Genomic DNA, 139,213 nt, shown 5'->3' with positions numbered 1-139,213 from the left:
ATGAGTAAAATGAGTACAACCATGCAGGAAAAAGAAGTGAAACCCCACCAATCTCATACGACTGTGCTTCCATCACCATGCTTCTAGTATCCAATTAATGACAGCGTGCATGCTAAAAATTGAAGGAGATGGGGATTGAGCTCATATCATTCACAAACACAAAATAAAAGAGATCGAAGAAATAGAACAACTTAGAGAAGTGAAGAAGCTTTGGCCACATAATCGGAGGAGATGGAGAGTACATATAATAATATTGTAGCTAAAATGGAAAAAATGGGAATGTATGTGGGAATTGGAAAGTTACTGCTTGGTGGTGGGAGAACTTCATCGTTTTTTTTAAACTGACCACAACCTCTACCCTTTTTCTCCCACTTTGTTTTCTTATTATTATTATTTTTAATATAATTTTGTTAGATATTAATATCTTCTCCTAAAATGGAGGAGATACGTTCATGTTCTTTTTTTTTTTCCTTTTTTTCAATAAAACAAATGTTAATTTTCTGTTTAATATATCTCTCCTAAAATGGAGAGCAATTACGTTGTTTTTGTTTAATATAAATTTCTTAGATTTTTTTTAATATAATTTTGTTAGATATTAATATTTTCTCTTAGAATGGAGGAGAAGTTATTTTGTTCCTGTTGTTTTATCTGTTTCTTTTTTTTCCACAAATTTTAATTTTTCTGTTTAATATCTCTCTCTCCTAAAATGGAGAGCAGTTATTCACCTTGTTGCCTTTTTTTACTGTATTTTTTAGTATTTTTCTCCTAAAATGATGTTCAATACAGTTATCTCTGACTTTAATATTTCATCCTAAAATGGAGGAGTTATTTCATGACGTCCCTTTACTTTTATTTGTCTTTTTGTTTAATATAATTTTGTGAGATATTAATATCTCATCCTAAAATGGAGGAGTTATCCACCACGTCCCTTTACATTTTTTTATTTTTTCAAATATATTTTTCTGTTCAGCATGGTTTTTTACGAGTTTATTCTCGTTTTCTGTTTTTTTTCTTTCTAATTTGGTTGTGAAGGAAACATGGAAACATAAATATTAAAACTTGAAAACAGATCTAAAATATAGCAATAACCGTACTAATAAAAATGGAAGCATAAATATTCTATGTAATATTTGTTGAAATTCATGCATCAATAAATTAAGGTGAATAAAAGAGAAAAATAACTAAAAAAGAAACCCGGCTAGTCGAAATTTTTTTGTGGCACTTTCCCATCGATATCCATTTAAAAAACCAAACAATAACTGCTCATAACTGCTAACTTTTAATTTGTTTTATCTTTAATTTGTTTTTGTTGCCTTTATCATTTATCTCTCTCTCCTCTCCATAACTGCTAACTTTTAGAGGATAATTATCATGATTTTTTTATATTTTAATTACCATGTTTTGTTTCCAATATAGTTTCTGATAAGTTAAGTTGTTTTTTACATTTTTGTCCTCAATTTTTGGATTTGGATTGTGAAGGAAACATAGGGATATTCTTGGCATTTTGGAATGCTTGATCAAATTGAGGCTCTCACTTTATATATACTAGCATTTGCTTATACACTTTGTATGTATGAACACATTGTTTTAGAAAATGAGTAGGAGAGAGAGGGAGAGAGAGAGAGAACATGGAGGGAGTGGGAAGTTTTTGTTTTTGGTTTTTTATTAAATATTGGAGGTATTTTAACATCATTTGTAGGTGAGGTTTCAATAAAAAAACAGTAAATTTTGGACCTATGAAATTACATTATTGCCCATCATTTTTTTTGTGTGATAGAAGGCTAAGTAGTCTTTTCATCCTCTTTTGGTTGACAAAAAGGGTTTCATTAATTAATAGAGATTATATAAACATAGGGATATTCTTGGCATTTTTGAATGCTTGACCAAACTGGGGCTCTCACTTTATATATACTAGCATTTACCTACATACTTTGTGTGTATGAACATATTTTTAGAAACTGAGAAGGAGAGAGAGAGAGAACGTGGGTGGAGTGGGAGATTATTTTTTTTGGTATTTTATTTTTATTTTTATATTGGATGTATTTTAACATCACATGTAGGTGAGACTTTAATACAAAAACAGTAAAATTTGAACATATGAAATTACATTATTGCCCATCATTTTTTTTGCGTGATAGAAGACTAAGTAGTATTTTCATCATCTTTTGGTTGACAAAGAGAATTTCATTAATTAATAGATATATATATATATATATATATAAACTTTTATTTTAGGAAATTGTTATTGGTATTCTAAAAATCTTATTCTACACTCTAAACTTTCTATATTTTGAAAGAAAATACACTTGTGAGAGTAGAAAATGAGATTTTTGGAGTGCCAATAACACTTCTTTTATTTTATTATTATTTTATAACTTTTACTTTATTTTTAGTATAAAAAACTAATATAAGAGTCCAAAACCTAAAATTGAGTCCAGAACCTAAAATTAAACTAAGTAAAATTTACTACAATTAAGCCTATAAATTAACACGACCAATTTAATTCCTCTCATTGATTAATTGCTACAACAAGATGATGTTGTACCAATTGTGATTCACTTTCTCTCAATGAGTCCATTTGGTCAAAGGTATTTCCGATATTTGTAAGGTTTGAAATTTTTTTGATATGATCGATTTTTTTGTGAAAATTTCATAAAAATCAGAGAAAGATGGAAACGAGAACTTCACCTTATATCGGAGTAACTCTTAAACTTCGACTAAAATCGATACATTTCGTCGACATTATTAGGATATTGGTTAACATTTCCTAAAGTTTTATTTTAAATTCATGTTTTTGAGCAAATTTTCATAGTAAATAATTTAAATCTAGTCTAACAAATTCCAAATTTGAAATGATGAGAATTTGTTTTGTTGGCTCGTAACCAGATTTAGCATGAAATGGACAAAAAAAATCTCCAGCCATGATCCGGCTAAAAAGATTCACCCGCTTTGGGCCACACAATGCAATCCAGGGAGCCTACGGCTACTTTTTCTGTGGGGCCCAGCCAGCTTGCTCCGGACCGCATACGTAACGAAAAGCAAGGCGCGCTGGCATCATACCTTTTTTTGTCAGAAAACCGAATAAAAGGATTTTTTTTAATTTGTTTTTTAAGAAAAAGTCAAAAATTAAAAAACCTAAAACCTAAAAAATAAATAAAAATAATGTCTATATGAAATGAGGATTATCGCCTCATTTCTTCGAATACGATTTACGATGAACGGATACAATTAAAAAATTCGTTGAATTCTCATAAAAAGGATTCTCGTTCATCTATGTGTACCACACAGACTAGTATCACATATTTCTACAAACACATCCACACTTATTTCATTCAAAGATTTCCTACAAATTCTCTACTTAAACATTATGGTGGCAGTAGGGGCGGTGGTAGCGCGAACAATGTCAGGTTTTTTGTTGTTGTTTTTCAAACTCCTACTCTCGTGAAGATTTAGAAATAACAATTATCCAAAGAATTTAAATGCGATGACAAATTGAAAATTATAAGGCGAGCCAAGCTCATTCATTGGACTTCACCTTGAACAAAGGCCTCTTCATAAAAAAACATGTCCTATAAAATCATGCTATTTATATAGCCGATTGAGGCGCGATCTTTTAAGGCCTCTTCACACGGAGTTCTAGCAATCAGAACATCTCCAAAATGTCTTGCATGAATTTTGAGAAATTTAAGGTATGTTTGGTACTTTTTAGATTCGAAAAACACTTATTAAGTTTTACATCTTAAATACTTGTTTGATAAAACTGTTTTAAAAAACCAATATCAAAATTAACGTGAAAATTAGCATACTTCTACAAAAACAAAAAATATAAGGTTTTAGAGTTTTTAAACCCCAAATCCACTACTGTACTAAAAAAAAACTCCAAATCCACTACTTTGATCTCTCCTCTCGTCTCATCCCTGATTTTTTTTTCTTTATCCTGTTGTACTCTCGTATCCTCCAAATCTCTCTCTCTCTCTCTCTCTCTCTCCTCGCTCGAATTTCTCTCTCATCCCTCCTCCGAATATCTCTTCCATTTATCTCCTCTTGCTGCTCTTTCTCTTTCATCTCTCTTTTTTCTCTCCTCCCACTCTACTGTTTGCCTCTCCTCTTTCTCTCTAATCTCCCTCTCATCCGACTTTCTCCTTGGATATCTTTGTCTGTCAAATTGAGTTGTATAATAACTTCCGAATTGATGGGAAATTGTTGTAGGATAGTTTTTCTTTTCTTTCTAATTATTAAAATATGAAAATAATTTTGAATTTCATAACAAACAAGTTTTTGAATCTTAAAAAAATTATTCTTAAAATATGTCTTTAAGAAATGTTTTAAGAAATTCTGACATTTTTTTAATACGATACCAAGTAGACCCTTAGAATGCTGTGACAGTTTCGTGATAATTGTTTATATACATACGATGATTTTTTATATAGCGAAATTCGCATCACAAATCAAAAGCTGTAAATAAAAGTTTGTCAAATTGGTAAAATTCGATTGTTGAGCTTTCACAAGATATTTTCCATGCACAGTAAAGTATATCTTATAACTCATTTGAATTGATCCTTCCATTTATTAAGTTGTACAGGAACCTTCTATTTGAATTGATCTTAAAACAGAAGGGGAAAAAATTTGAAATTTTAATGAAAAGTTCTCGGTACTGTTTATTTTAATGAAAAATCATATTTTTTACACCAAAAAGTCAATTCTGGTACTATTTACTTTATTCTTTATTTTATCTTTATCGTTAAAACTTAAAATTTTCAAATATTTTTTTTATTAATTTTTCAAAAAAAAATTATTATAGCGGTCAAGAATGTAGCTCTAGTTTCTCACCCTGACCTTTCTACGTTTCCACGCTCTCTTTACTTTTCCTCTTACACTGTAGCTAAAGGTTTGTACGATGTTGTATCATTAGGGTGGCAGCTTTTCTCCAGATCAATTGAGTTCTTACTTCAAGTATTTCTAAACAGATTCATACATACATACATACATATATATATATATATATGTTCGGAACCTTCTCATTTGGTCATTCTCATTCAATTTTTTCTTTTCTCTTTTATTTTGCAATGTTGTATAATAATCAAAATCGTTTATTTTGGGTAAAAGCTGAAAAAGTAAAACAAGAAGATTTGAGAAGATTACTAGCATCCTCATGTATCTAAACTACCTATTAACAAAATTTGCTTTATCAATAAAAACAGACTGAAAAGCCAATTTGGTATTTTATCACAAAATAAAATCATAGACACTAATATAATTTACCACAAACCAAATTTGTTGTTGTTGTTTTTTTTTTTTTTTAATTCTTAACCATCGAAACATAACCTTTCACTTCCTCTTTATTTTATTTTATTATTCACACACACGTGGACTACATTCTAGCCACTAATTTATCCCTTACATAAATGTACCAATACCCCATAGAAAACCACGTACTTAATTATCTATTCTTTTACAAGATTGGACTGGACGTGGTGTGACTGCACGGTGTCAAATCCTACATATTTGTTCTTCAAAATAAACGTGCAAAATATGAAACCCTAACTGGACGAGTTAAAGCCATTACTCAGAGGGCCTTCTACTTTTCCAGTTGAAATGGAAGCCAAAAACCTAAAAAGACAAATAATGGGATAATTACTTTGGTTGGTTCTTCCTCCCCCCCCCCCAACAACACCCCCCAAGTGGACGAGGAAAAGTCAGTTCTCAGAGGGTTCTTAATTGTCTTTTGCAGTTAAAAAAGATAATTAAGAACCCTATAAAATATGATCAGATGGAACTTATTGAAACATTCAGAAAATATGACATAAAATCTGACTGAAGACCCAGAAATTACACACAGCAGGAGTACCTGCTCTCTCTCTCTCTCTCTCTCTCTCTTAATTAACTTGTGGAGTTTATTCTTGTTACATGTAAGCAATTGTGGCCTAATGGGGAGGACATTAATTAAACACAAATTTATTCAAGGGACATTTTAAATGTGATCCCTAACTATTAATATTATTTGATTAAAATTTTGTTGGTTTTTAATTTTTGATCGAAATCCATAAAATTAATGTGATAATGTATTTCTATGTAGGTTACTATATATTTTCAATTAAAAATTAAAATTTATAGTTGTTTTTATTAATGAGATTTTAAATAAAAAAAAACCCATAATTTGTGGATTAAATTTATTAAAATATAAATTATACTCTCCAATAGTTGTGTGTATGTATATATATATATATATATGTATGTATGCATATAAACATGGGTACATTCATAAAAATTAACAAAAAAATTATTGTACAAAAATATGGTACATTCTTCAAAATCACAAAAAAAAAAAAAAAAAAAAAGATATTAGGCTTAATAACAGTAGTAAATTTATTTGATTAAACTTGACATGGATACATTCTCAAATCAAGAAAAAGAATGTACCCATATAAGTTTAAAAATGGATTAGAAAAAAGAATTGAATAGAGTTTATATATATATAAAAGGGTACATTTTACATACAACGAATTGGTATATTTAAGAATTGGTACATTTTAAGATTAAAAAAATTAAAAAATTACATGAATGGGTACATATAATGTCACATCCCGACCAGGGACGGATCACTTCCCGGGTCCGCTCCACCACCATAGCACGATATTGTCTGCTTTGGGCCCTGACCACGCCCTCACGATTTTGTTTTTGGGAACTCACGAGCAACTTCCCAGTGGGTCACCCATCATGGGATTGCTCTAGCCCCCTTCTCGCTTAACTTCAGAGTTCCTACGGAACCCGAAGCCAGTGAGCTCCCAAAAGACATTGTGCAGGGTAGGGATGAGAATATATATTTAAGGATCACTCCCCTGGGCGATGTGGGATGTCACAATCCACCCCCTTGGGGGCTCGACGTCCTCATCGGCACACACGCGGGCAGGGTTAAGCTCTGATACCAATTTGTCACATCTCGGACCGAGGCGAATCACTTCCCGGGCCCGCTCCACCACCGTAGCACGATATTGTCCGCTTTGGACCTCGACCACGCCCTCACGGTTTTATTTCTGGGAACTCACACGAGAACTTCCCAATGGATCACCCATCCTAGGAGTGCTCTCGCGCACTACTCGCTTAACTTCGGAGTTCCGATGGAACTTGAAGCCAGTGAGCTCCCAAAAGGTCTCGTGCTAGGTAGGGATGAGAATATACATTTAAGAATCACTCCCCTGAGCGATGTGGGATATCACATATAAGTAGAAACCTTTTTATAAAAAATAAGGGATACAAACTTATTCTAATATATATATTTTTTATTTTGGAAATGTTTTTAATTGAAAATTGGTTAAGAGTTCAATTTTTGAATTGAAAATTGGTTAAGAGTTCAATTTTTGAATTGAAAATTGGTTAAGAGTTCAATAAATGTGTGAGATTAAAATCCTAAATAAATTAGGGTTTTTTTATTAACACCCCACATATTGTTGAATACACCCCACATAAATATGTATTATTAAATCACTCATGTATATTAACATGAAATGACTATTTAGCCCCAAAAAATTTAACAGAAATTTAATACAAAAATTATTTACTAATATGAACCCTAACTCTAAATTTGTTGTCTAAACCCAAACCCTAAAATCTTAAAACCCCTAATTGACAAAAACCCCTAAACTGATAGAAACCTAAACCCAAAAAAAAAAAAAAAATGTTACGAATTCATAACTAGACATACTTCATTATGGATTTTGTAAGAACTACAACATTTTTTTGTTATCAAAATCTATAACTACTCCAAAAAAAAATTTTGATTTCTCCAAAAAAAAAAAAAAAAAGAATAAATCCATTATAATATAAACAAATTTTTCTCTAAGTGGTAAGCTTGGCAGTCGACACTACTTTCTTTTAAGTTTTGTACAGGAAAAAGAATTGAACCCATTATAATCTTCCCATTATGATTTTGGAAAAAAAAAATCCACGCATATCCTATCATTCTTTTTTGGGTCAAAATTTTGTGAGATTGACTTTAGAAGAGTAACAGAGAGGGATACAAATTTTGGATTTGTCCTCTACCAGTAAAATAAACCAACAATCGAATGTCATGTAGTTGACCTCATAATTAGCATTTACATGTTTAGTGAGAGTCTTGAAATTTGGAGGTGTGGTGAGAATGAACAATGAGAGAATGTTGAATGTATGTGAAGAATGTGGGGTGTATGTAGAAAGTTTGGGTGTAAGGGTAGTATAAGAAAGTATGTGGGGTGTACTAAGATAAATTTTGATTGAAAAAGTAGATGTGGGGTGTATTTACTATGAGGAGTGTATTCAACAATATATGGGATGTTAATAAAACAACCCATCAATTATTAATTTTTATTTTAAAAATTATGTAAATTCATTATTGTATTAATGCTAAGGAGTTTGATCAAAATCTGAAAACTAGTAAGATTTCAGTCAATGAACATTAGTAATTAGGAATTAGATACTAATTTTTCCTTTATTCAATCAACATACATATGGATGGAGGAGTTTTAGGTGGAGGTAGATTGTTTGCCCTCCTTTTACCATGTCATTCACATCCTCTCCTATTTGTACGGTCACAATTAAGGCACGTTAACATTTTATATTCATACTACTTTTTATCTTATTATCTCTATAAAAAAATCAATATAAAATATTAACGTGACTTAACCATAATCGCATAATATAAGAGGGATGGGAGGAGCATGGTAATGGAATGACAGACAATCTGCCTCTGTTTTGAGTAGCCATTTAAGATCCCCATAAAATCTGATCAGATGCAACTTGAAACGTTTTGAGTAGCCATTTAAGAACCCCTTAAAATCTGATCAGATGCAACTTGAAACCTTCAGAAAATTCTATATAAATTCTGATTGGACAGCAAGAAAATTACTTAGTCAAACACACACAGTAGGAGTACCTTCTCTCTCTCTCTCTCTCTCTTAATTAACTTGTGAAGTTTATTCTTGTTACAGCATCATGAAAGTACGTAATAGTGGCCTAATAGGGAGAATATTAATTAAGCACATTTATTTGATTAACATATATATGGATGTAGGAGTTTTGGGTAGCTACTGGCTAGCGTCTTCTAGCTGCACCTTCTCTCTGCGCATTGAAGTAAACGGCAGCGACAGGAAGACCCAGGTCATTTTCAGCCGCGAAGCTTCGAGTGCTGAAGCAATCCCTTGAGGAAGGTGGGTTGATTGATTGTCTTCGTTTCTGCTTGAAGAGAACAAACACAAACCTGTGGATGCCAATGTTGGGCCTTGGCATCTCGTAGCTCAGCGCCTCTCTTCCTGTTAATACAATTAATTAAAGAGTTCTTTACACATAAGACCTATGCAATTCCTGTTTCTTAAACAAAAACTCATCTAATATTATCAACATCCAAATAAAACACAAATTTAAAATATATATTACCATGTAGATAGATAGGTGACCTACTTTATTTTTATTTTATTTTATCGCAAACGATATTATTCATATTAAGGAGAACGAGGTGGGCTAAGCCCTCATAATAAGTTAACAATGATGTGATTCAAACTAGTCTTTGACGAGAATTGTTAAGACCTCTCACTTACAAATGGAGATGAATGATACGAGATCATAATACTAAGTGGTAAAGAAGTGACCTTTTATCACAAAAATATTTATAATTTATGCCACAACAGTACCAATCATGTCAATCAAATAACATTCATATATTTTATAGGTAAATCATTTTGCATGTATTGTTTATTATTATTATTATTATTTTAACCTAATTTTATATCCAAAATATAGATGAATTAATTTGAATCAATTAATATTCTTTTATTTTTTAGATAAATTATTTTGCATATATTATTACACATATACTAGACAATTTTATTGTTAATATATATGCTAGATGAAGCCAAACACTGTGTATGTGTAAATATAAAATAATTTAATATATATATGGAAAATAGAGAGAAATTGTCTTTTCACTTTTTTTTTTTATTAACAAAAAGAATTTTGTTAATAAGTAGTTTAGATATGTGTGTAAATAATTTAGCTATATTTTGTACGCATATTATTTTGGACATGTATTAGTCAATTGAAAGAAAAGGAAACACTAGTCACTTAGTACTACGGTCAAGTAGTGTTTTTTTTCACTTGTAAGTGAGATGTCTTAGGTTCAATTCTCGCCAAAGACGAATTTGAACCACATTATTGCTAGCTTATTATGAAGCTAAATCCACACCCCTTATCCCTTAGTATAGATAATATTGTTTAAAAAAAAAAACACTATGAATGCTCTTATGTAGGACTTACCAAATGCGGCATCTGTAGTGCCTGGAATGTCTGTCACAATCCTGTTTAGTTCAGATTAGAGAAATTTGTGTTAGTTTTGTACTTGACAACTTTCCCTCTTTATAGCTCTTTTTGTTTCATTTTCTCATATGAAAAAATAAATAAATAAACAAGGACAAAAATACGGTGCATAGGTGGTATAACAAGTACAGATCGCGCACTCTAATTTTTGTTAGTTTTGTACTTAACAATTTTTCCTTCTTTATAGCTCTTTACAGTTTGAAGTTTCGGTTGATGCTTAACAAGTACATAAGGACTCTGTAATATTGCCGACAAGTTTTTTCATCATCTTTTTGATGAAAATGCCTACATGTTTTTAGGGCTTTTGGAAATGATGGTACTTCATGAGAACACTGTAATTTTGTTTGTTAGTTTTGTACTTAACAATTTTCCCTTCTTCATAGCTCTTTACAGCATGAAGCTTTGATTGATGCTTAACAAGTACAGAAGGAGTCTCTAATATTGCCGACAGGTTTTTTCATCATCTTTTTTATGAAAATGCCTACATGTTTCTAGGGCTTTTGGAAATGGTGGTACTTCATGAGAATCTAGGTTAACCTTCCACTTTAAAGCTAGGTTAAGTAATTTCACAGTGTGTAACCCAAAATAAATAAATAAAGAGAAAATAAATTCACAGTGCAGGTACTGCGTTTAGATAAGGATCACTAGGTTCAGCATATATACCAGTGCAGGTGCTCCCTTAGATAAGGGTCACTAGGGCCAGGACAATCTGGGTCCGTCATCACCTGCAAGATTAAGAAAACTATCACAGGACTTCAAAACAATAACATCATCAAATTATATGCCAGTAGGTGAGACTTAGGGTTAGGGAGTAATACAACGATGGTAAAACATAAACAAGAACTAATCAATTCATTAATAACAGAATAATATATACCAAAGTAAAGAAAGATCTCAACTCCCCTCCTTGAATCTCAACTCTAGGTTTGGCTGTGACAACAGAAGGAAAGAGCTCAAGTCCATTGCAGACTAGCTTGGTGTTGTAAGTGACAGACATGTGTGTTGTTGGAGTGAAGGAATCAAGAACATCTCCTATCACTCTCCCAACAACTAGAGGCTCCGGGACTCTTGCCATTTTAAGAGAAGAGAGTAGTACTTCTAATATTGCTTGGAAGTGGAATCCTTGTATGGTGTATTTATAGTGTTTTCATGTACACAGCGAGCTAATTACTTTAGATCTCTAGCTAATGTGTTTTGAGAGAAGAAGAGAAGAAGAATAGTGTATAGGAATATTAGAATATGGACGTCTAAAAGACATTGCTGGCAACTCTCCCCAACTCCCCACCCTTCTTTCTCTATGTCACATCAAGATTTTTTAGTGGTTTGCTTCCATTCTTATATGTTTAATGGCTGAATTAAATTGAGTTTGTAAATCCCTTTTTGAGAGGACTCACCGTTGTAAAAATTAGAGTATTTAACTCAAATGTTAAGTGGTCAACTCTACATTCTAATTATATTTTTCTCCATTTGTAAGTGAAATGTTTTAAGTTAAACTCTTACATGATGAGTTCGATATCAAATTGTTGCTATCCTATTGTGTGGGCTAGACAAACTTCATCACACAATATCGTTGTGTGTATAAAAATAAAAAGAAAACTCAAAATTAAGTGACATGCTTGTATGCAAGAATATCTACTGCTTATACTCACAACGTAATTAAAAATTAATCAGAGAAATGTTATACACATTTTATACACAGAATGTATGCAAGAATTTTTTTTGATAACATTTGTGGAGCCAAAAATAATTCTAACAATCCTGAAGACGACATGTGAATTTTTTCCTGAAGAAGACAATAATGCCCTCATTAAATGGGCAGGACCTCCAAATATTGCCACGTTCAACATCCATAGAGGCTTAAGTAGCTAACTATGACATCACCAAGCCCCTTTGCTCGTGGATGGAAGAAAAATAAAAGACATTAAAATATGATTAATTTGCTAAAAAAGAGGATTAATCATCTAACCCTATCATTAATACGTTCTTGATTGAATATCAACTCAAATAAGTAAGGAATCCTCATCACAATTAATCAATGATACATACCTTGTCATCCCAAGATATTATCTGCTAATTAATATCTTTGGGATTATTTTTTCCTCGTCCACCCTACGGATGACACTGCCCAGTGGGAAGCAACCACGTGTAGGGAAAAACCCTACCATTTCCGCCGCCTCCCTATATATAGCCCATCTCAACCATTTGTTTGGTAAGCTTTTGCTACACATACAAGCCCTAAAATTTTCTCTTTTTAGAGAAATTGACTTAGGCATGAAAGATCAATTGGCCATACCCTCCTCCCTCACCTCGTGGGCACGTGTGGCTTTGGCATTGAACAAATGTCTTTTTTTGTCTTGTAGATATAAATTCGTCCTGACTAAAGATGATAGATTTTGTTACCACAAGATCGATAGATTTTGCTATCACAACATGCATATTATACTTATATTTCGTGTGATCCAACCCTCTGTATTTGTGTGTGCCTCCCATATTAATTGGGTCCCTTGGATTTTTTTTATTTTTTTGAAACAAACGATATTATCTACACTAATGAAAGGGGGTGAGCTTAGTCTCACAATTGGTTAGTAATAATATGGTCCAAATTTGTCTTTTGCGAGAATTGAACCTAAGACCTCTCATTTACAAATGAAGATGATTAATATTACTAGACCGTAGTACTAAGTGACGGGTCCCTTGGAATTAGTTCTTGATTGGTTGTAAACCTAATTATTGAATATTTTGATAAAAAATAAGGGGGATAGTTTTCCTTAGTTAGGCCAGAAAATCATTATATAATCCTGCATGGTGGGGGTCCTTAATTTGTCATAGCTGTCAAGTCTTACCAATATTTTATAAAAACAACATAAAGTAATTAAAAGCAACAAATTGCCTAGAATTATTCCTGAACATTCACAATCTAATCAAGGAAAATCTTATCTTTTGCAGTTAGGGTAATGAAAAATTTGAAATGGAAATATACTGTTGAATGGATGCATAATGTACACGGGTTTTATCATTTTTTCAGAGATTCTGTCTCTTAAGAGATATCTTTTAACTTTTTAAGATATGAGTCACAAGAGAGCATAAAGGAACTCCACCTGCTCTCTGAGTGCCTGCTGCCAAGCTGCTAGTAGTGCTGAGAGGGCATCTCAATGACTAAAAGTAGCAAAAGCAGAGAATTCAAAGAACTTCCCAGATTGGCAATGAGAGGAGGAAGCGAATTTTCCATAACTAGCCAAATTAGTACTTTGTTTTGTATTTTTTTTCTGTATATCCCACCAGTACCTCATCTGGAAATGTTTTTACTTTCCATAACTTGAAGCCAAAGTACTTTTGTTTTTCTTTCTACTGCTTGCACCAGCACAGCACCACACCATGTTTTCTTTAATCCCTGTATTTCTTTGGTGGTTTATTTAATTAATTAATTAATTTCCTCTTTTTCTCCTCAGGATCGATTCTTTGCTATATTGTTCCCTGTGTTATATAATTACTTAAGTTGGAGGAGACCTTCATATAATTTATCACTATCTATACCTTTTTGTATGAATTATATGATGAACGTGTGGAACCGCAATTTGTCTTCTCGTCACATTCTAGTCACAATAACGGGACGTAAAAGGAACAGTAAATGGCAAAATGATTCTCTTAACTTAATGTAATGAAGAATGTTTTAGGATTTAAGCCCAAAAAAAAAATAAAAATTACGGTACTCTTTAAATAAAATGGTACTATGCTATTATTTTAATAAAAGTATCTCATTAAAATTTTTTTTCACCATCTCATAAGAATTGTGAGGTATAGAATAATATTGTTCACTACTTTACCAATGTTGACGGAAGTTATTATTAGTGAACATTATAAAATTACGCCATCCACTATTATTCCCAAGATGACCTTTAATATATGCATACATATGAAATTATAAAATTGTCTCTTAAAAATATAAACAAATAATAAGTAAATGAAAACCACTAAGGTCTGCAAATTCAAATAGAAACAACAGAAGTATCCGAATTCAAAAAAATTCGACAACAACAAATTCAAAAATACGATGGACAAATTCAAATGACCCACACACAAATTATTCTTCTACCCTTTAAAACCCCTTTGGGCATGGTTGGGGTACCTTTATCTCTCGTTATCAATTGAATAATGGAAACATAATCTTCTACCTCTTCCGTAGAAACGTCATCTTCCACTTGTTCATTGAAAAAGTCATCTTCTAAGTCCATTGATATTTTTTTTACTTTCTCTGAACGAAAGGAGATGAAAATATGAGTTATGGTTTACGGTAGACAAATCGTCTCCCAGACCCATTTTTTTTTTAAATTAAGAAAAACAAGATATTTAATGTCCTTATCAGTCTTTTTGCAAATGGACAAAATTGTAATTAAAAATTCATTAAAAGGTGGTGGGAAGATAAAACATTAGGGTGGGAATAACATCACTCTTATTATTATTATTATTATTTTGTTTTGTTTTTTTGTGTTTTTTACCTTCATGTTCAATAGGATGATAACATGACGTGAATATTCAATATCTGAAGTACAAGAATGTAATGTCATCTTCATCCAAGGGCTAGGCCACTTTCAGTCCAGATTTGTGCAAAACTCTTCTCTAGTTAAAGGCCAAAAATGTCATGCTTAAGACCTGAGGTTGGTGAAAAAATTAATCCCGCACCCAGTGTGAGAGTAAAAATGAAAAAAAAAAAAAACAATATACTGTGTTGAAAATAAATTCCACTCTTATAAAGATAACTCTTCTAATTCTTACAAGTGTACAAAAATAATAAAATCCTATCCCGCTCTTTTATAACAATTTCAATCCATTTGCTCTTCGTTAATCTTGTACCGAACCTGCAAGGTCTAAAATGTAAAGGGTGAGTGAAATCATAACTCAGTAGGGACATAAGTCTTATCAGTGATAAATGTCAAGGCTAACCAAGTGTGAGGCAACACGCAATTCAATTGGATAATGTTAGGATAACCAAATTTCTAAACCAAATTTGCAAACCAAGTTATGTGTCACAAATAAGAGATAAGCATGTTAACCGACAGTTAATTAATAATCCAATCATCTACAACCACATCATTTAGTTTGCAAATTTGGTTTAAAAAATTTGGTTTCCCTAGTATTACCCAATTTAATTATATCATGTTATCAAATATTAACAACATAAATTATATTTTATGAATGCAACTCAATTTCAATTAGCCAACTCGTTAATCTATATAATAAACAAGCTGAGAGCTTTTACTTGACAAATAATTGAGACACAGAAAAAAAAAAATCTATATAATAAACAAGCGGACTTACACGTCCTATACCATGCATTTATCACTATATGGATGGTTTGAGTGCTCTATTATTCTACAAATTAATCCATGTAACTCAATCATCTCAGTTAGCTTTTGTTAGTCATCTTGTTCTTCTTTCGATCACCAGAGTGTCTACTACTTCATACCAAACTGAGATTTTGTTTTTGCAGGAAAATCTCTTCTATGCAGTTCCCTCTGGTGCAATGGAAACCTATAGAAAATCAATCGAATCTCATTTGGTTCAGTTTGAGGTAAATGCAATGTGCACTAGTGTTATTGATTAGGTGCTTCCTGTTTCTGGTTTCTCCAAGGATTTATCGTATTTACCAGAATATGCTCTCGTGTACGAATATCCCACAAATGAACATGGCGATCTAATCCCCCACTTGCCAAATGCCGACCATCAGAACTAACTGCTAGTGCTAAAACATGTTTACTATGCTGTTTAGCTCGACCTTGTGGATCCTTGACCCCATGGGACTTTAATACTGCATCACTAGGCCATAGATACTTTTCACTTTTCCCATAATTTCAATTTTGTTGTACTTGATGGTCCCTACGAGAGTTGGACTCCACCGCACAAAAGGATATTTTCATATCCCCATCCCTATCTCGAATAAACAAATCAAATCCATCTGCTCCAATATGAAGTGATACATGCATATAATCAACACATCATGATATCCACATTATCGAATATAACAAATAATATATCAAAGTTTCAATATAAATAAGTATACCACTTGTAAACATACCAAGTATAATGTATACTTAAACAAGACAAATACCCTAATGTTGATAAGTTTTCCAAAAAAAAACTCCTAACTGAATTCAAAACTAACGTTGTGCCCAAATGTCAAACTCCAGGACCTTGAGAAAGCTCCTTGATCACTCCTCACGTCATGTATTTCTTCCGCTCTTTCTTCTCATCTTCTCTCTTTCATTCACTTTCCATCTCTACGTAAACCATTGCATGCTGCTTTATGGTGTAAATACTTTATTCTACAAATGAAGAGGCTAACACTAGCCTCTAATTGGTTGGCTTCGGTGGCTACAGATCAAAACGAAATGAACTATAATGACACTAATCTAGATCCTCCAACAAGCTAATGTGTGGTGATGTTAATCGACATTAGATTGACAAGTGGCTCCCCCATATATGAAGATATAATACAAGGCACGTCCAAATAGGTAGAGATAGTCATCATCTAAAATGGTTATGGAAGTCTATAATCACTATAATATTGCCACAACCCCTCAACCAACTCGTAAGTCTACAGGAATTTCTTAAAGGGATTTAATTGATAAGCTAAAGTAGATAGGCATGCTAACAACTACAAGGTTGTTTCGAACTTTCGATATCACGTAGCCTTTTCCAATAAAATCCAATCAACTCAAGAAAACATATCCATATATACATACTGTTGAAATCCCACGTCGGCTAGAGAAAGAAACAAATAGGAGTTTAAATATCTTAACCCTATTCTAACTAACACCAAGATTTTTTGTGATAAAATCTCACACCTAACGGATTGTGTAGGTGTTAATTACCAAGTTAGGGATGGTATCGATGTTGTTGGAGTTGGCCCCTCGACCCGTCTCTCTGATAATTCAACATAGTATCAGAGCTAGGGAGCGGGCTTGTTTTGTATTGCCAAGTGATGGATGGGTCCCCTTGGTCTCGCGTGATAATGGTGGTACCTTTGGCCCCGTGTGTAGGGTGAGTCCCCTTGGCTCCACGTGCTTGCCGATGTGTGGATCTCCCACGTGTGACCCACTAATTGAGTCCCATATGAGGGGGCGTGTTGAACTCCCACATCGGCTAGAGAAAGAAACAAAGAAGAGTTTAAATATCTTAACCTCACTCCAACTAATACCGAGACCTTTTGTGATAAAACTCCACACTTGACAGATTGTGCAAATGGTAATTACCAAGTTAGGGACAATATCGATGTTGTTGGAGTTGGGCCTTCAGCCCGTCTCTCTGATAATTCAACACATATGTGTAGATATATAGAACAACATATATGTATATAAAAAATAAAAAAAAAACTTAATAATAAACATATATTATTCCAAATACGGGGTCTTAAGCAAAATGAAATTATAATAAAAAGAATTAAGGCTAAATTTAGGCAAGGGCTGACTGCATACAGCAAATCCCTTAGGCCATCTCCAACCGAAGGGTTCAGAGGGCCAGAGGGCCGAAAATAGCTCGAAAACCGTCTCTAACCGAGGGCTAGGCCAGAGGGCTGTAGAATCTGAGAGGGCCCCATGGAATCGGAGAGGGCTGGAGGGCTAGCTGCATGCTGTCAAACATTTAACAACATGAAACTTAAACAACATTTAAGTTGTAGTTTTTAAATAATAAATTATGTTTGACCCTATGACCCTCGGTTGGAGCCCCTTTTTTTGTGATAGGTCTAAAACGAGCCCTCTGACCCTTTGGCCATTGGTTAGAGACGGAAGCAAATATGACTTTGTACTGTTTATTAAAATATTAATATCTTGGAGAATCTTGGAAGACCAGAAGATTAAAACGAGCAATCTGGCTAGCCATTGGTTCAAGATGGCCTTAGCAGGCCCCAACAGACATCCCAAGTCAAGATGGAAGGGTTTAGTCCTGCATGGCTGGAAATCGAAAAACCTTAAATTGTTTTTTAAAATATTAGTTTTCTAAGAGCTAGAACATATATAGTCAAGTCTACTTTTAACCCACCGTGACTGGAGATGATTTTAAAGTCACAGTAAAAGTTTACCATCCAAGGTTACACTATAATGTTAAGATTATAATTAATAACACAGAATGATATTGTTTTTTTTATTTTTGTGAAGAATGACATTGTTATTTTGATGCAACGTGACCAAGGAAAAAAATAAACAAAGTTATTGTTGAAAGAACAAAAGTTATTCTTCAAAACCACAAGTTCTGCAGTTCATGAGAAATATGAGAAAGCATGAAAGTTAATTGATAATAAGATATGTGAACGAATACAAAATAAAGGTCAAGATTACTTATTATAAAATGTAACTTAACCTAGAATTCATAAGACTCACACACACAAAATATGGTTTTTCGTTAAAATGAACAGTACTAGAAGTTTTTCATTAAAATTCCCAATTATTAAATGAACAACTAAATTCAAATTAAAAATGAGTTTTTGTTTGGCAAAACTAATATTCAAAACAATTATCTTTTCGATTATCAAATCAGCTTGGAAGGAGAAGGAGAAGGAGAAGAAGATGGACAAGAAGGAGAAGGAGAAGATACATCCGTGTACTGATAATGTGGGGTTGATCAACCGTGCAATAATGTGGGATTGATCAGAACTTAAGAGCAAAAGTCTACTAGTCATCATTATGGACCAAATTATTATCCTGACTTGGTACCAGTTTGGGGTTGTTGAAATTATTTAAAAAGTTCGGTGTATTTCTTGCCGGATCTTTTTCTTGGATATTTTAGGAAGTCCATTATTATGATCGTTAATCGTACATTGTGTTTTTAAAAATTATTTGAAAATTTAAAATTAAATATAAATAATACTTAACGAAAACTGACCGTACGATGTATGATAAACGGTCACTATCGTGGGATCCTTAAGAAAATGATCCGGCGAGGATCCTTTTCCTTGGATGTGTTGGTAAATGAATGAGAATCTGTTTTTTTTTTTTTTTTTTAATCACTGGTCATTAACAGCAGAAGTCGAGCAACAAGCAGAAGTGGGATAAAAGATGCTTCTCAAAATTGGTTTTTTTCTAAAACACGGGTGAACAGTAGTGTTAAGGAAAATTTTTAAAATGGCCAAAGTACCATGAATTTTAATAAAAATTACAGCAGCAACCTTCAATTACCTGAAGAAATCAACGATAAGCCATAATTCCTTGAATTAGAGGATGAATTAGAGGATGCTCTGCTCGTTTTTCTGCTGGAATAATATTAGGAAGATCAAATTTGTATATTAATTAACAAATCAAATAAGGTATCACCAATAAAAAATGAGCACGTTTATCAACGATTAAGTAATAATCCAATAATCAACTTCTATGTAATTTAGTTTACAAAATTTAGTCTACAAATTGAGTCTCCCTAACATTATTCTTTTCTGTTGAGTTTTCTTTAAATTTTGATCTTACAGTGTTCACATGGGAACATAGAGAGAGAGAGAGAGATTGAAGGTTTTATAGAAAAGGAAGAACAAGGAAAATGAAATTTGAGCATCGTGTGGGAGAGGGAAGGTGAGTGAGACTGCACGCGACGAATCCATTAAGTTTTCTGACTTCAAATGGCGTCATTGTGGTCTGATCCGTCGGGGTTATGGAGATCGAACATTGGAGCTTCTAGCTAACAATAATTTGGAGCTTCTCCAATGAGAAATTGAAAATATATGGGAATGGCTCTGGCGAAACGGGATGTGAGAGAGAGAGAGAGAGAGAGAGAGAGAGAGAGAGAGAGAGAGAGAGAGAGAGAGAGAGAGAGAGAGAGAGAGAGAGAGAGAGAGAGAGAGAGAGAGAGAGATTAATGGCGTGTTTACATATGGGGAAAGGATATGGCGGAATGGGAATCATTCCCCATTCCTGATTATTCCTCCGTTTACTAACTTAAGCGGAATGAAGAGTTCAGCGGGTCCCATGTAAAATCAGGAATTCATTTCCTAATATTGTCGGAATTGGATTACCTAGAAGAAGGTAGTATTTGGATTCCGGGGAGAAGGCTCCATCCGGAATCAAAACAAACATGAGTGGTCCAAGTTGATATATATATATATATATATGTATATATATAATAATAAAACAGTTATCAACATACTAACCCCCAAAGTTTTATGAAAACTCAATAACATAATATGTAATAAGTTTCTGAAACCCTAGCATGCCATAAAACCTTCATAAAACATATCTCATATATAGTGTGCTAACTAGTGGTATCCTAGTCACCCGTGGTGTTCAATAATTATATCTTTCGACCTGCAACCAACAACTATGTCTTTCGGCCCGAAGCCAGAGATTATTTCTTCTGGCTTGAAGCAACTATATCTCTCGCTCGTAGGCAGAACAATGACCACTAAATATGCACCATATCATTGAACATAGTCTTTCCAAACATGGATGCATATATCTCAAAACATCTTCATAGCATATAGTCATCCATCATATATACTACAAAGAAGTGTGTAAAAGCATGTTCATAAATAGTAGGGTAAATATCAGTTTACTACCCTCAAGTTTCGTGGTTTTCAACATTTAGTACATAAAGTTTTTTTCGTCTCAGAGTCATACCTAAAGTGTTAATTTTGGGACAGTCTCATACATCTGTTAGTCTGGCTGTTGAGTTTCTCATTAATTGATGACGTGGTGCCCATGTGAACAATGACTGGGCGCCATGTGTCATTAAAAAAATTTTAAAAATTTTAAAAACTTAATTAAATAAAAGTATTAAAAAAAAAAACCCAGAACCCTTCGTCTTCCCCACCCAACACCCATCTATCCCCTCCACCACGGCTCCTAGGGAAAACCCTAATCTGCATGCAAAGATGGTCAATGTGAACAAGTTAGAGTATTTCCAAGCGATCACAGACCTCGAAGACTCCGATTTGTGCGTGGAGATCCTCAACGCCCATGGTTGGGACCTCGAGCTTGCGATCTCCTCCTTCACTCTAAAAAGCATTTCAAAACTCAAAAACTTTTTCCCTCCTTTTTTCTCTGCCAAAAATGGAGCTTTCATGTCACGCCCTGATTTCGACATACGTTCATGATCGACATGTGACGTCACCAAATACCCGTCTCTAACATACCCCGCCTCCGGAAAAAGGCAAAACATAACTTAAGATCCAACTGCGCAATAATTCTTTGTAGACTTTATGGCTGCATCTAATATCCTCGTTAGACTGCCTACGTACCCTAAATAAAGATCAAGCCATTCGTAGCTCATTACTTCACTACACTTGAACTATGATATCCCCGTCCCCAAAATTATTATTTTATTTTATTCTTGACGTATTTCGAAGATTTGATTGGAACTAGTTCTTTATTTCTCCAAATTTAAGAAAACGAAGTGAGGGGTACTTTAGTCATTTCGAATTTTCTCAACCTTTTAGGTCAACTCTTGAATTGGTTAGGTAGAGTTTGATTCCATGAGCGCGTAGGCGTAAACAGATCTTATTTCCGAGTCCGAACGGAGAAGTTAGAGTCGTTTGAAGTTGGTGGCATTTTGGTAATATTACCAAAATGCTATAAATTGGGGGGAAACCTCTAGAAATGGGAGGGTTTTTCAGAAAATGGAAATGGGGTGCTGCCTAGGGGTGGAAAAAATTCCCAAAAATCCCGAACCGAACCGAAAAAATCCCGATCCCAAACCAAAAATTTCCCAAACCGAAATTCCCGAAATTTTCGGGATGCTATCCCGAACCGATCCCAAAATTTCGGTATGGGATTCGGGATTGGCTTCTCAATATTTCGGGAATCCCATACCGAACCGAAAATATATAATATTAATTATTATATATATATTATTCTTTTATAATTGATGCTAGTAGTTTCTAATTCATGCTCTGCAACCTGGAATGCCCTACACCTTGCATATTTTTCATGTTTTGTTTGATATTCATGTGGATTTTATTATTGCTGCTGCCATAGCTGATGATTTTAGAAGACTTGATTCTTTTGTCTCTCAACATATTGCAAAAAGGGTTTAATTAATTTGAATTTTGACTATGATAAAAACAGTCAGGCATGTTAGTGTTCAATTAAATGGTAGTGTGAATGAAATGAAATTCCTAGTTCATGAATGTGTTCTTGAATTATATATTTGAAGAACAATTCATAATTTCATATTTCAATTTGGGATTCCCGATTTGTCCCAAAATCCCGAAAATATTTCGGGATTCCCGAAAATTTGGTTTGGGGTTGGTCTTCAAATTCCCGTCCCGAAAAATTTTGGTTTGGGATTCGGGATACTAGTTTCGGTATGGTATCCCATACCGAACCACCCCTAGTGCTGCCTAACCCGTTTTAGGGGGTAATTGACCCATAAAACCACCAAACTTGACCAGCTTGTATCTTTTTCGTCCGAGCTCCATTTTGGATGATCTTGGTGTCCATGGAAAGCTCTTGACGAGCCCTACATTTCTGTGATTTTAGATTTCCCCATTTCTTTTCCATCTTTGCAGCTCGAGGTCGCAAAGTCCACGACTTTTCCGGCGGTTTTATCATTTTTCCGGCGATTCCGGCGACAATTTCCTTCGAGTGAGGTATGAAACTTCATCTACTCTTCATAATCTTCAAGTGGGTATGCTTAGTTTGTGCTTTCGTATTCATTTTAGAGTTGGGTGTTTAGAGCACCTAGAAATCCGGTTTTCTCCGGTGAAATTGGACGGTTTCCTGTTAGAATTTATCGTCGGCCTAGTTGTGAAAAGTGTTTCCCTTGTTGAGCTCTAGCTACCACGTAAATTTGAGCTCATCTAGTTAATGTTGAAATTCGGGGTTTGTAAACCCTCCACCTTGACTTCCACCGCGTGTGGAGGTGCGTGGGATCGTTCACGAGTGTTGTCTAGGTTTCAAATACCTTTTAGTGATCATGTGAACCTATGTCTAGCTTGGTTGCCAAAGATTCAATTGTTGGGTGTGGTGATCAATTTGGACCGCCACTTGTTTGTGTGATTGACGACAATTCGACCATTGGATCATAATGAAACTTTAGTATGTTATCCTCGAAGCATAATGTGGACTTTGGGAAGTTATGGATCATAAATCTGATTTGCGGATTGTTGTGGACCCCATCGTTGACCGAGAGTTGAATTGTGGTCAACATGTCTCGGAACGTTCTAAATAATAAAATTAGTACTAGGGGAGACTTAAGTGAAGTCTAATGGGTCTACATTGGTTAGAGAGTGACTTGAACATATGTGGTATGGTTATTATCTTGATTTCTTATATTGATATCATCTGTGAATTTTACTTGGTCTTATAATGTGATTCTATTGAAATGTGATTATATATATATATTTATATATATTTAGCCATAGACCTATGTTTATCAAACATGATTTGGCTTGTGTACTGATTTACATAGATGGTATGTTATGATGAAATGTGAGTGACTTTAAGATATGTGAATATGAAATGGTTTTATAATCATTTTTCCTATAAATTGTTAATTTTCATATTTAGCCAATGATATAGTTATATGAAGTGGGATTTGACGTGCATATTGGAAATATGGTTTGTTTTGTATGATTGGCTTGATATGATGTGGTGAGGGCTAGTGGTGGACCGTTAACCCATTGTTATGGGGTTTGTTGTTTTGAAACATGTGTCAATGCTCGTTTCATTATTTCATATCTTGTTTCGTTGAGCCTTTATAACTGGAGTAACTTGAGTCATGTGTTGTTTCATTGGTTGGTGGTTATGCAATGTACTCCGCGATTCCGTTGAGTGATGCTCCGAAATCGTATCCTGGTTTGGATTCCGTTGAGTGATGGTCCGGAATTTTTCCTACTCCACTCTGCGATTCCGTTGAGTGATGGTCATGAATCGTATCTTGGTTTGGGTTCCGTTGAGTGATGGTCCGAAATCCCTCTTACTCCGCGATCCCGTTGAGTGATGGTCCGGGATTGTATCCACATTAGTTCATTGAGTTTAGTTTGAGATGGTTGCAAAGGTGTAGGCTTTGGATGAACAGTGTCGTCCAAATTCTATTTTCATTGTGTGTATGTGAATATGGGTGTGAGATGTTATGGTTGTTTGGAATGAACTTTTGGATGTCTGGGTGACTCCCTCGGAGTTTTCAAAAGTAGGGTATTGAGTTCTTATGAAAGATTTATATTCAAGGTTTATAAATTATGATTGATGGCTAGTTTTATTATTGTATTACATGCTTATTTTATTGTCCCTCACCCGAGCCTCTCAGCTTATCTGAGTGCCTGAATTGCCAATGCACCAATTCCATAATATTGGCATTGACTTTACATATGACAGGTCTGGGTAGATTATGAGAAACCGCTTGATATTTTGGTTCCGTTGAGTGGTCCGGAACCTAATGTTGTTGGATTCCGTTGAGTGGTCCGGAATCCTTGCTCTTGTTCATTCCGTAAGGTGATTTAGAATCCTAAATTCGAGTAGATGGGAATTACCCACAATAGATATTGTGAAAATAAATTAGAATTACCATGTTATTATTCTTAACCCAAATTGGGAATTATGTAGAGTTCTTTAATTAAATTCGTGAAATGATATGTTATCTCACTGATTGATTAACGTAATTAAATGTTAATATTGTACTTCGTGATTCCTTGATATGTTACAAGCTATGTATTGAAATATAATGTTGGAAGTATAGTGATTAGTATGATGAAGTGAAATGTGATTTGACTTGTGTATTGGAAATGGTTGTGACATGTGTTTGAAACGCATATTGAATTGCTTGGGAAATGTGAGGTCTAGTAATTGGCCGATAACCCATTGTGATGTGGATTTGTTGCTCGATATTGTTTCGTTTCATTGAGTTTTTGGGAATTGAGTAACTTGAATCATGTCTTGTTCCTTCGAGCCGTTGTTATGTTCTTGGACTTCCGTTCAATTCGGTTGGGTGGATTGGAACTGAGTTCTGTTTGGATTCTGTTGAGTGATGGTCTGGAATCCTCTTTGGAGCCTTGGTCCGTTGGGTGGTCCAAAATCCCCTTTTCCAAAGATGTAGTCTTCAACTGAATTGTGTTGCTCTAGCCTTGCGTTTCGACTTGTTGTATGTGTTATTGATTGATGTGATTATGGAATGACGTTGGATAGGAGTGGAGTTATCATGAGTAGTTTAGTTGATTAACATTTCTAGAGAATAGTATGTTCTTTGTTAATTCTTAAATATGTTACACGCTATGAAACACGAATTTATGTGGGAAATGTGATGGATGAAGTGGAAATGTTAATCGTCATGTGGGATTGTTATGTTGGATATCATTGTTATTGTTATGATTAGACTTGTTGATAAATGTGGCTCGAGAATGGTATTGTACATCGTTGGTTCTTTGAAATGATATATGTTGTGACATAATGGCCTATACATTGATGGAGGGGAAATCATGATTTTCAGATGGGTTGTTATGTAACCCTGAGTCTAGTATTTTCATGCTTGTCAAGTTCTATTGATTGATTTAGAAATGTTATACCTTTCGACTTAATCGGACTGTGTTATATGTCAATTATTGTGCATGACGAACTACGAATGGCTTGATCCCTGTTTAGGGTACGTAGGCAGTCTAACAGGGAGGTTAGATGCAGCCATAAAGCATACGAAAAATAACTAGGTGATTCGATTATTGAGTTGTGCTTGCCCATATCTAGGAAGTGAGATATGATAGATACGGATTTTTGGTGGCGTCACGTGCCAATTCTGGACGTATGTCGGGATTGGGGCGTGACACTTTCTCTCAAATGATAAAGGTGAAGGTTCATCACAGCTTACAAGATCAATGGTTAAATAAAGATAAAGCTCGATTTTATGAGTGGCTGATTAAAAAAAGGCCATTTGGGTTTAAATCAATTCCATTTGAAGAATGGTTGGATCAGAAGGCCGGGGGGCAATTTTTTGCTTCGACCACAACCAACATTTGGCCTAAGAAGATTGTCGAGACGGCCGAAGAAGAACCTAGGCCACCTGTTTTTTTGGTCGAGATTGAAATTGTGGTAGGCCTAGAAGCAGAAGTTCAAGTTTCTAAGCCACAAATCGACTTAGAAAATGATTCGTCAAAGGAGTGCTCTAATAACGAACAAGGTCGAGACATAGGCCTAGCTGAAGAAACCACGCCAATCGATATGATTATTGGTGATAAAGCCGATACGGAGAAATCTCATTCGGTTAAGTTGTTCGAGTCAAAAGCCGAAATTAACGGAGTAATTATGCCTAGAGGGCATAATAATTGTTCAACACATTCGACGGTCAAAAATGAAAAATATTTTGCCCAGTCAAAAAAATTTGGAGAAAATTCTTTATTCGGCCTGGAGCGAAATCAATTTGAAAATTTTGTTATTACAAGATCTCGACTTGGAATAAAGCATCATTGGCTTCCTCCTGATGGTGACTATTTTCATTTTCTTTTGCTAAAAATTATTCGGTCTTTCAGGCCGATACATAAGAATAACGGGGTGCACACTGTATGTTCGGCGATTAGGCGATTAAAATTTAGTCTTGCCAAGACTACATATTATATAGAGTTTTGGTGTTGGACATATATTATGCAACATTTGTCGGTTTGTGTGGCAGTGTCGACGAAAATAAATTATTTTCTTAATCTTTCGGTAGTGCAGGCTGATGCTTAAGAACATAAAAAGGGGCCGAGGAACATCCCATGCGGCACACTTAGTCAGTCTACGTGATTGACAGCCGTGTAGATCAATTCACACTAGACTTGTTTAAATAATGGTTGTTCTACTGAGTCGAGGGTCATCTCGTGCGACATCGAATTATTCGTTGATATTCAGGACAAGCTCCTCAAGATTTGGTTCAGGCAATCCTGTGCTCTACTTATACACACACACACACACACACACACACACACACACACACATCACACAAGCTGAGCTCGGCACAGGTTCATGTTATATATATGTGTGTATGTGTGTATATATATATATATGTATGTATATGCCAACGGCATGGTCGACAAGTCATATCAGGCTATCGGGTTATATATATATATATATATATATATATATATATATATATATATATATATCCTGAGTACCATAGGAAGCAGTGGGCAAGTCCTTGAGACTTCGACCCCAGTTGGTTTTCCTCGGCTCAAATTTTTGCCGAGCCTTGTATAGAATTGTGGCAGCTGAGGAAGACCACAACTTTGGCAACACAGAGATGTTATTGCCGAGGAACAAAGTTTCTTTTTCGACGATACAGGATTTTGCTGGCTACAAAATAATTAATTTCCTTGACCATTCGGCTTGCGCGCCGAAGTCCAAGGAAACTGGGGGGGGGGTAATGTTTGGACTCGATTTTACACTATCGGCTCGAGCAATCGAGGCCGTTGAATGAGCATAATTTTAGACCATTGAATGACCAAATGGTTGAAATAATTTTCAATTATTATTGAGAAATAATATTGTGATTTTAATCAAGATATTATCTCTTAGTAATATATTAAATTATTTAAACCTAATATTTGTCTAAATCCCAATTAATTTGAATGATGGTGGAATATTGGGATATGCACGGCGTCAGATAATGAATCAAGCAGTACAATTCAAATTGATTTGGATGTATGGTAGTGGATGTGTAGATTAAAATAGCTTGGAGTGGAGATCAGCATTTGGGATTTGATGATCTTAAAATCATGGTCTTGGATAATGATGAGATAAGGAACCTAGGTAGACTAGGCCTTTTTGCACGGTGATGGATGTTGTCAGATGGGTTTAAAAGCTACTGATGGAGTTTTGATGATAAGAAGCCTAGGTTAGCTAGGTTTCTTATAAGATGTGATAAACCTAACTTGTTTTAGGTTTGAAAAGTCAAGGGAAAAATCCCACGGATCAATTTAAAGGATATGCCTTGGTTTCTGATGTGGATCAAGTTCAGTTCTGCAAATTAGAGTTGTAGTTAGATTCTACAAAATTATCTGGCCATGCCTAGTAGAAGATATGAATGTTATAAATACAGAAGCAGTGACAACGAGAAAGACTCTCCAATTCAACACACAAATTGCCCTGCGCAAACCTCTCAAACATCTTCAGATTTTTTTTAATTTTCTTTTTTCGCCAACATATCTTTAGTTTGGATGAACAACACTGTGAAGGCAACCGATGACATCTTCAGTTTGGATAAACAACACTGTTGCCGTAGAATTAGCCGTTCCTGGAACACCTTCAGTTTGGATAAATAGCACTGCGTCGAGGCCGACTGGTTACCTATCAAAGTCTTGGTCGAGAAGGATTTTCGAGTCCTTATTGGCAGAAGTCATCTCATTAGCCATCTCGACGAAATGAGGTGTTACAGGTTACTACATTCGGCACATTGAAAGTCGAATTTGATATTGAACTTCGCAGAACTAGCAGCCTTGTCTTCAGGCTCTAGAACCTGAAGGCCGAGGCGTGTTCCTTCCTCGGCCGCAGTCGCAAGATCAAGAAGTCAGTAACTCGCTTAACACAACATCAACAAATTTTACTCCTCGGCCAACGAGTCGACACGCCCCGCATCAACCGAATGATGTAGTTAGCTCATTAGTTATTCGGCTTGCGCACCATGTAGACTTGAGAGTTTTTAGGGTCAACACCTTCCCTTTGTACTATGTAGTCTGTTACTTTTCCCTTATCATTCCTAAATTCTAGGTTCCTCTTCATTCTCATCCACCATCGCTACCATTACTACTGCCACCACCATGGTCTTCTCCTTTCTCCCCACAAAATTTACAATCTGATTCTCTCTCCTCTTCCTCTTTCTCTCTTTCGCTCATTCTCTCACCTCTTCCTTCCCATCTAATTATGGCTGACGATAAGGTATTCTCTCAGTCCCTCATTACTTTCTCTAATTTTTGTTTATGTTTGGTTGTGAAAGGTAGAAACAGTCTCAGCTGAGCAGCAGTTCTGTTTCTTTTTCTCTGATCTGGATTTTGGTATGAGCTTGGGTTCTTCAAATTCAAGGTTTTTATTGGGATACTTCCAGTTTTAGCTCAGATCATAGTGATGTGAATCAACTGGGTTAGATTAAAGTCAGAGGGTTTTGTGTAATTTGGGTTAAATTTGGAAGTTTTCAATCTACATCGCACTTGCATCATGTGCTACCGATCTGTGAAAAAATAGCAAAATATTTGTTTATGTTTTGGGTGATCTTTTACACTATGTTTGGATGAGGGAAATAAACTTGGAATTTGGATAAAAGTCAGAATTTGTAAATTGACATGCACGAATTCTATTGTTTGGATTCATAAACATAGAAATTTAGAATTTCCGCGTGAAAAAAACTTGAAATTTGGGACCTCCAATTCCCAAGTTTAAATTCCATATATATAGGTGTCATTTCCCAATTTCTATGATTGAGAGCTTAAAAATAAAAATTTCCGTATTCAATTCCATTGTTCTTTTAGGCTAACCAAACATGAAAATTCACAAATTCTAGAAAATAAAATCCCGTCAATTCAATTTCCGTCATTTTAAAATTCCTTGGTAATCTTAAATTTCTTCATCAAAACATAGTGTTAGGGATTTCGTTTCATGAAACTTTTGGGTTTTTTTGGGTGATCCATGGTGTGTTTTGCATGTTTCTGGTGGCTCTAATGGTGAATTCCATATATTTTGTGGTAAATTTGTTTACTTCAAAGACTTTAACTTTATGTGTTGTGCAGGAAATTTCTGCTTTTGTTGTAGACGGTAGCAATCTGACCGGTCACATCATATCCACAACAATTGGAGGCAAAAATGAAGAACCGAAAAAAAATTAAAAAAAAATCGAAACCGAACCCAAAAAAACCAAAACCGAAAAAAAAAGAACCAAACCAAACCGATTTGAACCGAATCTAGCCCTAAGTGAGAGGGCTTGAGGGAAAGATGTGTTGCTACATGTGTATGGTTTAATTTTAAGGAAAATGGTAGAGCGACCACACATGATGTGGCAGCTTACATGTAATGCCACATCATTAAATTTAATGAGTTAACATATAATTTTATTTGTTATTTTTAATCAACATAGTTTATCCCAAATTATTTTCAATCCCTTTGTTCTTCTCATCTCCAAACCCTAATCTCTTTATCATCCTTCCTCACTAGCCGGAATCACCCCACCCTAGGGGGTGGGCATTCGGAACAGGATACCCAAACCGAACACGGACCGTCTAGTACCGAATGAGTATTTAATGGTACGATATCAGTTCTGAATTTTCAAAATTGAAAAAAAAAAACTGTACCAAACCGAATAAAGCAAATGCATAGAAGAAGAGGCAGGAAGCAGCATGTGTATTGTATAGCAGTGACGACGGAAGGCGATGAGAAGTCTGGAGGAAGAAGAAGAGGTTACTAGGTTATGCAAGACGTCGTCGTTCTCCTTGCTTGCAAAAATAGAGATGGGCTTCATTAAAAATCAAGATATAGATGAGCTTTTTATAAGGTTCTACGGGTCTAATAGGTTTATAAGCTTTTTATTTTTATTTTTTATTTTAAATTCTTTTTGGAACATCTATTGGCCACTTGGTACTAACGTTAAGTGGTATTCCTCTTCACTTGTAAGTGAAATATCTTAAGTTTGATTCTCACTAAAGGTGAATTTGAACCACATTATTGTCACCACTACCATCTCACAAAAAAATCATTAAATTGAGTAGTCGACTCAATCTCTAAGAAACCCAAATCACCTCCAAACTGAAGAAACCCAAATCAATCCCAAACTGAAATGTCAGTATGAAACCGAAATATTCTCAAGACCGAACCGATACCATCGGTATATTCAGTACAGACTCTTGAACCGTACTGTATTGATATAAAATTTCGGTTTCGGTTTTTGTCAAGGACAAAGCTAGAGAGGGGCATCCTCAAACAAAAAATTTACAAATTAAAATGCTCAAGAATTTACTTAACAAAACACTTATATATATTATTACATAAAACTAAAAAGTAGAGGTCTCGAGTTCAAAACCCATTATGGTGTGGAAGCCAGACTTATGGCCAATGGGAGATTGAAATGCACCATAAGATTTTTCATACAACATATTATAATATTTCTAAACACATTTTCATGTTTTGACAACGTTGCATGAAAACTTCATTACCAATATCATAAAATATCTTTTTTTTTATTTTTAAATAACCATGTAATAATTCATCCATTGATCTTTTATCTGATATTTTTTAGAAATTTCATAACTGAAAATGTTCTATCATGTGAAATTATTGCATGCAATATGTACAATTTTGGGTAAATTACATTTTCATACCTCAGGTTTGGAACCTATTTCAATTCCTTACAACATCTTCAAAACATTTCATTTTCATACCTTAAGTACTATTTTATTTCAAAATAATACATCCGTTACATTTTCTATCCATGAATCCATTAAATGTTGGCATGACTGCCACATATATACCACGTGGCTGCCAAATGTTTGCCACGTGGCAAGTAAAATATTTTTTAAAAAAAACCTGAAATTTTTTTTCTTCTTTTTCCTCCTTCTTCTGGGTTGCAGGGGGTTCCCTTTTTTTTTTTTTTTTTTTTTTTTTCTGTCTTCTTCTTCTTCTTCTGGGTTGCAGGGGGTTTGGGTTCCCTTTTTCTTTTTTTCTTTTTTTTTTCTTTTTCTTCTTCTTCTTCTTCTTCTTCTCCTTCTTCTTCCTCCTTCTCCTCCTCCTTCTTCTTCTCTTCTTCTTCTTCCCCTTTCTTCTTCTTCCCCTTAGCGACCCACATCCCTGAAGAACCCAAAAATCTATGAGAAGAAGAAGAAGAAGAAAAAATAAATAAAAAGGGGACCCGAACCCCCTGCAACCCAGAAGAAGAAGAAGAAGAAGAGGAGGAGGAGGAGGAGGAGGAGGAGGAGGAAGAAGAAGAAGGAAAAAAAAAAAATTGGAACCCCCTGCAACCCAGAAGGAGAAGGAGGGAGAAGAAGGAGAAGAAAAAAACATTTCAGGCTTTTAAAAATAAATTAAAAAATTATTTTAGTTGTCACGTGACAGACATTTGATAGCCATGGCAGCCACGTCAACATTTAACGGATCCATGGATGAAAAATGTAACGGATGTATTATTTTGAAATAAAATAGTACTTAAGGTATAAAAATGAAACGTTTTAAAGATGTTGTAAGGAATTGAAATAGCGTCTAAACCTAAAGTATGAAAGTGTAATTTATCCTACAATTTTTCACCAAAAAACTGAGTCGGGGCCAAAGTTGGCTCTGTCCATGGTTACCGTACAACTCCCATCTCGAACCCAAATTGTACCATGCCCAGGCCTACCCCACCCTAGCACTTTGTTTTATCAATAAATGAAAATTTCAGTCCCTACCATGTTTAACAAAGAGTGGTCACCAAAAAACAACTTTGGGGTCCATGATGCTCAGAATTAGAAAGGGATTCTTTCCGAATCCTCTTTGTAGGGATCGAATAGATCAATCAATTATGTTTATTCATCATACATCGTGCTATTAGAAATTAATTTTAAATTTAAATTTTAAATTGAATATAAATAATACCTAATGAAAACTGACCGAACGATATACGATGAATGAACATGATTGATTAATCATCTGAATCCCTATAAAAAGAATCGGAGAGGATCTTTTTCCCTCGGAATTAACCTTTTCCTCTTTTCATGCTGATCGTTGAACAGGCACTTCATCATGTGGTGGGAAATTTCACATGATCTAATTTTTAAGTACCCAAGTAAATGCGTTGATCAAATTAAAGTGAGGGGTATATTTGTAAATATGGTAATTAATTATGTGTGTCCAGATGCAAAATGTCCCAGCCCACGAGCTGATTTCTCAACTCTAATGAGAACATTTGGATCAAAATCCTAATTGCTACTCCAAAGCATTTAGCAACCAACAGGAAGTTGACATCTGCAAAGACTTTCAAGCTAGAAAATCTTTTTTTTATCAATATCACCGATACACGTCATGTAGTATATCAGTTTATGTATTATAATAAGATAGAACAATTTGTTTAATAACTTGATATATCCCACTTTAAGTGTGTACTTGTAAAAACAAATTTGCGTGCTAGAGTAAAATAATTTTTACATTACTTCTTTTTATGGATGCTCATGTTCCTTTGAATAAAAATGAGTGTGTATTTATCTAGCCTGTTCACGTTTGATTTTTTTTGTTCATTAAATAGCTAAAAAGTCTCATTTAACTAGCCAGTTGGAGATGTTTTTTTTTAGTGGCATAGTTCATTTCATTTAGTTAGCTGCAAATGATATCATTTGTCAGTATTTTTTTAACAAAATATATTATCTGCATTAATTAGTGGAAGAATGAATTAAACCTCATAATATAATAGTAATAATACGTTTCAAATTCGTCTTTCACGATAATTGAATTTAAAACTTCTTTCTTGTAAACGAAGAGAAATATAAATAGACCGTTGAAATAAATGTTATTTAGTAATGGACTTTTATTAGCACACAAATTACCATTTCGCATCGCAACACACGGTCATAACTGACAACACACAGTGACAGGCAGAGCCTCGTCACCGTTCACACACTTCTCTCTCTCTCTCTCTCTGTGATTAAACCCTGAGTATCGAACCTCTTTCATTGATCTCGTGGGCTGGTGAAAATGGCGGGAAGAGTGAACAGGAAGATAACAGCCGCGTCGGCGAGAGCTCACACCCGAAGAGCCAAGCAAACCAGCTCCTTCCAACTTCCGGCAGGTGGGTTTTCTTCCTCCTTCGTTTCCCCTTTTTATTTCAATTTTTGTAATTTTATTTAAGGGTTCCAATTATTGATCATGATTGTTCGTTGTAGCTTGTTCTGTTGTAATGCGTACCAATTTCGGTTTGCTTGATGAGAAAATGCAGGACCGGAATGCAAGAATTCGGTTTGTTTGAGGCAATTTCATTATCTGGGTTTTAAGAAAGTTTAGAACTTTATTTAAGTAAGCATTATCTGTGATTAGGTTGGCCGAGTTTTTCATTATATTTACAAGACTATTCAGAGGGTTCTTCTTTTTTTTTTTTAATTAGAAAATTTTGAATTTTATTAATTGTTGCATCTCATGACATAACAAAATGTTTTCGGTACTGTTTATTTTAACGAAAAATCATATTTTTACACTAAAAAGTCAATCCTGATACTAATCATTTTATCATTTATTTTGTCCTTATCATTAAAACTCAAGCTCTTTTTATTAGTTTTCTTTTTTATTAATTGTTGCATCTCGTGACGTACCATTGAAAGTTTAATGTGTCTTCAGGTTGAACTGTGATATGTTGGGTTAGAACTAGGATAGGTCATGACTCATGGTTCGATCCTATTCAATCTACCGGAAAGAAGTAATTATTCGAAAAGGAGTGGTCTTGACTTGCATAAACTTCATATTTACGATTGTGTTGGCAGTGTGATCTTTGAGATTGTATCGAAAGCAAAATAATATCCGACCTAAATTAGGAATAGTCGAAATTGAAGATAAGATGAGAGGAAATCGGTTAAAGATGGTTTGGACATGTGAAATGAAGACCTACAGACGCTCCGGTTAGAAGGTGCAATCACGAAACAAAGGCTCCGGGCCAAAAGGGTAGAGGAAGACCTAGGAAGACTTGGAAAGAGACTCTAAGAAAAGATTTGGACTACTTGGGTCTAACAGAAGACATAGCACAAAATTGAGCGCCAATGGCGTTCTAGGATTCATATAGTCGACCACACTTAGTGGGATAAGGCTTTGTTGTTATTGTTGTTGAATAACTAACTTGTATATCCTACTCTCAAATATGATGCTCTATATGATTTATGGACATATCAAAATACAAATTGATGCTGCTTTATTCAAACATTACTTCAATGATCAGGGACTATGATTCTTTATAGTATTTTCACAAGGCCTTGCATGTGACTGCACAATGGGTTTCCAAGTAATCATTACAACCATCTTAGTTTTCACCATTTATTTAGGGGTTGTTTGGTATTCTATTTGAAATCAGTTTATAGGTTTCAAAAATGAAGAAGGTAGCTATATTACATAGGTTTCAAAAACAATGAGTTGAACCCAATAAGGATACCAAACATCTCCTTAATTTCTTGTAAACTTCCAAGAATTTGATCTAAGTGCATCTTATTGGATTTATGTATGTCTTTGAAATCAGAACTAATGCTCAAAGCATGAACTTGAAAAATTGGTCCTTTCTTTCTTTGTGCTGAAATCTTCTCCAATCTCTGTATTGTGATTCATTTAAACCTAAAAAATTTCAGGGATTTTTAAGACATCACTAGTAGCGTTGTTTATTGGATTATCGGCGTGGGCATATCAGGCGATCCAACCTCCTCCATCAAAGATATGTGGCTCTCCTGATGGGTCTCCTGTTACAGGATCAAGTTAGGATGGAAGGCATTTGGCCTACAAAGAGCATGGAGTCCCAAAAGATAATGCACAGCATAAAATAGTTTATGTCCACGGTATTGATAATTGCAGGCATGATGCTGTCGTTGCTGAAACCATGTCTCCGGTATCTATCTTATGATTTAATCAGTATGTATCTCGTGTTTCCTGTAATAACGTTTAGCCTATGGTAAATTTACCCAGGAAACTGTGAAAGACTTGGGGATCTATGGTGTTACTTTTGACAGACCTTGGTTATGGAGAAAGTGACCCTAATCCAAAGCGAACGGTGAAGAGCAGCGCTACAGATATAGAGGAACTGGCTGACCAATTGGGTTTAGGACACAGATTTTATGTAATTGGTTTCTCCATGGGTGGACAGGTGATTTGGAGCTGCTTCAAGTTCATCCCTCACAGGTAGGTTATTTGTACAGGAATGGAAGTGAACAGGTTCTGCATGTGTGTGTGTGTTTGAAAGGAGATATATATTTACTTACGCTAGGTGTGAATGGTAACAGGATCGCTGGAGCAGCACTATTAGCGCCCGTGGTTAACTATTGGTGGACTGGTATTCCAGCAAATCTATCCAGTCAAGCTTACTCCCAACAGCTTCTGCAAGACCAATGGGCAGTTCGTGTGTCGCACTACACCCCTTGGCTTACCTACTTTTGGAACACTCAAAAATGGTTTCCCGGTTCAAGTCTTCTGGCTCACGGTAGAGATTGTCTTTCTGACCAAGACAAAAGAACTTATACCTAAGTCTCTTAAAGGACGACCAAATGTGGTACGTACCCCATATTTTGGAAAATTCCGTAGAATTATTATTTTTTTGAATATCTGATGAAACAATTTTGTAATGAAATTAGCTAAATTTGATATTTTACAGACACTGAATATGTAAATTTAGTTTGATAATCTGTGGTAGGCACAGGTACTGAATATGTATTACGAAAAATACAACTAACATGTAATTGTTTATCAATGTGGATTCCTCAGGAACAGGTAAGACAGCAAGGAGAATTTGAGTCCATTTACCGTGACATGAATGTTGGGTTTGGGACCTTGGAATTCAGTCCTCTGGAACTGGAAACCCCATTCCCCAACAATGAAGCTTCCGTCCACGTGTGGCAAGGAGATGAAGATCGCATGGTACCTGTTTTACTACAACGCTACATTGCTGAACAGCTTCCTTGGATCCGCTATCATGAGATACCAGGTGCTGGACCCTTGTTCCCACATGCTCATCGGATGTGCGAGACCATTGTCAAGGCACTTTTAACTGACGGATAGTAAACCTTTCCCCTTACATAATCACAGGGTGAACTTTCCTGTGCATCTCTGATACGGAGTTACGATATTTCAGTTGATCATTTCGGTATGTATGATAGGTCTTGTACCAGCCAGCTCTGTTCATAGATTGTTGCATCGCAATGCGGTTGCTTCTTAGGGATTGGTTTTTGAAAGTTGGGTTTGAGAACTACTGTGTGAAACCAGGATGGTTGTTTGGTACATTTGTATGTGGGCTTTTCGAGCTGGTAGTAATGAAAATTCTTGCACGTTCACCGTGTTTAAATTTCGTGAAAACTTTTAACTAACTAAACTACAAATTTGCACCAGAAATTACATTTAAGTGCAATATCAATACGAGATACAATAACTTTTGTATGTCGAGAAAAACATTTATCAATATCACTAACATAGGTCACGTGATATATCATTTTACGTATTATAACAAGAGTGGACAACATAATTAATAACTTGATATATCCCACTTTAAGTGTGCGTATGTAAAAACAAATTCACGTGTTAAGAGTAGAACAGTAACGCCGCATAATCGTGTTCTTGTACACCAAAAAAATTGCTCTGTACAAGACGAAAGTTCAAAATTTGTTCGTATACGTTTAAACTTGCATGTACATGTCACAATTGGCCTACAAAATGAAATTTCCCAATAACTACAAGCATGTAAACATTTAAAATGATGGTTTTGCAAACTTAGCACTCTATCACTCTTTCTATTTAAGTTATTTCCACTAGAAAGGAATATATGATGACTTGTTTTGGGAAATTTTCACATTACTTTTTCTTTTTATGCATACTCCTTTTAATAAAGATGAGTGCGTATTTAGTTAATCTTATTTTTATGCATACTCCTGTTGATCCTTGATTTTTCTGCATTTTTTAAATTAATCTTATTTTTTTCAAATAAAGAAATATCTATGAAAGAGCGGGCTTCGTTCCTATTACATCATCATTTAACTGTCAAATTGATAGAAAATTTAGCAGAGGTCTGACACTATAATGAATTTTATAAGTTAAAGTCTGACATTGCAATGTTTAAAACATAAATATGAGATCGTGGTTCGATCCAAAATTGAGATGGGTTTGAGGAAAACTAATGAAAATAACTTGAAAACTTTGAGTTTTAACGATAAAGACAAAATAAAAGGTAAAGTGAATCAAAATTGATTTTTTAATGTAAAAATATAATTTTTCGTTAAAATAAACAGTACGAGAATTTTTCGTTAAAGTCCCGTAGTTTTGTGTAATTTAACACACACATGGTCACAACTCACAACACAGAGTGACAGGCAGAGTCTCGTCACCCGTTACACACTTCTCTCTCTGACTAAACCCTGAGTATCGAACCTCTGATTGATCTCGTGGGCTGGTGAAAATGGCGGTAGGAGTGAACAGGAAGATATCGGCCGCGTCGGCGAGAGCTCACACCCGAAGAGCCAAGCAAAACAGCCCCTTCCAGCTTCCGGCAGGTGGGTTTTCTTCCTCCTTCGTTTCCCCTTTTTATTTCAATTTTTGTAATTTTATTTAAGGGTTCCAATTATTGATTACGATTCTTCGTTGTAGCTTGTTCCGTTGTAATTTAGTACCAATTTCTGTTTGCTTGATGATAAAATGCAGGACCGGAATGCAATAATTCGGTTTGTTTGCGGCAATTTCATAATTTGGGTTTTAATAAAGTTTAGAACTTTATTTAAGCAAGCATTATCTGTGATTAGGTTGGCTGAGTATTTTAGTTAGAAAAATTTGAAATTTATTAATTGTTGCAACATGTAACATACTGTTGAAAGTTTAATTTGTGCCCTTCAGGTTAAGCTGTGATATGTTGGGTTAGAGCTAGGATAGGTCATGGTTCAATCCACTTCAATGTACCGAAAAGAAGTAATTAGTGGAAAAGGAGTAGTTGTGACTAGTGTTAGCAGTGTGATCTTTGAGATTGTATCATTTGTCGAAAACAAAATAATAAAACTGAAATTGTTTCTTTCTCCTTGTGGTAGTTGGTCTGCGTCCCACAGTGAGATTCAAATAACGACCGCCTGATATAAGATGTTTGTATTTAATCTGGATTCTGGATATCAATATAAAACTAACGGCGTTCATGCATTTAAGCAGAAAGCTAACAAGCATCTAAAGGCATTAACTGAGTGCATGCTTTCTTAATTTTTTTCCTGTGTTGAATATCCCGCTTCTATATCCTACTCTGAAATATGATGGCCTATATGATTTATGGACATATCAAAATGCAAATTCATGCTGCTTGATTCGAACATTACTTAAATGATCAGGGACAACGATTGTTTATAGTATTTTCACCATCTTACTTTTCGCCATTTCATTAGGGCTTGTTTGGTATTCTATTTGAAATCAGTTTATAGCTTTCAAAAATGATGAAGTAGCTAAATTACATTGGTTTCAAAAACAATAAGTTGAACCCAAGAAGGATACCAAACATTTTCTTAATTTCTTGTTAACTTCCAAGAATTTGTTCTAAATGTGTCTTATCATATTTATGTATGTCTTTGAAATCAGAATTAATGCTCAAAGCATGAACTTGAAAAGTTGGTCCTTTCTTTCTTTGTGCTGAAAGATTTTAGTAGAAATTTTCTCCAATCTCTGTATTGTGATTCATTTAAATCTAAAAATATTCAGGGATTTTTAAGACGGCACTAGTAGCGTTGTTTATTGGATTATCGGCGTGGGCATACCAGGTGATCCAACCTCCTTCATCGAAGATATGTGGCTCTCCTGATGGGCCTCCTGTTACAGGACCAAGAATAAAACTTAGGGATGGAAGGCATTTGGCATACAAAGAGCACGGAGTCCCAAAAGATAATGCACAGCATAAAATAGTTTTTGTCCATGGTGTTGATAGTTGCAGGCATGATGCTGTCGTTGCTGAAACCATGTCTTCGGTATCTATCTTATAATTTGATTAGTATGTACGTAGTGCTTCCTGTAATAACATTTTAACCTATGGTAAATTCACCCAGGAAACTGTGAAAGACTTGAGGATCTATGTTGTGTCTTTTGACAGACCTGGTTATGGAGAAAGTGATCCTAATCCAAAGCGAACAGTGAAGAGCATGGCTTCAGATATAGAGGAGCTGGCTGATCAATTAGGTTTAGGACACAGATTTTATGTAATTGGTTTCTCCATGGGCGGACAGGTGATTTGGAGCTGCCTCAAGTACATCCCTCACAGGTATGATATTTGTACAGGAATGGAAGTGAACAGTTTCTGCATGTATGTGTGTTGGTTGTTGGAAAGGAGATATGTATTAACTTGTGTTAGATGTGAATGGTAACAGGATTGCTGGAGCAGCACTTTTAGCGCCCGTGGTTAACTATTGGTGGACTGGTATTCCTGCAAATCTATCCAGTCAAGCTTACTCCCAACAGCTTCTGCAAGACCAATGGGCACTTCGTGTGTCGCACTACACCCCTTGGCTTACCTACTTTTGGAACACTCAAAAATGGTTTCCCGGTTCAAGTGTTATGGCTCAGAGTAGCGATTGTCTTTCTGACCAAGACAAAGAACTTATACCTACGATTCTTAAAGGACAACCACTTGTGGTATGTACCCCATATTTTGGAAAATTCCTAGATTTTTTTTTTTGAATTTTTAATGACTCCATTTCATAATGAAATTAGCTAAATTTGATATTTACAGATACTGAATTTGTAAATTTAGTTCGATAATCTGTGGTAGGCACATATCCTTGCTAGCTGTCTGAAAATTAGGCTAGTTTTTATAACAAAAGATTAGGCTAGTTCTTTCCATCTTGATTTTATGCTGAAATAAATAAAATTGAATCGCTTAATGTGGGGATTATATAATACTGTTGATGTATAGTGAAGTAAATAAGGAGCTATATCCCGGACTTGTTTTCTATGTTTAGTTCAATAGCATGTGTCTAGTTAATTATTCCCCTCCTGTGGTTGAATTCGAGATCTCTCGCATGCGGGCAGAGGTATTACTTGGTTAGCCATACTGTTGATACTGATTGAGTGTTGCTGTTAATAAAGAATAAAGTTTTTGTCATCTTACAATTGAATCTACTGTGAAGCCTACACTACAACAATGGAGATCTTGCAAGCCTGCTGGTTATTTTTAACAGTTGGTTGGTCCTAGCATTTCACTGGAACTGTAAGAACGTATTGCAGGGCTCTAGTCTGTCACCTGGTGAAATCTAGATTTTATTTTTCTTTCCCTCCATGGAATAGCGATGAGAGAATTTGAAGCTTTGCATTACTATTAGCTAGAATTTGATAATTTCATTGGAGCTGTGTGAACATATGACAGATAAAGCCTTCATGGAAGCTTTTAATCACAGATAAAGCCTTCATGGAAGCTTTTAATCACAGATCAAGTTTGCTTTTTCAACTTTTAAGCTCTCTCTCTCTCTCTCTCTAAGATGGCATTGTTTATCAATGTGGATGCCTCAGGGACAGGTAAGACAGCAAGGAGAGTTTGAGACCGTTTACCGTGACCTGAATGTTGGATTTGGGACCTGGGAATTCAGTCCTCTGGCACTGGAAAACCCATTCCCGAACAATGAAGCTTCCGTCCACGTGTGGCAAGGAGATGATGATCGCATGGTACCTGTTTTACTACAACGCTACATTGCTGAACAGCTTCCTTGGATCCGTTATCATGAGATACCAGGTGCTGGACACTTGTTCCCACATGCTGATGGGATGTGCGAGACCATTGTCAAGGCACTTTTAGCTGACGGATAGTAAACCCTTCCGCTTACATAATGAGCTACCGCAGGGTGAACTTTTCTGTGCGTTTCTCTGATACGGAGTTACGAATTTCAGTTGATCATTTTGGTATGTATGATGCTTATAGATTGTTGCATCACAATGCAGTTGCTTCTCAGGGATTGAATTTGGAAAGTTGGATTTGAGAACGATTGTGTGAAACCAGGATTGTTGTTTGGTACATTTGGATGTGGAGCTGTTCGAACCGATAGTAATGAAAATTCTTGCACATTCACCGTGTTTACTGTTTAAATTTCATATACCACAGAATTTCTTTGTTCTTTTATTGATACAAATGATAGTGCAGAGGGGGAAATCAAACTAGGACTTAAAAGTGAAGAGGCGAAAACTTTTAACAAACCGAACTACAAGCTTCTTGCACCGGAAATTACATTGTATTACATTATCGATACAAGATGCAACAACGAAAAGAGCTCCTCCATAGTTATGAGGCCAACAAACGTAGAATGCAACTCAATTGAGCAAAGTGCCCTTCAATCTCACTTTCTAACTCACCCATTTTGGATCAAATTTTCTTCTCATCGTTCCAATCTGCTTAGGACTCAATCCAAACGCCTTCTCCAAGAGCTCAATGTTTATCCGGGACCCGAAAATGGCAGAGGGAATCTTTTGACTTCCTGGGTTTTGGCTATTGAAGCTACCAAATATTGTAGCAGGATTCTTGCCAACATTCATCTGGAAGTGCACTAGACCCCTAGGGAACACCATGACTTCCCCTTGCTCAATAACCCTAGCAAAAACCCTATTGGCTGAATCAACAAACCCTGAATAAACACTCCCTTCCACTACGTGGGATATTTCTGTGGCTCTAGGGTGGAAATGTGGTGGATTGATTCCACCAACTTTGAGGTCAGCTCGTATGAATGACATCCCGAGCGTGTTGATCCCCGGGAAGACTGTTGGGTTCACCGAGATGGTTGCGATGCCCATGTCGGTGAAGTTTCCGGCCACCTTCATCCCAGAGAAGATGAAGTCATCAGTGGTGGCCTCAGAAGCGTTCTTGCATGGGAAGATGTGAAGAGGTGTTCTTAGGGCACCGAATTTCGGGTTTGGTATGCAGTAGTCTTGAACCGGGTCAGGATCGGAAGCCAATGTTATGGCGCATTGGAGGGCAAAAATAACAAGCAAAATTGTGATACTAGAAGACATTTTCTTGGCCATTCAATCGGATTAGAACAATATATACACCCACATATATGTGTGTGCATATATATATATATATATATATATATATATATGGTGTGCATGTGAATTGTAAGCTCCTTTAATGATGAGAGTATATTTAATTAACAACCTTATTAGCAGGATATAAGGCGGGTCTTATGGACGTGGGATACAAATTACAACACAATAATCTAATTTGGCCCCTACTGATGCATCTCTTTTGCAGATTGGTCCCTACATTATAATTCCAAAGTAACGAGAACATATTTCAATTGGATCAGACTGAAGAATAAGATGTGGACGACAACATTATGATGATGATTACTTTTCTTTGATGTTCTGCGCGTGACACGAGACCCGCACCTATATTTTGTATATTTGATGATTACATGTGGCCAAAGCAAAATGAATGGATTTGGTAGAGCTAGGTATGAACCAGAAGGTAATTTTCTTGAGTTTAATTTTTCTTTATCGCTTTTGTGTGTGGATTCTCTATAGTCTTTATCATTGATTAACACGTTTTCATAAACTCAACCCTTCTTAACTTTGTTGTTGTAAACTTAACACGTGTCAATCAATGATAAAGGTCAGATAAAGACTACACACAAAATAAATGCAAAAGATTTGAGCTTAGTTTTCTTTGCTTGGGAGTGAAGGGAAGTTGACTACTATTTGAATGATGAGTAATTACACGCATTGGTGGAATTTTGGATGTTTTCCTTCCCACTAGATAGAAGGTTTTATTAGGGTTTAAAGTCAATCGATAGCATCATGTGCCAGAACATTAAGTAACTGCTCGCAAGGGTTACTATTCCACCACCTACAACAAGAATATATGGTTAGTAAACAAACCTCACAACACTGTGATATAAAAATCTTAAATTATCAAATTTTATATAAATATAAATATATATATATATATATATATATATATATACACTGTGAGATAAAAATCTTAAATTATCAAATTTTATATAAATAAATATATATATATATATTAGTTATCCAATGATATATTTATATTAAGAGAGTAAGGAAATAAATTGACTGTGAATTTCCTATTTATGAAAAATGCTGAACGGTGGCTCAACATTCTTGCGGTAAGCCTCTTGTTTCATGGAAAATATTTTTTTCTTTTCCTCAATAGGTTGTGTGATTGATTAGATGATAGTGGTCCAATTTGAGATAGATACCATCTGCAAGATAGTATATCTCGCTTTGTTCTTTTTCGTTAATATGAAATAGAACCATTGGAGCACATCCCTCTAGTATATCATTAAATAACGGTGAAGAGTAATCCCTCTAGTATATCATTAAATAACGATGAAAAGTAAAGTACATTTATATCGTTATGCGCATGTGGCATTTCAAAGTTAGTATACCATATCCAAGTATCGATATGGATTTGATAAAGCTATGAATGAATCATAAGGTAATTTTTTTGAGTTTAAATCTTTTGCTATTATTTTTTGTGCAGCCAGCTCTGTGGTGTATATCATAGATTAATATATGTTCATAAATTTAACCAGCTTTAACTTTGTTGTCATAAACTTAATTATTTTTAACTCTATTGTCATAAACTTAATACATATCAATCAATAATAAAAATCACACACAAAATAAATATAAAAAAATTGAACCTAATTTTCTTGCTCGTCAGTGATGGGAAGTTGACTACTATTTGGGTGAGTAATTACACGCATTGGTGATGTGATAATTAAAAGTGTGCAAAGACGAGTAAGAATTTGGATGTTTTCTTTCCCACCAGATAGCAGATTTTCTTAGGGCTTAAATTCATTAGATGACATCATGTGCCAGAATATTTAAGTAACTGCTTAGAAGGGTCGCTATTCCACCACCTACAACACTATAATATGGTTCAAACTATTGTATTATCATACTTGGTATACTAGATTATGTTACCGACATATTAGGTATTGACTGTATAACATAATAATCTCATCAAATTGTGTGTGTTTGTGTGTGTGTAATAGTTATAGAACAATATATTTACCAAGGGAGAGAAGAAATAAATTGGTCGTGAACTCTCTATTTTCAAGATTCAAACCTAAGACATTTCAATTATTGTTAAGAAAAATACTATTAAACTATAGTACTAAGTCACATAAAATTGAATATATTTAAAATAACTAACCCATGCCTTACCTTTAGACTATAGTACTAAACCATGCCATACATCTAAAATGAATTTGTAACAATGCACAAGAAAATCATTTGGTCCATTTGTTTTTTTCTTTTTTATTCAAATCTTTGCATACATGAATAGTAATCATTTAAACCAAGGAAAATTCAGATTAAATACCAATTTTAATGCACACACTGAAAAAAAATACTAACTTTAAGGAAAACTACCAATCTCTTTCCATTTTATTTGGATTACGCTACAAATTACGGACAAATACACTAACAAGAACTGGGGTGTTTCAAAACCCTATTTATAAAGGCCAAATGCCAATAAAGACCCAAGAAACAAATAAGCCTCAATTGAATCATTTGAGGTGCTCTGGTCCAGCCCATACTCGTGCTTCAGACCCTTCTTATGCTTCAAAGAGTGTCCTTTAATCCCACTTTTCGTTTAACCACATCAAGCTTGCCACTTTGAGCTCTCACAAATTTGAAGTGATGAAAATCATAAGTGTTTTTTTCTCAGATTTCATAGCAAGGCTAAGAACATCATCAAAAGTCTTAATAGTTTTAGTGACTCATCTGCCATGCACTCCAACCTTCTGGTATATTTGCCAACGACCTAATGGCCCCCAGGTTTTACTCTTCACTAAGTTTAATTTTTCTTTAATAATTTAGACTACTCAATAGTACGAGAAATAAAAGATCAGGAATGAGTTGAGAAAATACTATTTTTTACTCTTCACTAAGTTTAATTTTTCTTTAATAATTCAGACTACTCAATAGTACGAGAAATAAAAGGTCAGGAATGAGTTGAGAAAATACTATTTTTACTTACTTGACGATCTAATGGATCTAAAGCCATACTACTCCGGATTGTCGAAGACTTACCCAACTTAAGTTTGTGACCAATCTTCTTCATATCTTTTATCCCTCGTTGCATGATCTCAAGAGGTTGGATTAGAGTATCTGAGGGATTCATCTGATATAAAGTCAAATGCCATCCTTTTACATCTCAAGCTCCCATGACCACGAGATATAGTAAAATCTTTATATAGTCATAATGATCAAACCAATTTTATAATTTTAAAGAGGTTATTACTTTATAGAAATGTAGCTCAAATATATATTTCTTTTTACTTAGTTATCCTTATTGAAAATTGTATGGATACAAAGAACTACTAATGGAACGCAGCAATATTGTAACATTGAAAAAAGAAGCCACCCAATATTTAAAATACTGAAAATATGAGTATACCCCTTGGAATTCAATTTTCATTAACTAAAACCCACAATTGTAAAATTTTTTGATAAAAACCCAATGACTAGGCTCCAACTAAGCAATATCCATAATTAAGTATGACTTGGCAAAATTGGTACTTTTGGATGTCTAAATTACCCCTAATATCATTGACTTTGGGTCTATTACTTGTTATCTACGTTTATTTTATATTATTTTATTCAATTAAACATTTTGAAATGCTTACGCAGATTTGGAAAAGAAAAATTTTAGTGTCATGATTTCAATGCATATTAATAACAAAAATTACATGATATTAGAGTTTTGATTCCTTATATAGTTGTTTTTCACATTTATGTAAAAATGAGCATTTTTTTTCCTTTTCAAATAATTGTAACAGGTAAAGTAGTATTTTTCACAAATATACAAATGTTATTTTATTCAAAATTATCAATATTTTACATATATAAAATAACAATATAAGTTCCAGGTAAAATAATACATGCAAATAATTTACCTACAAAATAAATAAATAAATAAATATTGTTTGATTCAAAAGTTAATTAAGTTATTTGCATGCATATATATAAATATATATATATATATATATATATATATATATATAAAATACATGCAAAATAATTTACCTACAGGATAAACGAATGTCAATTGATTGCAAACAACACATACTAATAAAAAATGTGCCTAGTATATGTAATAATACATGTAAAATAATTTACCTACAAAATAAAAGGATTTTTTTAGCCAATTGATTCAAAGTTAATTAATTACCTATATTCTACTTAAAAATATAGGTAATTTATTTCACACAAATATAATAATAACAAAATGTGCCTAATGTATACATGTAAGACAAGTATAAAGTAGATACTTTTGTAATTTACCTACAAAATAAATGAATGTTGATTGATACTTTTGTAATTTACCTACAAAATAAATGAATGTTGATTGATTGCAAACAACACATAATATTAACAAATGTGCCTAGTATATTTAATAATACATGCAAAATTATTTACCTACAAAATAAAAGGATGTTTTTCGCCAATTGATTTAAAGTTAATTAATTACCTATATTCTACTTTAAAATATAGATAATTGATTTCACACAGATATAATAACAACAAAATGTGCCTAAGAGCAACTCCGCAATTGCAAAGGACCCCTAGGCCAAATCACTATTGAATAACCTACAATGAATAGTAACTTCCTTAATGAACAATAACTGTCTTTTGCATCTCCACCCTTACACTGAATAGTCATGACAATAGGCAATAAAATAATTTTATTTGTAATTTCGGATAAGATTTTTAATCGTTCTCGTTGCGCTATGTGTCATTATCCGAGAAGACAATTTTTGGTGATAGATTTCGATAAGATGTTTATCCAATGTTGTTGTGTCATGTGTCATTACCTTTTCAGAATCGTTGAGGATAGATTTTCTATAAGATTTTAAAACAATCACGTCATGCCACGTGTCATAATTTGAAGACAATCTTTAAGGATATATTTCGATCAGATTTTTAACAAATGACGGCATGCCATGTGGCATTATCTACAACGTAATAATTTCTTTTTCCTCCATATAACCCACCATCCAGAACTAGAAATCACACACCAAAATCAAAATCTCTATCATTATTCATAATTTCTGCTTCCTTCTTCACCAAAATCAAAATCTTTATCATTATTCATAGTTTCTGCTTCCTTCTTACAATGTCTTCTTTTTCAAGGATGTTGTGGGAAATCAAGGAGCAAGAGAAAGAATTGTTTAAGCAAGGGGAATAAATGTTCAATCTCCAGGTGGCCCAAAATGAGATGGAAGACGAAGATGATGAGAAGTGTAGAAGAAGAGATGACGAAGTAAGATGCCAAAGAGCTTCACATTCCCGTTGAGTCATTCAAGTTGTGGCTCAGATCTACAGGTTCAGTCGTTCCGCAAACCTTGATAGAAGCAGGCAATGACGAGGTATGGATCTCTTGGACGATTATTTTGTCCGTAATAATGCATTCCCTGATACGTACTTTAGACGTCATTTTAGAACGGAACAACATTTATTCAACAAAATCATGATTGCTGTTTGCAACCATGATTCTTACTTTGTGGAAAAGAATGATGCTTTTGGTGTTCCTTTAGAAGTCTCTTGCTTCCTTGTGTCTTTTTGGTTTCAAGAAATGAAGAAAGTTGGAGTTTCATCATAAAATTAATCGGCAATATAAAAAATAGTTCAACCTTTTATAAGCCTTTGTAAAGTTTTCACTTTCACGATGTGAGACTCTTTTACCTTCACAATCTCACACGCATCCTCACGTATGGCGAATTTTCAAGGCTAAATACGCGGACAATAGAGTTGGGTGACGTGTGGAACATATGGCCTTTGGATTTCACACGTGAGCTAATCTGCTCTGATACCATAAAAAAATTGAAGTTAAAGTTCCACCATCGAAGTAACTCAACTTATTTATAAGTACATACAAAGTATTCATTTCGAACAGAAAGAATGAAAAAGCAATGAGAACTAGCTCGAACTGATCTAATTCTTAGATTTCCACCATATTGGAATTACAATACTATCTATGCCACAAATGAGCTTGAGAATATAAATTTCAAATCTAGAGTCAAATCATACACCAGAACATGTAAGGGGTGTTTGTTTGCCTTTTTTAGCTCTCACTGGACTGGCTTAGGTTAAAAGTTAGTGTAATCCGTGTTTGTTCACTGGCGGGACTAAGTTAAATGGGACAAAGGAGGACTCGCCTCGACTAAATCCCTCACTAGGAGGTTTTAGCGAGCACCCCAAAAAACAACGGGATTGCTAGTCCCGTCTCCCTCGTCTGCGAGCAGCGTCCTACGAACCCACATGAGCAACATCAGCCCCCATTCTCCAGTGACCAAACCAGAAACGGTTGTCGCCGATCTCCATCGTCCTGCAAACCCAGCTTCCTTTTGGCATATTGGTCGGTGATTTGGGATCTTTTGTCATATGGGTCGACCCGAACGATGAAAGAAAATAAAGAAAGAGAGAATATTTCTTGCCTCTTTCGTTTCAATGGCGCATACTGAAACAACAACCTCCTCTTGAGATTTCTCACAATCTGAAGTCTCGACTCTCGCATCGGACGACGTCGTTTTACGGTGATAATGAACTGGCGAAAAGTGTTGAAGTCCGTGCAGGCCTTGGTGGCCCACAACTTCCTCTTCTCTTTACGCTACTGCTCATCCTCAAGCTATACGGCGTCACCGCCTCTTACTATTGGTGGCCCGTTTACTCTCCATTCTCTCTCTCTCTCTCTCTCTCTCTCTCTCTCTCTCTCTCTCTCTCTCTCTCTCTCTTTCGTCAAATTTTCAGCTCTAACTTTTGTTTAATTTGAATGGAATTGTCAAATTTTAGGGTGGGAAAGTTTGGGAATTTTGTTGGATTGATGAGGCAATTGATGAGTTTTGTTTGGTTTGATGGAAAATTGGTTTGCATGTGAACTGTGTATATTTGTGATCGAGAAGAAAAGGAAAAAGGAGTTGGACGAGAAAGGAAAAAGGAAGAGATGGAGAAAAAGGAGGAGAGATAGTTTGACCAAAGAAAAGGGAGAGACAGATAGAGTTCTTTGTTTTTGAAAAAAAAAAAATTTAATTTTTATTCTGCTTCTTAGTCTGATACCGCACAAAACACTTCACTAAGCTAATCTAGCTTATTAGTCTAATTTAATCCAGTCCAGTTTAGTCCCTAAAACTAGTCTAGTCCGAGACAGTCCGGTGTAACAAATACACCCGTAGAGATTAAATCTCTCACATTTGTCAATTCATTTTAGATTTGATTGAATGCCCTAACTCCAACAAATACAAAGATTTGCTTGATTACCACTTATAATATTCATAACCAAAATGATTAATAGAAGCCAGATTTTCAAAAGTTAGAGAACCAGCAATGCGGTGATATTCACCCATTTTTTGACGTTCTACGATTCTTTTCATTTTCGTTTGTTAGGTTAAATGAATTTAAAAACTAGAGGATGTGAGATAAAAATGAACGAATAACACTATTTAAAATCTAGAGACATATTCTGTTATTTTCTGACAGAAACAGAACACGTGTTGCAACTTCAACAAAGATCTTCCTCCATCAGCCACCTAGCTAACAGGTGTCAAAGGGTTCCAAGCATTGTCTAATTTAGGAGTGGGGCATTAATTTTTTATAGTAAAAAAAAAGCGGCAGAGATTGATGGGATTGACTTGTACGCAAGAAAGGTGGCCCCACGCTTCGCCGGAAAGATAGAGGTGTGGTCGTGGAATTGCTCGATCGACGATCTCTCCTCCTCAAAGACCCTCCTGTATAAGACTGCACAGCCACCCTTAGCCAGCTGGCTCTCTCTATACCTAATAACCAAAACATAAATATAAAATAATACAAAATAAATATAAAATAAATCCCTACCCCCCATATACTTGGTGCTGTTTTAGCTGTGCTGATATCATATATACTAAATTCTTGAAGTAGATCTGTCCACGAGTAAATTTAAACACTGTCCAGGAGTATTACGTTTCTTGCATTTTCGAGTTCTTAGCCTTCATTCGTCAGCTTCCTACTCAGTATTTACATTCAGTCAGGTACTTTTCTTTTAATGGGTTTTAGGGTTTCAGCTTAGCTAGTTTTCTTATGCGCAGTCTGCATGTTTTGTTGGCTACAACAGTGTAGTCTCTTTTATGCATTCAAGTTCGAACTTCTTTTTCTGTAGTTTAGATGAGTTTAACAGGATATGTTTTTTTAATTTTTTCTTGCTTTGATCTGTGTTTGTATGCGTTTGTTGATTTTTATGTGTTTGTTTTGGGATCTGAGGCATATTGAAGATGAATATACTATCTTATTAGTTGGCTAAGTAGGGTTTAGTTAGTTAATTAATTTTCACGCATACTGCTTTTTAGTTTATTGTTATTAAGTGGCTTAATTTTTCTGGCTTTTTTATATTCTGTGTGGTCACTTTTTGGTGTTTAATAATTGGAAGAGAAAATTGACCACTCTAAAATGAAGTGCAAAAGCACTAAAAGAAAAAAAATTGTCTTTTACTTTTGCTGTCTACCCCGCATACTCATGTTTCCTATTTTGGAAATGTATAATTTAATTGCATTAGACATATCTTGTCATTATTTGTTTAATATGGACCACCATGTGAATACATCCAATTGCTCACTAATCCCATTCTTAAATTGAGCGAAACACTTAATTCTTGGTTGATTTCGGTTGGTGTTGCCAAGCATAGTCCTTAAAATTTGATCATAGGGGCCACAGAGATTCGTTATTTTTCAAATTACAAGCTATATTGGTTAGATAGATTTGAATATGGAATCTCTCTGAGTGCTGTGTGGGGTAAATGTTCTTAATCGCGTGGATAGAACCTCTCAAGTGTCGTGTAAGGTAAATGCTCTTAATCGTGTGAGTGTGAAAGGTTCGGTGCAGATTAAATGTTCTTAATCATGTGAGCTGAAAGCAACGTGAGCGGAAAATGCGTTGCACAAAGCTTTGTTGTTATCGCATGAATGAAATGTGTCATGTAGTTTCTGTACGAACCAGTTAAATTTATTCTGAGTACTGTGCTTGGTTGATATGAATTTATATCAATGTTTTCCTCTTTGTTCCTCTTAGAAAAAAAAGGGACATTTTAATTGGATATATTTATTGAAAGAACCAATTAATTTCACACAGTCGTCTATACTTCACTAGACTTAAATCTCTATTCTCTGCAACACCAACAACAACTACTGCATAAACTTAACCCCATGTGCTTCAGTTTGATCAGGTTCGTTACAATTTAGAAACCCAACATTCAATCAAGTGTAGATCGCACAAACATGGGTGTTTCGGAGTCGGAAATCAACTCTCATGGCGAGGTGGATTCGCCCTTGTTATCGGACCAACAAGCGAAGAACCACTTATTCTCCTCATTAGGAGGACAATCATCAATCTACTCTCTCACTCTTGATGAGTTTCAGCACACACTCAGCGAGAGTGGCAAGAATTTCGGGTCGATGAATATGGATGAGTTCCTCACCAGCATTTGGACCGCCGAAGAAAACCAAGCCATTAATTCAAATCTCACCAACACTACTACTACTACTAACAACAACAACATGAACAACATTGAGGTGCACATGCCTTTAGCCGAGGCCTCAGGAGAGAAGCGCATTGCGATGCAGCCCAGCTTGCCGCGTCAAGGCTCGCTTACGCTGCCTGAGCCACTGTGTAGGAAAACAGTGGATGAAGTTTGGTCTGAGATACACAGAGGGCAGCACGCAAAGCAGCAGAACAATCACAACAGTAGCATCGATGGCTGTGTTCAGAGTTCTGAGTTTGCCCCTCGCCAGCCTACTTTTGGGGAGATGACATTGGAGGATTTTTTGGTTAAAGCAGGGGTAGTCCGGGAACAGGATTCAATGGTGGCCACGGTGGTCCCTCCTCAGCCTCACCAGCAGCAGCAGTATGGGATGTACCAGAACGACAACCAGGCCGTGGGACCCAGTTTTGTAAATAGGCCTGTGATGGGAATGGGGGCTGCTGCCGCAGTAGGTGCTAGTACTAGCACTGCCGCCGGTAGTCCTAGTTACCAAACTATACCGCAAAGTGGGGCTGCGGTTGTGCGAGAGTCCTCTGCGTATGCTGCGAATGGTAAGAGGAATGGGCCGTACCTGGGGGTGCCGCCTCCACATTCGGTTTGTTTTGGCGGGAGAGTGGTGAATGGTGGTGGTGGATATGCAGCAGAGCAGACAATTGGGATGGCGGCTCCGGGGAGTCCCTTGTCTTCAGATGGAATGGGTACTAGTCAGGTTGAGAATTCTGCGTTTCAATTTGGTTTGGACATGGGTGGACTAAGAGGAAGGAAGCGAGGATTAGATGGACCGGTCGAAAAAGTGGTGGAGAGGAGGCATAGAAGGATGATTAAGAACAGAGAGTCTGCAGCAAGGTCTAGAGCTCGAAAACAGGTACATTATTTCATCCTTTTCAGACAATTCAGTTCTTACTATTGAATTGTTTGTTCTGAATAATTACTGGTTATGATAATTCAGCTGCCTCGAATGATCGAATTTGAAATATCTTTTTGTGAAGTTATTTTAGCAAGATAGACATTATTTATTTACTATATTGTATTGATCATCAATAGTTTAGTCATATGGTAGCAAAATGTTCCCTTTTTTCAGTTGCACGATGAATAAATCGGCCCCGTTGTTATAGATGGGATTGATCAGCAGCTTCAATTTGTTTTTTAAACTTTTCAACATTGTCGGTTTATACTGCGAGGCTGCTAGGAAATGATCTTTGCCAAGCTCTTAATAGAGTAGTCCAGGTAGCTAGTATGAATGTGACTCGCGGAACTACATGATGAATATCTAATTCAAGATTAAACAGTTCAGTAGCTGCTAGGCCTAGGCAAGCAGTTGAACTGGTCCTTTTGGAATCTTGAATCATGTAAAATTATGCGGACAACCTTAGTGAAAGTAATTTTACATCCTTGTGGAATTTCTCATCACATTTTCTTGAAGGATCATAGCAGTAATTTTTATTTGAGCGATATATGCTGCTTTTACAGGCATACACAGTTGAATTGGAAGCAGAACTGAACCACTTACGAGAAGAGAACTCACACCTTAAACAGGCGCTGGTAATGACATGAAAAACATTTCAATGTGTTGAAAGCTTTCTGACTCTTTTTGTTTCTTGTGGTGATATTGCTTATAATTATTGCACTTGCTGATCGAGTTAACATGAACAGGCAGAGCTCGAGAGGAAGCGAAAGCAACAGGTAATTCTTGCTTTAACAATGTATGAGTAACAAAAATGAATGCTTTTCAGTGTTACGAGCGATCTTGATTCATCGTCTGTCCAACAAGACAACATGCGGGACTGTCGGAAACCATTTTTCGTATTTGTTGTGTCTGCAACTGCAAGTAAATTCCTGTATTCTGCCATAACATTATAATTGATCACATTACGTATCCTTAACTGAAATATTTTTTTTTCAGTTTTTCGAGGAAATGAAGATGAGAGTTCAGAACAGGGCCCAGAAAGTGAAGGAGAAGCTAAGGGTGTTGAGGAGGAGTAATAGTTGTGTTTTATAATGTGCAATCTGAGATATGGTAAATGAACGCATATCTCATGTTTTTAGTTAGTCTTTGTACCTTTCTTTCATTTTCCTGAATATGTTACTTTTGAGTAGCTTCCTATACTTAAAAAAGAACTTCCATGTTCGTCATTGAGGACTCGACAGAACTGAAGCCCTCACCGAGGGAAGTCGAAACTGTGCAAGCTCAGCTCAATGCTGAAACGGCTACAAGGTGAAGCAAGAGTGCTCCACTGCAAGATAAGATGATGCCACATTGAGAATAAATGTGAATGATTCCTGTACTAGGCATGATTATATACGTTTGTTGTAGTTTTTGTATATTTCAACTTACCAGCTTCTGCATTGTGAGCTTTCTAGAACAAGTGCGTTTATTAGCATAAAATAAAATTCTTCAGGAATGTCATTATGCGTGCCATCGATGGAAATTTACATGTATCAACGGCTGGCAGTTATTGACTTGATTACAAAAGTACTTCACAAGGCTTCTTGTATGAGTTAATCACTTGACAACGCTGACTCGGCTGTCCATACAAAATTCTTCTTCTCAAAACTCAGTCCTATGAGTTAATTGGTTGATTCATTGGGAAGTATTTTTAATGGTCTTAAGAACTAATTAAATGCATCAACGAATAGCAGTCACTGACTCTGTTAGTAGATATTGTTTTTTAAGCTAAAATATGCGAGAAAAGGATTCTCACTAAACCCTTTTCACAGTTAAACAGTTGGTTTAAAATTTTGGCGCGAACCAACAAATTATTTTGTATATGGTTGGCAATGGACCAATAATAGTAAAACTAAGTATCCAATTTATGTGTGTTTAATGAACCTGAACTTTATGATGGACCTCTTCTATAGGCAAGGTGGTTTAGCAAACCTATCCATGTGGTTTATAGTGTCAATGAACATGTGTGGTCTTTGCGTTTGCAGCTTATTTTAAGGATTTTTTAGGATTCTCTAGCTATCAGTTTTCATGATTTTGTTGCTATAGTTGCTTTTATGGGGAACATGTGTGACATTTGCGTTTGCAGCTTATTTTAGAGATTTTTCATAATTCCTTAACTATCGATTTTCATGATTTTGTTGCTATAGTTGCTTTTCTGGGGTTTGGTTTTCTCCCTCATTAATGTAATAAACGTAAGGGGATGATCCCGCTTATCTAAAAAAAAAAAAAAAGTGTGGAAGAGTGGTAGGGCGTTCATGTAAGTTTATAATGTGAATGAACCTTTGCACGTGGGTTATAATTTCTAATGTTGTTGAAGGACCTCTAGGTTTGGTTCAGTGTATTTGATTAATTGGCTGTAAAATTTTGTGCAATTTTGCCAACAACTAGCTCAAGGGCAACACTTGCAGCATCCCCAGAAAAACCTCTACACGTGCCCACCCAACACTGATGATTTTGAATTGCGTTTGGTCTCATAGGGTTAAAAAGTGATTCAGAATAGATTTAATCTGGTCTTAATTTATGAATTTTATTGAATTTTTCTTTTCTTTCGGGTTAATTATGCTCTGTAAGTAAGTTGGGTTACTCTTCATATTGTTAATTAGTTTTATAGTGCAATCTCTGTTGGAGTATGTGGCCAAGTGGACAAGTGTCCAAAAGACCTTTCGGCTAAACAAAAGAAGGTGGACAATACCTTTCCTTGTTTTGGGGAGGAAAAAAGGGAAAAGTTTTTGTTCTCTTCAACACCCGTGGGTGTTGGTTCAAAAAAAGGATAAGTTGCTTTTGAAAAAGAAATAGGGAGTGAGAGCTCATTTCGGTTTAGAAAAAAACAAGAGAGAAGAAAGAGCTCTTTTTGCAGAGAGCAAGGGAGAGTTGCAGAGAGCCTAAAACAGAAGAAGAAGTTGTTGCTTCATTTGATTGGTAATCATCAACCAAAGTAATTGTTGTTGTAATAGCTTTGAGCTATATGTATAGAGAAGAAATTATTCTTTATATTTCTTTCTCTATTTGTTTCTTTGGTGTGTGAGAGCTATTGGGTGTATTGGGCTTTTGGGTTGTGAGATTGTCAACACTTTGTAAACTCCTATTTGGTTGATAGTGGATTATTGGGTGAGCTCCTACTGCTCCGATGACGTACTCCAGTTACACTGACTGTGGAGGAACCTCGTTAAAATCTTTGTGTCTTTTATATTTTGTTCTTGCATTTTCATTTGATAAAATTTCATGTGGGTTAGCTTGAGTTGGTTCCATTTAGTTTGGTGCTATCCTAGCACAACAATTGGTATCAGAGCACTGGTTGCTCTTGGGTACTGTCTAATTGCCAAAAATGTCAGACGGGCAAGATGAGAATCCTTTTGGAAGCAGCTCCGGATTTGCAAGAACTACGGTGCAAAATGCAAAGTTCAAAGTTGAAAAGTTTGATGGCACAAACAACTTTGGGATGTGGCAATGTGAGGTCAAAGATGTGTTGGCTCAACAAGATCTACTTGCCGCTTTGGGAGAGAAGCCGGAAGCTATGTCGAAGCCGGAATGGGAGAAATTAAATTTGTGGGCTTGCTCTTCAATTCGGTTGTGCCTTGCAAAAACTCAGAAGTATTTTGTGATGCGGGAGACATTGGCAAGTGTGTTGTGGCAAAAATTGGAAGACAAGTATATGACGAAGAGTGCAGATAACCGGCTACACTTGAAGAAAAAGCTCTACCGCTTCCAATACAAAGAAGGTACAAAAATGATTAGACACCTTGATGCTTTTAATAAGTTGATTGCCGACTTGTTAAATTTAGATGAGGATATTAAGGATGAAGATAAGGGCTTAATATTGTTGAATTCCTTGCCGGACTCTTATGAGCATTTTGTTACCACTATTATGCATGGTAAAGAAACTGTGAAATTTGAAGATGTGTCAAATGCCTTGATGAATTATGAAATGAGACATAGAGATAAAAATCATGATAGTACCTCGGAAGCTTTATTTGTTAGATGTAGATCATTGGAGAGAAGATCATCTTCTAGTAGGAAAAAATCACAGTCTCGACCTAGAGGAAACTTTAAAGGTAGAAAACCTTTGGAAAGGGATGAATGTGCCTTTTGTCGTAATAAGGGCCATTGGAAGAAAGATTGTCCTAAATTGAAGACCAAAGGTAAAGAAAGTTCTGAAGCTAATGTTGCTGAAGTTGAAACAGATTTTCCTGATTTTGCTTTAACCACTTCCTCATCATTTGATTGTGCTACTAAGTGGGTGTTGGATACGGGTTATACTCATCATATGACTCCTCACAAGGATTGGTTTTCAAGCTTGAAAAAGTTTGATGGCGGTGTTGTGTTCATGGGAGATGACAATCCTTGCACAACAAAAGGGATTGGTACAGTTCGTTTGAAGTTGCATGATGGCATGGTTAAAGAGTTGACAGGTGTTCGGTATGTACCGAATTTGAAGAAAAATCTTATTTCTTTGGGAACTTTGGAAGCCAAGGGCTTCAGGTTTCATTCAGATGAGCAGACATTGAAGGTGACTTATGGTGCACTTGTTGTGATGAAAGCTCCTCGATGTAGCCATTTGTATTTATTGCAAGGAAGCACTGTGACAGGTGAAGCATCTGTAATCTCAGAAAATATGGGCACATCCGATTCTGATACTACTAGATTGTGGCATATGAGATTAGGCCATGCCGGTGAGAAAGCTCTACAAGGGCTTGTGAAACAAGGTCTTCTAAAAGGTGCCACGACTTGTAAGCTTGATTTCTGTGAGCATTGTGTCTTGGGGAAGCAAACTAGAGTGAAGTTTGGTACTGCTGTACATCAGACGAAGGGCATTCTTGATTATGTGCATTCGGATGTTTGGGGTCCTACAAAGACTCCCTCTTTGAGTGGTAGACATTGGTTCGTGACCTTTGTTGATGATTATTCAAGAAGGTCTTGGGTCTACACTATGAAGCACAAGAGTGAGGTGTTGAGCATTTTCTTGGGTTGGAAGAAAATGGTTGAGAACCAGACTGGGAGAAAGATTAAGATTTTGAGATCGGATAATGGTGGTGAATACACATCCGACCCTTTCTTTAAAGTTTGCAAAGAGGAAGGGATTGTGAGACATTTTAGTGTCCAGGGAACTCCACAACAAAATGGAGTTGCAGAAAGATTGAATCGAACCTTGCTTGAGAAGGTTAGATGCATGTTGTCTCAGTCGGGTTTGAGCAAGTCGTTTTGGGCAGAGGCAGTTACTTATGCATGTCACATCATCAACCGATTACCCTCAGCTGCTGTTCAGGGTAAGACGCCAATGGAGGTATGGACTGGAAAACCTTCTAATGATTATGATTATATTCGTATTTTTGGTTCACTTGCTTATTTTCATGTAACTGAAAATAAACTTGATCCTAGAGCCAAAAAGGCTATCTTTCTTGGTTTTAGTAGTGATGTCAAAGGTTACAGGTTATGGTGCCCGGAGATGAAGAAACTTGTAATCAGCAGAGATGTGACATTTGATGAAGAAAATATGTTCAGAGACTCTGAAAAGAATGTGAAAGATGTCCAACAGGTGGAGCTTGAGAAAGTTGCCTCTAGTACTTCAAATCCTATTTCCGCTGATGTCGAAGCCACTACAAGTGAAGAAGTGGGAGACCATGAGGATGTTGAAGAAGTTGAACTTGAAGATTCTATTCAAGTTGAAGAGCAAGTTTCACCTCAAGAGTCTATTGCCAAGAACAGAGGAAAAAGACAAATTACCAAGCCAGCTCGGTATAGTGACTATGTTGCTTTTGCTCTTCCTATTATCACTGATGAGATTTCATCCAATTTTGAGGAAGCCATTGAGAGTGAGGAAAAGGAGAAGTGGTGCAATGCCATGGGTGATGAGATGAATTCTCTCTTGAAGAACAATATTTGGGAGTTAGCTAAATTGCCTAAGGGTAAGAAAGCTATTGGTTGTAAATGGGTGTATGCCAAGAAAGAAAATGCTGATGAGAAAAGCAATGTAAGATTCAAAGCAAGATTAGTTGCTAAAGGGTATGCACAAAAGGAAGGCATTGACTACAATGAAATTTTTTCTCCAGTTGTGAAGCACTCCTCAATTCGCATTATGTTAGCTCTTGTTGCACAATATGATCTTGAACTTGTGCAACTCGATGTGAAGACGGCTTTCCTACATGGTGATTTGAATGAAGAGATCTATATGTGTCAACCGGATGGGTATAAAGTGAAAGGGAAAGAGAATTTGTTTTGCAAGTTGAAGAAATCACTTTATGGCTTGAAGCAATCTCCAAGACAATGGTATTTGAGGTTTGATAAATTTATGAGAGGCCAAAATTATTCTAGAAGTCAATATGATCATTGTGTGTACTTCAAGAAGTTGCAAGATGGGTCTTTCATTTATTTGTTGATATATGTTGATGATATGTTGATTGCCTCAAATAATGTCGAAGAGATTGATAAATTGAAGAATCAAATGAAGAATGAGTTCGAGATGAAGGATCTTGGTGAAGCAAAGAAGATCCTTGGCATGGAGATCACTAGAGACAGAGAGAAGGGTCTGATTTGTTTGAATCAAAGACAATACCTTGAGAAGTTGATTCGGAAGTTTGGAGTTCATGATTCAACTAAACCGGTTAGTACCCCTTTGGCTCTTCATTTTAAATTGAGTTCTCTACAATGTCCTAAAGCTGATAAGGAGAAGCTGCAAATGAAAAATATACCATATGCAAATTTGGTTGGTAGTTTGATGTATGCAATGGTATGCTCTAGACCAGATATTGCTCATGCAGTTGGCATGGTGAGTCGATATATGCATAATCCTGGTAAAGAGCACTGGCAAGCAGCTAAGTGGATATTGAGGTATCTCCATGGTACTCAAAATGTTGGTTTATGCTTTGAGAGGGATGACTCTGGTATTAGTCATTTTGCTGTTGGTTATGTTGATTCAGATTATGCAGGTGATTTGGATGGAAGGAAGTCTACTACAGGCTATGTGTTTACTATGGCTAAAGGGCCAGTTTGTTGGAGGTCTATTTTGCAGTCGTCTGTTGCCTTGTCTACTACAGAGGCTGAATATATGGCAGTTGCTGAAGCTATAAAGGAGGCCATTTGGATACATGGACTGATTAGAGATTTGGGGGTTGATCAGAAGCAGGTGAAGGTGCATTGTGATAGTCAGAGTGCCATTTATTTGGCTAAGTATCAGGTTCATCATGCGAGGACCAAGCACATAGATGTGCGTTATCACTTTGTTCGTGAAGTAGTTGGTGAAGGGGGAGATCATTCTCCAGAAGATTCCAACTAAAGACAACCCCGCTGATATGTTGACTAAGGTTGTTGGTGTAGCCAAGTTTATTCATTGCTTAAACTTGGCTCACATTTTGCCTATATAAAGAATGCATTGAGCAGTAGGAGTTTTTTGAAGCAATTTTGGAGTATGTGGCCAAGTGGACAAGTGTCCAAAAGACCTTTCGGCTAAACAAAAGAAGGTGGACAACACCTTTCCTTGTTTTGGGGAGGAAAAAAGGGAAAAGTTTTTGTTCTCTTCAACACCCGTGGGTGTTGGTTCAAAAAAAGGATAAGTTGTTTTTGAAAAAGAAATAGGGAGTGAGAGCTCATTTCGGTTTAGAAGAAAACAAGAGAGAAGAAAGAACTCTTTTTGCAGAGAGCAAGGGAGAGTTGCAGAGAGCCTAAAACAGAAGAAGAAGTTGTTGCTTCATTTGATTGGTAATCATCAACCAAAGTAATTGTTGTTGTAATAGCTTTGAGCTATATGTATAGAGAAGAAATTATTCTTTATATTTCTTTCTCTATTTGTTTCTTTGGTGTGTGAGAGCTATTGGGTGTATTGGGCTTTTGGGTTGTGAGATTGTCAACACTTTGTAAACTCTCATTTGGTTGATAGTGGATTATTGGGTGAGCTCCTACTGCTTCGAGGACGTACTCCAGTTACACTGACTGTGGAGTAACCTCGTTAAAATCTTTGTGTCTTTTATATTTTGTTCTTGCATTTTCATTTGATAAAATTTCCTGTGGGTTAGCTTGAGTTGGTTCCATTTAGTTTGGTGCTATCCTAGCACAACAATCTCAACTTTCTTCACTCCGTTGTCAACTAAATGAAAAATGGAACAATACTTCAACTCGTTGATATCTTAGCAAATCGTATACTAAAGTAAATGTTTAGCTAGATGGAAGCTACCGAGAAGTACGTACTTGGGTGATGTTCAATTGCCAAGAGATTTATCAGAAAACACTCAATATATATGGATATTGACTTTGAATATACTCCATATATCACCTTATTAATTAGTTAAACTTTTCTTCCTGAAGCCAAAAACCTGATCCCTTATTACATAAACGTCCCATATGCACAGGTAAACCCCAAGAACCCAAGTTCGTCATCACCGATGCCTCTCTCACACAATTCAATTTCACCAGCACCAACAACACTCTCCACTACAACCTTACCCTCAACATCAACATCAGAAACCCTAACAAAAAGGTAGGTATAGACTATCGACGCATCCTAGTCATTGCCAACTACAGGAAAAAGAGGTTTGCTTTGGTGAGATTGAATTCGACACCATTTTACCAAGGCCACATGAACACGACAATTGTGCATGTAGATCTTCAAGGGCAGCAATTGATGAGGTTTGGGGAAAGTGATCTTTCCAAGTTTAACTCGGAGACTGCTACCGGGGTGTACAGCATTGACGTGAAGATTGCTCTTTGGATAGGAATCAGGTTCGGACAGATGAAGACGGGTTATTTCAAGATTCCAAGGAAGAGTGACTGCAAGTTGAAGGTTCCTTTGAGTACTTCAATTAATGGAACAGTTTCGAATGATTTCAAGACTACTGATTGTATGTGTTTTTATATCTTTGGAGACCCTAATGCCGGGTAAATTTCTTCAAAATGAACAAATGTATAAAATTCGAGTATGAATAAGTTAGTATGAATATGTTTTCCACTTCTTTGTCAATTATACATGTTGATGTCCGAAATTTGTTCATCAATATTAAAATTATGAATACAATCACATTAAAGACGCGAGTTTACGTGTTCAACTCAATCACACCAACAGTAGTAAACCATAGAACATAATTATCCAGGCTTTTGTTGAAAATACATGTTCGCGAGCTAGCTATTACATGAATTTGATGTCGAATGAAATTTAAAGAACAAATATTAGAATTAGTAATTCATGAGAAGTTTAAGGCTTGAGATTTTATGTAATTATATAGACCGCAGTCAAAACTAAGATAAGGTGCCAACCTCAAATCTCACTATGTCGAATTGTCATTGACTAAAACATGAAGACTTATCACCAAATTACACATATTATAGATGTCTTTACTAACTATGCAGAGTTACACCTTTAAATACCATTACAATTTCCTAACGATCGACCAGCACCTGTAACCCTACACCCTCTCTTCTTACACCTAGAAGGCCTTAACAATAATCTCGCACCCTGGTTTCGCATTATTCGAAAAATCTCCTTCACCACCCCCCCCCCCCCCCCCCCCTTTCTCTATATCTCTACCATCCATGCTAAAAAAATGTTGCTGCTGTTTCTGCATCATTGTTGTAGTACTCGGTGCTCTCAGCTTAACGGCTTGTTTCGCGGTTCGTCAATTCAGCCCTTCTAAATCGATAATTTACCAGGTCACTGATGCTTCGCTGACGCAATTCAACCTGACGGCAACCAACAACACCATCCTATACAATCTGTCCCTCAACATGACTGTTCAAAACCGTAACAAATGGAATGACTTCCACTATGAACATTTTGAAGCCGTTCCTAGTTATAAGAACCAGGGTTTGAGTAAAAGTATTTTGGAACCATTCGGGGTAGCGCACAGGGATACGTACGATTTGAATCCATTGTTCAAGGGACTACGAACGGTGACGGCTCTTACGAATGAGGAGGCTTCAAATTTTAGGAATAGTACAGTTTTTGTTATCACGTTGAAGATCTATTTTAAGTATTGGACCAAAATTGCTGTGTACAAGGATGAGAAGGAGCTAGATCCAGATGGCTTGCTATTTGAAGGTTCCATTGAGTTCTAGCGGAAAACCAGCTGAAAATTTTCAGAGCACCAAATGTGATAAGGCCGACCATTAAATTTGTTTCACGTTTAGTTTACAGTAGATTATCTTTTTTGTATCGATCGGTTGTCATTTCAAGACAAGGTATATAGGAAATTTTTGTTTCCCAAATTAGGAAAAAAAAATTCTTTATTATATTGGTATGACTACTTTTTTCCTTACTTCTTATTATTTTAAAATTAATATCAAACCACGACCATTAATATGCAAAAAGTTGAGGTTTCATCATAAAATCAATTAACAATTATTTGGAGTAGCTCAACTTATTTATAAGCTCATGCAAAATCTCTCCTGCTATCAATGCAGTGTTGCAGTTGTGCTCTAAAAGCCAATTTTGTAATATTAGATATTATGTAACAACTCCATATTAATCAATTTTGTAATATTAGATATTATGTAACAACTTCATGCACGAGTATTGGTCACGAGTATTGGTTTTATATTATAGAGATAATATCGTAAGATTTAAGATATGGAAGCAATGTTCTACAAAAAATTTATAAAAAATAAAAATGAAAATAAAAAATCCTTAAACAAAGTTCCTAGCCGTTTAGAATGTCAAATGAACATTGACTATCCGGTAAGATCGGTGTACATCGCATTAAAGTTATCATGGTCTCATGCTACGCGTGTTTGACATGTGGTGGATATACAATGCTTGTCTGTTGAACAAGTTTACTGAACACTGATTGCCTGGGAAGCTTAAACGTATGGATGTTTATCACCAGTCAAACGTTACAAAGCTTTGGATTGTAGTATGCAAGTAGTTCTTAGACCTGAGGCATCATTGGATATCGTGTGCTTATTGATATAATGGTATGTTGACTATCTAGTAAGATCGGTGTACATCACATTAAAGTTATCATGGTCTCGTGCTACGCGTGTTGGACATGTGGTGGATATACAATGCTTGTCTATTGAACAAGTTTACTGAACACTGACTGCCTGAGAAGCTTAAACGTATGGATGTTTATCACATGTCAAACGTTACAAAGCTTTGGATTGTATTATGCAAGTTGTTCTTAGACCTGAGGCATCATTGGATATCGTGTGCTTATAGATATAAACTTTGACTTCATATCAAAGTCCTCACTCCTTTGCATGGCCAACAATGTGTTGCTTGGGTTCATGTAGATGAGTATGGAGATATATGAAATAAAGAATCTATCACATTCTAGTAATTGTTTGATAAAATGAGATATTCCTTGAAACTACTTGAAGATTCATCTCAGAAATGAAATACAAAGAATACAATACTCTAACTAACTTGACTAAATCTAAGTCTTCATATAACATTTAATAATTAGTAATTGTTACATTCCTGGCTTGAAATTTTTCATTTTTTATTTATTATTTTTGCAAAAATTTTAAACCACATTAATCAAAACTCAGTTGTGTGCGGCTGGCCTCAAAAGTTGGTGTTCTTAAATTTACGAACACTAGATTAACGCGGAGTTTTCGAAAATACAGACAAATATAATGCATGTATTTACTAATTTTGCATATTATCCTTGCCTAATAAATAGCCATTATAAAGGCACCACACCGGGCATTTATACCCTCTTTTCCTCTGTGGCCTACGTGTGAATTCAACGAGAACTCAGAATCTCGCACTCTAGTTTCCAGCCCTCTTGAAGAACAAAATCTTTTGAGGGGGTTGGTGCTGGTGATGCAAATATAGAAAGAATCTTCCACTCTTTCTGTAATTAAGCAATACAAATAATATTCCTTCATCAACCATGGCTTGCAATTGGAAAAAATGTTGCTGCTTTTGTTGCATCCTCATGATAGTTTTCGTCATTGCCCTCGGCGTCGCTGTTATCGTTGTTCGCGAATACAGCCCTAAACGTGGGATCAAGTACGAGGTGACTGATGCGTCTCTGACCCAATTCAACTTGACAAGCGATAAAATCCTCAAATTCAACTTAGAGGTCACGATAAATGTCGAAAACCCTAATAAAAGGTCGAACTTCCACTACGAGAAATTCGAAGCCGTTGCTTCTTACAAGCAAGACAGTTTAATGAGCGTTAATATCGACCCCTTCGAGGTAGAGCACAAGGATAAGCATCCGGTGAGTGCATTGTTCAAGGGGGAGCAAAAGATGTCTCTTCCGAATGATGAGGTTTCAAAGATGAAGACTAGTACGGTTTATGATATCGTTTTGAAGTTGAAGGTCAAGCATTGGGCAAAGTATGCTACAATCAAGATTCATGAGAATATGAAGATGGCATGCAACTTGAAGGTCCCTTTGAATTCTAACGGAAAATCTGCTGTAAAATTTGAGGTTGCCAAGTGTGAGAAGGCTTAGATTTTTGTCTTGTAATGTACGTGCATGCATGGTTTGGAGGATTGTGTTTTAGTTTCTCAAATTTATAAGAAAAGGGTTTTTATTTCCCTTACACTTCATTCTAGCTAGGAACAACTTTTTTGTGGATTCCATACATCACGTCGATCGCCATGCAGTGTGGTGTAACACACACAATGATATGCTGATAGCTCTCTTAATTAGTAGCATTTTTTTTTTCACACAGCTATATATGCCTTTTGCCAATATGCATACGTTCAAAAAGGTAATTTTCGTTACTGGTGTGTTATAATTTAGTTGATTAAGAATATTTATTCTTACACTAGAGGTTCATGTTTGATTTTTCCTTCCTTGCTTTCAATCGTATAAAAAAAAGGAAATGAAAGTTTCTTACTATTTTTAAAGAACTTGTTACATATTTTTATTTGTCTGTACTATATTATTTAAGAGAAAAGCTTTAACGACCTTCAAAAACTACTCTATCGTTTTGCGTGATTGTTTGATGAATAACTAAAATACATTCTCACAACTATATATCGAAAACCACTTGATTCAGCATTGACACAATCTTTTTGAAATTCCAATAACTTTAAGAATCAGTCAATATATATTAGCATGCGTACATTCATACATGCATGTAAATTGTAATAGATGTAGGCTTGTAGCCTCCTTCAATACATATATATCTGTATACAACAGTCAGTGGTACAATATTTCAATTTGTTGAAATCTTTAATTCTTTTTGTTATGTGGGGATCGTAGAAATGGTGGAACATTTCAAAAGTCAGCGACTTGGAAGCTACATGAACTAATTTCTTCAATAATCCTGCAAACTCACGTATATAGATCACTCACAAAACACGCTTCACGTTGACTTTGAGCTTATATACTAACAAAAAATAGTGTTTTAACGAAAAGTTCACGGTACTGTTCATTTTAACAAAAAATCACATTTTTACACTAAAAAGTCAAGCATGGTACTATTCACTTTACTCTTTTATTTTGTCTTTATCATTAAAACTCAAAATTTTCAAGTTACCTACATTAGTTTTCATTTAAAAAAAACCATTGAATGTTTTGAGCTTCGGGATGCCCTATTTTCTGTATGATATCTGTTTATATGTTTTTAGGGTAAATCTTAGTTTAGTACCTTCAAGTTTCGTGGTTTTCAACATTTGATATATGAAGGTTTTTTTGTTTCAGAGTCATACTTAAAGTGTTAATTTTGGGACATTCTCAATACATCCGTTAATCTGGCTGTTAAGTCTTCCATTAACTGATGACGTGACACCCATGTGTACAATGATTGGACGCCACATGTCATTAAGAGGTCCACGTGGAAATTAAAACTTAAAAAAAAAAAATTTTGGTCGTCTTCTACCTCCCCCGACCTTCCCTTCCTCCCTTATCCCTCCATTCTCTCCTCTGCACCAACCCACCAAACCCTCATCTCCTCTCCTCTTCGACTCCTCATACATCCACCCTTCCCCCTCAATCTTTGACTCCACCCACCCAAATCACCAAAATCTTTCAATTTTCAAAAAATTGAGCAACGGTTTATTGAAATGCGAACAAGTAGAGGCTTCACCACCGCCGCAATAGATCCAGCTGTCGGCATATCTGTTTTCTCAGGTTTTTCCGTCCCATTTGGGTACTTAAATTTCCTGCAAATGTCTCAGCCTTTCCCTGCAAATACCTCAAAACCGGCAGAGACCACGAGGAGTTCTTGTTGATAGTTAAGTTGTTTTCAGATTTCCTTAATTGTCTTTGTATTGTCTTATATGACAAGTTTAGGTTCTGGATCCATTTACTTTTGAAGGTCTCATATGTCATTGTAATAGCCATGTGTCATCATCATATTGATGACCTACTATGTACGGCTAAGATTGGATGTAGTACTTAAAAGAATGAAAAGGGAATGTTGGTTTTATGCTCTGGAAAGAAACAGAGCAGCCGCAACTTTTGATTATGAGAGAAAGACAACAAACAGCAAGACTTCCTTTTTCTTTTCCAGAGAGTTTCAGTTTTTCTTCCTTCTTCTTCGTACTTCAAAACTAAACCCAGAAATTAAACACTCCATCCATAAACTTCAACATGGTATCAAGAGCACAGGTTTGAATTTAAATCTGGGCGTTGTGAAATCGCAAAGCTGAAAAAGGGGAAATCAACGAAATACCCCAATCTCTGACGGTTTAGTCTCAGATGGCCGGAGCCGGAGGTGGTGAGCTACGAGCTCCCATTTTCAATGGAAGTAACTATGATTTCTGGATGATCAAGCTGCGTACGATCTTCATCTCGCAGGATCTCTGGAGACTAGTTGAAAAAGGGTATGAAGAACCTGAGAAAGATGAGGAGGATGAGAAAGAGCTTACAGCAGCTGAAAAACTAGCACTGAAGGACAACGTCACCAAAGATGCAAAAGCACTAGGACTGATTCAAAATGCAGTCTCAGATGATATCTTTCCTCGCATAGCTCAACAGGTAACCTCCAAAGCTGCTTGGGATATTCTAAAATCAGAATTTGTTGGTGATAAGAAAGTAAGATCTGTGAAATTGCAAGGGCTTAGGAGGGAATTTGAACATCTTAGAATGAAGGATGATGATTCTTTATCTGGGTATGTATCTAAACTGTTTGAGCTTGTGAATCAAATGAGGTCATATGGGGAAGAAATTTTTGATCAAAGAATTGTACAAAAGCTTTTGATTAGTCTACCTAGGAGCTATGATTCGATTGCAGAACTTATAGAGGAAACCAAAGACACAGATACAATTAGTGTGCAAGAAGTTGTGGGTTCCTTGAAGTCACATGAGCAAAGACTACAAAGGCATGCTGACTATGGTTCAGAGAAGGCTTTTTCATCCTTGAGTATCAATCCCAGAGAAGGACCAAGTTCCTCATATGGGGGTAGCTCAAAATTCAAGAACAATTGGAAGAACAAAGGCAAGAAAATGGATGTAAAATATGCAAATGTTCCAAAGAAGGAGAATCAAGGTGAAGGAACAAAGATTTCCTGTGTTCACTGCAACAAACTACATTATGGAACCTGCTGGTTTAAGGGAAAACCCAAGTGCCATAAATGTGACAGATTTGGTCACTTGGCAAAGGACTGCAGAAGCAAAATTGTACCTGCAGCAAATTATGCAAATGAAGTAGAGGAAGAGGGAACTATGTTTTATGCTTGTCACTCAGCCTCTGTGGTGAAAAATTCTAGTGTATGGTATGTGGATAGTGCATGTAGCAATCATATGACTGGCCATGAATCCCTCTTGATTGAAGTGAACAGGAATGTGACAGCCAAAGTTAAGATGGGTACTGGTGAATTAGTTCAAGCTGTTGGAAAGGGAACATTGGTTATTGACACCAAACACGGAAAAAGATTCATAAAGGAGGTCATGCTAGTGCCAGGACTAGATGAAAACCTCTTGAGTGTAGGCCAAATGGTTGAACATGGGTACTTCTTGGTATTTGGGGATTATCTAGTGGATATCTTTGATGACAAAACCTTTGAGAACCTCTTGGCAAGGGTGCAAATGACCAGCAATAGGTGTTTCCCTATGACACTTGAATATGGAAATGAAGTAGCTAGAAGAGCAACTGTTGAAGAGACCACTTGGAACTGGCATAGGAGATTTGGGCATCTGAATTTCCAAAGTCTAAAATCTCTACAACAAAAGGAAATGGTTTATGGGCTACCTGAGATAAAAGATACATCCAAAGTTTGTGAAGGGTGTGCTATGGGTAAAGCTCACAGAGAGGTATTTGACAAGGAGAAAGCATGGAGAGCCACTGTACCTCTAGAATTGATCCATACTGATGTATGTGGACCAATGCAAGTCTCTACTATAGGAGGTAACAAATACTTCCTAACCTTTATTGATGATTACACCAGGATGTGCTGGGTATACCTGATGAATCTGAAATCTGAAGTTTTCAATATCTTCAAGAAGTTTAAGGCCATGGTAGAACTACAAAGTGGATTCAAAATCAAGAAGTTGAGGAGTGATAGAGGGGGAGAATACACCTCCACTGAGTTTTTGACATTTTGTGAAGATGTTGGTTTGGAAAGACAACTCACAATTGCCTATTCCCCTCAGCAAAATGGAGTGGCTGAGAGGAAGAATAGGACAATTGTTGAGATGGCAAAGGCTATGATACATGAGAAGCATTTACCATATAATTTCTGGGGTGAAGCAGTAACAACTGCAGTCTACATTCTTAATCGATGTCCTACCAGATCACTTCATGAAGTAACACCTTTTGAAGCCTTTAGTGGCAGGAAGCCAGGAGTCAAGCACTTGAGGGTCTTTGGTTCTATATGCTACTATCACGTGCCTAGTCAACTCAGGCACAAATTGGAGGAATCTGCAACGAAGGGAATCTTCATTGGGTATGGAAAATGTGAGAAGGGGTATAGAGTGTATGACCTGCATTCCAAGAAAGTAATATTGTCTAGGAGTGTCATTTTTGATGAGAACTTAGCTTGGAATTGGGAAACACAAAGGGAAATGCCTATTTCAGTTCCACTGAATGTTGAGATCAATGATAGAATCACTGAGCAAGTGGAATCAGCACTTGCTTCTGATCAAATACAAAGTGAAGACACTACTGGAACACAAGATTCAAGCGTAAGGGTCCAGAATTCAGCAACTCCTACCTCTACACCGGTTAGGCTAAGAAGCTTAACTGATATCTATGCAAGGTGCAACATGTGTATCATAGAACCAGAAAATTATCAAGAAGCTGCAAAAGATAAAGCATGGCAGGCAGCTATGGATAATGAGATCTCCATGATAGAAAAGAATGAAACTTGGGAGTTGGTGGACAGATCTACATCCAAGCCGGTCATTGGAGTTAAATGGGTATATAAGATCAAACTCAATCTTGATGGTTCTATACAAAAACACAAGGCAAGACTAGTTGCAAAAGGATATTCTCAAAAGCCCGGAGTGGATTTCAATGAGACCTTCGCTCCGGTAGCAAGGATGGATACTATTAGGACACTAATAGCTCTTGCAGCCCAGAAAGGTTGGAGATTGTTCCAACTTGATGTCAAATCTGCCTTCTTAAATGGAACTCTACATGAAGAGGTCTATGTAGACCAACCTGAAGGGTTTGTAATTCAGAATGCAGAAGAAAAGGTTTATAAGTTAAGGAAGGCATTATATGGCCTGAAACAAGCACCAAGGGCCTGGTACGAAGAAATTGATGCATATCTCATCTTATGTGGATTTAAGAGGAGCCCCAGTGAACCTACACTTTATGTTAAGGTAAGAAATGGTACTGAAACTATAATCATCTCAATCTATGTGGATGATATAGTTTACACTGGCAGCAGTGAAGAATTGATGTCAGAATTCAAGTTTGACATGATGAACAGGTATGAAATGACAGACTTGGGACTGCTGCACCATTTTCTTGGCATGGGGATTCTGCAAAGTGAAAAAGGGATCTTCATTGGGCAAAAGAAATATGCTCTAACTCTGCTAGACAAGTTTGGCTTGCAGAACTGTAAACCAGTGAGCACACCACTGGCTACAACTGAAAAACTTTGCAGGAATGATGGAAGTGAATCCACTGATGAAGGAGTTTACAGGCAGATTGTGGGCAGCTTGCTATATCTAACTGCCACTAGGCCTGACATTATGTTTGCTGCATCACTGTTGGCAAGATTTATGCACTCTCCCTCCAAGAAACATCTTGGAACTGCCAAAAGGGTCCTAAGATATATACAAGGGACCATTGATTTTGGAATTGAGTTTGAGAAGGGAAAGAAAGCTGCACTTATAGGATATTGTGATAGTGATTGGAGTGGGTGTGAGGATGACATGAAGAGCACTTCCGGATATGCATTCACATTTGGAAGTGGTGTGTTTTCTTGGGCCTCTGTGAAGCAACACAGTGTTGCTCTCTCAACTGCAGAAGCCGAATACGTCAGTGCAGCTGAAGCAACAACTCAAGCCATTTGGCTAAGATTTGTGTTAGAAGATTTTGGAGAAATGCAGGCAGAAGCTACTCCACTTATGTGTGACAACACATCAGCTATAGCCATGACTAAAAATCCAGTCTTCCATCAAAAATCGAAACACATAAATAGAAGGTACCATTTTATCAGAGAAGCTCTGCAGCAAAATGTGATTGACATCATGTACTGCAAGAGTGAAGACCAGCTTGCTGATATTTTCACTAAGGCTCTTCCTAAAGCTCGTTTTTGTTTTCTCAGAGATCTCCTTAGTGTGAAATCAGTTAACAACTTAAGAGGGAATGTTGATAGTTAAGTTGTTTTCAGATTTCCTTAATTGTCTTTGTATTGTCTTATATGACAAGTTTAGGTTCTGGATCCATTTACTTTTGAAGGTCTCATATGTCATTGTAATAGCCATGTGTCATCATCATATTGATGACCTACTATGTACGGCTAAGATTGGATGTAGTACTTAAAAGAATGAAAAGGGAATGTTGGTTTTATGCTCTGGAAAGAAACAGAGCAGCCGCAACTTTTGATTATGAGAGAAAGACAACAAACAGCAAGACTTCCTTTTTCTTTTCCAGAGAGTTTCAGTTTTTCTTCCTTCTTCTTCGTACTTCAAAACTAAACCCAGAAATTAAACACTCCATCCATAAACTTCAACAGTTCTTACACAAACTTTGGATCTCCTTCAAGAACATCCAATAATTTGATTACAAAAGCAAAACCCAATTGCCGGAATCCAAAATTAAAATTACCAAAAGCTAAATCTTCTAGGCCTCACAACTGCCTCCTGCAAATCCTACTTCAAACTGAAAAATTCAAGCAAAACCCAATTACCCAACCGCCACCTGCAAATCAAACTAAAAATTCAAACAAAATTCAATTACCCAACAACTTCTGCCAATCATAAACTCAAAATTGGGCATGTGGGAGGACAGAAGAACTCGTGAGCTTGTTCACTTTGTGAACCTTCTCGTTGTAGGCCTAGCACAACGTTGTCCCGTCGACACCGCAAAGGACACCACCACCTCTCTAAGCACCCCCATTTAGTCTGGAATTCTGCTGTGACGGTTGTGTGCTCTACTGCACCGTCACCAAGCTCGCCCTCAAATGCGACCGTAGATCTGTCAACGTTGGCGACGAGGAAATGTGGGTTCGGCTATTTGACGAGGAGGAAAGCTAATTGGAAGCTCATGGTGGTGATTTGATGAGGAAAGGTGGGTCCGGCTAATCTGGAAGAAGAGGTGGCGAGAGGGTGAGGTAGGAAGGGAAGGTTGGGTGGGAGGCAGAGGAGAGAAGGGAGGAGGGGATTAGGGACGAATGGGCGGATTGAACTTCCTTTGGGAGGAAGACGAGCAACAAAAGAGATTTTTTATTTTTTTTTTGGATAAAAAAATGTTTTTATTTTTATTTTTAATGATCACGTAGGCCTTTAATGACACGTGGCGTCCAGTCATTGTCCACATGGGTACCACGTCATCAGTTAACGAGAGACTTAATAATCAAACTAACGGATGTATGAAATTGTCGCAAAATTAACACTTTAGGTATGACTCTGGAACGGAAAAAAACTTCATGTACCAAAGATTGAAAACCACGAAACTTGAAGATAGTAAACGGAGATTTACCCTTGTTTTTAATACAACAATAGATTTAGGATATTTGCTTATTAATTTTAACTTCTTATAAACAACTAGACCAGCTGTCTGATTGACATCGCCACCATACTATTATATCTAGGTTTTTCTCAACCAATTGATCGTAGAATTCGTATAAGTAGATGGTTTTCATGGATGTATAGTAGTACACTTATATACACATTCATGACTTGGCGTACAATTAACATCATTATCCCTTACAAGAAACCTAAGCTCACAGGACATACAACTAAACCTAGCCCAATATGTAGAAAAATCCTAACCGGATTCTCCTATTCTAAACTCGGCGACGTTACAAAAATGAGTTTGGAACGCAAGAGTATAAAACAGTGCTTGGAAAGACCTTTTGTAAGAACATCAGCGGGCTGATCAATGAATGGAATAAAATGAACCTTAGGAGTGACATATAAGTTAAACGTATTATGTGAAAAAGCAATAGTCTAATTCAATATGATTGGTTGAAGCATGAAAAACAGGATTGGTTGCCATATAAGTAGTGCTCAAATTCTAGCAAAAGAGGAAAATCGGTGGTTGTGCTGGATGACGAAGCTCATACAAGAGATAGGAAAGCCAAATGGACTCGGCACATGCATGAGCTAGAGCACGGTACTCAAACTCCGCACTAGAATGGGAGACAGTGGGCTGCTTAGTTGAGCTTCAAGAAATAAGATTAGGTCCATGAAAAGACAAGTACCCAGAAGTGAAACGACGAGTATTCGAACAGCCAACCTAGTTAGCATCGACTAACCATGAAGAGTGAGAGGCCCAGAAGGGCGTCGAAACACGATACCAAATTCCAGAAGTAGCGTTACTGTCACACACACTGAATAATTTCTCAACGTTATATTATTCCCAAGGACCAAAAAGTCATCACAACTAATTCTCAAATCGCTGTCACGTAAACCTTTTCCCTCAACTCAACCCTTCATTCACGTCTTTGATTGTGCAGTCTCTCATAACAACTAACTCTCAAGTCGTCACAACTACTTCTCAAATCGCAGTCTCCCACAGCTTCCAACATAACTACCAGAAACTACTTCAAGCATCGAAAACCCTCTTCCTCCACGTGCTTCTGCATAGAAGAAATTTAGCTAATTATATCAGCAAAACAGAAGGTATTTCGATTCTTTAGGCGACTAGCGACACCCAGATTGAACAACCTCGGAAGTTCCTCCAGACCAGAAGGACTCTTTGGAAGTTCCTCTCGACATTTTTAACAAAGTAAATTGCTAGATATACATACCTTTCTGTCAATGGCTGGCAGCGGTCAATTAACTAGCTAGTAATTAAGATTTTTCATATGTACAAAGCCGAAATCCACCCTTTCGTGTTATATACAAGATGAAACCTCATATGCAACTCCATCTCATACCATTTTTCTTGTTCTTTCTCTCACGCAATGACTCCAAAGTGCGGCACACATTGCCTCTACTTCGTCGGGCAGGCCTTCCTTTGCCTGTGCCTAACCACATTCATATTCTGGTTGATCTTCCTTCCCAAAGAGCCTAAAGTCACCGTCTCCAATGCCTCTCTAAGCCGATTCAACTTCACCAACACCGACAACACTCTCTTCTACAATCTCGCGCTCAACGTCACCATCCGAAACCCCAACAAAAGGGTTGGCATATACTACCGCCGCATCCAAGTCTTTGCCAACTACAGAAAAAAGAGGTTCGCTAATGTGACCTTGCCTTTGGAGCCATTTTACCAAGGCCGCAAGAACACGACCAATTTAAACCATGTACTCGTTGAAGGTCAGCAGTTGGTGGCATTTGGGGAACACGACCTTTCTCAGTTTAACTCGGAGACTGCTGCCGGTGTTTATAGTATTGATGTGGAGATTTATCTTCGGGTAAAAGCCAGGTACGGCAAGGTCAAGACATCAGATTACGGTTCTAGCAACATCGACTGCAAGCTGAAGGTTCCTGTGAGTTCTAACAACACATCCGTGAGTGGTTTCAATCCCACAAAGTGCAGGAATGTTCATGTCCTTCGCCAATCCTAGAGACAAGCCACGGATTTGCGATTTTCGATCCAAAAAATATGACCCTTTTTCAACAAACTCATCCTTGATGTATCAAATTGTCGTTGATAAATTCTTGTATGATTAATTGTGATAATTTTTTAACTCAGCAGCTTCCTCTAGAATTGCTTCTAAGTGCATTTTCAAGAAGCACTTGATTTTTTAGAAACTTAAAAACACATGTGCTTCTAACAAAAGCAACTCCAGCAAAAGTACTTCCGAGCATTACTTCCTACATAAGCACTCTCAAAAGGCCCGTGGCTACATTTATGCAATTTTTCATACTACGGAAAGAGGCTTCAAACTTGCTTGTAGAAGGGAAGTACACCGCTCTAACCGACTTGACTACGCAGATTCGCAACAAATGGAAACCAGCTAAGGGGCTGGAAACTAGTTCCAATCAGTAACTTTGGAAATTCCCCCTAACCCAAAAAAGTTCCTTGGAAGTTCCACTATTTAATCATTTAAATTAGACAAAGCCAAAAAGTACCCTTTATTGTGCTGTATACTTTTCCATCTCTCACTGCACTTGCTTCTTTTTTCTCTCAGCCATGTCTGGAGGAGGTTGTGCAACACCTTTCTCTGCCTACTCTGCAACACCTTTCTCTGCCTAACCCATTATCTGCTACATCTTAACTTCCGATGAGCCCAAAGTCACCATCACCACCGCCTCTCTGACCCAATTCAGCTCCACCGACACCGACACCAGAAACATTACTCTCAACTACAACCTTGCACTCAAGTCATTGCTAACTATAGAAAAGAACAGGTTTGCTATGGTGAATTTAACTTTGGCACCATTTTACCAAGGCCACCAGAACACGAGCATTTTGTATGCAGTTCTTTAAGGGCAGCGGTTGGTGGTGTTTGAGGAAAGTGACTTTTCCCAGTTTAATTTGGAAACTGCTACAGCCGTTTATAGTATCGGTGTGCAGCTTGCTCTTCGGGAAAGAGCTGGGTAAATGAATTCCAAGACAACCAGGTACCCATCTAGTAGAATAGACTGCAAGCTGCAGGTTCCTTTAAGTCCTAATGAAACATCCGCTTGTGCTTTTTCAAGGCCACAATGTGCAGGAATGTTCATATCTTAACAGATCCTGTAGACTACACAGAGCCCTGAGATGTACGGTACAGTGCAAAAAATCATAATAACAGGACGCGTTTTAACGTAGTCATACAGAGAAGTGAAAGAAACATGTAAAGATCTAAGTGCAGAGCGGAATATGTAATGGCAGTGAAGCCTCACTAGGGCTCTAAGTGCAGAGAGGAACACTCAGTTGCTGCAGGTGGGAGAAGCCGCCACAGGTTCTTTTAACCTAAATACTGATGGGCGGTCGACGAAAGTTGGGGCTACAGTTCGAAATGAATATAACATATTTGGCTACTGTACTATGGGGAGTTCAAGCAGTGCTTAATTTTTGTTGACGGTTAGCTATATTCTTGAGCAATAATGTGTGCAGTGAGAGGAGGTAAACTAGTCAAAGATGTCATGAGGTTGATCCTTGCTCAAGCTGATGTGAGGAATAAATTAAGGATGTAATTCCAAAGTTTTATTTAAACAAATGGTTATTCTCATCTAGCAAAGGAGTAGATGTACAAAATCAATCCACAAAGCATGAAAAATCTCTAATCTAATCTCGACTAAACAGGTAATGAAGTAAACTTTTCATCGACGTTGATTACAACTCGACCCTACATTTGTGTTGGAGAACATAAAAATGCCTCAACATGTTGATGTTCATCCCTAGAATTTAAGCATACACTAATTCAGTCATCTTACAATCAGTTAAAACTTGAAATAATGCCATAATCCATTGAATTGTGGAAGTAGAGGAGCTCACCTGTTCAAGCAAGGGGGTGATAAATGATACCAAACCCATGCACCATATTCAGTCTGGTAGTCATATAGAAGTACCATAAGCGGCTTCAACCCAAAATTATCCCAAAATTAACCGCACTACAAAAACAAAGACATGGTGAAATACAATGGAATATTATCAAGGACAGTACCTAACAAATTGAAAACAAAGCGCATAAGCTAAAACAAAATAATCTTCAGTATATGAAAATTTTCCTTTGAATATTATGAATCAAACACAAGCCTGAAATAAACAGACAAAATTGATTTTCAAAACAATATGTAAATTTACATTTGCTCAGCACGCATAATCTTGTACGGAAAATAAGGGGCTTCCCCTTTCATATTTTTATGAGGATGATAGGAATAATGAAGTTCTGCCATGTACCTTATTGTACAATCACGCTCAACAAATATTTCAACAGGCATCAATGCAGTCAGCAGGACTTCTAGTCTTCTATTCATAATTGAATTGTACCTCTACATGCAGATATTTTCTCATCAGCCGGACAATGGAAGAGGTGAAGCTTGCTAAAACTCGGCACTCTTCATGGGATTTGGCTTCTGAAACTACCCCAAAAATGACTAACTTCTTCAAATTAGGGCATCTTTCTAGAAATCCAGCTACCCAGTCTGAGAAGAGCTCACTGATTATAGTCCATCCAAGTTCTAACACAACCACGTTCTCCAAATGTGATGACCCCTGCAAGCCACAAACATCTTTTAAGTCATAACTTAATGATAAGTGGCTTAACTGAGGGAAGCAAGAAGAAACAGTCTCCAAATCCACAACCCCATCCTCATCATCAAATACAACACCCCAGAGCCGAAGCCTCTTTAAATTTGACGATTTTGAGATCATGTTATAGAACTTTGGCCACATGATAGTGAAGCTGCTAACATCCACAATCTGAAGATTCTCTGTGTTATCACCAATATCAAGATGGAGGACACTAACATCATCAATCTTCAAAACTCTCAGTGACCCCTTACCAATAAGCTCAAAAAGCTCGAGGGTACAATCTTTCAGGTGCAGATTCTCAATGCTATCAGCCTCGAGTATGAACTTATCCAAACCGACAGCTTCCACATAGATATCTTTAAGAGAAGGACTATTAAGTTCCATGGTTGCCTGTGCATCCGACATGGCAATATCAGGATTAATAAGAGCCAAATTCTGAAGTTTTGGACATGCAGTAAGCAAAAGGCTCAAATCCCATGCTGAGATACTGACATAACTTAGTGAAAGTGACTTCAAGCATGGAAATTTCTCATAACTGGGTTCAACACCTGTTACAGAATTATAAGCCAATGCCAAGACTTCAAGCTTCTGCCGACTGCATTTCTCAATGATATTCACAATCGGAGTAGTCCTCACATTATAATGCAGTTGCCGCAAGGTATCCCGGGTATACATGAGCCAAGCAATCACTGGGGCAGCTGAAAATTCATCAACATCATCCATTAAAATTGATAAACACTGCAATGATGTAGTTTGGAAAATTGTTTGAGTTATAAGAATTTCCAATCTACTTGTTGTCAGATCATGATAGATGGACCAATCATCGGAATTAAAAGAAAGAGTGTGGAGGTGATTGCGCCAAGCCTCTCTCCATTTCTTACAAGTCGCAGATGCAATCACCACATCTCGGGCAGCTTTAAGCCGGGATAGTATGTTGCCTATGACTTCAACTGGAAGGTGCTCCATATACACAAAAAACTAACAAAAACCGAGGGAAGCTCTTGTTCTCAAAATTCAATGTACCCCATGAAGATTAAAAACCAACACCACACAATTAGCCATCCAGAAATGTCAAACCTTCCATCTGGGTTTTTCACAAAAGATAAGAAAAACCAAGAACCATCAATGCCAAACACCAATCTCCCATCTTTTCGAGATAATTCACGACGTCATCTATACATGTAAAAATTCAGATCAATATTTTGGACTTCCAATAATCAATCAGTAATTGTCACTACAATTAAGCATGGAAGGCGAAGATTAGCTACTAGAAACTGAAAAAATCCAGTATTTTGGGCATTACAGATAAGTCAACAATTCAAAAGTTGGCAGATTTTGAACTGGATCAATATCTATTCAATAACAAGAATCCAAACAAACTCAATAACATAAACCCAATTCAATCATTCAAACAAATTTCAACAGCTTAGCATCAACATACTAAATCGAGCAAAAACACATAGAACCCATAAACCTATAAAAATAAAATTAAACAAAAATTAACGTAACACAAAAGATAATCAAATGGATGAACACATTGAGAAAACCAGAGCAGGCTTACCTGTGGAAGCAAATCAAAACCCGAAAGTGCCAAGTGTCATTGGGATTATCATCCCAATCGTTGAATGCGGAATTCAATGGTTCTGGACAAACGAATGGAGAGACGAACCAACCAAAACCTGCTTGCTTGGTCTGAAAGACGAGACCTTTGGGGAAGAATAAGAGTCTGTGATGAGGACAGGGGAAGGAAGGTCTTCTCTACCACGTGTGGAAAAGTGGAGAGTAATTGCGCACGTAAGAAAATGGAAATTTGATTTCCAATTAGTTGGAATTTTTTTTGTTTCCCAATCCAATCCTCTAACAAGATGAGGTCTGGAGAAAATTTTTCAATGTGTTCAGAACACGAAGTCGTTAATCATATATCTTATATAATTGGAGGAAATTTTTTTTTTTTTTCATGTGTCTATTTAATTGTATAATAACATATGATTTACCGTCTCATGTTCCGAGCATACTCAAAAATCTCTCTCCTATCTGAGTCCCCATTACATGCATGCTAATTCCTACCTCAATTGGAAAAAATGTTGAGTGTCGACAAAGGTAGACTACTATAAGTGAGATTGTTTGAGAATCAGAAAAACGTAGTGGCTCAAAAAATCAATTGTAGCTCAAATGATTAAGAAAATTCACTTTCGTACTCGAGGTTTTGTGTTCAATTTTCCAGTACACGATATGGCTCATATCAATGAAAAACAAAATCCCTCAAGAGTGAAAACTATAACCCCATCTGAAAAACCGGAGTAAGATCCATAACTCATTTTATATAGTGATATATCTAAGATCCATAACTCATTTTATATAGTGATATATCTACACTAAGAGGTAAGAGATCAAACATGCTAGTCATGAAATTCGAACATACAACCTCTCACTTATAAGTGAAAAATGATAATCTCGTCAACGCAATTTCCACAAGTCAGCAGCTTTTACATGTTGACATTACAAAAGTTCATACAATTTCAAGAAGCACAAAATTTTATAGATATACAATGTGTTCTCCCAAACAAAATTGGAATCATCTTTACAGAAGAATGCCAACTTCAGACCCGAGTTAGCACAGACTACAATGGCTCACGCCGGCACCAACACAAATAATTAGTCAGTGAAAGTCTTGGTTCGTCACTAGCTGGCCATACGATTCTTTAAACCTTCTTCGTAGCTCCGCTACTGCCTGTTGTCATGAACGATTCCCCGCAACCACACTGTCCTTTAGAGTTGGGATTGATAAATACAAACTCAGACCTGCCAAAGTAGATAAATTACGCGTGAGGAAAAGCAGGAAGACAACGGTGACTGAAGGCATAAGCAAGAAAGTTGTGGAGCCAAGGGCATATCCTGATTGTATCAATGCACCACCAACAAATGAAAAGGAGACATCAGTACCCACGGCAGTTGAATTTAAAAACTTTTTATCTGATCAACGAGTGACCTAAATACCATGCCATTCAGCAGCTTTTTTGAAACAAAGGTGTCAAGATTCCCAATTTTAAGTACTTGTTCATGGAGTAACAAGGCAAGCAAATATACCCAAAAAAAATACGCAAGCAAAAGAAAATTAGCAGACCATCTTTCTTCATGGTTTGGTTTCTGCTCAGGTAAAAATGGATACACATGTACCATAATCTCTCCTAACACGTGCATGGAAGCCACCCTTTTAACATGCACATTCCCATTGAATGCGCACAACACATGCATGCAACAGTAAACAGAGGTTGAAGTACTAATGGCAGCAGTGGAGGTGATGAACCCTAAAATCATGGTCCTCTGTCAGTCTTAATGAAATGGTCATGCCATAGTTGTGAGGACAGGAATGGAAGGTGACATTATGGGCAATTTAATATCTAGGTAAGGAGGGTGGAGACCTAAAGCTGATGTTGATAATATCAGTGCTAAGCAGCACCAGTCTAGGTATTGTACAAGGCAACAGAGGCTTCGTTGGGACGATGTTAGAGTTGATAAAATAGCAAATACCCACCATAACTATGAAAATGCCCACCCCCCACAAAATAGTCAGTTGCAGCACATCAGCTTACTGAATGTCATACGGTTGCAAGAGCTCAATTGAGATTACTTCTCATAAGTAAAAGCACTGAAAGTGCTTCCACAACCAAAAAAACGCTTTTAGTTTTTCTGCCAACCTAATTAAAAGCATTTTTGGTTGCCAGAAAGCAGTTTTGGCTCTTTCCAGAAGCAATCCAAAACAGGCCCCAAGACTCTTGGTTCATCTCAAGGTGAAAACTCATATATTCTCCGGAATTCAACCCGAAATTCGAAGACCTATTATCCTTAAGATACACAAGTTTAGCATCCTAACATCAAATTGACACTGGAAATAAATACAAAAAAGCCTATTCCACTTCTAACACAGCAAAAGTTCATTTTCTCTACCAAACAAAAACCAAAAATTTACACACCCCCAATTCAAATCAAAACCAAACAATTTCTCAGAAGCCAAACATGCTAATAATTTTCCCACAAATCCACCAAAAAAAGAGAAAAAATTGGGGAAAAAAAGAGGAAGAGAAGATTTACCTGAGTTTATCATCTATAAAATCCATCTTCGTTCCTAGGACGTGCATCAGAGCCTTCGGATCGATCAAAATCTTCACACCTTTATCCTCCACCAATTCGTCAAACTTCCCCTTATCATCTACAAATGAGCAAATCGGAGCAAATTAATTTACGACATTCACAATTCAACTCAACAAAATTCAAGAAAAAGAAGAAACTTCACGATCAGGATCGAAACGGCGCCGCACCTGCGTAATTGAGAGTGTAGGACAAGCCGTTGCAGCCGCGAGCCTTGACGCCGAGTTTAAGATATTGCCGCCGGCGCTGCTCTAGGAGCTGCCTTATCCGATTCGACGCCGCGTCCGTCAAGCTCACGGCCTGTCGCCTCGCCGCCGGTCCGATCCTCTCGGCTGCCGCTGCCAGAATTTGCGAAGCCATCGGTGGGATTTTTTATGTCTTCTCTTCTTCCCAGATTTGTCTCTCTGGGATCTAAAGGCAAAACCGTGGGAAACTCGCGCCAGGTAGTTCCGTCATTTCGTGCCGCTCTACGTTGCGTTTTGAACAAGTTTCTGGAAGTTTCCGCGGACGGCAGAAACATCATTGCGCGTGGCAGCAATAGATTCGCTTGCGACATAATTACCTCCCTGTCCCTGTGGTGTTTATATGTGGGTTTTCTTGGCCTTCAAAATTTTAATTGTGTATTCTAATTTTTTAGTTTTAAAAAACGAAGAGTGTGAAATTAGATTTTTGAAGTGTCAACTATAATTTTCTTTTTTAAACAAGGTTATTCTGTTTTTTTGTTAAAAGTAAACGAGAATTGAAATTATTATCGTCGCGCTTAGTGACCACTAACAATAATAGTGGTATTTAATTGTAGTTCTGTTTGCCCTTTTGCAGCGGTTTGTGCGGTTTGTATGTGTATTAGTATATTCAGGAACTTTGATTTTGATTCTTATAAATATGAATTTGATTCTATTCATAAGAATTAAATTCAAAATTTTCGATCTACTCTAAAAAGCTTTATGTGACATTATGTGTCGAACCTAACAGTAATAATGGTTAATGAGTAATCAGGGTTACTCAAGAAGTTGAACGATCATGACTTGAAATTAAACAGTGAGTTGTCAGTGTCAATCAAACTATGTCAAATAAGAGGATTTTACGTTGTCAATTATTTCTCATGTCACATTTCATTGACAAGCACATCAACAAGTATGTCATTGACATATCGATAATCAAATAAAAACGATATGTTCATAATTGAAACATATCAACGTTGAATGGTCAGACATGTGAGGTGATCAAACGTTCTCTCCTCATTTCCGATGCTCACCTAGACTCTACAATTGGGTCCAACTAATGAACACAAGAATTTGAAGCAATTAGAAACACAGCCCAACAGTTAAACCCTTGTCACTGAAAGATAGGGTTTTGCGAGACTTTGTGTTGTTTTCACAAGAGCCCACACCCGCATGCCTTTCACCTGAAAATCCAAACCACCAAATCCCATTTACTTCCCCTCTCAACCAGATTTCACATTATTCTTAGTAGATTTGTTGCTTCCTTTTCCACTTCCTACGCTTCTCTATCTTCGTCGATCAACTCGCAATCATCAGTCCAAATCTGGCTCTTTGGGCTCTACGCCCCCAAATGCTCCCAGGAGTTCTCTGTTTTCTGCTTCCTAGGTCTCTTCGGATTTATCAGGTCTGTAACTTTCTCTGAAACCCCAGCAGCCCATTTCTCTGTTTCCTTCTTGTTTTCTGGAAATTGGGTCTCCGTGTGTTCTGCATTTCTCTGGTTTGTTCATTTCTTACTGTTTTCTGCTTGCTTGATGCTGTTTAACTTCATGGTTGCATTGAATTTTACATAATTGTTGTCTTTTGGGGTTTTACATTTCTCTGGTTTGCTTCTTTCTCATTGTTTTCTGCTTGCTTGATTGCTGTTAACTTCATAGTACTATTGAATTTTGCCTAATTGTTGTTGGGTTTCACTTTTCCGGTTGTAATTTTTCTCTGGGGACCGTAATGTGCCATATGAAGTTTATGGGGTCTTACATTTCTCTGGTTTGTTTTTCTAATTGTTTTCTGCTTGCTTGCTGTTGACTCCATAGTACTTTGAGTTGCAGAGTTGCCGTGGGTTTTGCTTTTCGGATTGTAATTATTTTCTGGGATTGTAATGCGTGCTATGAAGTTTGTGGGGTCTTTGTTTGATTTGGGTTTAGTTGACTAATGACGTTTTACCATTTTCTGGCCTTTGAGTGTTTGTAATTAATCTGCTACGTTTTGTGGTTTCTTACAATTATCTGGTTTTTTTTGTAAACAGGTGTTGGGAGAGAGATTTGTGGTGGAAGTTGGAACTGAAATTTTAAGTCATTTGGGTTTCTAAATTTCTTGGCATTCATCAGCTTACCTGTCTCTGAGATTTAAAGTCTCACCTTTTACATGATGGCGACTTATGCATCGAATTATGTTACCCTTTCTGATACTAGAAACCCGGTGGGGGTACTAACAAGACTTGGGGGTCACTTTGGAACGGAGAATCACTTGGGAAGAGTTAGCAGCTTAAAAGTGTCTGAGGAGTACGGTTTTATGGGTGTAACCCTTAAGTCAAGTTTGCCTCAAGTTAAGTGCTCAATCAACTCTAAGAGTGTCGGTTCATATCAGAATAATAGAGACCCTTTTCTGAATCTACACCCTGAAGTTTCATTGCTTAGAGGAGAGGGAAACAATACATTGAGCAACCCTAGAAAAGATATTTCAGGTGAAGGTGTCACTGAGAGTTTAAGTGACAAATCTTCCCCTAGTAATGGTGAAGCAAAAATCAAAGTTATTGGTGTTGGCGGTGGAGGGTCAAATGCAGTTAATCGCATGATAGAGAGTGCAATGAAGGGTGTGGAGTTCTGGATTCTTAACACTGATATTCAAGCCATGAAAATGTCTCCTGTCTTTCCCGAGAACCGTTTACAAATCGGTCAAGAACTTACCAGGGGTCTTGGAGCTGGTGGAAACCCAGATGTTGGTATGAACGCTGCAAAAGAAAGCAAAGAATCAATAGAAGAAGCACTGTATGGATCAGATATGGTCTTCGTTACGGTAGGTTCAAATGCTATTCCTCCGTCGTGATTTCCCAACATTTGCCTATTTTATGCATTTCTGCACTTGACATTAAATATCTTCATATGCAGGCGGGAATGGGTGGAGGAACTGGAACTGGTGGAGCTCCTATAGTTGCAGGCGTTGCAAAGTCAATGGGTATATTGACTGTTGGTGTCGTGACAACCCCTTTCTCTTTTGAGGGACGAAAAAGGGCAGTGCAAGCCCAGGAAGGAATCGCAGCTCTGAGAGAAAATGTTGACACACTGATAGTCATTCCAAATGACAAGTTATTGACTGCAGTTTCCCAATCTACCCCAGTAACGGAGGCATTTAATCTGGCTGATGATATTCTACGACAAGGTGTTCGTGGCATCTCCGATATAATCACGGTATGGTGATCTTTAAAGATATTGTATATTGAAGTGTAATCTTAACTTCTGACTGTTAAGACCATTCATCTAGTCTATCAAGGGTTTTGATTATTTATTTGTGGATCATTGCATTTCCCTTTTTCGGGCAATAGTTTGTTACTATAATTGATGGTTTGTCATCTTGATTGCAGATACCAGGACTGGTAAATGTGGATTTTGCTGACGTACGGGCTATAATGGCCAACGCAGGTTCTTCGTTGATGGGGATAGGAACTGCAACTGGTAATGCTTTAGCTACATACTGCTAGGATGTTTAGAGTGCTTATATCAAATTATTGGCTTCACTTTTAATATCGGACTTTATTATTTTGGTTATTGCCTTCCTGAATGTCACCATTGTGGCTAACTTTCTTGTGAAGTTAATACAGAATAAATGGCATCTAGAACTTCTTAGTTTTTTTTGTTAGAGCATGAGAAGGAAAGGTCAGAAAGGAGACATAATCTCAAGTTTGTTAGAATTTCAAATAGGTCTTTCGGTCTTAGATTCGAATTATTGATGACCCCAAAACTTCTTTCCTCCTTAATTATGTTAGGATACATCGTTGTCAAGCCTATTCATTTCAGTATTGATGACCCCAAAACTTCTTTTTTTCTTAGTTTTGTGCTATGATTTTTTTCTGAGCTTTGTATTTTCTTGGAGCAGGGAAGACGAGGGCAAGAGACGCTGCGTTAAATGCCATCCAATCACCTTTACTAGATATTGGTATCGAGAGGGCGACTGGAATTGTTTGGAACATAACTGGGGGAACTGATTTGACCCTTTATGAGGTACTTCATCTTCTCTCTCACTCTTACTCTGCTTTTTGGTTCTATCTATGGAGTCATGGGCTGAAATTGTTTGTTTTCTGTATAAGATCCTTTCCATCTATCTTTGTAAAAGAAAATCTGTTCCATGTTGAAGTCTGGTCTGCTGTGTTTCTGTGAGATAAAGCTGTCTTTCAAAAATATTCTTACGGTTTCACCTTTGCATCCATTTCACAGTTGATAACTTGATATGGTGTTGTATTTCTCTTCTCCTACTCTCTAATTTCAAATGGGGAAATTCGCATAGGTAAATGCTGCAGCCGAGGTTATATATGATCTTGTCGATCCTACAGCAAATTTAATATTTGGAGCAGTGACAGATCCATCTCTCAGTGGCCAAGTAAGTATTTGTTCTCTCATTCTCTGAAGAGAACATGGTACCAAAAGAAAATCACATATGCCATCTTCCAAAAGCTTCCTGATTTCTGTTGAACATAGTAAAATTTGCTGTTCCAATCATTATGCCATGATCACAAAGGATTGCATATCTGCATCTGGTAACAAATTGGTGAACAAATATACATGCTCGGTTAATCTACCACCTGTGGTTTGTGGTTTGAATACATCTTAAAATTCCATGTTGCTTGTCTTCACAGGTCAGTATAACTCTTATTGCTACTGGATTCAAACGCCAAGAAGAAAATGAAGGCAGGACACCCCAGGTATTCCTTAACACATGCACCACCCCCCCTCCCCTCGCTCACGCGCACACATGCACTAACTCTCACCCTCTCGTAAACAATTTTGTAAACTCTACCAAAATGCAGGCACAAGGAGATGTCACCCTTGGAATCAATCGACGGCCATCCTCTTTTATGGAAGGTAGTGCAGTTGAGATTCCTGATTTCTTGAAGAAAAAAGGGGGCTCCCGTTATCCAAGAGCGTGATCTCATGCCTCATGCCTCCAGACCTCTTCACCTCAGCATCCATCCGAGGGATTTAAATACACCTCTGTAGATACTAGACGATAGATCCTCGATTTGCCATTTGTTAGCGGTTTCTAGCCTTGATATTATATGAGTGCATCCTCATCCGAGTGTATGTTTCCCATTTTCGAGTCATTTAGATCTTGTTTTTCACCGAAGATTTGAATAAACGCCATTGGCATGTACAGCGTTTTCACTCTTGAAGGTGAGATAGAACTTATGAAGAAATCATGAATGGCTTCTTTCAGAGAAAATTCTATCAGAAGCAGCAGTCATTGAAATTTTGTCAATGAGTTATCACATTGCAGAAGCAATTTAAAGGGAGATAATTTCCGCACACTTCTTTTTATTCTTCGCTTCAAACCAAATAGCAGAAATGAACAAAAGTGTTTAGGCGGAGAAAAGTCTGCATGAAATTAACTCACTCAATTTGTTGGGTGTCAAAAGCATAATTAGACATTTGACACCCACAATTTGTTCCAATCTTAGTGAAAGGGTTGGTTGTGTTCCAAGTTCAAGGTGAAGGTCAAGGGGTTGTCTTCTTACTTGCTCTAATCCCGTTCTTCCTTCTTGATGAGTAAAGGCCCGTTTGGCAACGGTGCTTTTGTAGAGAACACTTATGCTCCTAAGTGCTTTTGTAGGAAGCACATTTGTCAGCAGCAAATATCTATTGAAACTGTGAAAGTGTTTTTCATGCTTCACATGGTCGCTTCAAGTGCTTTTTATATTCCATATGCACTAAGTTTTTCTGTCAAACATTGTCGACAGCGCTTTTGATTCTTTGAAAGCGATTTTGGCCTTCCTAAATTCCTTGCCAAACGGGTCCCAAGTCATCTATAGCATTTCTTCCATAGAAGCTCTGGCTTCTGGTCAATAAATCCTTCAACTAATGATTCAGCTTTCAGAACATGCCCTCCGATGTTCTCAGGTTCAAGCTGCATCAGTTTTTCTGCTGCCAGTTTGCCCCTCTTCTTATCACCATGAATCCTGCAAGCCCCGAGAAAAGAACACCACCCGAAAGCATTTGGTGGGATTGGCATGCTGTTTATGAATTCTTTTGCCTCTGTAAGCCTTCCAGCCCGGCCAAGCAAATCAATAACGCAAGAGTAATGTTCATCTCTAGGAACTATTCCATATGTTTTCTCCATAGAATGAAAGTAATTTAAGCCATGAAGAGCAAGCACAACTAACAATGAATTCCATGCAACCTCATTCGGGTTTGCTATCTCGTGAAACACTTGAGTTGAATCATCAAGCAGCCCGCACTTTCCATACATATCAACAAAAACAGAGAAAACAAAAGGGTCTCTATCCAAATTAACTTTAACCGCCTGAGCGTGAAGCTGGATGCCTTGACCAAGTGCAGCTTGGTTGGCACAAGCCTTGATCAAGCTAGAAAAAGTAATTCGGCCGGGAAACACCTCAAATCGTTCTCGAACTACTGGAAACTCTTGAATTGGGTGTTCTTGATTCGACTTCAAAACCATTCCGACGCCTTAACCCATGTTTGGGCTTTATTCCTAACATTGAGGGAAGACTATTGGTGGTGGTGACGGATGGAGTTAGCTTCATATTTTGGTGAATCGAAGCCAAACCCGTCTCACCCCCATATGGTTTCTCTTGAAATCCATCCAGTTTCATCAATTTTTCAGGTTAACATGGGAAAAAGAACGATTGGGTTCAAAGTAAGGATCATTTTGGCATCGGTCCCATCGTCAACGGTGGCCAGAATTAGGAGATATAGTAGTGTCAGGTTGGCGGGTCGAAGAGGGATCCGGTTCCCTCTTTTTCGTCTCCCTCATTTCCCCTCATTTCCTCTCTTCCTGATTGGTCAGTCCCATTCCTCCTTTCTCTCTTTTCTATTCTCTCCTTCTCATCCTAATCGTCCATCTCTCTCTCTTCTTTCCTTTTTCTTTTATCCCAACCACACACGTGGCATATCACATGGCTCCAGAAAATCTGAAGCCTTCAAAAGAATGTTAAAATTACAAAAATATCCCTCACCTTCAATGTTAATAACTTATTCGTTATAACTCCGTTTCACGAAGGTTTGTGCCTACGTGTTCGTGATATCGAGCTCTATTTAAACATATAAATTGTGACCTAGAAGGGATTTTAAATAATTAATTTACAAACTTCAAACTTCGTAACTAGTTTAATTTAAAACTCAATTCAAATAAATTAATATAAATTCTCGAAAAATAATATAAAATCTCAATAATACTAGTACGTAAACTATAATAATTGCCGGTAACAAAATTTTAAAATTCCTCAATTAAATTTTCATAACCATAAATCGATTTATTTTCGATTTTCTCCACATATTCATAATTATGAATATTATATTTCATATATTTAAATTTTCAGGGTATTACAGCGGATGTCGACAAAGAACTGCCCAACAAGACGATTCGGATAAATGGCATTTTGGCCGAATCTAAGCACTTGGGGGGCCACTAACAACTCCAAGAAGAGGAAAATCCAGCAGGCTCTATTAGTCTCACAAATCTAGGCAGCTAACACGCAACCTGGACCCATTTTTGGTTTCACTAAGCAGGATGTCGAAGGCGTAGATTTCCCGCATGACGACGCACTAGTAGTATATGTCCAACTGGCCCATGCCATAGTCAACAGAATGATGGTGGACAATGGAAGTGGAGTTAACCTACTTCAGCTTTCAGTAATTCAGAAGATGGGCCTGGAAAACACAATCATACGTCGAGTGGAGGTACTCATCTGATTCAACAAACACACCTCAACTACCATCAGCCACATCACACTTGACATGAAAACACCGCCAGTTGTCTCAAAGAAGACATTCACAATAGCAAGCGACCCATCTCCCTACAATGGGATTCTATGGAGACCTTGGCTAATAAAGTTGGATGCCATCACTTCCGTCAAGTATTAAAAAATCTAATTCCGCATCCCAGGAAGAGGAATCGAAGAAATCAATTTTGACTAGGCCGCATCTCGATGATGCATTGTGTAAGTACTGAAGGAATAAAAAAAGACATTTACCCCCGTAGGCAATCGAGGTCCAAGGGGATGACAAAACTACCAAATAGTAATTACAACAAGCGAATCAAGAAGATGGTGTCCAAACCAACGCGCCAGCAAATGAGACAGGATGGAAACCCAAAGAAGACGTCGGGCACATCATTCTTGATCCCTTTCAGCCGGAGAAGAAGGTTAGAATTGGCTCACGTCTAAGCCCGAAGGAAAATGAGGAACTCACAGCTTTCCTTAGGGAAAATCATGACGTCTTTGTGTGGTCACCTTCCTATATGCCCAACATCAACCCCAAGATAGCTTGCCACAAGCTGCACGTCGACCCCACTGCCAAACCGGTAATTCAAAAGAGAAGACATTTCACACCTGAGCAAGTAGCCATCATCACAGTGGAAATTGACAAGCTACTAGAAGTCAGATTTATAGAAGAGGTGGCGCACTCAGCATAGCTTGCCAAAGCCGTACTAGTGAAGAAGAAAGATAAGGGCAAGTGGAGGGTTTGCATAGACTACACCGACCTCAACAAAGCATGCCCAAAGGATCCTTATCCACTTCCCCGAATCAATCTATTAGTAGATTCGACTTCTGGGAACTAGCTGCTCAGTTTCTTAGATGCATACTCCGACTACAACCAAATAGCCATGTGCGAGCCCAACAAGGAGAAAACTGAGTTCGTGATCGAGCGAGGCACCTACAGCTACAAGGTCATGCCCTTTAGCCTCAAGAACGCGGAAACCACTTAACAAAGATTGGTAAACATGATGTTCAAGAAACAAATTGGAGTAATCATGGAGGTTTACATCAACGATATTATCGTAAAAGGCAAGCAGAGGTCAGACCACCTCGACAACTTGGCTTAAACTTTCAACATCCTTAGAAAGTGCAAGATGAAGCTCAATCTCACCAAATGCACATTTGGAGTATCTTCAGGCAGATTCTTAGGGTATCTAGTAACCCAAGCAAATCCAAGCGATCCTAGAGATGAAACCTCCAACTACCTTAAAGGAGATTCAAAGCTTCACCGGACGAGCAACCGCCCTCAACCGCTTTCTCTCGCGGTCCACCGATCGATGCAAACCCTTTTTCAAGGCCATCAAGAGGGCACAATGAGACAAATGGGACGAAGAGTGCGAAAAAGCTTTCCAAAACTGAAGAAGTATCTTACATCATATCTCTTACTATTTAAGCCAGAAGCAGCGGAGGACTTATACATCTACTTAACAGTCTTAGAAGTAGCAGTGAGCTTTGCCCTCATACGAGAAGAGTTGGGGGCCCAACTGCAGGTATTTTACACTTTTAAAGCTCTTCTCGATGCAGAAACTAGATATCTAAAGATCGATAAATTAATTTTGGCGCTAGTTATTGCGACTCGGAAACTCAGACAATACTTTCAAGCTCATATAGTCGTCATCATGACTCAATATCATCTACGATCAATCCTACATGGTCTAGATGTTTCTCAACAAGTGATGAAATGGGCGGTGGAACTTGGCGAATACGGTTTAGTTTTCCAACCTTACACGACAATAAATGCCCAAGCTTTGGCAGACTTCGTAGCAGAATTCACGCCTAGCCTAGACGACGCAACAGATCTGCCTGACGACGTCCCAGAGGCAGCCGAGCACACCCTAGCCGCTCCTGCTCCACCCAATAGAGACTTCTGGCATTTGCATGTCGATGTCGCATCAAACTACAAAGATTCAAGAGCAGGCGTGGTCCTTGTCACCCCAGACGGTTAGATGCTCGAGCAGGCGATCACTCTAGGCTTCAAAGCATCCAACAACGAAACAGAGTATGAGGCCTTACTAATAGGCCTCCGAATGGCAAAACTTGGTAGTGAAAAAGCTCGCAATTCATTCCGATTTCTAACTAATCACCAGCCATACTACTAAGGCGTAAATGGCAAAACATCTGAAGATGGCGCAATACCTAGAGAAGGTACAAAAGAAACTCGAGGCGTTTCAAACTTATACCCATACTCAAGTTCCGTAGGCAGACAACGCCCATGCGAATGCGCTAGCTGGCCTAGGCTCTGCCTCGAAGGTATTGTAAGTTAAAAAATAAAAATAAAAAAACACTTACAAAAATTTATTTTATAATCATTTGACTTTACGTACTAATCCACCGAAAATTTTGACGAAGCCAAGTGATTATTCTTGAATTGCAATGACCTGGTCAACTATAATTCGACCTATTTTAAAAGTTTCACAATGAATAATATGTGCGTCACTTAGTATTACAGTTTAGTAACATTCTTGATATTTATAAGTAAAAAATATTGAGTTCGAATCTCATGACTCAACAGTATGATACCACTGTATTCTGCTTTAGCAGTTTCATAATGAAGAAAATAAAAATCTGATTGAACTGTCATCAGTTCACAAGTGGCCCAAATTGTCTAATGCCCCGCAAAAAAGGACAATGAACAGAAAAATGACATAGCCTATGACAATGCACTTTATAACTTTATACTATGCGATATTGAAGGCTAAAATGGACAATTTGTGTAGTTTCTCAAACCGGAAAAATACCAACTCCTCTTTTTCGTTTTTTCTACAAAGGGATAGAAGACAATTTCTGTCAGTCCCTTTATCATATTCTTGTATTTCATATTCACAAAGTTTTGAGTGGTTTCTGTTATTTTACCATTTTGTATGAATGATTTAAAAAAAGAAAGATATATACATATATATATATATGATAACGACATAATTTTTCAACACACTCATGTTTCATCTTGTTCGTTATTTTTTGTTTTATTTCTTAAATTTGATAATCAAGAGTAAAGATGTGCAAATATAAAGAGAAAAAAGTGGGTATTTTTAGCCCAAATAGTCTGAGATCGGTATAACTTCTCACTTTTTATTCCTAACATTGAAAATCGATAGAAGTGGTCTTTAAATTTGTCCACCGTAAATCATTTGGGTTCTTCCGTGGAAAATTTGTCACTTTCCTTGTTACGTGGAATGGTTGGTTTGACAAAAATACCCTTAAAAGGTGGCCATGTAGTCGTTCGCATGATAATTTAACAAGAATATTAACAAATTTTTCACTGAATAACTAAAATGATTTACGATGGACAAACTTAAATTTTTTTTTTTTGTGATTTTAATTATCAAGAACCAAAATAGAGAATTATGTAAATCTAATAATTATTTTAACTAAAAACCCACAAAAGTGATTACTAGTTCTCAAGTGGTGTTTTTTTGTTTGGCGGCTACATTTTGTCAATTTTTTTCGTATGGTTTACGAGGAGGTTCATTGAACCTAGGTCCTATACTACCCCACCCCTTTACCCATACCCACACAACATCATGGCTACGTTTTGTCAGTCTTTTTCAACATTTCCAGTGGGGCTGTGATTTTCAAATCATGTGGTTATGGAAATAGATGTTAACTTCTAGTAGTGTGACTAGTTGTCGATTCCCTCGAGACCTATAGCCATCCACATATGCTTGGATTGTGTTCTTGTGATGTTTACAACACATAACCTCAAATATCAGTACATCGGGTTCGATTTTTCATCAAATATCGTTAGGATGGACTAAGTATATCATTGTAAATGTGGACGTAACTATATTGTTTACAACATATGTACTTCTTCATGCGAGTCGAGTTCGAGTTAGAATTCTCTTTTTTATCCTTAAATATTATGTATGTAAGGGAATTTATTTGATCTTTCTCCTTTTCATAGTTTTCATCTGATGCGTTTGTACGTTTTATTTGTCAATAAAACTCAAAATGAATGAAACAGATATCTTATATATACTTTAATTTACCATACAAATGTACGAAAAATAACAAATGCGCTACACTTACACAACATTCAAAGTTCCATGGAATAGCGGATCCATGTAAGGGGAAGTGGATGGTATTGCCTTTACTCGCCCTTTTTGCTACATAAGCACTCCTTAAGTATTTTTAAGCTCTACTTTAGCTACTTAAACTCTCCTTCAAAATATTGTCAAAAATACTTAACGGGTGGCAATTTCATATATCTCTAAATAGTTACGATGACAATTGCACAATATTTTTAAAATAAATTACATTTTACTTCTCGAAATATCTTTGAAGAATTGTAGTAATTTCTTGTATAACAATAATATATACACGAGGAAGTATTACTTGCCCTCTTCCTTTGCACTATGCATTTTCTGTCATTTTATGTCAGTAGTGCTCCCAAACCACCCCACCACCCCACCCAAAAAAAAAATAAAAGACGCAAAAACAAGACAGACATGACAACATGGGGGCCTTGGAGAAAAAGATGCAAACGTGCATGATACACAAATAGTGGAATCACCGAATTAGTTTGTTTTAAATCTTTTCAGTTCTCCTAAACCCTACGTAAATATAGATATGTAATACTATTTTGTCTCTCTCTCTCTCTTTCTTCATTGAAATATTAGCGGTAATCATCATTGTTGTCAAGAGTATCTTACATTGGAGATGAAAGTATTCGTACCAATTGATTTTCAGTTAGATTAGATTCTACCACATGCAGTTAAATTTGTTTATGATTCTATCTATTTGACAGTTGGTAAACTAGTGATGGTAAACTAGTGAATGATTTGTGGTATTTCTCAGTGTGTTATCTAATTCTTGTTTTGGGGTTTTGCTCTCTTTTTGAAACTCCGAAAGTACTTTTTATGATTGTGAATACGAGAGATATGCAAGTAAATTATTGTGTAAAGAGAGAAGCAAACGCATAAAATGTTACATGTCCTATAAGTTCTCTTTTAAATAAAAAAAAATCGAAATCATAAATTTTAATATAACGATTATCGCTCGTAATTGATTAGAACTACAACCTCTTGCAATGCTTTATTTTAATTTTTTTTTCCTTTTGGATAAGGTGAGTGCTTAAATTTCAAAGGAGAACCAAAACAAACCAAAGGTTGCTAGCTAGTAGCTAGTATGCATATGCATCAGAAAATAACTACTTGAAAACCCCAAGGTCTCAATCTTTTATTGAATAAGATTGAATAGTATGCAAATTTTCTTAGAATGTAAACAATTTTTCCCCAAAAAAAATCCTACATTGCTACAACTAGGCCCCAAACCCAATGTCCTATTCTATGATGCTCCAAATCAACATCAACCTCACAATTTTTACAATCACTATTTGATGGTCAAATATAATTCATGTAAATATATATGTGTTTAATATAATTACCATCTGACTGTCGAAATTATGTTTGTATTAAATACATGTAAGTATTGTAGCCAAATTCATATTTACATTAAAGGTGTGAGATATTGAGACTAAGCCACACAATGAGATTTAACTCTTTATTCTCAAGAGTTGAATATAAAACCCTCAACTTATAAGTAAAGAGAAATATTAACATATCTAACATAATAACACTAGTGGATTACATAAGAGATGCACATGTAGTTGAGAGCATGAATCCTGCATTGAGAAATTAAGAAGCCTTGCATGTGCTTATAAGAAATTGAACTAATATCACAACACTACCACTACTTCTATAAGGTTGAACTCATTTCTTTATTATATCAGAGCATGTTATTCACGTGTTGAACCAACAGTCCACGTACTCTCACGTCACCTAACATGTGACATACTGAGAATATGAATGCATGAATCTCACATAAAAAAAAATTTAAAAACCTTATATGTGCTTATAAGAAGTCGAACTGCCAACCATCTTCACGGCAGACACAAGTGCATTGTACTTTATTACCAGTCTCCTTTTCCTTTCCTTTTTTATCATATTCAAACAAGAACTAAGCCACATAAAATGGACTCCAATCTCAGCCAATCCACGTACACATGTCTCTTGCCATACGCCAAAATAAAACCTATTGAGTTGACGTGTAACGCAACTCCCCACCCATTCTAGCCTCCATATATTGTTAGCACACACACATATCTTTCACAGAGTTCGAACTACAAGAACTACCAGAGGAAGAAGAAGAAGAAGCAGCAACAAGTTCTAGCAAGCACAGATTTTTATCACCATTTCTGAATCCGAATGAGAAGAAAACGATCTCAAATGGCTCATCAAATCTCTCTGCAGAAACCCATCATCCAAAACACTCCAGTTCTACCAAAGATGCAAGAATATGGTGAGCAGATCTTAAAGAAAAATGACAGTTTTATGGAGCTGCAAGGAAGCACGTCACGAAAGATGCATGAAAACGAGGAAGTTTCAGTAATGGACGGTCATGCTTCAGCTGCTGCAGAAGGTGATGATCATGTTGTTGTTGTGGATCAAGATCCCACGGCGGCGGCGGCGGAAGAGGAAGAGAGTGGACGTGAGAGGTTGAAGAAGCACAGAATGGAGGTGGCCGGACAGGTTTGGATTCCGGATATTTGGGGGCAGGAGGAGTTGCTGCAGGATTGGATTGACTGTTCAGCTTTTGATGCTTCTTTGTTTCCGAGCGGGATTATGACTGCTCGTTCTGCGTTGGTTGAGGAGGGGAGGAGAGAAAACTCCGGCAGATTAAGAATAGAATACAGGTGTTGAATATTCATTAATGATAATTTAATCTTCTTATTAGTTTTATAAGATCATTAATCTTTGTTTTAATAATTATAATGAACATTACAATGTTTCTTCCCAGTGATTTTTTTTTTAATTTTCTATTATTAAGTGGAGATGAAGATTTGAAACTATTACAATAATTTAAGAAAATGAGAGATTTCAAATTCGGGATGCTTCACGCTGATTATTGATACATGATAACTGTATGCTGTGGGAATGGCTTTTGTTAGTGAGAATGATTGCATTTTTGCTAAAAAGTATGCATTTTTCATGTTCATGCGGGATTCTAGTTTAATCTAAAACTATACGGCGTGGAATTTGAGTTTATATGTACAAGAGCTAAATAGGTTAAACCTAGGTTAGCAAAGAATGAATTTTGTAGAAAGTGATGCAACTAGTGCTGCAAACTAGTGTTCAAATAATATGGTGGTAACACATTTTTATTTTTATTTTTTTAGTAAACGATATTATCTGCACTAAAGGAGAGCGAGGTAGGCTAAGTCTCACAATAGGCTAGCAATAATATGATTCAAATTCATTTTTGACGAGAATCGAATCTAAGATCTCTCACTTACAAGTGAAGAGGTATATCACTAGACCGTAGTATAAGTACCGGTAATAACACGTTATATCGAAAAGAAGTCTCGAGTTCGAATTCCCCTTCCCCATTGAACAAACCGTTTCGCTTCTCTGTTTGATCAAAATGATCGTCTAGCCCTCCCATGAGATGATTTGATTGAAGCCTAGTTAGCAAGCAAATTTAAACCACACTATTTGGAACACAATGTCAGCTTTGATTGTCAAACAGGCAGAGGGTGATGAGGAATCTACCATTGGAGGACCTTCCGTGCAACAGGAATTCCACCGTACAAGTTTCTCAAGCCTATCACGCAATGTCATGTAAATTAAAATGAATGACAATTCGTGATTGGGTTAAGATATCGTCGTAGTGGCAAAATACAAGTCGATGTCTTGGCGATTCTAAATAATACTGTAAGCCATCTTCCTTATCATAAAGATTCATTACATGATTACATCTACTTCACAATCAAACAAGCCACATTTCACTAAGTATTCTAAATTTCAAGGTTTTTTTTTTTCTCCCAAAAATTGAGACCAGTATAGAAGAAATATTTAACAAATTTGCAATTACACAACTCTTAGCAGCAGAGGGTTTATTTTAGCAGCTATCAGATGTCAACTCCCATATTTTAATCGTCCCGTCATCTGCTGCAGAAGCAAGAAACTGATCCTCCTAAGAACATGCAACAGCAATGTACGAGGGCAATGTCAGAATATGTATGAAAGTTGGGCCTCGTATATAAAAATATAATTCTCCATATAGCAAAAACCCCCCTCTCAATATGCACAAATAGAACCGATTAAAATTTTTTACTAAAGGGGCGCTACACAGACAATTAGGACGCAATACAACCATTGTTTATATATGATTCACTATTTGTTTAGTGTGCCTCCAGTTCTATCTTGATTAAAAGTTCGTAACTGGATCTTTTGCGTAGAGCAGAGACAAATTTAAGTTATCCAAAAAACAAAAGGGAAAACGATAGCAGAGCTGCTTTCAGCTACTTTAGCAACCATAAATTGATTATGTGCAAATAAGTTGGTAGGTAACCATGCAGAAGATCAGCGGTACTGTTCCAAGGGTATTGCAGCAACGATAGTGACCCTCAAGTTGGTAGTGGTAGTTTATTAGTGATATAACAGTGACACTTGTGATGATAGTCCGGGGTTCGATGATGATTGTGGTTGTAGGTTGTGGTAGTATTCACTATAATAGGGGGTGGTGGTGGTGATACCATGGGAGTAGTGATGAACACAACAGAAAGTACGGTGACAGAAGCAACGATGGGTGGTGATAGCCACTGGAGTTGGGGTGGCATTAATGGTAGTAGATAAGACTTAGAGAACCTTAGTGTCCAAGCCCTCAATTCACAAGGAAAAGCACTGGACGAGAAATCTTACCCCAGGGCTCCATTGCACCGAATTGATATCCATGTCATGGGCATTTTCCTTCCTCAAAAGCAATTTATATGAAGGCCCATCAACCTGAATGAAATCATACAATTCGGTTACTTAATACTCTCAAAACCAGATAAGCAAATAATGGAGTCGCTCTAATCATCTAGCACTCGATGAGCTTGCTACTAGCAGTTGCATACGAATCAGAAGTAAACACGAATTTAAAATTGAAAACCTTGCCAGTGATTTAGGAACGGAACTATTTGTCTAAAAAGCATTAGATTAATTGATCCACGCCAAGCTCTAGATATATATTTATTAGCAGTATACCATCAGAACCAATGCAGATATTAAGGCATATGAAACGAATTCTAAGATAATCAATAAGGGTTAAAGATTATGACATACCAAACCATCTTGTTCATCGTTCTCCACGAAAAATCTTATTGCATCATCTGCAGCTCCACTGGCTATGATATTGTCCCTGTCATTTTTCAGTCAAATATAAATTAGGGTTCTATTACCTAGAAATCTTGAGTTTCTCAACAATTGGGACTACTTCTTTGGTTCTATTACCTTGACCAATGAACTGAAAATATTGTCCGGTCATGATAACCTGAAAGAGTGCAAAGATGTCGCCTGAAAAAGCCAAAATAATGCATCATCTTGCAATTACAACAAATGAAATACAGCTAAATGTTAGCACCCTACCAATCAAATTACTTGTTACCAAATTAACTTCAACTCCTTGATATTATATTTTATCTGGAAATTTAAATGAAACATTCTAATCACCACATAGAGTGAAACCACATTGATTAGTTTCAGATCAGAAGCAGCCAACTCCTATATTGCATATGCAACTGCACTAACGGTAAAACAGCAGGGAATTTGTAATTGTGTCTTCGGCAATACATGAAAAAAAATGACAATCCTGCAACTTTTTCCAGGCATTACCATATTGATTTCTTACACTCCCACAAGAAGTAAACTTAACAGATGCTGACTATCAGCAAGAATCAGTATCTAGATCAAGAGCTTCTCATTACCCAATTAAATGCGGGCACAGGTAGGGGTTGTCAGCCCCTGTTTTCAAATTTTCAATTCAGTGAAATCACATTATTCTGGAAATGATAGTCATTCATGTAAGAGATATTCACATATCTCCCTTCATACCCACAACGGACTTGTTTCCACAACGACAAATTATTTGGGCAAATCCAGGATGACACATCTTTCTCTAACAATAAAACGCAAATGCATTGTCTTCTTTCTAGAAAATATAAAAAGTTTCAAATTCATGCAGAGAGAGAGAGAGAGAGAGAGAGAGAGAGAGAGACTGAGAGAGTACTTCAAAATTTTTAAATAATTCACATTAGTGAAATAACCAAATTCACGTATGGGTTCTATCAAATAGAAAAGAAATACTCCTAAAGCTACTCACCAAGGTGCAAAACCATCAGCAGACATCTTTGTATCGTCTGATCCCCATATCTTTAGAGTAAGATCATCACTGCAAAATCAGTACATTGTCATTTTATTTCTTCAAATTCTGTTTATCAGAGATGTTCTTATAACTGGTGGTTTGGTATCCAAACCAATCAAACATGAAAACGAGATAACACTTTTGCTTACCTGCAGGTAACCATCTTGTCTCCACTGGGATTAAATGATAGAGCCCAGACAGTAGAAGAGTGACCACTAACAAGAAAACCGATTAAGCTGAATTAGAGTGACATACTTTAATAAAAAGTGCTAGCAGTCCTAAGAACTCAACTGATTCACAACCATGTATTACAATCAACAAAAAATCTCCTGCAGCCCTAGATGAGATCATATTCCTTTTGAATTATACATGAACAGCTAAGGTGCATTGCACCCACTGCACATTCTAGTCATCAATGTCGAATCAATTAGAGAGAAGCATGACCTCATTTAAGGAACAAGAGCTTAGGATTGAACACACACACGATCTGGAAAACTTTACTCAAAAGAAGGGAATGATTCTGAAGAAAGAAAGATGATGCAGAAATTTCGAGATGCAAAGAGGCTAATGTGTAGTACTTGTTAGTTTCACCTAAGGTTTGAACACATGCCCAATCATCATCGTCACCATCATCAGCCCATATCTGCAAGAAACATTGTACTGAATCATAAAAACTCCGAGGAAGTCCAATCTTCTTGATACGTAATAAAGGAAAAAAAAGTAACCATTTGTATAGGACGGTGGTAGGGAAAGTAGTAAGAGCACTTAAAAATTCCAAGCTCTTACCTTGACAGTGTTATCATAGCTACAAGAAAATATAAGATTCCTAGTGGGATGCCACTGAACCATCTTCACATCTTGTGTATGGCCTTGCAAAACTGACACACAGTCGAACTCGTTCCCGGGCAGCACTTCCCATACCCATACAGTTTTATCTCGACCGCAAGTCGTAAGCATAGACCCAGATGGATTCCAACACACACTTTTCACTTCGTTTTCATGACCCTAATACACACACACACACACACACACACACAAAAAAAAAAAAAAGTTCTCACTTTACGAGCGAAAAATCAAAAGAACCCAACTTGCAAAATCGACAATTTCTGCAAAGCAATAGTCTTTCAATGCCACTAACAGCAATATCTTTACTAACAAAAATCATAAAAACCCAACTTGTAAGATCGACCAATTTATGTAAAGCAAGAGTCTTTCACTATTTCATACCTCTAGACTGGCAACACATTCATAATCGCCCCCAACATTTTCCCAAATTGCAGTAGTGGCATCGAAGCTTGCAGTGGCCAATAATTTCCCAGATGGGGACCAAGCGCACGATCGGACGGTTCTCGTGTGTGTTTCATCCAGAACTGCCTGCAACCCAGAATTGAGAACTCCATTAAAACCCGACTCATTTAACAAAAAATGGAAAAATCAAATAAAATTAAATAAAATGATGGGTCACCTTGCAATCCCAAGAAGAAGTTGAGGGGTTTTGTTCCCAAATACGAACGGTCTTATCGCCGCTGCAGGAAGCGAAGGAAAGGGGGATTCCGGCGACACCGGTGGTCGGATTCCAGGCGAGGCTCCATACCCTATCGGTGTGGCCCTGTAGCGTCTGAATCTCTCGGAGCTCTTTCGCTAACTCCATGGCCAAATGAGGCTGTGAGCTATGAGGAGTCGGCGAGGAAGAGTATTTGACCGTATGAATGCTGTGTTTTGACTGCTCTACGAGGACAATATGAATCATGGGTAAAACAGTCCTTTTAGCAAACTAACAAGTAGTTTCATTTAATTTTCTTTTTAACTTAATTACAAGCGAAATTATTATTATGTGCTTTAATAATTAACTTTTCATGATAATTACATGGTAATCATGTAGTAATAACGTGTACTATATAAGGACATTTTTACACAGTATACAAACAAAGAATACTAATTAGAGCTTTAAGTTGGTAGAAATTATCAAACAGTATTCCCCATGACACGATTCTAATTCAGAAAATACTCCTATCCACCGATTTAATAAATAACTATTCAAAACGAAATAATCCTTTATTTTAATTCGAAAGCCCTCTTTTTCAAAAATAGAAAGAGGAATAGGAACGACAAAAAAAGATATACTTTATTTAGTCTTTGTTACTTTTAATCTTTTAGGGTAAATTACATTTTACCTCCTCAGGATTATGGTCAATTTCAATTCATTACAACATCTTTAAAACATTTCAATTTCATACATTTACCAACCGTTAGAAAATCTGTTAAGTAAACCGTTAAGTGATGATGTGGCAAGTTTAAGATTCACATCTATGCTGACGTGGCTGTCATATTTGTGCCACGTAGCAAGAAAAATAATTTTTTATGCATTTAAAATATAATAATATTTACCCTTAAAAAAATTTAAAAAAAAAAAAAAAACCATTCAAACCCAAACAACACCACCCCCCCCCCCCCCAAAAAAAACCCACTTCTCCATCTCCTTCCTCTTCACCTCCCATTCCTTCTCTGCCCCCATACCCACTCTTCCTTCTTCACCCCCTGACCCATTCTTTACTCTCCCTCAAACACATAAACCCCCAAACCGTAATCCCCCAAAATCCATCTCATCCCCGATCACCCCTAACCCACCTCCAAACTCGCACCCTCACCACCCTTTTCACCATTTTCGTTCTCGAATTTTGAATTTGATTGCAGAGAGAAAATTGATTATATAATAGTTAAAGAATCAGGCTTAATTTTTTATTAAGCTAAAGAGGAAGCTTAACCTTGTGGAAATGGAAGAAATTTGATTAAACTCACAAACGTATTGAAAAGCTCGACGGCAATGGAGAAGCCCAGGGGCAGAATCAAAATTGAAGAGCTGCATTTCAACAAAGATAGCAGCGGCGGAAGATTGGCTGAGTTCAAGCCGAGCTCCATGTTCTTGACGAAGATGGGTTAGAATTTCATCGAGGAGAGCAACGAGAAGCAAGCTAAAGGTGGGTCGGGGGTGAAGAGGGAGGAGTGGGTCTGGGGAGAGAGAAGGGATGGGAGGTGAAGAGGGAGGAGATGGAGAAGTAGGTCAGGGGGTATCTGGGTTTGTTTGGGTTTTTTTTTTTTTTTTTTAATAGGGTAAATATTATTATATTTTAAATACATAAAAAATTATTTTTCTTGCCACGTGGCACAAATGTGGTAGCCACATCAATACAAATGTGGATCCCATATTTACCATGTCATCACTTAACGGTTTACGTAACAGATTTTCTAATAGATGTATGAAATTGAAATAAAATGATAAGTAAATGTATGAAATTGAAATGTTTTAAAGATGTTGTAAGGAATTGAAATTGACCCCAAACTTGAGGGGGTAAAATGTAATTTACCCTTACTTTTATTACGACTACTATACTATAATTAATGAGATTAGGCCAGACTTACTCGAGTTTTTAATTTATATCAAAATCCTAATTGGGTTTTCAATTCAATTCATACTAAATTCTCTTCTTAATTCAAATCCCATAAACATACTCAAAAATTAAATAGATCAGCAAAAAATCACATATGCGCCCAAATGAATATGAAGAGATATACTCACAAAAGGAAACACACTAAATACCAAATGCCTTTTTTTTTGGTCAAGGGAAAGATTTTATTCTAACCAAAACACAAACTTACAAACAGACAAAGACCCAACAACACCTATAAACAAAAACAACTAAAAAGGGCCTAAACGGAAAGAAAAAACAACATAAACAAAGAATGAGCCCAAAAGCCCAAAACCAAAGAACATTCGAGAAGCATCCACTGCCTTTTCCACTAACGGTCCAAGGAACTGCCAACCAGCCAATTCTCCGACCCCGCCAATCATCTCTTTCACTGACGTTTCATGCGCACAGCTATAAGGTAGGGGTAATCGGCATCCAAGCGAAAGAGGCCAATCACCAGGTGGAAGCTCAGAACAAGTCCCAAGCAACACTGCCGCAAGCGGCAGACACAAAGGAGAATGTGGTAGTGTGGAAAACATCCGAGCCGATGCAAGCGTCGGAACTCTACACACGAACTCGACATAGGACATGGCTGAAATACTAAATGCCTTTTGCGTTACAAAGATGGACTTTTTATCTCATGTTTTAGGCAAAGTGGACTGAATAACATGTGGTCACGTGTTAGTATTTGACGACTTCATCAAATTTGACGTTGAGAAGTTAATTGGTTAATTTTAAATAATTCATAGGTTAATTTACTAAAAATTGTTCAAGATATCAGTTTCAACTAAAATAATGGTTCATTGTGATTACCCGTGATTTAAAAAAGCACTGGAATATGCGTTCCAACCAAAGAAAACCCAAAAGAAAAGAAATTCTTAAGCCCACTATTGGTGGAACATGGACCAACACTTCGAAGCCCACAAAACCCCCGTCCAAACGACCCAGGCCGAACCACTCGAATACTCTAGCGGACCGTTCCAAACAACCCGGTTCGCAAATCCAAACGCCATATCACAGGACCCAAATCCCGTTCCCATTTCCACGACGCGAGAGTTCTGAACAAAATCTTCCACCTCGCAGCTCAGATCAGAAGCAGGCGGAAACATATTCGCGCAGATCGCCATGGATTCAGCGGCTCGAAGGAGCGGCGGAGGCCTCTTCGAAGGTCTATACAGGGTCATCATGCGACGTAACTCCGTCTACGTCACCTTTGTCATCGCTGGAGCCTTCCTCGGCGAGCGGGTGAGCCTCTCACGAATTTTCAGATTAGGGTTTCCCTCACGGAGCCTCGAGCCTCTCGTTTTAGATTTCTTTTTGCTCCCTGTTGTTTTCTGTTTGGTTGCTAGGAAAATCTAAGGAAATTAAAAGGTGCTTGATTTGCGATTAGGTCAATTTAGTCTAGTCGAAAGCGCAGAAATTTCAATTGGGTTTATGGTATTTTGTTGAATTGGTCTTGTAATTAAACGGGATTGGCTTCTTTTTTTTTCTCTCTTTTGTGTTGGTGAGAAATGGGTAAAATTTGATTTTGTTTATTGCGATTTAGCAATGAATTTTTGGTAATTCTATTTGTACATCTAATTCTGTTAATTTGTTTCATATATGCAATGCTCGTAACGAAGAAAAGTTGCTAAATTGATCAAGTTGAGGGTCATATATATAGTGGAATTATCGACATTCAAAATCTTGCCATTTTGTATTTCAAAAAATCGTGGCACTTGGTTTCGGGTTCATATCTTTTCATATATCCATTGCTAGTAATGGCGTAGAGTTACTAATGGAGACGTTACTTGATTTTTGTTTCTTGGAACCTTATGTTTCAGGTGCTTTTTCTGAGTTTTGGGGTATATGCACATTTCTGAATGAGTTTCTTTTCATTCCTTGCTGAATTTGTTTCTTATGTCGCCTCGAATGTCTTAGCGTTCTTATGTATTTGATTTGCTGGTTTCAGGCTGTTGATTACGGAGTTCATAAGCTGTGGGAGTACAATAATGTTGGGGTATGTGAACTATTCTACAGTTTTATTTACGCATTTTGCATGCACTTTCTCCATGTATATTAGAATGTTGGGGTATGTGCACATATGTTTGTTTGGATTCTTCATTGGATCTGGATGTACATGTTTTGGAGAGAGTTTAGCTGGTGCTGGTTGTAGAGCAACATGTATTCCCTCGTTTGTTTTGCTCGATTGGTTTTTTTTTTTTTTTTTTTTTTTTTTTGTGGGGGGGGGGGGGGGGTGTGTGTTCACAATTGGGATGGATTTTCACTTTCCACATCCATGTAGACATTTATATTGTTCAAACTCATGTCTTCGACGCAGTTGAGATTCTTTCTTCAATAGTAACTGGTTTATGACATTTCATAATTTCTCTATTTTGATCGGTGCTACTGGACATTTTCACAAGTTTAACATTGAAACTGGTTATTTCTCTTTTATGCAGAAACGATATGAAGATATTTCAGTTCTGGGGACAAGGCAATCTGAAGAATGAGATTACATATGCTTCTCTTTGACCGTTCTAAAGTTTTCATAATCGAAAGTTGGAGCATGCAATTATGCTTTAGGTAGGACTTCTCTTTTTAGTAATAAAAGTTTGGTCGGATTCAGCTTATTATAAACCTTGTTCCATTCAACTAAAGTGTTTTTGAATTGTCGAATCAGTTGTGTACGGCCACATTGACTTGATTCTGCCAATGGTTATTGTTTGTTTTTGAGATTTTGATCCCCTTGCCTTTGCCTTATCATTGTGCAGTGGTTTGTGTTGAATCATGTTTACTTTCTCTACCAGAATCACGGTATTTCAGTTTAGAAAAGTTAAACGATTAACTCGACTAATTGTAACAAAGGAATAGTTAAAAACTAGATAGAGAAAGAGAAAGAAAATGAACAGATGCACGTAATTTGCACCGAATTGTAAATGCACGATGGAAATTAAGGTTGTTCTGTTCACTTTTGGGTTTCTTGGCAGGCACACAAACGATTGAAATTTTAAGAAAAACCTTAAAAGTTGTTAGCTAGTTGCCACATTATACTGATCATTAACAATTAATCATTCATCCAGCACGGATTCGGTATCTTTGTTTTCGAGGAACACTCTTGCACTCGGTAGGGTTGAAACCACCTGCAGATGTTCCATTAGAACTACTCAGCCGAACCCCCAACTTGCAAAGGATCTGCGGACTGCCCTTGATTTTTTTGAATAACTTGACGTGATCATACCTTACCTGAAGAACAAACATTACGTCAATACTGTAAACACCAGCCATCTCCCTCGGCTCCCCTTGAAGTTGTAGTAGTGCATGCATAGCGGTGGTGTTCTTGCCCTCCTGGTAAAACGGAGTCGCACTCACCGCGACAGACTTGTAGCTTATCTGAGCACCAATGACTTGGATGCTACGGTAGTCTATGCCAACCCATCTGTTGCGATTTCTGATGGTGAAGTTGAGTGCAAGGTTGTAGTCGAGATTGTTTTCCGCGTAGTCAATGGAATTGAGTTGGGTTAGAGAGGCGTTAGTGATGGTGATTTGGGGGCCGTGGGGATAGAAGCTCTTCCAGAGTACGGCGTAGACACTGCCGAATATAGCGAAGAAGCAGACGACGATGCCGATGACACTGCAGACTACGGCAAGGTAGAAATAGCGGTCGTCACGCGTCAATTGAGGCATGAATTGTATGCACTTCATGGAGAAGTTCAAAGTTGTTTCAGCAACTCTAGGGTTTAAGGGTAGGTTTTGGCTTCGTTTACATGAACAAGAGACACAAAGTTAGGGTTTATATAGCATCAACTCTTAATTCAACTAAGAACACATAAAAGGAAAGTAGAGCTATATTTTCCTATTTTGTGACCTTTCTTATTTATTTTTGTGTCGATTTCTTTCGATTAGTTCTCCCATTTTAATTAACCTTTTGATACATCAACACAATATAGGGAAGAAAAAAAAAACAATTAAAAAATAGTTGAAATCATATTTCTTATCGGCCAACAAGTTTTGGTGCTCAAGTTTAAGGGCATGTTTACTTACAAGGAATAAAATAGTAATGATTTTGATTTTTGAGGCGGTGTTGTCGATCATGATCTCGCGTGCTTTTAGTAAGTTTACAGTTAAATTACATTTTTCACTTAATTTTAACAACCATTTTACAAATTGTTTAGGATTAGCAACTAAGATAAATATGAGGACCAAATTGAACGATAAGGTGAAACTCAGTGATTATTTTGACATTTAAGCCAAAAAAATTTCAAATATTATGTCGAATTAATTGAACACAATTTTGTGTTTTGTCTTTGGTTCCCCTGCAAAATCCACTATTTTCTTATTCGCCTCCCTCATGCGAAGTTAATTAGAGAAATCACCCCGATAAATATAAGTTTTATTGAAAACATTTAAAAAGTTCATTCAAAGAAAAAGTTCCTTATTTATCCTTTTGTCATGTCCTAATTGATCCTTAATTGTGAAATTTTTGAAGTCTTACACGTAATTGTTCTCTAAATATTAAAATAATTTAAAATATTTTTCTCTGAAGTGTAATGTGTTACATGCGAGAACCCCCACCCTCGTCCTAAACAAATAGAAAGAGGAAAAGTTGCTAGGTAAACAATTTTTGGGAACACATGACATACATCTCAATAATGATTGGTCTTATTTGTGCTAGGTAAAAATTTTAATGGATACATTGACGAAATTTGTTCCAATTTCAGAGAAAGTTAAAAGCGACAAATTTGTTTGATACATCAACACAATTTTTATCTCAACATTTTAATTAATCTTTTGATACATCAACACAATATAGGGAAGAAAAAAAAACAATTAAAAAATAGTTGAAATCATATTTCTTATCGGCAAACAAGTTTTGGTGCTCAAGTTTAAGGGCATGTTTACTTACAAGAAATAAAATAGGAATGATTTTGATTTGTGAGGCGTCGTGGTCGATCATGATCTCACGTGCTTTTAATAAGTTTACAGTGAAATTACATTTTTCACTCAATTTTAACTATTTTATGAATTGTTTAGGGTGAAACACATAGATTATTTTGACACTTAAACCAATAAAAAATTCAATTATTATATCAAATTGATTGAACACAATTTTGTGTTTTATCTTTGGTTCCCCTGCAAAATCCACTATTTTCTTATTCTCCTCCCTCATGCGAAGTTAATTAGAGAAATCACCCCGATAAATATAAGTTTTATTGGAATACATTTAAAAAGTTCATTCAAAGAAAAAGTTCCTTGTTTATCCATTTATCATCTTCTAATTGATTATTAATTGTGAAATTTTATAGTATCACACGTAATTGTTCTCTAAATATTGAAGTAATTTAAAATATTTTTCTCTGAAGTGTAATGTTTTACATGCGAGAACCCCCACCCTCGTCCTAAACAAATAGAAAGAGGAAAAGTTGCTAGGTAAACAATTTTTGGGAACACATGACATACATCTCAATAATAATTGGTCTTATTTGCGCTAAGTAAAAATTTTAGCGTATACATTGACGAAATTTATTCCAATTTCGAAGAGTTAAAAGTGATAAAATTTGAGTTTCAATAAGTAAAATAAAACTTAAGTCGATGTTGAAGGATATGATTGTAAATATACAAGAAGAAAAAGCCGTATGAAAAAAGAAGAAGAAGAAATAGTTACAAGTATAGGGGCAAATATCAAATTAGACAAATCACGTGCGAGCGTCCCCATATAAAAACGTAGCAAGAGCTAGGGTTTTATAAAGTCTCTGGAGTCGCTGCTTCTCCCTTCACCACTCAGTAGCGGCAGCCTGAAAATCCTGTTCTTTCGTCTTCTTTCTTCAGGTAATCTCCGCCGCCGCTAGGGTTTTCTCATCTCATCCTTCTGTCCCTCTCTACATTGCACCCTCACCAAAATTTTCACTTCGTTTTTCTGATTTTGCAGGAAGTTTTTTTGGCAGCGAGGACAAAGATCTAACCAACCATGAGGTCATTTAATTGTTTTTCTCTTGTTCTTCCTTCATCTGATTGTAATTAGTATTGGGTTATTGCTCGATTTGAAATTTAGTTGGATTTTTGGTGGTTTTAGAACCCAAAATCTCAAATTTTTGTTCATGTTTTAGTGGGTGGTTTGAATGTCTTTTTATTTACTTGTTTCAATCTGGTTTTGCAAAGTGATTAGTGGCTATAAATCAAGATTAGAGATTTAATACTCCTTAATCTGTTATTGTATTGGAGGATTATCTGATATAGCTTTTACAGAGAGGCGTGTGTTTTGATTACTTGTTTTTAGGGTTTTTAATTTATGTTTTTTTGGGTGGCGTTGGGCAAAAAAGTCCCTGACAATCGTAAGATGATTTAAAATTGTTGTACATTCATTTCTTTTATCATTGATTGTTTTATATATCTAAAGTGGTAAATATGAAACACATTCCCCATATCTGTCGGATGAGTCTCGAATCTTACAAAGCTCCGCTTCGGGTTGTTTTACATTCATTTGTTATATCATTTATAGTGTTATGTATCTGAAGTTCATGTTTTTATTATTTTTGTTAACAGTAAGCTGTCCAGTGATGGGCTGAGGGAAGCCATTTCTCAGATTAAGACGAACTCTGAGACAAAGAAGAGGAAGTTCACTGAGACAGTGGAGCTTCAGATTGGTCTGAAGAACTATGACCCCCAAAAGGATAAGCGTTTCAGCGGTTCTGTCAGGCTTCCACACATTCCTCGCCCTAAGATGAGGGTTTGCATGCTTGGAGATGCCCAGCATGTGGAAGAGGTGAATTTCCTTATTGATTAAACAGTTTATGAATTTGATGATTTGTTATTCTCTGGTGCATTTGGGATAAAGTAGAAAATTAAACATGTGTAGTCTGCGTGTAGACGTCTAACCTATCGTTTATGCTTTACTACAGGCAGAGAAGATGGGTTTGGATTATATGGATGTGGAGAGCTTGAAAAAGCTGAACAAGAACAAGAAACTTGTGAAGAAGCTTGCCAAGAAATACCATGCCTTTTTAGCTTCTGAAGCTGTCATTAAGCAGATTCCTCGTCTTCTTGGCCCTGGTCTTAACAAGGCAGGCAAGTACTCATGATTAGTATCTGTTCTGCTTTTGCTTCGTTGGACATAGTAATTTATTAAGAAAGCAACTAACGCTAGTTTTGGTTTTGTTGACAAAGCACAGGTAAGTTTCCAACCTTGGTGAGTCACCAGGAATCTCTGGAGGCAAAACTTAACGAGACCAAAGCTATGGTGAAGTTCCAACTTAAGAAGGTTCTTTGCATGGGTGTTGCTGTCGGGAATCTCGCTATGGAGGAGAAGCAGATTTTCCAGAATGTACAACTCAGTGTCAATTTCTTGGTTTCATTGTTGAAGAAGAACTGGCAGAATGTAAGTTATTTGCTTCGACCTGCTTTCATGGTTTCGTTTTTTACTTGCTCTGTTCTAACTTCCAAGTTTTAGCTTTCAAATTTATGGATAAACTTTAAGTGCTTATTTTCTTTGATCCCGCTGAATTTCGGCTTCTTGTTATTATGTCGTTTGATCGAACATGCGAGAATGTGTAAATTATGATTCAGTCTGAAATTAAGATTTGATTTGGATTCGAAGTCTCGAATTTCTACTTGAATATCACTATATGTATGCCTTTAATGGTACTTATGTTGCCTTTTTGTTTGTACGAAATAGGTGAGGTCCTTGAACTTGAAGAGTACGATGGGGAAAGCTATCCGTATCTACTAAGTTAATCTTTATCAGAAACTTTCCAAGTGAAGGAAGCATCAGCGGAACTTTTTTTTAAAGACATTTATGCATACCTTTCGGTGTTCTATTTTGTTTTCGATGACTTTGATTTCGTTGTTAAACCATAATTTAGTACTCGATGTTGCTCTGGATGAATGCTTTTGGAAAATTTTGAAGGAAAGCCTTTTCTTTCTCGATTATGAATGAATACAGGGATTGTGTGATCTCATTTTCCAATGTGCGAAACGCTCTATCGACGATGAACGAATACAGGGATTGTGTGATTTGCGAAAACACCCTTTGAACGTAGTGCCGATTGGTGACAAACCTAATTATAATCGTAATTTCGTTCTTTTTCTCTCTTTCGGAATCTGTAGTTTGATTCATCTGCTGCATTCAACACATGACTGCTGTATTTTGATCAAACAGATGGATTTGAACACTGTTCTAAAAATCCTCGCCTAGTGACGCCTAGGTGCTAGGCGGCTGGCCACCGTTCCGATTAATGCCTAGGTGTTTGAAAATTTAAGAAAGAGCGCATAGAACTGCTGAGGTGCCAGTTTAAACCACCTAGGCACCTACCTAGCCCGTCCAGACCTGCTTAAGTTGCGACTCACTTAAACAGAAAATAGATAACTTTCATTTTGCATTTTATTTTTTATACTAAATTATTAGAGACTTGTTGTATACTTAAATGAACACATATTATATGCTTTCATTATGTTCCAATACTTCACAATATATATATATATATATATATATATATATATATATATATATATCGTTCTACTTTATAGTTTATGATAAAATTATATATATTTTAAGTATAAACCGATACTTATATACACAAGATATAATAGACTCACTTAAATTCGTTTAATCCATTTAGACGCCCACTTAGATGCTAGGCCCCGCCCGCCTAGCGTCTTTTACAACCATAGATTTGAATCAATCAAAGCCGCCAGAGGAAATATGGCGTATTCGTCATAAACCGTGACCAAAAGTCACGTGCTTTTCACTCCCAAGGTTGCAAATATACAAGTTTGCTTTATGACCCCACATACCAAACCCTGAAATATCAGCAGTCTCTCCGCGGATCTGCAACAGCCACAAGTCCCTGAAATTCCACAGCAACAGCAACTGCAGCAGAGAATTCTGAGGTAACTTTGATTTACTCATTTCTCAATCATTGACAATTTAATTTACAGTCCATTACCATAAACTAACAAAATCCACTAGTCAGAATTGTTATCAAACCCAATAGGTAGTGTTTGATTCAATAATTATTCGAATTCGGGTCGTATTTTGATTTTCGGATCGAACACATCAACCATGCATGGACACGGTGGTATCCCCCGTATCTCCTTGTCGTGTTCAATTCCTTTGTATTCATACAACAATTCTTTAAATTTTACATATCCCGTTCCTGTTGCTTCGCGGCGCATCCTCATGTCCGTGTCCATGCATCGTAGGAAACCATCAGTTTTGTGTGCAATATATGTCCATTCTATCACATTGTAATCATGTATGTCCACTATTATGTGGTTGAGAAAAGGAAAGTGTTTGATCGTGAAGGGTGTATGCGATAAGCATCTGATTCGGTGTGATTGCTTGACTGATACACTTTATACTTGCAATGGGGTGGAATCCAAATGAGAGTAGAATGTGAAGAGTGTAGTGGTTTTCACACTCCCGTTTTCTCCTTCTACACTCCTAACCTTGTTTTTGTTCACTGATTCACCTTTGATTTCTTCAATCCAAAGGCTCAGATAAAAAATGACGTGCGAAAATCACTTCCCGGAAAGCGTATTGGTTTGCCAGCTTCCCATAGTGTGTTAGAGACTGGACTATTGGACTCAATTTGCAAGTTCAATTCCAGGAACCATGGTGTTATCTTTGTTGAGTTTTGATTTGATTCAACTTTTTAACAGCTTGTAACGAGTGCTCAGACCGCAAAAGATGGCAAACAGTGAAGAACACAATTTCCAAGTTAGGAAGCTAGAACTCTCAGACAAAGGCAAGGGATTCATAGAACTACTGCAACAGCTGACCGTTTGTGATTCTGTATCCGACAAGGACTTCGAAGATCGATTTAAGGAGCTTAGTGCCCGAGCAGAGGACCATCAGGTCTTTGTAATAGAAGATCATCGCTCAGGGAAGATTGTGGCAACTGGGAGTGTGTTCATTGAAAGGAAGTTTATTAGAAACTGTGGCAAAGTCGGGCACATTGAAGACGTTGTGGTTGATGCCAATGCACGCGGGATGCAATTAGGAAAGAAGATGATTGACTCCCTTACGGATTATGCTCGCTCGCTGGGGTGTTATAAGGTGATTCTCGATTGCAGTGTTGAGAACAAAGCGTTCTATGAGAAATGTGGCTACATGCAGAAGGAGATTCAGATGGTGAAGTACTTCATCTGAGAAGCATTCTTAATTTCTTGTAAGTTGGCATGCTACTTCCTGTGCTATATTACTGTCATTGTTCCTGTCATAATTTAGTCTTTGCCATGACAATATCGAAATTTCGATTGGGTTTTAAGTAGTTCGTTCCCATCTTTCAGTTCTTAAAAAAAAAAAAAATGTTCAAAACCATGCGTTTTTCCATGACAATATCATATCCTTTGCACAGCAGAAGAAAATGCTGTCAATTTCCATGGCCCTTGTTTGGTGACGAAGATTGAATTGACGTAGACAACTCTGTGCGTAAGGTATGTCGATGAGAGAACTGAAGATTGTGTCCAACTTGAAGCCAGAAGATGGATAACGCATTGAGGGAACTTATCCCTTCAAATCCAACGTAATGGTAGGATTAGAAGGGATAGTTTTCTTTCATGTCCAGTCCAGCCAAAAATGAGAAATCATTCACCTCTACCTTTAACGTACGAGCTTACTTTTATTGTATGAGTTATGGGCTCTAATCCAATCTTAGTCACCAAACAAGCTCATATGAAGCACTCTCCATGCTGCTGTGAAAGTGCAAACAGGCAGGCTGGCATGGCATCAGTCCAGCCACTTGGAAGGAGACAAGATTTAGCGGAACATTGCTTGGCTTCTTATAAACAAGAAGTCATTTCTCCATGCATATCGACCACTCATATTAATACATTAAACTAGTAATGTTTTCTTTACGTGTAAGGAGCTAAATATTCTTGATAAAAACTAAGGTCAAATTATAAACTATTCCATAATAGATGGACAAACATGTCTAAACCAATTGTTATGCATGGCATCGCTAGCGTTAATCTTCTTCTACGCAAACGTGAACAACTGATAATATTGACGTTTTGATAGACTACCCAGTTAATAACGCTCAACACCAACTCTTATGTACATTACACTAAATTCATCGAACAATGTTTGGCTTCTCATACCTCATTGATTGTAAATTACATTGGACCCATGTACTATAATATCCATAGAGATGTCAAAATCTAATTTTATCTTGAGGAAATCATGACTCCTGCAAAATGTTTTCGGAACTTGCTAACCGAAAGAAAGAGAGAACAATAGTTTCCAAATTCAAATGCTCAACAATAGACAATGGGCTTGGAACTTCTTTAAAACACATAGGCTCAAAAGCACTTCTAGTAAAAGCGATTCAGGTTTCATTTGAAAGTGTTTTTAAAATGATTGTAAGCGTTTTTTATGAGAGTGCTTTAATAACCAATTTTTAGTAAAAATGCAAATGAATCCTGAAAAAGCACTTGAAGTGCTTCCTGTTCCAATGCTTTTGAAACCAAAAAAAATATTTTCACCAACATCGCTTTCAGTATTTTTAAAAGCAATTCCAAACTATCCATTACCTCAATTAGAAGCACATTGAAAAGCATTTGAAGTGGTTTCTTAAAGAAGAACATCTAAGTAACCATTTGAATCCATAAGCCCATTTTTTTTTTTGGCTAGACGTAATTAGAAACCCTTTTGTTAATATGAAAAAGCTTTTAATTATTTGGGTAAATCTCACTTTACTACCCTCAAGTTTCATAATTTTCAACATTTGATACATAAAATTTTTTTCGTCTCAGAGTTATAATGTTAATTTTGAAATAATCTCATACATCTGTTAGTCTGACTGTTAAGTCTCCGTTAACTGATGATGTGACGTCCATATAAATAATAACTGAGCGCCCGCATGTCATTAAGGATCCCGTGAAAATTAAAATTTCAATTTTTTTTTTTTTTTTGGTCGTCTTCTACCTCCCCCGACCTTCCCTTCCTCCCTTATCCCTCCATTCTCTCATCTGCACCAACCCACCTAACCCTCCTCTCCTCTCCTCTTCGACTCGTCATACATCCACCCTTCCCCCCTCCATCTTCGACTCCACCCATCCACCCACCCACCCACCCACCCACCCAACCCTCATCTTCTCTTCAACGGCCTTCATGAGCTCGAACCTCCGATCCCCATCTACCTAATTTGACAGGAGAGCCACGGGGTGCTAACCAAAACTACAACCCCCTCGCCGCCGATCTTCTAGATCCCAAAGCTCCTCCGATTGCAACTGGCTCTGGTGTCTTCTCCAAAAACCCCAAGAACCACCTTACCTCTTCCTACGAACCCTTCGATCTCTTCCTCTCCTCCGCCACCAACATCCAAATCAACAACACCACCTTCTTCCGTTCCATCTTGTTGACGTCATAGACTCTCGACGGCTACCAAGAACAACATCTCCCTTCTCATTCCATACGGAAATCCCATTTCCCCAAATCCAATTGATTTTACAACCACCCAATTTCCCAAATTTTCAAATTGAATCAGAAAAATTTTTAAAAAAATTAAAAATTTTGAGTTGCTTAAGCTGCTTTAATGGCGTCGTCGGAAAACATGGCGAGCATGATGGTGTTGGCTTTCCGGCCCAACACCTTCACGTACTCCTGGATCTTCGACACCTTTGCTCGGGACACCAAAGCCCTCACCAAGACCTTCCAAAAGCCCTCTCCAGCAACACGAAATATTTGACCCGCAAGACATTGGAGTCCGGAACCGATGGAGGGGACAAATTTATTAGGAGAGAGGAAGTGGGTTTTGGCGAGGTATAAATTTGGAACGAAACAAAAATTTCATGTACTAAATATTAAAAACAACGAAACTTAATGGTAGTCAACTGATATTTATCTTAATTATTTTATATGGACTTCCAAACTAGTTTAACGACGTGGCGGAAGCTGATTGGTGTGATCAATCATGACACTCTGGTACGGACGTACGGTCCATCCTTGCGCTCCAAAAAAGTTTCTCGTTTCGACATTTTAATGAACACCTTTCCTTTCCGTTTCCGGCATCTCTGTAACCCTAAACCCTAAAATCCCAATTTCTTATTCGACATTTGAAATTAAATTTTTTATTTTTATGTGAATAAATACTGCAACTTTCTATTTGGAGGTGAACGTAAAAAACAAAATAAATAGAAAATAAATAAAAATGGCGTCGAGCTTGCACCAATGGGAGTCGGACCCTCTGTTCTCCGCAGCCGAAGTCGTCCAAGATTCCGCTGACAGGTTCATTTTCTCCTCCCTTTTTTCCCTTCTTTTAATTTTAATATGTATTGGAATTTGGAAGTGTTCTTCTTGCTTTTGGGAGGAAAAAAAGCAAAAATCTTGACTTAATCTTTTGGGTTGGGAAGAAAGTTAAAGGTGAAAAGTAATAATTTTTGAAATGTTTGTGTTGATGAACTTGATTTCTGAGCTATGTTAGAATGTTGGCATCTGAATTAATTTTTTCGTTGAAGATTTTTGTTTGGTTTGAATAATGTTGTCTTTCACAAATTGGACTTCATATTCATCAAAACTAGTTCTTCTTGTGCTTGTCGAGCTACCCGAAAAGTTCAAGCATGCAGTATATACGTGCTTGTCTTTCCTTTCCCGATGTGGAATATGGTCCCACATGAGGGAGCGTGTTGGAAATTCAACAGCGGGACTTTAACAAAATAATTTACAACTTATAAGTACGTGGTTTTATTTCTATTTACACCGAGACCTTTTAGGATAACACCCCACTCCTGCCGGGCTAGTAAGTGGTTAAGTTGGGGACAATGCTGGTGTTGGAACATTTGGCCTGTCTCTCTGAAACTTTGACAATGTAGAACATCAACTTTCGAGAAATGACAGGAACAAATAAACTATAACCTGCGAGTCGCCAACTCTCCTGCTCATTTTTACTATCCTCAATATTTGCTTTTTGGAAAAATAAAGGAGCTTACAGATTGATAACTCACTGCTTTATAAGCATAAGGAACTTTTTTTTGTTGTGGATTGCTATTGTATTTGGTGTTCTGTGTTTTATTATGTTGAATTGCTTATGAGCTGTACATTCCCTGAAACCAATGCTGCTTTTGTTTTGGTGTTTTAAATTGTAGGATGGAATCGGTTTTCCGCTCTCTGCTGCATGAGCTCAGTCTTGTTCAAGGTGACTGTCCAGACCCAAAGTTACGTGTGTCAATAGATTATCACAAACGTGATCTTGCTACAACACTTGAAACTGCAAAGTGGCAGGTGGTAATCTTTGTACAACTCAACTCTTTTTTCTTCATTTTCTTTATTTTCGGTTTAGTTAGGTTTTAGTGATTCTCTCCTGCCAGTTGGAAGATTTTGAAAGAGCGGTCAGCTTTTCAGCTATGGCAGGAAGGTCTCAAAATCGGGAGGATGTAATTTCAAGACACAAACAGTTTATAGGAGCCATTAGGGAACAAATACTTTACGTGGAGAAGAGCTTGGAGGGTACAGCTATAGGAGATGATCCCATGAGAAATACAGAGTGGGTTAACTTGAATGAGCAAGATAGAGATGGTTTGGCGTTGTTCCTTTCTGGGGGAAATAATGCTGAGCCCACTGATTGTCAAGAAGTGGAAGACAACAGTATCTTGAGAAGATTTCTTGATCCAACCACATCTAGTGCTAAAGATTCTATAGAGGAGAACAACTTGAGGAAAGTTGGTTCGTATAACAGATTCGGTGAAGGTGGGAGTTGGGACATTGGCAATACAAGGTTGAAATCTGATTTTACAGATTCTTTTCCAGAGTCCTCTTGGAACAGATACGGAGGTGGTGAGAGTCGGGATCTTGAAGCTAACGAAGCCAAACCTGAAAGCTTCAACAGAACAAACGGATTTGGGTTCTTGAGTACGGCATGGAGTGTTTATGGGAGTAGGGTAACTGGGAGCTATACAAAGAGATTTAAAGATGGAGAAGAACAAAGTCATTCCTCATCAAGTGCTGGTGTTTCTCATGGTGCACAGGTAATTACAGTTCTTGTAGTGACGCCAAATGCTTATAATGGTTTTTCTTGCAAATAACTGTTCGTAGAGTTGGTGCAGTAAGGAAGATCTTCTACCGGTGTATGATACTTATTTGCACTGATAAAACTACTACACAAAGTGTGCAAATACTTAATTACATAAAAAAGTGTCTGGACAATTGGAAATTAGAAACTTTTATATGTTCACAACTCTTCTATTACTCTCAAATCTGTAATTCAAGCATCAAGTTTTCCTTTCTTGGAAAATTAAGTTCTTGAATTTTCCAATTCCGTTAAGTATTGCATGTTGAGTAGTTCATATTTCTTCTTTAGTAAATAGCTAATAGCTGTGACTTGAGATCAAAGAAGGATACTTGTAAGTTGTTTTAAATTTTCAGTGTTCCGAAAGGAGATTGTTGTGTGGTTATATCTGATTCCGCTCTGTGTCCTGATTCAGTTCGTCACGGTGAACTTGGTTTGGCTTTCTATGCTTCATCCTAGATGGTTATTGGTTTGCTTGTCCTTGACAGGGTCAGCATCAGGGAACGTGGTTGTATAGAAATTTCAAAGAGTTGGGTATGGGGATTCGGACAAAAGTAATGTACTTACGGACCTGGCTTGGTGTATTTAGGGCAAGATATGAAAGATCACCTTATCACATTCAAGTTCAGCGGCATTCTATTCAAGTGGTGTTGATAATACTACTTGCGCTCATTATTTTAGGTGAGGACAGATTCCTTATTATTTTTCTGCAGTGCATGTTACCTTGTTAACTACATTTAGCTGTCATTCAAACTAAATGATTACCATTTTTATTTATTGAAATAAAACTAGTAGGTTGTTAGCCCAAAGAGCAAACTAGAAAGACGATTATTATGCTATTTCTTCTATGATCACTGAAGTATCTGTTAAGGAAGTATGACATAAAACCGACTCTTCGAATATATATAGTGTTAGGATTTGGGGACACACGCTTTTGACACACATTTTGACACCCATTTTAAAATGAAGTAACTTGCTTTATCAAGAGATAAATGTAAAGCATTTATCGTATATCATTGTCGGAAGATCATAATATACAAGTAGGTTTTGACATTAACACTCGGTGATTGTTCAACTGGTAGCGATATATCGTTTTAATATGAATGAGGCTGAAACTACATAGGAAAATCAACTGGTAGCGATATATCGTTTTAATGTTGTCATCTATGCTTTTTTTTTTTGAACTCTGCTCATCACGCAGGCACACTGGTTTCCCGGCTTGCTTAAAGACATTCGAGGTTTGGTTACACTCGACAATCTGTATATGTAAAGGGTTTTCTCAAGACTTTTTAACATGGGAGGAACTGCTAGTTCGCCATCTGACCCTCTTTATCATGGTCGGATGCCAACACTCTATTCAAACTTGGAGAAATTTTGCACCGGTGGGCATCGTGTCATTGTTCCGAGTGTGAATTTCTGTCGGATGTATTGGTTTTGTGCGATTGTCGGTTTTGGTAGTAGCCAGCATGACTGTTATGTCAAGAATACATGGGCCGTTGGAGCCAGTCTAATGGTTTTCTTTCAGCAGTGTGTAAATTTGTGTTTGTGCTCTCGAGTGATTATGTTGAATTTGGTCTGAAACTGCACTCGTTGATAGAACAGCAGCGTCGATCCATCGTTTTTCAGTCACAATAACCAAAATGTGCATTTTGATTAGTGTGGAAGAGCCACTTAAATCCTTTTATCTGGAGGAAAATTGATAATTTCATGACAAAGTATGAGATTGCTATCGTGTCTCGTAAGTTTAAGCGAAAATGAAAACAAATGCCCAGCAAAAATCGTATGTTAAGATTCCACTGTGTTGCACTTGTTTCTAACAATCAGTATTTCACTAGTTCACTGAACAAAGGTAACGAGTGAGAAGCCGGTATCGCCCCTTCTTTTTGCCTCCCAGGTGACATTCACTGCAGGGGAAAGCTACCTGTGTACGATTCAACAAATTGCAGACACAAGGGGATCCTGAAAAATTATACGTGAGCCCTGTTATCCATAAATTCTTTCATATGTAGTGTTTTTGTCCACCTGAAATCTTATATTTACACTTCAAACAAATGCAAATACCACCAAGGGCACGTAAGCTTGCCAATCGACTGCTTGAAGATCACTAGTAGCTCTCGTGCCTGTAACAAAACATATAATCGGCTAATCAGCACGTGAAAGAAACACTTTGACGAGATTTACTAGCTAGCAACCCTTGCGTTCTTGAATGCTGGCCTAATAACTATTAGTTTTAGAGAACTCTGTTTCAAGTTCTCGTACAAGTAAACATCAAAACGTATTGCTAGTACTATAAGGAGTCGTGCAACTAACAAATATACCAAATGCACTCAAATTTCGGGTACTCAATGAACTTAACAAAAGTGTCAGACCCATCAAATACCAACCATACCGGCACTGGCATTTGTTTACATGAAGATATGCAAATAGTACTTTCATCCAAGGCAAGAAATGTATAAACTTACCCAAGTAATGGTAGCCTGTTCTCAATCTGACTTCTCTATTTCTCGAAATCTCTTATCCCATTCTTGGGCTTCATAGTCTTGCTCAACCAAATCCTTGTCTGTACTATATACAATTCTATCCTGCCCGATGAATGTTTTTTGGGCCATGTCCTGAGCACTGAGGAGCTGAAACATCATACAGAAAAATATAAGTAAATCTTGTTTTAATCATTGAAGGAACAAAGTTAATCTAGTTTTTGTTCTTTGTTCCTTTTTCTTTATTTCAGTTGTCTTTACATTGACAAGTACAGGATTACCTTATGACAATTCCTATACCTTACACCCTAAGACAACCTCACGTGAGCATTCAATTGAAGAATACTACGCTATTTTAGTTCGAAACTTCACATCTTACAACTGTTAATAAATGCAGCATTGTTGGACTAGTATGCTTAACTTAATTTTCAGTCCAATGGGAATGCAATCACTAAGAGAGGGAGTGAGAGAGGGCTTGATTAGCAATAGGTGATATTTCTTTTTATTGATCTGATAACTCTCCCCTACTAACTAGTGTGTGAGTGCAAATTTAAATAATTACAAAGCACACATGCAACGTTGAGACAGAAACGATTAATCAAGACAAAATTCTAAAGAAGCACACCTTTCTTCTAAGTGAGATATCTGGCAATTCAAGGGATTGAGCACACTGCTGTCTTGCTTTATTTCTTTTTTCTATGTCAGCATTTGTCTTAAGCAGGACGAACCACCGCAACAAAGGAATTGCAAAGAAAGAACCAGCATAAATCTGCAAATAATTGTGAGACAAGATAAAATCAAACCCAATAGAGCCCGAGGACTTAATCAGGTCGTTGTAAAAAATAAAAAAGCTCTCCCTTTGTATAGGAAGAGCTTCATAATAGGGATCACTCTCCACTATTCAAGAAAAGGATTGCATGTGAAGCCAACCATTTAACAGAAAAAGTACATATTCTTCATTGCAGGTGGGGAACTTTAATTTATTTGAAATAAAATCATACCTGAAGTAGTGGAAATATGCTAGAAACAAACTTAATAAAACCAACTGGTGCAATTCTAGTATCCCTTCAAATAAGAAAGTGGGGGCATCAGAGCAATATAGAGTAAAAACAATCAAAGCAAATACAAAGTTCAAGTCGGACATACTTTAAGATGGTTCCAAGAATGATAACCCCAAATAAATTAAGTCCACCAAGTCCAGCAACCATTGCTCTTTCAGAAACGGTAGTGTTACTGCAAACGGAAAACTTAATTGTTTCATTTTAATTTCCAGATGAATTCACAATATAATCAGCAACAGCAATCATATAAAGGACCTGAATTGCCATTTCTTCTCCTGGAAAAATTTGTTAACTCCTCCAACAAAATCAGCCCATCTTCTCCCCACATATTCCTTCCTTCCACTCCTCTGAGAAGACGCTGTGCGCTGTAGAGATGGAAACTGGTACAGAATATTTCCCTGCATCATAACCAATTTTTTCTATGAATGACTACTTAATATTATCTCTTTCCATCTGCGTAATGAAATCCAATATAGAGACGGAATGATTTGTGAAATTGCAATCATGTACCAGGCCAAAGGAAACAGAAGTATATTTATCCAACAGTTCCAATTCCTATATATTTATGCAGAAAGAAGAAGAAATATAAGCCATTTATTAGAAAACAAAAACGTTAAACATACCTCTTCATCTATAACAGGCTGACCCTCGTACCGTAAAAGAACAGGTAAGATGTATGTTTCATCATTCTGAAATTAACGGAAAGTAAAAAAATGTCAAGCAGCATAATAAGGAATAAAAAGAAAAATGCTGAATATGGTAAAAGAAACTGAAAACTTTCAAGGCCTTGAAGAATTTAACTGATTGATGTGCTCAATAAAGAGCCAATCCGCACAATAAACAATAACTGAACTCAACGGTTGTTTGGAGCTTTTTCTTTTATAAAGAAATAAACAAAAGATCACGATTATCTACACTACTGAGTATGAAGTTTGGAAACACTGTGTAAAAGAATAATTGCAGTTCAAACCTCTTATGAGGAATTATGCAAATGTGATTGGATTTTACAAATGAATCTTCAAATGAAAGGTCAAACCATAGAGCATCATGAAATGACGACGCATGCTGTATTCTAATGTGTTCAATTAACTAACCAATGGATGCAAGTGCCTACTATTAACCATCAAACAATAATCCAATCTCAGCTGGAACTAGTAAAAATTCTCCAAATACAAAAGAAAACTCCATTACATCAAGAGTTGGGAATTACAAACGAGCATGACAACCAAAAACAAAATATTTACCAGAGTTTCCCCTGAAGATTGTATATCAAGATATGGAGAAAGCTCTTCAGCTGCAACAACACCACCTTTAGAGGATATGTATTGTCCGATCTGTATTTAAATTTCAAGGGATAATTTTGTCATTACACGTATATATATCTATCATGATTTTTTATGACAATCAAAATAACAGTTCCAAGATAACAAGTAGCAAGAGATTATCAAACTTTAGGAATAAGACGTAGAGTCACACAACCAATGATTCTACAATAAAAAAGCTTGAGGACTTTACCATAGGTGGACAACAGTTTTTGAGAGAGGATCCCCAACTACCTTCAGTATTTGTGAAAATCTTATATTTTCCAATATCACATCATCTAGTTTATATTGAGCTTTGGGGATGTAACAAAAGTTTCAAAATAATCATGACAATTCCCAAGCACAAGACCAGTGCAGTTCTTATGTTTTGATCTAGTCTAAAAGCTATCCACCAATTACACAATCCCCAATTCTACAACTTCCACCTTTACACCAAATAATGTCATAAATGAATTCAGCGCATTACTTTAACCTAACAATTCCCTTTATTCTTCCCTAGTTTTGGATTTTACATATACACATGAATGAGGTCACACACACACACACACACATATATATATATGACCTCAACAAAAGTAGTAAACTCCTGTATATTCTTTCAAAATATTAAATCAAGGATTCGCATAAGAACCTATGACAAAATACTATATCCTATTTCAAAAGTCACGCCTAAAAGGTCTATGCAAGATTTTAAGAGGTCGTACTATGTACGTGTAGCTTGATTGAGAGAGAGAGAGAGAGAGAGAGAGAGAGAGATTTATAAATACCCCTATATTCTAGTTTACCCTCACAAGAAATAAATCTAATTGCATATAAAAGCATACAAACACAACCAATGAAATGAAACAAATTGTTGAAAGCAACGAACCACTGAACTCAGTGCTCAATTATTACCAACTTCCATCTCTCTTCTTCGATTCCTTGGTTTGGATCACCATCGCCAAATACAAATGAGAAAATCTAAAAGACAACATCATAAAGTCAATACTTTCTTCAAATACAAACCTAGCAATGAGACAATAGAAAAAGAATGATTAATTCCATCACATACAGATTCAACGAAATTCATCTTGTTATCATCTGTTTGTACTCGTTCTGTTTGTACTCGCCGCCTCCTAGAGTAATATGGATCCCAGAACCTTCATGAAATAAAAGGTAAACAAGGTGTGAGCAAAAGTCTCTTACAAGTTCCAACAACTGATATAATTAAACCCGAAACCGTTCCACAGAATTATGAAAAACATTATGAAAAAGTGTACTTAACAAGTAAGAAGAAGGTATTACCAAAAGAGGTCAAATGGATTCATGTAAAAAGAGAACCCTGAATCATACGACCTTCCTCCACGTCTTCCACGATTGTCATCTTCACTGTAACCAAAACACTAGTGTCAACAATCTGCCCAGAATAGAAATTATTTAACAATAGAGATAATAACAATACCATGAAAACTTACCTTCTACCAGAAGACAGAGCAACAACAATTGCAGTATAAACAAGAACAATGGAAGCAACTAGGGCAGTTCCAAATGAAACCCTCGCTACGTACTCAACCCCAGCCTGTCAAAATGCATTATGTTAGTTCCAACTGCCAAACATTATAACCAAAAATTCCACAAAGTTACTACCTTTGCCTTCTCAAGCACAGGCTCAATTCTCATTCTAAGCGATTTTCCCAAAAGCTTCGCCCGATAATCCTTGGGGAAAACATAGAGCACATCACCTTCATCCGAAACCTGTTGGGACCATCTTGAAAACAACAATTGGACTCACCACAAACACAATCTGTGAAAATAACTAAACAAACCTATAAACCCCATACATTTTCTTCACAAACATTTTCGAAAACAACTCCAAGTTCACAAATTTTTTAAATTAACTAAACAAACCTACAAAACCCCATCATTTTCTTAGAAAACATTTTGGGAAACAACTAACAAGTTCAGAACTTTCCGAAATTAAAAGTACCTCCAAGAATCCTTCAGTGTCAGCAGCGAGAGCTTGCAGAGCATTCTGAGCTTCGTTAAGCTTGAGCCCAGCCCGGCCAGCCACGTCACCAATCGTCACTCTCCCTCCACAAGCGTCCACAGCTTCCATCGCTCGCTTCCTCACATCGGAAGGCAACTTATCGCTCTCCACAGAGCCACCGGGCCTGATTGCAGCGGCCGCGGCGTCGAGACCCGACTTCACCGCCGACACAGAAACTCTAGATTCCCGAAACTTGGCGCCAAATCCCGGGAAAATGAGCGTCGGGTGGAGACGGAAGTTTCTGGGATGGTTGGGGAGCAGTGAGGATTTGAAGATGCGACGGCGAGGACAGTGGTGCTTCGGCGGAAGGGTGAAGCAGGTGGCTATCGACGCCATTGACGGATTGAATTTTCGTTCGGGAGTTGGGTGGGTTTTGCTAAGTTGCTGTGGCCATGGAATTCTTGGCGAGTGGCTCAGATTTGGAGAGCTTCGAAATGGACTTGAGATGAACGATGTGAAGATGGTGAAATTACGGTCATGTCCTAGTCGGAAGATGTGAAGGGATAATAGTTCATTTGTGAATTTTTCTCTCTCCAAATATCAAATATTGTTAAAAATATTTAAGAAAATAAATAATTTTTTTAAGATGGAAGAGTCCTTCAACTTTAGCACCATTAGATAAATGGTCGTTTAAATAAAAATTTATGACTATTAATTATGTAAATCATTAAAATGTGCATTTATGATCTTTCTTGTCAAAATGAATTATGTTAAAAGAACAATTACAATAATTGAGTTAAAATTAGGAGACCATGGTAGAATTAAGTTAAAGTTGAGTGATTATTTCTTCAATTGTGTTAAAGTTAAAGTATTGTTGCTACACATTTTTTTTATTTAACCATATTTGCTTTTTGATTCAGCCTTACGTACATGGCACGTGACTCGTTTTGATAAAACTTCTAGCGGAGTTAATGAAATTGACCATAACTGTAAGTTTTGATAAGTTAAAGGATCAACGACAACAAATTTTTAGATAAAAACTTATTACTTTAATTGTGTTAAAGTTAAGAAACCATTAATTTTTTTTTTTAGGAAAATATCCATTTGAAAAAGAAACCCCAAACCTTGGGGCGAAACAGTAATTTGGCATAAACACCCGTCGAACCGTATTCACTCGGCAGCCTACTCCTCTGTTGTTCTTCAACCTGGACTGAGAAATGCAAAAAAATCCGAACTTTGGCGCAGAAGCAGAATGAAAGTTGGGACCTTCAATGCCGCTTTCTCTTCGGATGTCAGTACACTTCACAGACCTCCGAGCTCTTCAATTTTCGGCGCAGCAAACCGTAAAAGTTTCACTGCCAGACCCTTCCATGGCGTCCAGTAAGTAAACTTCTGCTTCCGTTTCTTTTCCTACTTTGGTGTTTACCCTTTTCATCCAGTTCAACGCGCATTTTCCCATTTTCTGGGGCAGGTTTCACCCGGCGGCTTTCGATCCGCTGCGCCGTTCGCTTCCGGCGTAGCATTGACATACACAAGGTACTGCAACTTCAGTTTATCAAAATTCATGTTTTCGAATCAACTGGGGTTTTCTGTGAATCAGTTATATGCGTTTTTGTGACGAGCTTAATTATTTTTCTTTTGGGATTTCTGTGATTGTTATGTTGATTTTTACTTCAGGGGAAAGTGATTCAAATTGTTGGGTCTACCCTTTCGGATTTGAAGGATGATGGGTCGGTTCTTGTTACCAATTTTGTGTCTGATAAGTCTGCAGCGGAGTATGCAAAGATGTATAAAGAAGATGGGCTTACAGGTGGTCATGTTATCATGCTTGGAGCTGACCCTTTGAGTAGAGTTGCAGCCATTGAAGCTTTGCATGCCTATCCTGGTGGGTCTATTGCCTTCCTTCCTGTTCTTGTAGATTCTGATGCTGTTAATTAATTTTCGGATCAAATGATTTAAATTGTCTTCTAGTTTATTCTGTTCATGTTCGAAAAGTGATTCTTATTGGATTTTCTCTCAGTTGCGAACTTTTGATATAGAGTTCAAGAAGTAAATATGGCTGATGATATGAGGGTGAATTAGATTAAAAGACTGTTACCCAGCATCAGATACTTTAGCACTTTTGCAAAAACATCCGTGTCTGATAATATTGCAGATACTGACTTTTTTCAAGTAAGTTGAGTGCCTTGGGAGTATGCTGTTTCACTTTTAATCTAGATCGTTGATGATATGTTTGAACTTACAGATTTTCCTTTGCTGAACTTGCTGTGAGGACTGGTATAATCTAGGTGGTTCGCAAGTAGGAGGTGGGATCAATTCAGAAAATTTTTTGAATTACATAGAAGAAGGGGCTAGCCATATCATTGTCACTTCCGTAAGTTGCTACCCTTTCGTCACCCTTTTACATCTATATGTTAATTAAGAGGACTGATTTGGATCAAATTGTTTCACGAAATCATTTCTTTACATTTGGCATGGTTTCTTTGCAGTATGTATTTAACAATGCACAAATGGACCTTGAAAGGCTTAAAGATCTTGTTCTTGTTGTTTGAAAAGAGAGGCTTGTTTTAGACCTTAGCTGCAGAAAGAGGGTATGAGGCCAAGCAAGAATCAAACCTCCTTTGTCATTATCTATTTGTTTATTTTCTTTTCAGGGCTAAGCTGAGTTATTTATTTACTTAACTCTTAAGCAGTTTTTATGTGTATTCGATTCGTTGTAATCTGAGTTTAGTGAAAACTTAGATCATATTGGTGGTGTTTGACTAGAGTGACAGTTTTCAGAGAATTGTAAATCTTCAGAATCAACACTAAACTATGGAATTGTTAAGAAAGAGTTTTTCTTGTTTGTAATTTTCTCCTTCAGCATTTTCAACTGCCTCTTTTGTACACTTTCACATGTTGGTCTTAATGTGCATATATGAATTTTTTTTAATGTGTGCAGGATGGTAAATATGCAATCGTCACAGATAGATGGCAGAAGTTTAGTGATGTGAATCTTGATGAGGAAATATTGAACTTTCTTGCCAACTATGCAGACGAATTTCTGGTACATGGTGTTGATGTTGAAGGGAAAAAGTAAGTTATATATGTTACCATTTTATTTCATTACCAAAAATAATTTTATAATTTTAACGCCTTAAAAGAGATTTTGACTATAATTATTTATTTAATTTTTTTTTGGAACAAACGATATTATGATTATTATCTATACTAAGGGGGAGGGAGTAGGCTAATCCTCACAATGGCTAGCAATAATGTGGTGCAAATTCGCCTTTGACTATAATTATTAGTTAAAGGAAAATGATTTTTCATAATAAAATTAAATTTTTTCTCCTTGCCTGAGAAATTTATTCAGGGCTTTTGCTCTTTGTGCTCATCCTTATGAGAACTGAGAAATATAATTTTTAGAGAAAGGTCCATGAATTCCATGCATTGTGTTATAGATAGATGCTTTTCTTTTCCTTTCTCTTTCCTAGATCCTTGTTCCCATTGACGTTTTTTCTGATATCAAGAATTTCCTTCTGTTTGCAGATAAAACTATGATTGCTTTTGTGTTAATTCACTAATCAAGTAAAGAATGGATTAAGTTACAATAATGTTATTTTTCTTTCATTTCTGAAGGGTCGAGTTTAAAGAAGATCATTTTTGAGTTGAGCTTCTGCTATAATTTCATTTGATGTTTAGTGCTGGCCCTAAATTCTTGGAATTGCTATACTGAAAATATATTTGCCGATTCCAGATGGTCTACTACTCGTATGTTTAGTTGATTACTAAACAATAATTGTTGAAAGCTTGCAAAGTTGCAATTGCGTATCGGCATGAGTACCATCCCCCCACCCCCAACCTGACATCCAATATTTGAAAAAGACAAATGTACTCTGTTTATCCGTTGAGTTATAACTGGATGATCTCATTTCTATTTATTGCAGGCTGGGAATTGATGAGGAGCTTGTGGCGTTGCTTGGAAAGTATTCACCCGTTGGCAACCTATTAATAGAATAATGGCACATTTATGTCTTTTGCTAACTGTTAATCTTCATGAATTGAACTATATATCTTTCTATAATCTTTCTATAGTATGCAAGAACTAGAGAGAGAGAGAGAGAGAGAGAGAGAGAGAGAGAGAGAGAGAGAGAGAGAGAGAGAGAGAGAGAGAGAGAGAGAGGAGAAGAAGAGGAGATATTATTTCTGTAAAGTATATTTCTTTCATACTAAGTAATCCAACAATCTTGTCTTATATAGGCAGTTACAAAACTAGTTACTAATGAACCAATACACCAAGATTGTGACAAGTGTCACAATCATGGACCATTGACTATATATTCTAACATCCCCCCGCAAGGTCATGCTTTGATGAACTAAGCATGAGATTGATACAATGAGTTCTAAACAGAGGACCACTTAAACCTTTGGTCAATATATCAGCAAACTGTTCTTGGGATGAAACAAACTGCACTGTCAATTGTTTCTTGGCCACCCGTTCGCGAACAAAATGGACATCGATTTCAATATGCTTAGTCTTCTGGTGTTGCACAGGATTAAATGACAGGGCAATAGCTGACAAGTTATCACAGAAAAGAACTGGAGGTATTGTCACAGGAATATTCAGAAAGACAAGCAGTTGCTTAATCCAATCCAATTCTGCAGAAGTGGAAGAAAGAGCTCTATATTTTGCTTCAGTAGATGATCTAGACATAGTTTGTTGTTTCTTTGAAGACCAAGATATGGGATTGGATCCTAAAAACACAACCAACCCTGTAGTGGACCGTCTGTCATTGGGATCTCCTGCCCAATCTGCATCACTAAAGGCCTTGAGGTGAAGATCTCCGCGAGCATAGGTCACACCCACATTCATAGTACCTTTTAAGTACCGGAGAATTCGTTTTACAGCAGTATAATGAGCGACCATAGGTTGCTGCATAAACTGGCATACCTAATGCACTGAAAATGCAATGTCAGGCCTAGTGAAAGTAAGATACTGTAAAGCTCCCACAATGCTCCTATAAGCACCAGGATTAGGATAAGGATCACCATCATCTTTAAGAAGTCGACTATATGGAATGCATGGTGTATCACAGGCCTTGGCGTCAAGCATTTCAGTCTTCACTAACAAATCATGAATGTATTTAGTTTGGGACATAAACAATCCGCTGGGAGTCTTGTAAATTTGAATGCCTAAGAAAAAATGTAAAAGCCCCAGATATTTGATATCAAACTCAGTAGTAAGAGCACTGATAACCTGTGGAATTGAAGTTGTAGCACTCCCAGTGATGATTATATCATCCACATAAAGCAATAGTATCACAACTGTATTTTCAACATATTTGACAAACAGTGAAGAATCTGCATATGTATTGACAAATCCCAGCTGAGGCAAGAACTTTGTAAATCGATCATTCCAGGCTCTAGGAGCTTGCTTCAAGCCATAGAGTGATTTATGAAGTTTGCACAATAAATGAGACTGAATTGGATCCTGAAAACTAGGTGGTTGTGCCATATAAACTTCTTCTTCCAAAACTCCATGCAAGAATGCATTTTTAACATCCTATTGTCTAAGACCCCACTGTAGACATCGAAATTTCGGTGAAATAAATGTTGACCAATAATTAAAATTTCAACGCTCACGTGTCACATAAATTTTACGTGTAGCGTATGACTCAACGAAAAATCGAAATAAATTGGAAAGGTCATCAAATAGGACACGTGTCAATACCTGGCAGAAATGATTTATTTCATCTGATTATTTAAATCCAAAAATCAAGTTTTGGAATTCTATAAATAGGAAGCCAAGGCATTCATTTTGAGGAGAAGAAAGAAAGAAGGGAATTTACATCACACCAAAACCTTGAAGCCTTGAAACTCTAAAGCTCTCAAGAAAATCCCGAATGATCAAGAAAACACTCTTCGTTCTTCGTCAAATCCTCCTTCAAGGTCAAGCCCCAACGGCCCTTGAAGAACTTCCACCGACTCAAGATCAAGCTCCGACGACCCCTTGAAGAAAGTGTTCATCATTCATCATCCAATCGTTCTTCAAGATCAAGCCCAAAAGCCCTTGAAGATCCGCTCATCCATCAACCTTCAAGATTAGGCCCAAAAGCCCCCTTGAAGAAATCCGCACAACTATTCTTCAAGATTAAGCCCAACGCCCCTTGAAGATCCATTCATCAACTGTTCATCCCTAGATCAAGCCCCGACGGCCCTTTGGATCAACAGCTCATCCACAAACCTACACCCTACGAAGATAGAATCAGAGGATCAAATTACAAAGAGATTGTAACCCCAAAATCATTAATATACAAAATATATTTTGTACATGGTATTCTTGTTTCTTGTTTCAGGAATTTTTCGTGTTTACACCCACCCAAAATGTGCAGCAAGAGCAAGGACTAACCTCACAGTAGTAGGCTTAACCACAGGACTAAAAGTCTCACCATAATCCAAACCCGGTTCTTGACTAAACCCTTTAGCTACCAAACGAGCTTTATGTCGAGCAATAGATCCATCAGAGTGTCTTTTGATTTTGAAGATCCACTTGCAGTCAACAAGATTTTTAGTAGATGGCAAAGAAACCAGAGTCCAAGTACCCTGAGCTTGGAGAGCATCCAGTTCTTCTTGCATAGCTTTGAACCATATAGGATTTTTAAGAGCTGACTTATAAGAGCTGGGTTCAATTAGAGACAAATCAATCCCCTCACAGGTTTGAGCAGATGCAAGGAAAGCCTTCTTCTTACAAATACCACTTTTGCTTCGAGTTTGCATTGGATGCAAATTGATTGGAGGAATATCCACAACAGCTTGCAGAGAATCAGGATGAAACTTAGTGTTCTCAGTACTTAGTAGAGGATTTGGATCAGGTACCACATGGAGCTGAGAAGAGGATGCATGTGCACTAGTAATGGACTGAGGATTAAGTGAAGGATTTGAAGATGTTGGTGATGAAGACACAATAACATTGTTGGTATTAACCACTGCTATGGGAAGGGAAGATAAAGTGAGAACTGATGAATTAGGGTGAGTAATGGTGGCTTGTGTCAGTAAATCTGCATATGGGAACTGTTGTTCATCAAAAATAACATGCCTAGAAATGTAAATCCGTTTCTTAGGCACATCATAACACATATATCCTTTATACTTAGAAGCATAGCCTAGGAAAACACACCTGGTGGTTTTGGGTTGAAGTTTGGTGCTGTTGAATGGTTTTAACAAAGGAAAACAGGCACAACCAAAAATTCGAAGATGGGATAATAATGGAACACTACCAAATAAGAGTTCAAATGGTGACTTGTTTTGAAGAATAACAGTTGGCATTCTATTTATCAGATAGGTAGCAGTTTGACATGCATAAGACCAAAATTGATGTGGCAGTGTAGCAGTTTGCAATAATGTCACAGTGGTTTCGATAATATGTCTATGTTTACGTTCAGCTAACCCATTTTGTTCAGGGGTGTATGGACAGGACTTATGATGAACAATACCGTTGTCCAGAAGAAAAGATTGAAGCCTATGACTCATATACTCTCATCCACAATCACTTTGTAAAATCTTAATCGTAGTAGAGAACTGATTAAGTACAAAAGAATAGAATGCAAGAAAGGTAGAGTACAAATCAGACTTGTTTATTAATGGAAAAAGCCAACAATGTTGACTATATTCATCAATGAAGATTACATAATATTTGTAACCATCAACAGAAACACAAGGTGCAGGACCCCACAAGTCACTATGCACAATTTGAAAGGGCTTAACAGACTTATTGACATGAGGTGGAAAGTGTAATTTGCTAAATTTGCCTTCAAGACAATGATGGCACAAAACAGATGACTTAGAAGGGGTACCAGGTACATTGGCTTTATGTAACATAAGAGAAACAACATGATTTGTTGGGTGACCTAACCTATGATGCCAAAGCTGAGATTTAACAAGTTGTCCCAAAAAAGCTTTTGCAGATAATGAACTTTGTGAAGAACTGGAGTTAGGATAGGAAAGGGAATGAATAGGATATAGTCCATTACTACATAACCCTTTGTAGAGGATCCTTCCTGTGGCCTTGTCCTGAATCCAAAAACAAAAGGCATCAAAGATTAGCCAACAATTATTATCAAGGCAGATCTTATGTACTGACAATAAATTGTGTGTTATCTTGGGAACATATAACACAGAATTTAATTTGATTGGTTTTGCTGGAGTATGAATAATAGAATTCCCAACATGGGAGACTTGTAAACCTTCACCATTGGCAGTTTGTATGGTCTCACTGGTAGGATAAGGTGATGCCAAGGATAAGTTGTTCATGTCAGCAGTCATATGATTGGTTGCGCCAGAATCAGTCAACCAAACTTGGGGAGGTGCTGATGGAGTAGCTGGTTGAGGTGTAGAATTGAACACAGTGTGCATAGCATGCATTGGAGATTGCTGTAACTGATGTGTGTGTGGCTGTGGAGACGCTTGATATGAATACTGAGGTGAATGAGGCAGTATGTGATAGTTAGGAGGGGCAGATGGGAACCCATTGGAATGTGGCGAACTAAGAGAGCCAATGTAGTTAGGTCCTTTATCATTGTAGAAACAAAACCAAGTCACATGATTCATTTTTCCACAGATTTGACAGCCATGCCTTTCTGGAGGCTTTGCACCACAAAATGGAGCAGTGTGACCACCAATGTTACATAACTGACATGTAGGAAGCATAGAGGTAGAGGAAGACCCCACTGAAGATATTGGAGAGTGACCAAGAATTCCTGATGCAGAAGTAGACAAACCAAGTGCCTGAGTTGAGTACATAGGTCTGGGATTGAAGAATCTGTGTCCCTGATACTTTCCTTTACCCTTATGTTTATTCCCATTGTAAGCTTTGTAACCGCCAGAGGTAAATTGAGATTGACCATGAATATTGCCAAACGACTGCGAGGATGATACATTTTTAGGCTGAGAATTAGCAACCATAGCAGTCATAAAGGAAGCATTCGAATGATTCTCAACAATGACTTTTTCAGCAAGTAACTGTGCCCTAAAGTCTTTCAGGGTAATGACACTTTCACGACCTCGGATCACAAAACAAAAAGTATTGTATTCAGAAGGCAAGCCATTAAGAGCGAGTATTACAATATCCTTGATGCGTTACGAATGTGACACACAAATTAAACCCTATTTGTGACAATTGTAGTAATGATGTAAGTAGGGATCGTTTTAACCGGGGATTAACTAGGGGTGCTAAACACTTTAAACTGACTCAAATAAATAAAACTAACCTTTAAAACACTTAACTCACTTAAAAAAAAAACTCAAAACAAGTTCACAAGACTCAAAATAAGCTAAAAACCCTCAAAACTGCCTAAAAACACAAACTGGGCAGTTTTGAGCCTAAACACAAACTTGGACGAAAATTGGTTCTAACTTGACTCAAAACTCTTAAAAACACAATCTAAAACATAATTGAACCAATTAGACACTCTAAGACAATTAGGGATTTGGTTTTGGACGAAAATCAAACAAACAAAACAATAATGTAAACTAGGCAGATTTGGATGAATTTGAAGGTGTTTGAGACTCCAAATGCTTAAAAACACAAAATAAGACAGATTATAATGACTAAGACTTAACAAAATATGGGGGGATTGTGTTTGGACGAAATTAAATTAAATGGACAGATTGTAAAGAAAACAGATTGTAAAACAAATTGTGATGAATCAATGGATGATGGAATAGCTAAGGGGTTCTTCTCCACACATGAAATATATGCAACGTAAATCAATTTCCAGTTATCAATTCAATAAGTTATGAACCTCGACACTCCAAGTTAATTAGGTTTGCTTAAATTAACCTTCAGATTTCCCTAGAATTATTGAATTGGATGAATATGCATCGCAAACAAATTATTCCTAACAAGTTCTCTATATGAACAACATGATAAAGACACAAGTTAGAATCATTACGTTCTTTGGAAATCATAAGCATCGACAAGGCATTTGTAACTATGAAAAGCATGATACTCTTGCTAGGAATTCACTTAACATGATCGTGACTAGCGACCTTCACTACTTGTGAATATAAATTCATAACGATTAGGTGAAACAAACTTATATCCTAGCATCAAATTCAAGCATGCAAATTAAGCGTGCACTCTCAATCAACATACAAGAATAAGTTCTAAATCAAACGGTTAAGCAAATTGTATTCACGACTTATGCAACGATAACTGGAATTAATCAACTTATTTCACATATATAATCATGGTTTCGAATACACCCTTAGCCAAAACGAATTTAGCCAATCATACTCAAAGCAAAACAAAGATTACATGAATTAGACATTGAAATATAAGATAGAATACACCTAAAATTGTTCAACAACTCAGAATGAAGAGCCAAACAATTGAGTGAATCTGTCTCTTTTCCCTTGCTTGCGGCAGATTGGGTGGTGGTGGTTTCTGGGCTGTTTTGATGATGTAGAATGGATTTTGGGGTGTTTAGAGGCACGGCAAGGGGTGTAGGTTGAGTGTGGATGAGTGTTTGATGGTTGGAAGGTGGTGGAGAACTCGGCAAAGAGGGTCGAAGAAGGTGGTGCGGCTGGTTGTGTTTCTGGAGTGCAGATTGGTGTTTTGGGATGAATGGATGTGTGTGTGAGTGAATGGACGAATTTCTGTGGTGAATGATCCTCTAGGGTTCGGCCAAAGGCTAATTATATGTGTTTTATGAAGTTAATAACATACCTAATTAAGTTTTGATTCAGATTTCCTAGTCTAAATAGAAAAGGTAAGTGAATAAAGTCCAAATAAAATCAGAAAAAGGGGATGCACGAATTTAAACAAATAAGGAATGTCCTTGCCTTGCAAGGAATCAGAAATTAAACCCCTTGCATAGCAAGGAAAGGGGATTTAAGGTAAGAAACGAAATTGGTGCAAAAGAAGGAAGGAAAAATCAATTCCTTGCAAGAAATCAGAAATTAGGACTTTAGGGAAAGTTTTAGAACTAGGAAAGTGAATTAAACTAGGAAATAAGAGTTTGAAATCAGGAAACATAGGGGGAGGTGCGGCATAAGGTTTAGGGAAGGGTAAGGCATTAAACAAGAGGTGTTAGAATAAGGGAAATGTCCTAACACATATGAAAAATAGGGAAGTTTGCACAAAGAAAGGGAAACCACCTTCTTTGCACGGCAAGGAAGGGAAAATTTGCAAAGAACCTTTGTTTGTTGTCCAAGGGTGCTCGGGAGCCATCTTAAGTGCTAAAACTTAGAGCGTTCTTGATTTAGGAAAGGTCAACCAAAATAGGAAACTTTGGCTTAACTTTCCTACTTCAAGTAGGAATCCTTGTGTGATTAGGAATCCTCATGTGAGTGGGAAACCTCCTTCAATTTGGAAACCTTCTCGTAATTGGAATCCTCATCGTAGTAGGAATCCTTGTCGTAGTAGGAATCCTTGCGACATCAACTCTTCAATTTCGTCCATTCTTTTTGCTCCAAGCATAAGCTATCCAATTTGTGCCCAAAAGTGCTCCAAAAGGCTCCAAAATGCATCCTTTCGCCAAATACGTCTTATGAACCTGAAAACACACAAAAGAAGCTTAAAGAACTAAAATAACTAAGAACTAATAACATAAATGTACGAAAACAAGCAAACTAAGTCGCATAAATATGCTCCTATCAATCCTCATCTTGAAAGAACACTCCAGCAGCTGACAAATAACCCTTAGCTTCTTTAATGCGTTGCAGATAAACTGAAATGGAATCAGACCCCTTTTTAATTGTCTACAAGTTCGACTTCATCTGAAAGATACTTGTTTTGGATACAGTGGAGAATTGCTCCTTTAAACGATTCCAAAGATCTCTCGAACTTTGACTCCCAATAGCACAGGACATAGCCACAGGTGATAAAGTCGCAGTAATCAATTGCATTATAGCCCTATCATGCATTCTCCAAATCAAAACAACATCATTCTCAGTAGACATAGAAGAATTAATACCAGATTCACCAGTTTGTGAGGGACAAGAGGTTGATCCGTCCACAAATCCCATAAGACCATTGCTTTCCAGTAAGAGTTGCATTTGAAAATGCCAATTAAGATAATTAGAGTCATCAAGCTTGACGTTAACAGAGATCGAGATCGACGAAATAAGGTTCGTAACCGGAGATTGAAGTAACTGTAGCTGAGACGCAGTCACCATGTTTCACGCAAGATTGCAGATTCTTGAAACACAACCCTAATTTCAGTCGGAAATTTTCACAAACACGTAATGTGCAAAGATCGCAGACAACAAATCGAACCAGAAACTGATCCAGAAACTAAACCAGCAATCGATCACAATGAATAATCACCAACAAAACCCTAAAAAAACAAAGAAGATTGAGTCCGATCAAAAAAAAAAAAACACCGAGAATACCAAAGATGAAGAAGGAAGAAGCGGAAGCAAGAAGGATCAAAGATCACGCGTCAGCAACAATGGCGAGTGATACCATGTTAATCTTCATGAATTGAACTATATATCTTTCTATAATCTTTCTATAGTATGCAAGAACTAGAGAGAGAGTAGAGAGAGAGAGAGAGAGAGAGGAGAAGAAGAGGAGATATTATTTCTGTAAAGTATATTTCTTTCATACTAAGTAATCCAACAATCTTGCCTTATATAGGCAGTTACAAAACTAGTTACTAATGAACCAATACACCAAGATTGTGACAAGTGTCACAATCATGGACCATTGACTATATATTCTAACACTAACTGCTCAGGTTTTTTGAAATTTTATAGGTTGCTGGAAATATTCCTCCATCTCGTCATTGCACTGAAAAGAAATTTCTCTAACCTATTATCCACATTTCTATGTAGACTACCGTTGTTTGATTTATGTTCAATCAGTAGAAATATGTTTTTAAGCCTCACATAGATGACCTTGGAAAGACAAGGACTGAGCCATGATTCTTGTCATCTTTTCTTTGAGTAACGATTGTTTTCATCTAAATCATTTTTATACTAACTGAACGTGGATTAAAATGTGTATCCACCATCGGTATAAAGCCCTCGAGCATGAGAATTCGTTGTTTCTCGTTGAGCCAAAAAGCTTGGGGCTACCTATGGGATTCACTGCTGTTGTAGTAGAGAATCGGCATGGGTTTCACCAGAGATTTAGAAATTCTTATGTTCATGCATCATACATCCTGTTCAAATCACTGACACAATATGTTTCTGGGTGCCAGATTCCTGTAACTTATGCTGGTGGTGTGACTGTAATGGCCTATTTAGAGAGGATAAAAGTGGCAGGACGGGGACATGTAGATGCAACTGTTGGCAGCGCTTTGGATGTTTTTGGAGGCAAGTTGTCATACAAGGACGTCGTTGCTTGGCATGCCCAGCAGGAGGCCTTGACTGTTTAGTGCATTTCTGCTATCTTTTGGTTCTGAATACGTAGACATCTAGGTTCTTCTGGCTTATTTATTTAGAAAAAGTACATTGAAAAGGCCGCTTTGTAAGTTATGAGTAGAAGCTATTATTTTTTGGGGCCAATGTGTTGATTGTTGGCTCAAACCAAATGTAGTCTAAAACCAACAAATGATGTTGGCTACTTTTGTGGTCAAAATTGATGGTTGGCATGCTACATGTGGGAAATAAAATGGATGGTCTTATG

The 139,213-nt window shown here is 36.9% G+C and overlaps 17 protein-coding genes and 4 pseudogenes across 49 annotated transcripts; 13 read left to right on the top strand and 8 right to left on the bottom strand.

Annotated features, from left to right (window-relative positions):
- Window positions 1-8,821: 8,821 nt before the first annotated feature.
- Window positions 8,822-11,496, bottom strand: LOC137713661 (protein TERMINAL FLOWER 1). The gene is made up of 4 exons (XM_068452988.2): window positions 11,222-11,496; window positions 11,008-11,069; window positions 10,285-10,325; window positions 8,822-9,284 (listed from the first exon to the last, which is right to left on the bottom strand). The coding sequence occupies exons 1-4, from the start codon at window positions 11,417-11,419 to the stop codon at window positions 9,067-9,069; spliced, it is 519 nt and encodes a 172-aa protein (XP_068309089.1). The 5' UTR covers window positions 11,420-11,496; the 3' UTR covers window positions 8,822-9,066.
- Window positions 11,497-33,799: 22,303 nt separating this feature from the next.
- On the top strand, window positions 33,800-37,248 carry LOC137713308 (uncharacterized; annotated as a pseudogene). Its single transcript, XR_015955443.1, has 5 exons — window positions 33,800-34,011; window positions 35,546-35,799; window positions 35,877-36,089; window positions 36,191-36,456; window positions 36,669-37,248. The product of XR_015955443.1 is annotated as an uncharacterized LOC137713308 (transcript).
- Window positions 37,249-38,227: 979 nt separating this feature from the next.
- Window positions 38,228-41,970, top strand: LOC137713306 (uncharacterized). Its single transcript, XM_068452591.2, has 5 exons — window positions 38,228-38,443; window positions 39,621-39,883; window positions 39,962-40,173; window positions 40,280-40,544; window positions 41,418-41,970. Exons 1-5 carry the CDS (start codon window positions 38,350-38,352, stop codon window positions 41,709-41,711), a joined length of 1,128 nt encoding a protein of 375 aa, XP_068308692.2. The 5' UTR covers window positions 38,228-38,349; the 3' UTR covers window positions 41,712-41,970.
- A 115-nt stretch (window positions 41,971-42,085) lies between these two features.
- LOC137713307 (germin-like protein subfamily 3 member 2 pseudogene) lies at window positions 42,086-42,959 on the bottom strand (annotated as a pseudogene).
- Window positions 42,960-50,547: 7,588 nt separating this feature from the next.
- Window positions 50,548-62,324, top strand: LOC137713594 (protein ABSCISIC ACID-INSENSITIVE 5). Of its 10 annotated transcripts, none has more exons than XM_088684639.1 (5): window positions 50,548-50,929; window positions 52,108-53,296; window positions 53,902-53,973; window positions 54,085-54,114; window positions 54,335-54,751. In XM_088684639.1, the coding sequence occupies exons 2-5, from the start codon at window positions 52,169-52,171 to the stop codon at window positions 54,428-54,430; spliced, it is 1,326 nt and encodes a 441-aa protein (XP_088540765.1). In that variant the 5' UTR covers window positions 50,548-50,929; window positions 52,108-52,168; the 3' UTR covers window positions 54,431-54,751. The 10 variants fall into 10 exon arrangements, 4 of the variants coding, with proteins under 4 accessions (XP_088540765.1, XP_088540768.1, XP_088540767.1 ...); XR_015955881.1 differs by having other exon boundaries at window positions 50,778-50,929; window positions 54,085-54,259; XM_088684642.1 differs by lacking the exon at window positions 50,548-50,929 and adding an exon at window positions 61,717-62,324 and having other exon boundaries at window positions 51,926-53,296; window positions 54,335-54,448.
- A 2,869-nt stretch (window positions 62,325-65,193) lies between these two features.
- LOC137711889 (NDR1/HIN1-like protein 3) lies at window positions 65,194-65,763 on the top strand. Its single transcript, XM_068451045.2, has one exon. It carries the CDS (start codon window positions 65,194-65,196, stop codon window positions 65,761-65,763), a length of 570 nt encoding a protein of 189 aa, XP_068307146.2.
- Window positions 65,764-74,211: 8,448 nt separating this feature from the next.
- LOC137711951 (F-box/LRR-repeat protein At1g67190) lies at window positions 74,212-79,851 on the bottom strand. 13 transcript variants are annotated; one of them, XR_015955832.1, is made up of 5 exons: window positions 79,572-79,834; window positions 78,892-79,183; window positions 77,657-78,708; window positions 77,252-77,367; window positions 76,939-77,154 (listed from the first exon to the last, which is right to left on the bottom strand). XR_015955832.1 is itself a non-coding variant. In XM_088684543.1 (3 exons), exons 2-3 carry the CDS (start codon window positions 78,974-78,976, stop codon window positions 77,726-77,728), a joined length of 1,068 nt encoding a protein of 355 aa, XP_088540669.1. In that variant the 5' UTR covers window positions 78,977-79,183; window positions 79,572-79,835; the 3' UTR covers window positions 77,450-77,725. The 13 variants fall into 13 exon arrangements, 4 of the variants coding, with proteins under 4 accessions (XP_088540669.1, XP_088540670.1, XP_088540671.1 ...); XR_015955835.1 differs by having other exon boundaries at window positions 78,828-79,094; window positions 79,572-79,833; XR_015955830.1 differs by lacking the exon at window positions 76,939-77,154 and adding an exon at window positions 74,212-74,459 and having other exon boundaries at window positions 77,657-79,183.
- Window positions 74,757-75,538, top strand: LOC137711952 (NDR1/HIN1-like protein 10 pseudogene; annotated as a pseudogene).
- On the top strand, window positions 75,871-76,849 carry LOC148691468 (NDR1/HIN1-like protein 3; annotated as a pseudogene).
- Window positions 79,852-80,476: 625 nt separating the features above from the next.
- LOC137713483 (iron-sulfur assembly protein IscA-like 1, mitochondrial) lies at window positions 80,477-82,614 on the bottom strand. The gene is made up of 3 exons (XM_068452783.2): window positions 82,330-82,614; window positions 82,103-82,220; window positions 80,477-80,812 (listed from the first exon to the last, which is right to left on the bottom strand). The coding sequence occupies exons 1-3, from the start codon at window positions 82,517-82,519 to the stop codon at window positions 80,713-80,715; spliced, it is 408 nt and encodes a 135-aa protein (XP_068308884.2). The 5' UTR covers window positions 82,520-82,614; the 3' UTR covers window positions 80,477-80,712.
- Window positions 82,615-83,493: 879 nt separating this feature from the next.
- On the top strand, window positions 83,494-87,591 carry LOC137712962 (cell division protein FtsZ homolog 2-1, chloroplastic). Its single transcript, XM_068452174.2, has 8 exons — window positions 83,494-83,785; window positions 84,404-85,173; window positions 85,266-85,565; window positions 85,739-85,829; window positions 86,251-86,375; window positions 86,659-86,751; window positions 87,008-87,073; window positions 87,179-87,591. Exons 2-8 carry the CDS (start codon window positions 84,523-84,525, stop codon window positions 87,296-87,298), a joined length of 1,446 nt encoding a protein of 481 aa, XP_068308275.2. The 5' UTR covers window positions 83,494-83,785; window positions 84,404-84,522; the 3' UTR covers window positions 87,299-87,591.
- A 576-nt stretch (window positions 87,592-88,167) lies between these two features.
- LOC137713334 (pentatricopeptide repeat-containing protein At5g43790-like) lies at window positions 88,168-88,824 on the bottom strand. The gene has a single exon (XM_068452620.2). The coding sequence runs from the start codon at window positions 88,822-88,824 to the stop codon at window positions 88,168-88,170; it is 657 nt and encodes a 218-aa protein (XP_068308721.2).
- A 7,354-nt stretch (window positions 88,825-96,178) lies between these two features.
- LOC137713937 (uncharacterized) lies at window positions 96,179-97,024 on the top strand. Its single transcript, XM_068453297.2, has one exon. It carries the CDS (start codon window positions 96,346-96,348, stop codon window positions 96,838-96,840), a length of 495 nt encoding a protein of 164 aa, XP_068309398.2. The 5' UTR covers window positions 96,179-96,345; the 3' UTR covers window positions 96,841-97,024.
- A 784-nt stretch (window positions 97,025-97,808) lies between these two features.
- LOC137712870 (protein CIA1-like) lies at window positions 97,809-102,069 on the bottom strand. Its single transcript, XM_068452048.2, has 10 exons — window positions 101,790-102,069; window positions 101,552-101,698; window positions 101,111-101,329; window positions 100,903-100,967; window positions 100,474-100,539; window positions 100,283-100,351; window positions 99,415-99,477; window positions 99,247-99,322; window positions 98,842-98,925; window positions 97,809-98,113 (listed from the first exon to the last, which is right to left on the bottom strand). Exons 1-10 carry the CDS (start codon window positions 101,973-101,975, stop codon window positions 98,039-98,041), a joined length of 1,050 nt encoding a protein of 349 aa, XP_068308149.2. The 5' UTR covers window positions 101,976-102,069; the 3' UTR covers window positions 97,809-98,038.
- A 2,744-nt stretch (window positions 102,070-104,813) lies between these two features.
- LOC137713119 (cytochrome b-c1 complex subunit 9, mitochondrial) lies at window positions 104,814-106,508 on the top strand. Its single transcript, XM_068452377.2, has 3 exons — window positions 104,814-105,036; window positions 105,743-105,790; window positions 106,233-106,508. Exons 1-3 carry the CDS (start codon window positions 104,917-104,919, stop codon window positions 106,281-106,283), a joined length of 219 nt encoding a protein of 72 aa, XP_068308478.1. The 5' UTR covers window positions 104,814-104,916; the 3' UTR covers window positions 106,284-106,508.
- A 333-nt stretch (window positions 106,509-106,841) lies between these two features.
- Window positions 106,842-107,457, bottom strand: LOC137713339 (NDR1/HIN1-like protein 10). Its single transcript, XM_068452628.2, has 2 exons — window positions 107,017-107,457; window positions 106,842-106,913 (listed from the first exon to the last, which is right to left on the bottom strand). Exons 1-2 carry the CDS (start codon window positions 107,455-107,457, stop codon window positions 106,842-106,844), a joined length of 513 nt encoding a protein of 170 aa, XP_068308729.2.
- A 2,006-nt stretch (window positions 107,458-109,463) lies between these two features.
- On the top strand, window positions 109,464-111,725 carry LOC137711971 (large ribosomal subunit protein uL1). The gene is made up of 6 exons (XM_068451120.2): window positions 109,464-109,599; window positions 109,700-109,743; window positions 110,314-110,533; window positions 110,670-110,835; window positions 110,940-111,145; window positions 111,443-111,725. Exons 2-6 carry the CDS (start codon window positions 109,739-109,741, stop codon window positions 111,494-111,496), a joined length of 651 nt encoding a protein of 216 aa, XP_068307221.1. The 5' UTR covers window positions 109,464-109,599; window positions 109,700-109,738; the 3' UTR covers window positions 111,497-111,725.
- Window positions 111,726-112,498: 773 nt separating this feature from the next.
- Window positions 112,499-114,722, top strand: LOC137713882 (glucosamine 6-phosphate N-acetyltransferase). Of its 3 annotated transcripts, none has more exons than XM_068453234.2 (3): window positions 112,499-112,656; window positions 113,428-113,936; window positions 114,129-114,722. In XM_068453234.2, the coding sequence occupies exon 2, from the start codon at window positions 113,456-113,458 to the stop codon at window positions 113,915-113,917; it is 462 nt and encodes a 153-aa protein (XP_068309335.2). In that variant the 5' UTR covers window positions 112,499-112,656; window positions 113,428-113,455; the 3' UTR covers window positions 113,918-113,936; window positions 114,129-114,722. The 3 variants fall into 3 exon arrangements, with proteins under 3 accessions (XP_068309335.2, XP_068309334.2, XP_068309333.2); XM_068453233.2 differs by having other exon boundaries at window positions 114,126-114,722; XM_068453232.2 differs by lacking the exon at window positions 114,129-114,722 and having other exon boundaries at window positions 113,428-114,051.
- A 1,935-nt stretch (window positions 114,723-116,657) lies between these two features.
- Window positions 116,658-120,428, top strand: LOC137713554 (uncharacterized). Of its 2 annotated transcripts, none has more exons than XM_068452865.2 (5): window positions 116,658-116,995; window positions 117,853-117,988; window positions 118,075-118,731; window positions 119,261-119,453; window positions 119,974-120,428. In XM_068452865.2, the coding sequence occupies exons 1-5, from the start codon at window positions 116,919-116,921 to the stop codon at window positions 119,997-119,999; spliced, it is 1,089 nt and encodes a 362-aa protein (XP_068308966.2). In that variant the 5' UTR covers window positions 116,658-116,918; the 3' UTR covers window positions 120,000-120,428. The 2 variants fall into 2 exon arrangements, with proteins under 2 accessions (XP_068308966.2, XP_088540327.1); XM_088684201.1 differs by having other exon boundaries at window positions 116,779-116,995; window positions 119,267-119,453.
- A 301-nt stretch (window positions 120,429-120,729) lies between these two features.
- LOC137713553 (uncharacterized protein At5g03900, chloroplastic-like) lies at window positions 120,730-126,122 on the bottom strand. The gene is made up of 14 exons (XM_088684200.1): window positions 125,599-126,122; window positions 125,259-125,366; window positions 125,087-125,190; window positions 124,917-125,000; window positions 124,684-124,771; window positions 124,527-124,592; window positions 123,555-123,644; window positions 122,934-122,999; window positions 122,566-122,708; window positions 122,396-122,482; window positions 122,251-122,314; window positions 121,875-122,018; window positions 121,237-121,399; window positions 120,730-120,893 (listed from the first exon to the last, which is right to left on the bottom strand). The coding sequence occupies exons 1-13, from the start codon at window positions 125,992-125,994 to the stop codon at window positions 121,256-121,258; spliced, it is 1,584 nt and encodes a 527-aa protein (XP_088540326.1). The 5' UTR covers window positions 125,995-126,122; the 3' UTR covers window positions 120,730-120,893; window positions 121,237-121,255.
- A 629-nt stretch (window positions 126,123-126,751) lies between these two features.
- Window positions 126,752-129,675, top strand: LOC137713343 (1-(5-phosphoribosyl)-5-[(5-phosphoribosylamino)methylideneamino] imidazole-4-carboxamide isomerase HISN3, chloroplastic-like). 8 transcript variants are annotated; one of them, XM_088684740.1, is made up of 8 exons: window positions 126,752-126,978; window positions 127,070-127,134; window positions 127,276-127,483; window positions 127,638-127,770; window positions 127,844-127,972; window positions 128,088-128,189; window positions 128,540-128,673; window positions 129,528-129,675. In XM_088684740.1, the coding sequence occupies exons 1-4, from the start codon at window positions 126,870-126,872 to the stop codon at window positions 127,649-127,651; spliced, it is 396 nt and encodes a 131-aa protein (XP_088540866.1). In that variant the 5' UTR covers window positions 126,752-126,869; the 3' UTR covers window positions 127,652-127,770; window positions 127,844-127,972; window positions 128,088-128,189; window positions 128,540-128,673; window positions 129,528-129,675. The 8 variants fall into 8 exon arrangements, with proteins under 8 accessions (XP_088540866.1, XP_088540865.1, XP_088540863.1 ...); XM_088684739.1 differs by having other exon boundaries at window positions 127,619-127,770; XM_088684737.1 differs by lacking the exon at window positions 127,638-127,770.
- The last annotated feature ends 9,538 nt before the right edge of the window (window positions 129,676-139,213 follow it).

Source organism: Pyrus communis, chromosome 14 (assembly GCF_041283825.1).
Source record: "Pyrus communis isolate YQ-2024b chromosome 14, ASM4128382v1, whole genome shotgun sequence".
Classification (NCBI taxonomy): Eukaryota; Viridiplantae; Streptophyta; class Magnoliopsida; order Rosales; family Rosaceae; genus Pyrus; species Pyrus communis.
The sequence above is the reverse complement of the archived record's forward strand: the minus strand, read 5'-3'. Positions and strand labels throughout refer to the sequence as shown.

Excerpts from the sequence above, each read along its gene's own strand:
- LOC137713334 (XM_068452620.2), bottom strand. The coding sequence starts at position 88,824 with ATGGTTTTGAAGTCGAATCAAGAACACCCAATTCAAGAGTTTCCAGTA.
- LOC137711889 (XM_068451045.2), top strand. The coding sequence starts at position 65,194 with ATGGCTTGCAATTGGAAAAAATGTTGCTGCTTTTGTTGCATCCTCATG.
- LOC137713554 (XM_068452865.2), top strand. The coding sequence starts at position 116,919 with ATGGCGTCGAGCTTGCACCAATGGGAGTCGGACCCTCTGTTCTCCGCA. Across the intron at positions 116,996-117,852 it reads GTCCAAGATTCCGCTGACAG|GATGGAATCGGTTTTCCGCT; the intron begins GTTCATTTTCTC and ends TTTAAATTGTAG. Across the intron at positions 119,454-119,973 it reads ACTTGCGCTCATTATTTTAG|GCACACTGGTTTCCCGGCTT; the intron begins GTGAGGACAGAT and ends CTCATCACGCAG.
- LOC137713553 (XM_088684200.1), bottom strand. The coding sequence starts at position 125,994 with ATGGCGTCGATAGCCACCTGCTTCACCCTTCCGCCGAAGCACCACTGT. Across the intron at positions 122,315-122,395 it reads ATTCTTGGAACCATCTTAAA|GGATACTAGAATTGCACCAG; the intron begins GTATGTCCGACT and ends TCTTATTTGAAG. Across the intron at positions 121,400-121,874 it reads ATATCTCACTTAGAAGAAAG|CTCCTCAGTGCTCAGGACAT; the intron begins GTGTGCTTCTTT and ends ATGATGTTTCAG.
- LOC137712870 (XM_068452048.2), bottom strand. The coding sequence starts at position 101,975 with ATGGAGTTAGCGAAAGAGCTCCGAGAGATTCAGACGCTACAGGGCCAC. Across the intron at positions 101,699-101,789 it reads CTTCTTCTTGGGATTGCAAG|GCAGTTCTGGATGAAACACA; the intron begins GTGACCCATCAT and ends TCTGGGTTGCAG. Across the intron at positions 98,114-98,841 it reads CGGTGCAATGGAGCCCTGGG|GAGGATCAGTTTCTTGCTTC; the intron begins GTAAGATTTCTC and ends GCATGTTCTTAG.
- LOC137713937 (XM_068453297.2), top strand. The coding sequence starts at position 96,346 with ATGAGAAGAAAACGATCTCAAATGGCTCATCAAATCTCTCTGCAGAAA.
- LOC137713594 (XM_088684642.1), top strand. The coding sequence starts at position 52,169 with ATGGGTGTTTCGGAGTCGGAAATCAACTCTCATGGCGAGGTGGATTCG. Across the intron at positions 53,297-53,901 it reads GGTCTAGAGCTCGAAAACAG|GCATACACAGTTGAATTGGA; the intron begins GTACATTATTTC and ends CTGCTTTTACAG. Across the intron at positions 54,115-54,334 it reads AGAGGAAGCGAAAGCAACAG|TTTTTCGAGGAAATGAAGAT; the intron begins GTAATTCTTGCT and ends TTTTTTTTTCAG.
- LOC137713339 (XM_068452628.2), bottom strand. The coding sequence starts at position 107,457 with ATGCCTCAATTGACGCGTGACGACCGCTATTTCTACCTTGCCGTAGTC. Across the intron at positions 106,914-107,016 it reads ACGTAATGTTTGTTCTTCAG|GTGGTTTCAACCCTACCGAG; the intron begins GTAAGGTATGAT and ends GAACATCTGCAG.
- LOC137713119 (XM_068452377.2), top strand. The coding sequence starts at position 104,917 with ATGGATTCAGCGGCTCGAAGGAGCGGCGGAGGCCTCTTCGAAGGTCTA. Across the intron at positions 105,037-105,742 it reads GAGCCTTCCTCGGCGAGCGG|GCTGTTGATTACGGAGTTCA; the intron begins GTGAGCCTCTCA and ends TGCTGGTTTCAG. Across the intron at positions 105,791-106,232 it reads GGGAGTACAATAATGTTGGG|AAACGATATGAAGATATTTC; the intron begins GTATGTGAACTA and ends TCTTTTATGCAG.
- LOC137713306 (XM_068452591.2), top strand. The coding sequence starts at position 38,350 with ATGGCGGTAGGAGTGAACAGGAAGATATCGGCCGCGTCGGCGAGAGCT. Across the intron at positions 39,884-39,961 it reads TTGCTGAAACCATGTCTTCG|GAAACTGTGAAAGACTTGAG; the intron begins GTATCTATCTTA and ends AAATTCACCCAG. Across the intron at positions 40,174-40,279 it reads CTCAAGTACATCCCTCACAG|GATTGCTGGAGCAGCACTTT; the intron begins GTATGATATTTG and ends GAATGGTAACAG.
- LOC137713882 (XM_068453234.2), top strand. The coding sequence starts at position 113,456 with ATGGCAAACAGTGAAGAACACAATTTCCAAGTTAGGAAGCTAGAACTC.
- LOC137711951 (XM_088684542.1), bottom strand. The coding sequence starts at position 78,976 with ATGGAGCACCTTCCAGTTGAAGTCATAGGCAACATACTATCCCGGCTT.
- LOC137712962 (XM_068452174.2), top strand. The coding sequence starts at position 84,523 with ATGATGGCGACTTATGCATCGAATTATGTTACCCTTTCTGATACTAGA. Across the intron at positions 85,174-85,265 it reads CAGATATGGTCTTCGTTACG|GCGGGAATGGGTGGAGGAAC; the intron begins GTAGGTTCAAAT and ends CTTCATATGCAG. Across the intron at positions 85,566-85,738 it reads GCATCTCCGATATAATCACG|ATACCAGGACTGGTAAATGT; the intron begins GTATGGTGATCT and ends TCTTGATTGCAG.
- LOC137713343 (XM_088684736.1), top strand. The coding sequence starts at position 126,870 with ATGCCGCTTTCTCTTCGGATGTCAGTACACTTCACAGACCTCCGAGCT. Across the intron at positions 126,979-127,069 it reads AGACCCTTCCATGGCGTCCA|GTTTCACCCGGCGGCTTTCG; the intron begins GTAAGTAAACTT and ends TTTCTGGGGCAG. Across the intron at positions 127,135-127,275 it reads GTAGCATTGACATACACAAG|GGGAAAGTGATTCAAATTGT; the intron begins GTACTGCAACTT and ends TTTTTACTTCAG.
- LOC137711971 (XM_068451120.2), top strand. Across the intron at positions 110,534-110,669 it reads ATGCCCAGCATGTGGAAGAG|GCAGAGAAGATGGGTTTGGA; the intron begins GTGAATTTCCTT and ends GCTTTACTACAG. Across the intron at positions 111,146-111,442 it reads TGAAGAAGAACTGGCAGAAT|GTGAGGTCCTTGAACTTGAA; the intron begins GTAAGTTATTTG and ends TGTACGAAATAG.
- LOC137713483 (XM_068452783.2), bottom strand. The coding sequence starts at position 82,519 with ATGGCTTCGCAAATTCTGGCAGCGGCAGCCGAGAGGATCGGACCGGCG. Across the intron at positions 82,221-82,329 it reads CTACACTCTCAATTACGCAG|ATGATAAGGGGAAGTTTGAC; the intron begins GTGCGGCGCCGT and ends GCTCATTTGTAG. Across the intron at positions 80,813-82,102 it reads TTTATAGATGATAAACTCAG|GTCTGAGTTTGTATTTATCA; the intron begins GTAAATCTTCTC and ends CTACTTTGGCAG.
- LOC137713661 (XM_068452988.2), bottom strand. The coding sequence starts at position 11,419 with ATGGCAAGAGTCCCGGAGCCTCTAGTTGTTGGGAGAGTGATAGGAGAT. Across the intron at positions 10,326-11,007 it reads CTAAGGGAGCACCTGCACTG|GATTGTGACAGACATTCCAG; the intron begins GTATATATGCTG and ends TGAACTAAACAG. Across the intron at positions 9,285-10,284 it reads CACTACAGATGCCGCATTTG|GAAGAGAGGCGCTGAGCTAC; the intron begins GTAAGTCCTACA and ends TTGTATTAACAG.